General features: G+C 42.8%; 1 protein-coding gene across 1 annotated transcript; it reads right to left on the reverse strand.

Annotated features, from left to right (window-relative positions):
• Positions 1-36,719: 36,719 nt before the first annotated feature.
• Positions 36,720-113,169, reverse strand: LOC147629604 (ras-related protein RABC1-like). Its single transcript, XM_086811094.1, has 7 exons — positions 113,019-113,169; positions 95,535-95,768; positions 95,329-95,397; positions 50,253-50,318; positions 38,533-38,654; positions 37,054-37,182; positions 36,720-36,959 (listed from the first exon to the last, which is right to left on the reverse strand). The coding sequence occupies exons 2-7, from the start codon at positions 95,668-95,670 to the stop codon at positions 36,852-36,854; spliced, it is 630 nt and encodes a 209-aa protein (XP_086667220.1). The 5' UTR covers positions 95,671-95,768; positions 113,019-113,169; the 3' UTR covers positions 36,720-36,851.
• Between the last annotated feature and the right edge of the window lie 31,010 nt (positions 113,170-144,179).

Below are 144,179 nucleotides of genomic sequence, written 5' to 3' on the forward strand. Positions count from 1 at the left end.
ACCTAGATCCACCTCCTCGAGTTTGGAGGACTCTTCTCACTACCTTGAACAATCTCCCACAAACGCTTCTGGATGAACCAATTATGCATATTCAGCTTCCAATGAGCATAGTTGGTTCCGTCCAACTAGTCCTCCTTGTTCGTAGGGGGAAGCCACATCCACAGCAACAAAGTATGCCAAACACAAATCTCAGCACTTCTAGATTCCTCTCAAGCACTCTCCAATGAAGCCTAGACAGTAGCAAAAAAATCCCAAAAAAACGCACCGAAAATACTCACCAAAGGGGGAAAGTAGCCGAGAAAGAAGAGGATCTGAAAGGGCGACTTGTCAAGCACCTCCACATGTGAACAAAACACATTTAGCTACTGTCCAAGACTGAAAAACAGCCCTTCACCATGCATAACTGCTTAAAAATAGCAATTTGAAGCTTGTCTTTTGACGCTCAGCATGTAGCACAACGACAGAGGTAGCCAAAAAAGCAAAAAAATGGAGATGAAGAAGGTTTGATGAAGCAACGCAGGTGCAGATCGAGCTCCAAACAAAGCCAGCACAACAAAGAAGGGAAGAAGGTCGCTTAGAGGTGGAGAGCCAGGACCTCAACGTCTGATACCACATTGGAGTATGCGCAGGTGAAAGCATAGACAAGGAGAGAGAGAGAGAGAGAGAGAGAGAGAGAGAGAGAGAGAGAGAGAGAGAGAGAGAGAGAGAGAGAGAGAGAGAGAGAGAGAGAGAGAGAGAGAGAGAGAGAGAGAGAGAGAGAGAGAGAGAGAGAGAGAGAGAGAGAAAGAAAGATTTTATTAACGTCTTCTAAAAGACCGAACTCGGCCTATGAGACAAATCGGAGTACCTGTATGGGGTATCCTCTGTCATCCCAACAAAATGAAAAAGTACTGAATAAAAAAGCTGAATCTGGGTGTGCAAGGGATGGAGCTCTATTACTAGGAGAATGCAAAGCTATATGCATGGAGTATACAATCATGATATGCAACCTAGCTAGCTCCATCCTGTACCATACTGTGCTCTGAAGCGAGCCAGTCGCTCCGCACCCTCTCTGTGAAACTGAGCTCTGATCTCTGTCATCTCTCTTTGGTATAGGCGTGGTGTCCGAAAGCCAGGTGTCCTCTGTCTCCTGCAGGCTCTAAGTGTCTCTGCTCTCTGGAGAGTAATTCCCTGCCGTGTAGGGGCTGGGAGGGGTAAGGATCTCTGAAAAAATGTAGTAATCTGTGTCTGTCGCCCCCCCTCTGGAGCTGTCTGAGCCTATAATAATGTCTCTCTGTGGCGCTGTATGTCTAGAATGTATCTCCCCAGTATGCGCTGGTCTGCTGTCTCAAAGATCTGGCGTAGGGAATGTGGCTCTCTGAATAAAATGGGATATCTCTCTCTGATGGCTGTATATGCTCTGCATCTGCATACATAATGCTCCTCACTCTCCACCTCCTCTCTGCACAATCTGCATACCCTCTCCTCTCGGGGGATCCGTGCTGCTCTGCCAGTCTCAATCTCCAATCGGTGTGATGAAACTCTGAGCTGACCAATAGCCACTCGGGAGCCGTGTGGTAAAAAGCCCTCCATGTATCTAGGCCTCTCTATAAATCCATCATCAGTGATACTCATGAAGTGATCTCTGTAGTATAGCATCTTCGGTGGAAGAGGCTGTGTAGGCGATATCCATGTCTCTCGTGTATAGAGCTATGAGAGAGACGGATATGTGGTGCATCCCTGTCATACTGGAATGGTGGTAGATGATCCATGTCTAGGCCATGCTGTGAGAACCAATGTGTGACCTGTGCATACCATGATCCTCTGTCTCCTGCCTCAGCCAACTGTCTAGATGCCTGAAAAGCTCTGTATGATAATCTGTCCTGTGGCATCTCTCTGAATCTGTCTAGCAGGCATATAGTCTGAAATATGGCCTCTACCATCATAGGAGGCGCAGCAAACTCTGCTCGGATAATGTCATGAGGTACTGACGGTTTGCTGCGTATCATGCGTGCCATCATGAGGGCATGTGGTCTCTCTATCTGTGTCCACCAATGGGTAGCAAGGCTTGGCGCCCATACTGCTGCTCCATACATCAATGCCGGTGTGACTAATGTGTCAAATAGCCACCCCTTCGTCCGGGGCTCTTGAAAATGCGCCTGGTGGCACTGTCTCTCTAGCATAGCCAATGCTGCATATCCCCGTGTCAATCTAGCTCTGGCTGCTGAACCCATGGTAAAGCGTGTGGCTGCTGGCAGAGAAGGTAACCCCTAGGTACACGTATGATATCACCACCTCCACCTGGCATCCTGCGAGAGTGAATGTCAGCTAACTCCTGCCCTGTCTCGATGTATGAAAGACCATAACCTTGGTTTTCCCAAGGTTCACAGTAAGACCCCTCTGTGTGCAGAAATCATGGAGTGCATGTAGATGCTGCTGTAGACCACCTGGGGACTCAGACACTAATACAATATCATTAGCATAGAGCATAATATGTACTGAGGTACCTGCTAAATCAACTCCATCTCCGCCTCCCCGTGTAATGAAGTCAGCCACCTCATCAATGTATAACACAAATAGCGTGGGGGAAAGTGGGCATCCTTGCTTCACACCAATGGTGCTAGCAATAGTCTCGGACATACCTCCTGGACATCTGACTCGCCCAAAAACCTGCTCATATAATGCATAGATGCCCCATGTCATATCTGCTGGTATGCCAAGAGACTGCAGGCACTGAAAGAGCCTCTCTCGTGGTACTGTGTCAAATGCCTTGCGAAAATCCACAAAGCAACAATAGAGCTTTCTCTTCCTCACTCTGGCCTGATCAATCATACATCTCAAAGTGAATACATGGTCAGTGGTAGAGAAAGCTCTCCTGAAGCCTGCCCGCCCTGATGAGCGTAAACCTGCTCGCTCAGCATATAAGCTAAGCTCCTGCTCCAGCACTGCACCATAGAGTTTGGCCAGCACGTGGCCAACCATAACCATCTTGTAGTTGCTCGGATCGAGCATATCCCCTTTTTTGTGAATCGGCACAATGGTGTGCATCGTCCACTCCGTAGGCAAACCCTCTGCTAGTGCCCTGTTAAACAGCTGTGCAAGAAAAGGAGCTAAAGAATCTACTGAATATATGAGATGCTCACCCTGCAGGCCCATATGGTCGGCGGCCCGTCCATGCTGTAGGCGGCGGATAGCTTCCTGTACCATCGAGTGGGTAAAGAAGCTAGCTGTTGGCAGGTCGAGGCTCGTGTGGCTGAGGTATAGGTGGCTTCTGTGGGGCATGGTATAGACCCTCTACATATGTGTGCCATGTCTGTGGGTCTGCAATAGGTGTCGGGGTTCGGGGCTCTCTGAAGTGCCGCCATGAGACAGGGCTATCTCTACTCATGAAGAAATGAAAGATCTCTAGCTCCTGTATCTCTGCGAAGGCCCGCCTTTTGCGGCGAGTAAGTCTCCTCATCTCTCTCCTCGACTCCTGCTCTGTGATGGTTCCCAAGGCTCTCTGTATGCGGAGTCGTGAGTATAGGGCTCTGCACTCGTCATCATACCATCTGTTCTGGGGCATAGTCCCAGGTCTCGCAGGCTCTCGTGAGTGTACACGATGTGGGAAGCTCTGTAATGCAGCCATGTGTAGGAGTGATGCGAGCTGGGCTGTAATGGTATCCATAGATGATCCTCTACTCTGCCAGTGTATATGTCTGCCATGTCATGTGTGAAGTAGATGGTAGTGTGTGGCGTCGGTATGTGGGGGGCTGGTGATACTGGTGATCCGACTAGTGAAAATGCCAAGTATGTATGATCTGCCCCAATAGGACGAGGTGGAATGGAGAATGAGGTGACAAGCTGTGATGCCTCCAAAGACCCCATAATGTAGTCTACCACCATGCCTCCGGTCCGTGTATGACCCCCATGTGGGAAGCATGTCAGCCCTCCTGATCCCGGCCACTGTATCATCCCGTTATAAATAACGAGACGATGCCTGGCTCCCAACTCTAGTAAGTGGTCCCCATAATGTCCTCTGTCTGGTCCAGTGTCCTCTGATGCCCGACTAGCCCCTATCTCCTCTGGATCCACAGGGTGGAGGATCTCCATGTCATCATAGTCATACACCTCACACTGTCTGCTCTGTGTGTGGGCATTGAAGTCGCCCGTAAGAAATACTTCCCCTAGTGTAGAATAATGCATAATCTCCTCTGATAGACAAGTGTATGGCGAGGCTCCTATCTCCTCCTCTTGTGGCATGTCCTCTGTAATGACATAGGAGGATCCTGATGGAGAAAAGTAACATAGAGCTATGTATATAACCCTGTCGTGTGAGAGCTGTAAGCTGATCCACATGTATCTGGCCTCTGGATCCTGTGCTACCACTCTCAGTCTCCCCTGTAGCTCCCATCTGAATAGGACTGCTACTCCCCCCGACCCTCTCGAGGTACCCTGGCGTGTGGTCCTCCTGTATGCTGACTCCCACTGGAATCCCTCTACTCGAGGTAGCCCTCTCTCTGGGCTCTGATGTGTCTCTGTCAGAAGTATGATGTCTCTCCCCACCATAACATGCTCCAGTCGTCCAGGCTGCACCCATAGTGAACCATTACAGTTCCATACTGCTATGTGTATCTCTGTCAGTGGCCTGGTCTGTGTCCCATAGGCCCCAAACCGCTAATCCATGGGCCGGCCATCAATGATGACCCAACCATCTCGATAGAAGGCCTTCTTGCCTTCTCTCCTCGCGTGTAAGACTCGTGGCATGCAAGTTCTCCTATGCTCAAGCTGCATCTTCGTGAGATCATCATCCAAGAAAATAGGAGCTCCCTCTAAACCCCATAGTATGACCCTCTTCCTCATGAAGGTGACCCTCTCCGTCTCTCCTGCAAACTGTAGGATGAGGGCTCGCTTGCGTGTTGAGTCTTTCCCGGCTCTCCATGCTTTGGTGAAGGGGAGAGGGTGCTCTTCCTTGTAGCCGAGCTTCATGCATAGAAGCTGTCCATCTTTCTCGGGAGTGGAGTCGGGTGTCTCGGCTATACCTGTGACTCGAATGTTGAGGCGGCGGGCATGCCTCATCTTCTCCTCCTCAATGGTGGTGTGAATGATTTGGTTTTCTTCCCTTTGAGTTTCCTCCCTCACTTCTTTACGGATGTTCTTCTTCACCACCTCGACCCATCCTGACTGCTTGGCTTCGAGCTTTCCCTCCATGTCCTTTGTGATCTCCTTGGAGATCTCTTCTTCGATGGCCGTGAGAGTGTTGTCATTGATCTCCCCTTCTTCCTTCTCAGCATTCTTGATGGCTACCATTTCCACTTTCAATGCACTCACCTCCTCCTTGAGTGCCGTGTTCTCTTGTTCGAGGTTCGTGACCCGTGCTTCGAGAGCTATGATGTGCTTGTGTAGTTTGTTTTCCACCTCATTGAGGTTGGAATCGGATGTCTTCTTGTTCTCCTTGATTAATGCCTTCATTGCCATCTCGAGGGCCTCGAGTTTCTCTTGGAGACTCGGGGCCATTCCTCCAAATCACCCTGCAGTCCTTCCCACAGGCAGGGAGGAGAGAGAGAGAGAGAGAGAGAGAGAGAGAGAGAGAGAGAGAGAGAGAGAGAGAGAGAGAGAGAGAGAGAGAGTTATGTTGCTGCCTTGGGGGCCTGAGCAAGGGTGGGTGGGGAAAGGGGCCGAAAAGCAGGCAGAGAGGCGAACTGGTGGGCAGAGAGGCAAACTGGCGGGCAGAGAGGCGAACTGGGCGCAGCGAACTGGCGATGGGGCGAAAAGCAGGCAGAGAGGCAAACTGCGCAACGAACTGGCGAGGGGGCCAGGCCTAATGCGAACTGGTGGGCAGAGAGGCGAAATGGCGAACTGGCGGGCAGAGAGGCGAACTAGCGAGGGGGCGAAAAGCAGGCAGAGAGGCGAACTGGGCAGCGAACTGGCGAGGGGGCCAGGCCTAACGTGAACTGGTGTGGGCAGAGAGGCGAAATGGCGAACTGGCGGGTAGAGAGAGGCGAACTGGGCAGCGAACTAGCGAGAGAGAGAGAGAGAGAGAGAGAGAGAGAGAGAGAGAGAGAGAGAGAGAGAGAGAGAGAGCTAAGGAGAGAGCACTTGTTGACAAGATCACTTTTATTATAGCATGAGGCTTTTACAATGGCAATAGCCAACAAGAGAGAGTAGTACAATGTGCTAGGAAAGGATGAACAAGTGATTATGAGGAGGCCCCTTATATAGTGATGCAGGGAGCTGGCCAATTGCCCCTAGAAGTTGGCCGACTGATCCACGACCCACTAAAAGGAGAAAAACATAAATACCCAATAAAGAGGCATGGCCCCAATACATTGAGATGCACAATATTCTAACACTAGGCCCAACCAACCAATACACTGGACAAACACATAATAACCACTAACTTAGCCAGCCATACCACAGAAGCCCCAAATACCTCCAAACATAGTTAGCAACTCTGCCCATGTGATTTGTGCCACCTCCCCTACATCTGGGGGCACCTTTTCCTAGAATCTTTCCACACCCCTATATTCACTCATACTACCCTTGATTCTCTCATTCAATAGATTCTTCTCACCTTTTCACTGCTACCCACTCAATTACAGACTTCCTTTTACAATCTCTAGCTAAGGGCTTGTTCCCGCACAAACCCATTCACTTGCATATTTCAACAATAAGGACTTTGTCAATCGGCTCCTCGGCCAAATGCCTCAACACCCATTTCAACAATAAGGACTTTGTCAATCGGCTCCTCGGCCAAATGTCTCAAGACTTTCTCTGCTTTTTTGTGATACTATATCACTTCGTCCTTCTACTCCTCATCTACATACCATTGTTTTCATGCTTTAGGATAAGGCCATGAGAAAGAATACCAACCACAGTACTTCCAAGACCCTTGTTCAGGCTAAGGGTAAAAGAAAATGGCAGTAGTCCAAGGTTTCCACGAGCAACAAAGGTGACCACAAATCTACCATCTCTCATAAAGAGCTTACTTGTCATTATTGTGGTCTCAAAGGTCACATTCAACTTGATTGTCACAAGAAGAAGAGATAAAGTGGTTCTCCTAAGAAACCCCCCAATCAAACTTCTTCATCCACCAACCAAACTCAAAAATCCTCTTCCACCAATGAGACTATCTTCATTGGTATTGAGGAGCTTCCCTCTAACTCTCATGTTCCTTCCACCTCACGAGGCTCTTTGTCTAAGTACCATTCTCATCTGCTGTTGTAACTTCTTCACAACTATCATGCCTTGTGACAGGGATTTGCAGCATGCTTGCTCGAGCATCTAAATTATACTTCTCTGCAAGCTGCTATCTTCTCAGTAAACAGCAGATGGTCGAGGGTTTTCCACCACTGAAACCCTCCCACTCCACTTGTGTGGCTTGTCTTCAAATGGCAAGCAACACCGAGCTGCCTTTCCTCATGAGGCTACTCATCCAGCTTCTCATATTCTGGAGCTCACTCATATGAACATGTGTGATCCCATGCAGACTACTATCCAAGGAGGAGCCAGGTACTTTATGCTTATTATTGATGATTACTCACGCAAAGTTTGGGTTTATCTCTTGGTAGAAAAATCTCAAGCTTTCTCCCACTTCCAAGAGTGGGTGATTTCGCGAACTGTGAGACCACATAGAAGGTTTGACAAGTCCGGTGGTCCGATAATGGAGAAGAATTCATCTCCAAAGCCTTCCATAATTTTTGCTCACAGAAAGGTATAAGCCATCAATTTTCTACACCTCAAACTCCTCAGCAGAATGGTGTGGTTGAACACAAGAAAAGGATTGTTCATGAGATGGCATGGACATGCTATCTTCCTCCCTCTTTCAAGGGAGAAGCTGTGAGCACTACTATCAAGATCATCAACCATTATCCTACAAATATAGTTTCTCATATGACTCTAGAGGAGGCTTCTACTTGACTTAAACCTTCCGTCTCTCATTTCAATGTTTTTGGTTGTGATGCCTATGTTCATATCCATGATTCTGAAAGATTCAAATTTGATCCCAAGTCCAAGAAGTGAAAATTCATTAGATATAGCTCTCATTCCAAATCTTATAGATTATGGGATCCAAAGTCGATCCATGGTGATTTGTCGCGATTTTCACTTTGTTGAACCCTCATCAAGATGATTCTCGCTCTCATCCCAAGCTTATCATCAAGGTCCCTCCTCCTTCTTTGGCCACCCCAACTCCACCAATAGCTTCTCCACCATCAACTTCTTTACCCCTTGCCTCTCCACCCCTACTTCCTCCTTCTCTAGCTTCTCCTCCTCCTCCTCCTCCTCCTCCTCCTGTGCAATGGAGGATTACCCCCAAGATTCCACGGTGGCTGGAAACCACTGTTCGTGATTCTCATCTCTCTGATATGGAACTTCATCAGCTTGCTGATTCTTTAGCACAATCTTTGACACGGGCACAGAGATTATAGTAACTTTATCATTCTTGTAACCTCACCCTGATAAGTACAATGATAAAGTCATATGAGTCTACCACAGCTAAAGAGGCTCTTGCTCTTTCGGAGTGGCAAGGAACCATGGAGGCCAAGATTGATTACATTGAGAGGAATCATTCATGGGAGCTTGTGGACCGACCTTTGATTTGACAGGTGTCATTGGGGTCAAAAGTGGGTCTAAGACCAAGTTTCATGATGATGGATATTTGGACAAACACAAAGCCAGATTGGTTGCAAATGGGTACTCTCAGATTGAGGGTGTGGATTATGAGAAAACTTTTTCTCTTATAGATACACCACCATCCGGATAGTTCTTGCTTTTTTTTTTCATGAAGCAATGGTGGTCGGTTTACCAATCGGATGTCGAGTCTGCCTTTCTTAATGGTGGTGACTTACATGAGGAGGTGTATGTTGAACAACCTCAAGGTTTTCAAGTTCCCAGACATGAGGGTAAGGTATATAGATTACACATAGCCCTTTATGGTTTGAAATAGACACCCAAGGCGTGGTATGATAAGATTGATGCATTATTTCTTTCCCTTGGATTCCAGGGATGCTTTGCAAATAACAATCTCTATGTCTTGCGCCACTTGATTGTCTTATATATTGATGATTTATTGATCACCCACTGGCTCGCATCTTGCCAAGATTGAACAACTCTAGTCAAATTTAGCTCTCACCTTTGAGATGAATGGTTTAGGACTTCTCCACTATTTTATTAGGACTGAAGTCATCAGTCTTTTGATGGAGTGTTTCTTAGCCAGTATAGATATGTACAATAGCTCCTGGAGACATTTGGGATGACTGATTGCCATCCAATTTCTTGTCTGACGGATCTTAACTCCAAGCTCTCCTGTGATGATCCCTCTCCCCTTTTCTCGAGGACAGTACACAGTATCGGATATTAGCTCTTATTTATTTGACTTATAGAGCAAGCTCAACATTTCTTACAATGTCAATGTTCTTATCTCGTTTTCTTCCACTCTTGGACATTCTCATCAACAGGCCACTCTGAGGGTTCTCCCTGATACTTGTGCCGGTACCTTGGACTATGGTCTCTCTTTCAGAGGAGGCATTGAGCTTGTTAGATCTCGTTATTGGTTCACTCTTAGTTTTGGCCTTATTTCCTATCAATCCAAGAAGCAGAATATAGTTTCATTATCTTCTACTAAGGCTGAGTATCGTGCCTTATCTAGATACCCGTTTTTATGAACTGTTATGGTTGTTTCCAGATGTTAGAGCAATCTTGATGTACTCTCAGATTCTCCGATCTGTATTCTTTTACGAACAACTAGGATTCCTTTTGGCATTGGCTCAAACTTCATCCTTCCATGGCAGGACCAAACAGACTGAGGTCCACTTCCACTTGTTTCATGAGCTAGTCTCGCCAACGGCATCATTAAACTCGAGTATTGTCCTTCTCATGAGCTAGTAGTGAGACGACATCATTAAACTGGAGTATTGTTCTTCTCAGGCCAACATTACTGATCTCTTCACCAAATCTCTTCCTCGAGGTATTATTGATCAGCTCCTTACCTAGATGGGAGTCAAACCCCCATGGAGCTGAGAGGAGGTGTTGGACATGTCATCTCCCGCTCTCTTTTACTTCATTTTATGCCACTTTTTATCTAGATATTTATCTAATATTTTTAGGGATTTTTCCCATATTTCTTAGGCTATTTTAGGCATTTTTATCAATCGTGGATATTTGTCATCCAGTGCTACTGGGCTGACTACTCTACATGAGATGTATATAAGCGTGGCCATTGTGCCTTCATAATTATTCAATACTTCTCAATTTCTAGCTCAAGCGTCGGATCTCTCTTGGCTGTCCACTCTCTCTTGTGTAATCCCTATTTGCTTCCACTTATTCATATTCACATATTCTCACATTCCATTGTTATCTACTAAAGGTTAGCCTGAGGAACCCAAAGAGAACCCACTAGACCAAGCCACAATGAGAAGGGAACTTGCACAGAGAATTTAGCATTCATAGAGGAGACCAAGAATTTGATGACATTGCTTGGCTTAAGCTCTCTAGAATATGCTATAAAGAAAAGAGTGAAGACCACCCGCAAACGACCCCTTTCAGTTTCTTGTGTTATATCTCACTTCAATGAATAACTTCTCGATGTCCACTTAGTGAATAGCAGGATTACAGGCAAAAATGGCAGTGCTCAAAAAGTTAAGGGTGACCTCATCCTACAAAATCTATAGCGTTAATTAAGAAGCCTATCTCAACACAGGGAAACGGACGTAGCCGAGACTTTAGCTGCTCACACAAAGCATAGGTTACTTCCCTTCAGCAACATCCACACAAGCAACCTGCCATGGTCAAAGAAGATGATGCTTATAGCAAACTAGTGGATATGGTAGTTGGCTACCCTTCCAGTGGTTCCTCAGGCCGCTCATCAAAACTTTTTCCTATTTTTTTGCTTCACTAACCCTCTCTTTATGTCAATATAACATTAACCTCAGGGAGGAACTAACTCAGGGGGATTTGGCACTTAAACCAATAGAATAATACATGTTATGCCAATCCTAGCATCATAATGGTTGTCTTTATGGGGCCCCTCAAACTCAACAAAGGTCACTCCATATATATTTACCCATTACACCCCATTGTACTTAACTTCGGATCTTGGTGTGTCGTAGGTACTAATTAACTCAACTAACTTTAGCGAGGGGGGAAGAACCAATAAAACTAATGAAACCCTCTAATATAAATTCTGTCAATACACTAAAGCGATTTTGATAAGTTGGTCGCCTTGGTGAAACGACTTTGGTACTAAAATTGGTAGAGTTTGGGAGCCCTTTGAAGTTATTATCAATGCTAGTGGATTTGCTATTGGAGAAGTCCTAATGAAGGAAGGACACCCCATAGCTTTTGTGTTACATAGTCCGTTAGAGGCGGCTACGTACGGGATGCCCAACCGGCTCGTAGACCATGGATAGCGAGCGAGCCAAGGTTCAGGGGTGAGGACGCCCAGGATGGAGTTCCATGGTGGACAGGCAAGCTCCTATATATATACCTACAATGGTGTGACATTGGTATTAGTGCCTCGTCTCATTCGTCGGGGTCTACATGTGAACGGGGGTTGGGCCTCGGGGGGGTCACTATATGTAAATCCTCTATATCACGTGCGTTCGAGGCCTATTTAAAAAGTCCCTTATCTGTGAATTTTTTAGTGAATATAATGTATCCTTTCCTATTCAAATCTGTAAATTTTTTTTAAAATACAATAAATAAATCCCCTCTGTACATATATTTCTGTAAGTTTTAAATATTTAAAATATCCTTCTGTTGAACCCACGTGATACTTACATATTTATACGAGTGACCCCCTCGAGGGTTGGGCCCATTAAGGTTAATCAACCTTTGTAATGTAACTTTTATACTATTTATTTTTTTGGTGGAGATAATCCCTTATCTCTAAAAAACGATTGTGTAGCTCGGGGAGCTCACCGCTCACCCCCATTGAACCTGTAGTTATCTCTCTCTCTCTCTCTTGGCAACAGCAACTGTGTGGAGACAACCATAGCCTTCTTTCATTATTTTTTTTGGATCACGATTCCTTGTCTCGGTTATGCACAACAAGGCAAAGCAAAGTTTTCGCTTGCACAGCAGCCCAACAGCAAACAAGCGCACCGACCTTTGAACCAAGAGCACGTGCATGGCACAGGGAACCTTTCTCTTTCTCCAACATGTGCCAGTCCGCATGCAACAGAAAGGACATCGGGGGCTCAAGCCAGCGTAACAACTCGCCCGTCACATGGTCGGAAGAAGGCGGTTGGGGTAGACCACCACACACTACATTCGTCTCACAGCCCAGCCCACAACCATGATAAGAGAACATGGCAACCACGCTATGCAAGCAAGAAGCGAGTAGTGAATGCCAGTCTCTCGCACGATGCGCACAGGAGACACCCGAATAGCGACACAGCAGCCAGCTTTGGTGGGGCAGTTAAACACGCCAAGGCGCCAAGGACTACTAGACTTGGAGCACAACAGTGGCGATGTGAAGGCCGGTAGAGGAACGCCAAAAGAGGAGCTCCTCTCACTCTAACTCTCTCACTCTAACTCGCTCCCTCAAGGGACGTGGTGGGTGAGCGCATGGTTGTGATCTTCAAGCGCATGGTTGGTGCAGCACCTGGAGCTTCAGCACATGAGATATTGAAGCTAGCCGTGAGCTGAGGTGCAGGTTTTACTTGGATTGAGGAGGGCCACCTTGCATAGATCATGAGTCCCTTGTGAATAATGTAGACTGTTCTTGGAGACCCGAAGGTGGATGGCCCGCCGACCCGAAGGAAGCAGAAATCTTGGCACACTAGAAATCTTGGCACACTAGCAGCAGCCAGTCTTAGTCTTGGACGAAGCTCCATCTCTCTCCCCCTCGACATCTTATCGATCCCGCTCTCTAGTATGTTGGGTGTTTATTCGTGTAGCCTCGCCATAGTGCACAAGACATTATTGCCAACTCCGTAATGCATCAACCGCCGCTGGCACACCGACACATCGACATTAATGAGACCATGTCCGGCACACTCTCTCTCGGACTCGGGTTGGTAGTTCCAATTTCTTCCCTCTGTGATTTATTTATTTATCATATTTTGTTATTGTCTACATAATAAAAATAATATAAATAATAAGACTTTAAAAAAATTCAAAAATATCTAGTGGGGATAGTCCACTAGACAAGGGGTCTAGGAGTTTTTTCTCGTATGCTATTTTCCATTTTCGGCTTGTCACATAGCCTGAGCTTGGTCGCATGTGCCAACAAGCAACAGTGGCCCGCCAGGCCGATACTTTATCTACTCACTTGGTCTCACGTGAGACCCGAGATGTGTCCGTTGTTGATATATTGAGCTCATCTAGTGAGGCGGTGGACACTGATGACCCGCATGGGGGATAGGCCCCACACTTACACCACTGGCATGGTTGGTGAGATCATGGGTGTTATGCGACTAGTGGGATGACAGGCTGTGTGATAGCCATTCTAGAAACTAGCATAGTTATAGTGCCAGCTCATTTAGTTGGATTCACACTATAGAGAACCCTAGTATGTATTTGGTTTACCTTTTCATATTGTGTACTCTTATCTTTGTATATGGTGTTGTGAGTCTTGAGTGAAGGAGAAGAAGATTTTCAGCCTCTCACCTCATGTGTTCCCTTTTAGGGTTTTTTGAGTATCTATGTGCTTGCAAGAGCATCTTTTCATGGTATCAGAGCCTGGTTCATGCTAAGGGCTGAGCTGCAAGCAAGAGAAGTACAGGAAGCAATACGAGGGTAAGAGCTTCAACTACTCTTCCCTATTTGTGTTGGCATGACTACACCCTTGTCGAGAGCTCTACGGGAGGCACCGCCAAACGATCTCTGATTGAGGAGCTTTCTTCGCGGGAGTAAAGCTATAGGACTACATAGAAGGTGAGCATGAAGAGGCACCAGAGATACCGGGCATCAATCCGACTGCTGTAAATGTGAAAGAGTTCAAGGATTGGAACTAAACAGCCAGAAAAGTTATGTATTGGCTCTCCATCAGTATACAAGAAACCATGATTGGGCACATACAGGATGCCAAGTCCCCCAAGGAGGCGTGGGACACCTTGGTAAAACTCTATAAAACAAATACCAAGGCACGAAAGATACAGTTGAAGAATGAACTTCATACTGTGAAGAAAAAGAGTATGTCTGTGAATGACTATGCATTGAAGATCAAGGGTATTGTGGAATCTCTTGCATCTATTGGTATTTCAGTAGATGATGATGATAAGGTGGAAGTCTGTCTACGTGGTCTTGGGCCACAATACAAGGCGTTCAAGATGTCTATTGAGACTCGGGATGTGGTTTACGCGGAACTTACATAACTTTTAGGAATTCCTTGGCGTCTAGGACTACTAGTCAGGCTTCTACCTTTGACTAGTTCCACTTTGTCTCTATCCACCCTGACCTGCATCTCTCTTATGATTTTGATGTGCTCTTCTCTAATCAAGAGGATTTGGTCCTTAGCCCTAGCATGGCTCTTATTTTCCATGTCCATCTTCTTCTCTTTTATGATTTTGATGATTTTGATGTGCTCATCTCTCTTATGATTTTGATGTGCTCTTCTCTAATCAAGAGGATCTGGTCCTTAGCTCTAGCATGGCTCTTATTTTCCATGTCCATCTTCTTCTCTTTAGTTAGCTTCACCTATTGGCCTCCTCGTTCCTATCCCCACCAGCACTCCTTTTATCGTTGCCATTTCCCTTTTTGTCTCTTCTTCCTCTTTCTGGAGCTTCAGTAGAGCAGCAGGAGCAGCTGACTTTGAATTTCTTCCACCTTTCCTACTTCTCTCATCCTTCTATTTAACTCCTCTTGTAGAGGCTCATGCTGCTCCTCATGGCCTGGATGATTCCATCTTGCTTCTTGACCACTACTTGCAGCTTAGTGACTTCCTTCAATCCATTTGCCATACATCTTTGCAAATAATTGAGGCATCTCTGCACCCAGCCTATGTCAAAGGACTCCAAAAAATTTGCAGGATAGGGTGCAGGGAGCTTAGCTTGTGCTTCCACTTACAGGGGTTGTGTCTGCAACCTCCTGCTGTGCTTGTTCAGGATGCAAGCGTTTCGAAGTTCCTTTTTCCTGTTGCTCTTCTAGCCTCTGTGTAAGTATTGACTTACCGATATCGACGAAGTCCTCTTTTAACTTCTTGCTACTCTTTTCTTCCACCAACTTCCCTTTGTTGCCCTTCTTCTTCTCCCCAAGCTCAAAGATCCTCTTCTTTTCAGACATTGTCTTTCCGGAGCTCCCTTCTTGCTAGGACCTTGCCTTTGTCTCCTCCCTTCACCCTGCATCTTTCTTTATGCTCTCCTCCTCCTTTGTAGCTCTTGGTTGTGCCTTAGAGAGTGTTGTTAGGTAGGGGGCCCAATCTGTGTCTTGGCGTTTGGGTGGGTGACCTTCCCAATCTGGTCTTTTAGATTGTTTTTGTAGATTGTTTTTGTAAAGCACTTCCACCCAAGCCACCTTCGTCCTTGCCTCCACTGCCTTTACCATTCCAAAGGATTTCCTTGACATGTAGTATGTCTTGTGGGTGAGATTGATCATCTTCACCATAAAGCACATATGCTTTTGTCTATCCTCATCTCGAGTTCCTATAATTTTGAACTCTTTGGCCTTACCTTCCAATGAGCTGCTGAACTCCTTGATTAGGTCTTCTTCGTCGGCTGGCTTGATCTCTCCTTCTCCTTCAGCCGATAGTTTGAAGACCCCTGCCACCACGTATAGGGGATTGAACACCCTTTTCTCCCCCTATGGAAGCATGATGGTGTTAAACTTTTGCAATTGCTTCAGCTGCTCCACGGCCTTGTAATTTTGTTGTAGCTCCTCCTAGGACATTGGCGAAGTCCTTTAGCCCCATCCTCTCTAGCCATTTCGGCATGCCTGTCCACCTCCTTGTATGCAATAGAGGATAGAGTCTCGAACTCAAACACCATGGTTCTTTTTTCAAAAATGCAGGAGCTGAGCATGAGAAGGTGAGGTAAACAAAGTTTAGCGGAGAGGGAATCAATCATGCACAAAGAATTTTCAAAATGCGATTTGGAAACTAGGCTTTCAATGGAGAAGCACTTGGTCGTTGTTTGCACCTTCCCCAAGGGTGACCATAATTGCTTCATATTCTCATGATTGCCCCAAATCCTCCTCGCTACCCAATCATCAATTCTATGCACACTATTTACAAGGTTCTTAATGGCTGGGGCCAAGAGTAGGTGCTGGTGACATGACGAGTTCCTTTTCATGCCCATGCACCCCGTTTTGTGGCAACCTTGACTTTCCCACCTGCGCCATGGTGTTGCCACTTGGCTCCTCAATATCTGTACATACCATTATCATATTTTCACATGGGGAGTCTAATTTTGGGCTATTTTCTTTACCATTTTAAATTCTCCGAAATCTTGTCCTTCTTCCTGCTCTGCTGGCTAGACTCATATTTTGGTTCTTGAATCATCTCTAGATCAAGATTCTAATTCTCTTCTAGACACCTCTTTCTCTTATCTAGCATCTTTCCATAATAGGGCTTCAGTTTGTACCCATTTACTAACTTTTTGGGTTTTTCACCATTTAGACTTGCTAGCTCAAAATTTCTCGTCCCCAGCTTTTTGACAAACCTGAATGGGCCTGTTTATCTCATTTTCAATTTTCCCAGGTGGGTTCCTATTCTTGATGTGAACAATAGGACAACATCTCCTTCTTCAAAGATCATGAAACTTATGTTCTTGTTCACTTGCAACTTTCTTCTCCCTTGCATAATTTTTGTTGTCCAAGCGCTATGTAGTCTCCTTTCATCCAGCTTCAAGAGTTGTTTGATCTTGTGCATCTCTGATTCTTCCAGAGAGAGCCTTTCAGCCACTTCTATCCTGAGACTCTGTGTCACAAGCTCCATGGGCACTATTGCTTCTAGTCCATAGACCATACTGCGAAGGGTGTAAGTCATGTTGCATTCTTATAAGTTATCCAGAATGCCCATAATGCCGAGTGTAGCTTTGTGTCCTTGTTCCTATTTTCATTTGCTGTCTTGATCAGGATTCCCTTGAGGATCTTATTGATGGACTCTGCTTGCCCATTGGCTTGTGGGTACTAGACTCTCAACTTCTTGTGTATTATCATGTGCTACTCCATCAGTTTTCTAATCACTTCATTGATAAAGTGAGTCCCTTGATCACTGCCTATCTCTATAGGGCATCCGAATCTTGTCATTATGGTTTCATAAAGAAAATTTGCTATGGATGACACCTTTTTGCAGTCTCAAAGGGCCTTGGCCTCGACCCATTTTTTGTAATAATCAATGGCCACTAAGATGTATTTGTTTCATGTCCTTCTTTGAGCAATTGGTTTAAATGGGCCGATGAAGTCAAGACCCCACTTTTTGGAATGGCTCGAGTGGCAAGATTGGATTATGGGGCACTCTCTCTATATTGCTTGGTTTCCCTAGCCTCTGGCACAAGTCACATTCTTTTGAGAACATGTGTGCATCTTTTAATGTAGTTGGCAACCATAGACCTACTTGGATCACCTTTTTTCCTGTGATTTCTCCAAAAAATGCCCATCGCTTACACCTTGATGCACTTTTGCTAACACAACCTGTTGCTTGTGCTCGGGGACACATCTCCTTAGAATATGATCGATGCCCAATTTGTAAAGATGCCTAACCACTACCATGAATGACTTGCTCCTGAGGGTCAACTTTTTTCTCAGATCCAAGCAAGGAAGAAGAAGAAAGTAAAAAACATTTTGATTAATATTACTAATCAAGATTAGTGAATTTTCCCCAATTTTGGTCCGAACTTACCCAAAATTTTGCTCCTAGTCCCAAATTTGGTCCCAAAATTCAAAATTTGGCTCCAAACTCACACAAAACCAAATGAGGTTAAATGTTTCATGTCCACCCTCTTCCCATCAATATCAAGACAATCCAAGAAAGTATAGAGAAATGTCATGTAGAAAATCAAGAAAATTGCCAAAACACATGTAAATTGCTATTTTCTTGCAATTTCTTGCCTAAATTACATCAGAAAACTTCCAAAATTAAGATCAAAGCTCCAAAAGGTTAGAAACAACAAAGATGAAGAGATTCAACGATCCAATTTCCCCATTTCACATCTTCTTGATCAAGAAAACTCAGAAGTTTTCAGAAAAATCCAAGAAAGTGGATCAAAATCAAAGCTCTAATACCAATTGAAATGGATCTAGACCAAATATCAAAGAAATTAATACATAAAGTTCAAATCTAGTATCTGTTTTTGATGAGCATCAAAAACATATGAGAAATCCATGTGATTATAATGAAAAGAGAAGAAATCCACATGCTCACATTATAAAGAGCATAGTTCATTTTTTTGAGTGAAAATCCATCATGCCTAGGTACCTCCATACTCCAACCAAGGCACAGTTAAATCATAAAAAAAATCTCATAAAATCAAAAAGGAAAGAACTCTGCCACACTACTACTACTTCACCCACCAATCCCTCAACGACCTCTTAGAAGTTGTGTGTTCACATGCATCTATTTGGGGAAGGATAGTTTTGATTTTATAGTGTGTGAGTGTATTCAGATTAAGTCTATTCTGTTGCACCTCTCTGTGTGAGAGAGCATCCTCTTGTAAAAAGGATTCTATGACTGATAGAGGATTCCTCTTATCACTCTGTGTGTGAGTTGTGATAGTGCGCACCATGTCTAGTTCATCCAGTCATCATTATGGGCATTTCTTAGACAAGTCTGAGAAGTTTGATGGTTCGAAGTACCATTCTTGGAGTATTAAAATGCAAATGGGGTTGGTAGATTGGGAACTCTGGGCTATAGTGAATGGCTCAGAAAAGAAACCTTCTAAATATCCTGACAGTATTAACAAGTGGGTAAGCAATGATTCAAAAGCTTTATCCTTCACTATCTGTGGGTTAGTAGATAACCAGATCCATCAAATGAGATCCTCCAAGAGCTCTTTTGAGGCATGGTCACGTCTCAAATCTATATTTGGTCAGGTTAATGCAACATCACGAATTTTCCTCCACAAGAAACTTTACCGACTTGAGATGGATGCGAAAGAAATTATGCCTAACCATGTGAATAATGTCAGGATCTTGATTGATAAGCTCACTGGAGCTGGTGTGACAATCGATGAAGAGGAAGCAGTATTTATTTTACTTGCCAGCATGCTCGATGTATATGAGCAGTGTGTCTCTACTCTAGCCAACCAAACCAACATCACCTTGGCATCCGTAGCTTCTTCCTTGATCCTTGAGGAAACTAGAATGGAAACAATAAAGACTTCCAAGCAGTGCACATCATCAATTCAAGTGGAGTCGTCTCTCATCATGGATGAGAAGAAGAAGAAGTTTCTCCAAACTTGCTATTACTACAAGAAGAAGGGACATGAAGCCAAAGTGTGTTTCAAAAAGAAGCAAGACAAGGAGAATAAGCACAAAGAAGCCAAGGAATCTAGAAGCAGTCTCATGAGGCCAATGTGGCCACTAGCGATAATCTTTTCTAAAAGCTTTGTTCTCCCTACATTGTTACAAGTGTGTGTGACATTCATTTTCTCTTAGTGATATCTTAGTGTGATATCTTAGTGAATTGTGTTTTCCTTAGTGGTAGATCTGATCCAAGCACACCTTGCGTGGTATGGATGCTTGATCAAGAGAGGGTGTTGAGATTTGTGTGATCTAGCATCCATTATCTTTAGTTCTTATTGGTGGATAGATATTGTGTGGACCTTGGAATAGACATCCTAAGGTCATTTGGTCTCTTATTACCATGGTTTACAGGTGTAGGCATGGTAGGTGGTTCCCTTTATGTAGGAGTCACTTTATGGTGGTGAGACTTGAGATAATTAGGGGATGGTGGAGCCAATCTAGGAAGCTTCCACATTTTCCCCTTTGTTCTATATAAACAAGGCCCTACATTCCTTGGATGTGTAGAGAGAATCTCTTGTAAGTTCTTTGTGCAAGCTACCATGTGTTGTTGGTAATATAACTTGGTGGATCCTTTGTGGGCATGAGCTTATCTCCTCATTGCATCAAGGTAATCTTTGTGGTATTCATGTTTATCATTTAATTCATGGTCTTTCATTTGTTAACCCATCACATGCTAAGTGCATCTAGCATTGCTTATGTGCATTGAATGAGTTTGGTTATGCATCATTATCTTTGTGATTAGCCATTCTTACATTCCACTATCATCCCCATTTTTTACCACCTTTCAAGTCTCATCCTCATCACTGGCAGTCTCCCTTGTTACCACACCCCGTGCCTCACCAATGCTGGTCAAAAGGGCACTGTGTCGTCTGACACTATCCACCAACACTCACAATTAAGCTTCGTCTCGGCGATCCCCCTCAACTCTACATCCTTGACCACCCACATCGTCAGCCACCGTGACCTCTTACCTTTATTCCTAACAATCAATGGTGGGTGCCCAAGAATTTTCTTACAGCTCTAGATGGCTACATAGAACTCTGGATCCCTAAACGGCCATCTCATAAATTGAAAAGAAAACCTAGCAAAAAAAAACCACCCCTAAACAAAAGCTTCAATGTTGGCTTTTCCCCGACCACCTGCTAAGAGACAAGAGGCTTCTATGAAGGAAACACTCACCTCTAGCTTCCCAAGAATGCTGCCTGTGCTCATCCATCCACAACTCCCCAAGGAGTTACAGCGATAAAAGGCCTAATGGCCAAAGATTAGGCAACCCTAGCACAACAGCCAATGATGTTGGGTGCCTACCAATGTGCTCTCAATGCTCAAGGCTTCCATGAAGGCAACACACACATGTGGATCCCAAAGCCACAATTAAAAGCATGTCCTTAACGTAGAGAACCTACTCATAGCTCAAAGCCTTGTTGACCAAAAACCAAGAAGCCTTGTCAACACGGGCCTTCATCACTCGGCAAAACGATGGGTGCCCAAACTTTTCTTAGACACCCAAGGCTTCAATGATGGTAACTCCATCATTTGGATCCCACATCATAACCCTCCACACTTGGCCCAAACCACACAAACCAAGCTGGTACCTCTCCAATCAACTCAAATGGTTTGGCGATAACAACGGGGGCAAGCAAGTCCCCTCTTCATCAACTAAATCCTACAGACTTGCCCACACACAACCCATGGGCACTCAAAAGCTTAATTCGCCTAGCCCTTTCAACCTAAAGAGCCTTGTCCACCATGAAGCTCCACCCTGCCCCTTGACTTCGTCTCACCAAATCGAGGGGCAGTGCCAAAAATCTCAGAGCTCATCCCATCACTCAAAGACAACCTCAAGGGTAAGCTCACAACTCTAGCCAAATGGTCTATAATCAATACAAAACCCTCTTTTGGGGTTTGAGACCAATAATCACACGTAATCCCTCACCCACATGAGGACCCCAAAAAATAGTCTTTAGGTGATTAGGACCACGGGCACACCTTTTACCCTTACCATGGAAAACACCTGCAATTCTCACAGGGCTCTGTCCTATGCACACACACCGCACAAAGCTTCATCATGTGCGACAACCATCCAGGTACATCTCTGGATGGGGGGACCATGGTGGGTGCAAGCCTAGTCAATGGTACGATCCATCACCTAGATCTTCTAAATCACCCCTACTTCACCCAATAACTGTGCTTTATGCCTAATCCATCCTACCCATACCCTCTTCTTATGCTCAACATCTCAGGATCCTTGCCATCAACTACCACTCTTATCAACACATGATCCTAATTCCATGAGCTACAATGACGCCAATCACTCAACAACCACGGGAACCAAGATACCCATTATGGTGTCTCGATGAAGGTGCTAGAGCTTCATATACATCGCAATCAAAACATAGCATCCAAAGCGCAAGAAGTTTCCATGCATGTTACCTCCTTGTCCCTCCGGAATTCCCGCCTCGCCAATTGCTTACTCACACCATTGTTTTACTAACCCCTCATTCGTGCCACCACCTACCACTTGGATACTGGTCATTAAGTATTCCATGCTAGTCTAATCATTCATGTACTCTAACTCCTCTAAAGAGGATGTCCAGGCATAAAGGCAAAAAAAAAAAGAAAAACTACCAAAAACAACATAAAGAGTACTATTCATCACATACAAGAAAGTGAATTCATAAGAGCCCATAAGACTAGTTGGACACTTAATTGCTAGTACTCCACTAACTTTTTTCCATCTTACTAACTCCCCCACCCCCTCTCATTTCCAGAGAGACAGGATAACCAACCAAGTGTGACACTTCCCAGCCTCCCTCGGGGCAACCTCTTACCGATCACAAGGACAGGATTGAGTTTAGGAAGGGGAGTATGTTAACCACATATTGGTTAACACATTCCTATGACAACTATGTTCACACACTTATGTAATCGGCATTCGCACTATATTGTAAGTCCCATAATTTGATGAGGGAAACGCCCTAAAGATGCTCCCAAGTATTGAGCTTCGAAGGATAGATAAGAGGATCTTAATCAATTGGCCAAACTATAGAGAAAAGCCTTGTAACTATGTTTTGGGCGCCTTGGGTCACTTAATGTCGGGCGGCCTACTGGGAAAAGGCTTGGAACTATAAAAGCTAATTTCTCTTGTTTGTAAATCATTCTCCCATTTGTGCAATAGAAGTGGAGTGTTCTCTCCCCCTCTCGCTTATAACTCTAATCTAGCATCATGTGTGGTGTGCTTAGGGTTAGGGTTTGGGAGTGATTAATGTTAATCACTTGTTCTCTCATGTTTCCCTGTTGATTCTTCTCTCCCTCTTGATTGAATGATTAGGCTACCATCGTGATCGTCTTCCACATAGATCCTACACGATCTTTATGAGAGAGAGGTTGCACCATCCATTGGATTAGCAATCACCTTGGTGTGACAATGAGTGCAGGAGGATGGCGATGAGTGGCTATGGTGGAGAGAGGTTGCACCATCCATTGGATTAGCAATCACCTTGGTGTGACAATGAGTGCAGGAGGATGGCGATGAGTGGCTATGGTGGAGCTCTTGAGCATAGCTCGAGCTTGGTGGATCGGTAACTTCCCACCACCATGACACGTCAGGGTTTTCTTAACAAAAACCCTACATTGCTTGCTTACTGAGAGCTCTAAGCTGGAAAATAGCTTTGTTACAAAGGAGAGGAAGAAAGAACGTTGACATAGATTAAAGAAACATTGTAAATAATAGTAAACCAATATAATTTTAAGGATTGGTAGCAAAAAAAAGTTGACATTGCATTGAATCATAAAACGATCGATCTATGAAGCTCAAAAATAGCCAAAAGAAAACATGTAAGATTCTAAGAAAATAAATATAGGCGTGGAGTTCTGAGCCTTCAATAACATTATAGAATAATGATTCATATCAATACTAAACATCTAAGTATAAAGAGCTTCAAAAGTATCATGGGCAAAATAAACAATTGAGAATTAAGAAACATCTTACAAGCTTTACAAAAAATGACAAATTGAGTGTTAATGCAATAGAGATTAATGGAGCTAGGTAAGACATAAAGAGCTTCAAAAGTATCATGGGCAAAATAAACAATTGAGAATTAAGAAACATCTTACGAGCTTTACAAAAAATGACAAATTGAGTGTTAATGCAATAGAGATTAATGGAGCTAGGTAAGACATAAAATCAAGTAAAATGGTGTGTGAAAATTAATATTATTATGGGGTGAGAGTAAGTTTTTTGTGTATTTGTTGGGGGTGGGGTGGGGGGGTGGGGGGAGAAAAACAAAATTACAACCCACTAGTACCCACAACAAAAAATAATCAAAGAACATCTGGAAGATGGAAAAATTGAGACAACATGGTTTGAGATAAGAAGGTGGTAGTTGATATGTAATGAGGTTGGCCAATCAGAATTGTATTCACCTAAGATGATGGGTCATCTAACCCAAACTATTTGTCCTTCAAGGGACTCCTAAAATCCCTAGTGGTAGTGGTTACAAATGTATTGGACCATATAACATGGACCTTTGCTAACTCTAATAGGGTGATCATGCTTGTGATATGTATGTTGTTGTCCTTATTAATTGCTTCCATATGCTCTATGCCCTTGCTATAGTGTGCATTAGGTGTTGCCCTACCTTTCACCCTGATGGTCTTTCCAACATCTTCACATATACAAGTCTATAAGGGCATTTTGCACATCTCTTTTAGACCCACTGTATTGTGTATGGGCATATAATTTAATTCCTTCTACTAGAGCTGATTGAGAAGTGCATACAAATCGAGAACTTTTGAGTGAAGAGAAGGAGGGCATCAAATGAGCTACCCATGCTGAGCGCATAAATGAAAATTATCACCTTCCTCCACCTTGACCATTGCATGGAAAAGGATTTGAGCATCCTTCACACTACCATATTTACCATACGTGGTGATAAGGGCATTCTCCCTTGACTAACAATCCACTCTATCAAGGACATAATGTGGAAATATACGGCCTTTAGTCAGACAACCCAATCTAGTGCATGTTTTAAGCATGCTCACAAATTTGGCCTCATTTGGTGTAGCTCATTTTGCTGCATAGATTGAGATCCAACACACCACATCTTGGGTAGGTATTTGGTCAAAAACATTTTGAGAAGCATTCTTGTACACTTGCACAAATTTTGTGCGCATGATCATAATTATGATACATAAAATAGCATCTGTTGTTATTGAGTCCATGGCTACACAAGATGAAGGAATGCAACCACTTACCTGTAAAGTGGATTCTCCTAACTAGTGCATATAAATAGAATGCGATATTGTTAACGTATTTAAAGTAATTTGTAAAATTTATTAAAAGCTTGTACTTAGAGAAAAGGTCATGTAATACTACGATCCTTGTCCGCATACGTCTTCGCATGATCTTGTGTGCTACGTATGCAATCTTTTGCTGTTTGCAGCATATCTTGCATGTCTTTAAAGACGGACTACAACTTCTCCTTCTCTAGCCCTATGGCTATAGGAGATCTCGGATGGAATCAATAAATCAACATGAATAGACTAGATCCAACACGGAATGTTTCAAAATGTTATAAGGAAACTCCAAATGTGGCAGGTAATCCTCCCAATTAGATTTATTTTTACTGATATACACACAGAGCATGTCTTTCAACATTGGGTTGACTCTTTTTGTCTAACCCCATTAGACTGTGGATGGTCTGATGTACTCATGCTTAGAGTAGTTTCCAACTTTTTGAAGACTTCCCTCCAAAAGTGGCTATCCAACTTCTTATCTCTATCAGAGACTATATCTACGGGCAGGCCATATAGTTTGTAGAGATGTTTGATGAAGAATCTAGCTAACTCTCGAGTGTTTTCACTGTCTTTTTAGTAGGTATAAACTTGACCATCTTGGTCAATATGTCAACCACTTTCCAAACAAAATGATTCCCTCAATTCGCTCTAGGTAGACCAATGATAAAATCCATGGAAATACTTTTCCATTTCCCTTTGGGAATACCCAGTGGATGAAGCAAATCTCCAACCTTGAGGAACTCATGCTTATTGACCAGACACACTTCTTACATTTCAGCACCAAGTTTTGGACATCCTTAAACAAACTAGGCCAATGAAATTATCTTTTGATTAGTGCATAGTTCTTTTGTATCCTCGGATGATCAGCACTCGGACTATCGTGACTTTCAATAAGAATTTGGTCTCGAAAATCACCAATATAGCTGGCACACGCAAACTCTACCTTTGTAGAGCAGGTACTTGTCATCAATGAAATAGTGTTTGTACTTTTTTCCCTAATAAAGTTTATCACCCCCAAGTGAACTAGTATCAAATGGTTGTGAAGGGTCCACCCCAAACTCTCCGGATTGGTACATAACCCAAGAGACTCGTCTAGTCGCTTCGGACTTTCGCTCTAACTAATGTCTTAGGATTAGTACTCCTTTCTGATGAGCGAGGTGGTTGATGTGTATAAGTGCGACGGCATATAATATGCCATACTTCTGAAAAAGAAGAATCATGCTTACATAACCCCCTTTTCAATAAAACCACCCCAATGGCCTCCCCACTAGCGTCTATCTCCAAAACAAAGGTTTCATTGGGGTCCACAATGCTCAATACTGGTGCCGTTGCACGATGGCCACCTTGAACTTCTTCATTTGAGGATCCCCCTAATGAATAGTTTTATCTTTTGTCCTCAACTCATCGATTAAGGGGACTGTGATCTTCGTGTAGGAGTACATATTGTCGGTAGAACCCCCACATACCTAGAAAAATATGTAGTTTCTCAAGATTTCTAAGTTCAGGCCATCTAACAATGGCATCTACCTAGTGGATTTCCTTAGCAAAAAATTTGCATTTGGATTCCTTCCCAAATAGCTTATTTTCCCTAAGAAGTTTGAACACTGAGTGCAAATGATGTAAGTGTTCTTCTTTAGATTTACTATGTATAAGTATGTCATCAAGGAAAACTACTATGAAATTTTCTAAATATGCACGTAAAACCTTGTCCATCCAGCATTATAAATATCATTGGAGCATTCGTCAAGCCAAACGGCATGACTAGGAACTCATAATGTCCAAAACGTGGTCTTGGGAACATCATGTTCCCTAATCTTGAACTAATGATACCCTGATCTAAGATTAATCTTAGAAAAATACTTCGCACCATTGAGTTTATCAAACAACTCCTCAATGTGTGGGGCATCGGATATTTATTCTTAATCGTTATTTGATTAAGAGCACGATAGTCTACACACATCAGCATAGACCCATCTTTCTTATTTTACCAAAAGAATGGGCAAAGCGCATGGTGAAGAACTCAGGTGCATAGACCCTTTCTTCACATACTCAGCTAACTGTCATTCCACTTCCTTTACCTCGGAGTGGCTTACCATATCTGCATAGACCCATCTTTCTTATTTTACACCAAAAGAATGGGCGAAGTGCATGGTGAAGAACTCGGGCATATAGATCCTTTCTTCACGTACTCAGCTAGCTATCATTCCACTTCCTTTACCTCAGAGTGGTTTAACCTGTAAGCAGGTTTGCTTTATAGGTTTTGACCCTAGTAGCACATCAATCCCATGGTCAAGCTCCCTAGACTGTGGAACACCATCTGGGAGATCATCGGGAAGCACATCCCTAAACTCTCGCAATAGATCACTCAAGGAAACTATGTACTTTTGTTTTATTGTCTTGGTTTTAGCCTTGGTATTAATGTTTTATTCAAAAGAAGGCAAAACAAGTTTTGAAAAATAGTGGTCTCGACTAAGGCCATTTAAGTTATCATAAGTTAAATTGGTTTCAATTACAAAAATTTATCAACCACATTTATTTCATCTATGGAAACAAACTGATGCAAGAGAGTAAAAATGTATACCTGTTGTATATTGTCGACGTCGATGGCACAACATAAATCTAGGGACGCGATCATGGGTGTAGTTGGAACCTCCTACTCACCTTGTAGCTTCACTACTCTCCCCTCATGCACAAACTCTAGGCTATTGTCCCTTGCTTTATTAATATCCAATTTAGAATGACGACGTAAAACATCATCGTAAATCTGTGCATATTTAATGGCCTCATTGAGGTCTTTCAGTTCGTTGGACTCCACAAAATCCTCATAGTCTAGATGTAATTACCTCATAAACCCGCTCAAAGTTTGGAATTCATTGATCCCTTTCAATATTTAAGCACAATCTCATGGTGGTTGGAGATGTACTAGGTGAGAGAAATGTCATGTGTCGAGCATTTATCCCACTCACTCCACGATCTCTGCAACTCATTTACGGATAGAAACTCCTTCTGAAATAATGTTTCGAAATCCATCCCGGTACGAGGACGTCTGGTAGCACTGTCAGCCAAAATCATCCACCATTTATATGCTTTACCTGTGGATAGGTTGGCCTCTACGAGCCTCATATCCTCAGGTGTCTATCTAAGGTTATGAATATCTCACCCATATACAAAGATAAGAGTACACAATATGAAAAGGTACTCAACCAAATACATCCTAGGGTCCTCTATAGTGTGAACCCAACTAAATGAGCTGGCGCTATAACTATGCCAGTCTCTAGAATGGCTGTCACATAGCCTGTCATCCCACTGGCCGCATATCACCCATGATCTCACCAACCATGCCAGTGGTGTAAGTGTGGGGCCTATCCCCTGGGCGGGTCATCAGTGTCCACCGCACCGCCTCACTAGATGAGCTCAATATATCAACACTCCCCCTCGAGCTCAACTCCATCTCATGTATACCAAGCGAAGCCCTAAATCTGTGGAGCTTCTCTATACCCAATGCTTTGGTGGAGATGTCAGCTACCTGATCTGTGTGCTGACATAAACAAGGTCAACGTCTCCTATACCAAGACCTTCTCTCTGACAAAATGGTAGTGGACCTCTATATGCTTTGTGCGAGCATGAAAAACTGGGTTCCTGGCCAACTATATACTGCTAATGTTGTCACAGAAAATGACAACTTGTCTATCACTGATAGACCCAAATCTGCAACAAGCTTTCTCAACTAAGCTACCTCACATGCTGCCATAGCAGCACCTCTGTACTCGGCCTCTGTACTGGATAGAGAAACCGTAGGCTGCTTCTTGCTGCTCCAAGTCACAGCAGCACTCCCAAAAGAAAACATGAAGCCACTAGTAGATCTTCTATCTGAGATACTACTAGCCCAATCAGCATCTGTGTACCCATGTACACATATCTCTTTCCCAATTTCATAAAATAGTCCACAATGCAAAGTAGACCTCATATACCTCTGTATGTGTCTCAAATGCATCCAAATGCGGATTTCGAGGAACCTGCATAAACTGACTCACCAACCCAACAGCATAGCTCAAATCTGGCCTGGTGATCGTCATGTAGATCAAGCTTCCTACTATGCGCCTATACAACAGTAGGATCCTCCAAAATCTCTCTTGAATCTGCACTCAACTTGCCATTCTGATCCAATGGCACTAAGATAGGCTTACAGCCTATCATACCATACTTGGACAACATGTCCAAGCCATACTGTCTCTACAGTAATCCAATACCATGTGGTGACCTAATCACCTCAATGTCCAAGAAATATCTGAGCTCCCCCAGATCCTTCATCTCTCAAACTTCCATTAGGAAAAGAGGGAACTCATTTTGGGGCCCTGTAAGAAATTCACGATTTTTTGATTTTTCTTCACCCAAAATCAACAAAAATATTGAAGTAAGTACATGCAACTACAGAGATGTCAGGGCCGACTAAGAAGATTCGCCGAAAAATGCGATTTGGTGTCAGTTTGGCAGCAAGTGATTCGGACATCGCCGGCGCGTCCGGAGCGTGCCAAAACCCCCAAAACGACACTGAAAGCGCTGAAAATGGACATCCAAAGGCCCAGAAAAGGCTGGAAAGTGCCGGCAAGGAAGATTCGCCGGCAAATGCGATTTGGTATCAGTCTGCAAAACCCCCAAAACGACACGGAAGCGCTGAAAACGGGCATCCAGAGGCCCGGAAAAGCCCGGAAAGGACCAACCAGGAAGATTCGCCGGCAAATGTGATTTGGTGTCAGTCTGCAAATCGCATTTGCCGGCGAATTTTCCTGGCCGGCCCTTTTCGGCCTTTTTCGAGCCTCCGAATGCTCGTTTTTAGTGCTTCCGGTGTCGTTTTGGGAGTTTTGGCACGCTCCGAACGCGTCGGCGATGTCCGAATCACCAAATTTTGCATTGCAAATTCTGCACCGAAGATGACAATATCAATTATAATAAATGAAAAAGATATCTTCATTTAATGCAAACTTGCCGTTCTCTATCTGAATATGACTTTTATTCTTTTTTCCTCCTATTTATTATTTCCTCCAACGTTACGTTGGCCCTCCATTGATTGGTCGAGGGCTATTTTTCCTAAACCCTAAAAGGCTCCAAAATGAGTTCGGATTTTTCCTAATGTGTCTGAGCAAGATCTTTACATCAAAGATCTCAGCATCATGGTCCCCCGTAATAATCAAGTCATCTACATAGATGACAACAAGCACAACCCCTCTATCACTGTGTCTCACATACAGCAAGAAATCTGCATTGGCTACATGAAAGCCAATAGTGACAAGATATTCAAAAATCTTGTCAGACCATGCTCTTAGTGCTTGTTTTAAGCCATACAAGGCTTTCTTTAACCTGCAAACATGCTCGGGGTGACACATCCTCATAACCAGGTGGCTGCTGCAACATATACACCTCTTCCTACAAATCGTTCACTGAAAGTTTTGGAGAAGGAGATGCAAAGATGCGCAATATGTATACTAGAAGCAAGTAGTGGAAACATTGCACTCCAATAATTTGCCCCTCCCCTCAAATTGACAGATAGTGCAAAAAAACGTAACACGGTTCAATAAGGATGTGCCGCCATTGGACCAGCGACACCGTCTCGAAAGGATTGATGACAAAGTGCACAGCAACCAGGTCACTTCAAAGAATCGGCAACAAGGTGACATTACTTGACTATATGGTCAGAGTAACTAGTCGGAAGCCAAGGAGCAGACAGAAGATGATCAAGAAGCTAGCAATCCAAATAATCCAGATATTCATTCTCATTCTTTTTCAAATTATTTACAAACTCATTTTCAATCTTATAGGCAAGCACATCCATCAGCCCATATTATAGATATAGATTTTAGAAACCCTTTAGATAGAATTGGGTTAGGATTTCATGAGGATTTCTTTCAAGAAGTTACAAAATCTAGTTTTACCTATACTTATTCTCGTATCATCAAGTGGGTTCGTCTTTCTTCCGTGGTGGGTAGGGCTACCCACCATGTGTGCCAGGTGTTAACCCTTAGTTATCCTTAGTCATTTAATAATTATCCATTGAATAGGTATGAGGATCCAACCAACATACTGAATGTATGTGACGCTTTGTATCACACCTGTTAGTATCTTATGGCCCAAATCTTATGTACTCATTTATTCTTCAGAGAACCAGTAATATACGCACTCATTGATGGTTAGCCGATTATCTATCTTTTATCTATTTGTACTATTATTTTCTTGATATCCTCATGTATTTATCTCATAAATTAATATGAATAATCATATACGTTGGCCTTCCGCCAATAGTTGTAACTTTATAAGAGGTTTGGTAAGCTCCTTGAGTTGTTGTGAGCTTGAATTCCCAATTATTGCATTGAGCTTCAACAATTTTTGTTAATATGGAAGTGAGGACTTTGTTGGTGCTCTTAGTTTGACTATTTTCTTATGGGTAGTATGGAGTATTGTGCTGTGAGATGATGAACGTTGTGGCGAGATGTTGGATTACATCATTTATAAAGTGTTTCCCTTAGTCACTCATCACCAGCTCAAAAGGACAACCAAAGTGGGTAATGATATCTTCATAAAGAAACTTAGCTATTGTTGCCACAACATCCACTTTTCTTGAAGCTCTTGCTTTTGTCCATTTCATGACATAATCCATAGCCATTAAAATGTACTTTGCTTGGGTGCTACATGTAGTCAGATTGATAGGTCCCACAAAATCAATGCCCCATTTCATAAAGGGTTCTAGAACTTTAATAGGGTGCAAGGGCATCTTGTGGTTTAGTACATCGTTTGGCACTCATCACATCCTCTAACAAATAGTGCACAATGCTTGAAAAGTGTGGACCACCAATGCCCCGATGGAGTATTTTTCTTGCCATAACATCTCCTACAAAGTGTCCATCGGCTACCCCTTGGTACGTTTATTCAATGATGTATAAGTATTCATCGTCCCTAAGGCAGCGCCTTAATATGTCATCTTTACCTCTTCTATAAAGAGTTCAAGCAATCAATTCATAATGTTTTGTTTCTTTAAGAAACTTCTTTACTAGATCTTTTCGTAACTTCCTTACCTCCTCTCTGGGAAACCATTAGCTAGAAAGTGAACAATTTTCTCACTCCACCCTGGTACATCCTCAACTTTAGATAGTGTAGCATCAAGTAGATCATCGTAACCACCTAGTGCTTCTCCCCGTGGAGCAAGGTTTATTGACAAGGTATAGTAAGGCTTGATGATCAACATAGAAAAAAAAATTATCAGCTACTAGAAGGTAATGTGAGAATTTCTTCACGGTATTTATCATTCTTAAACCTTTTACTCTATGGTGGTATAATTCATCTTAGCCTCACATAACTGCTATTCGACCATCAAAACTTATAGGGTAGTCTAGTTTATGTTTACCTGGCTATGCCAATAACAAAGTTAGAAGCATCGAAATCCCATTTTTGGACACTATATGTCCTAATATATGACTCCATGTTTAACCCAAAATTGGCATTTAAATGGGTTTAGAGATAGGCGATAAAGTCTACATCTTTCAAATACCTTTCATATACAAGATAAATTCTCCTTCCATGATGAATGAATGCCCTTCAAAAATCTTTAAAGGCAATTTTCATTAGCCGTTGGAATGTGGCCGGTGCATTTGTCAAGCCAAATGGCATAACTCTGTAAGCATAAACTCTATCTTTTGTAACAAAAGCAATTTCTCTTTATCCTCTGGAGCAATGGAAATTCGGTTATATCCGAAATACCCATCTAAGAAGCTATATGCTTCCTTGCTAGCTACTCGATTGAGTACATGTCCTGAATATGACAAGGGATAATAATCTCGTCTTGTTACTATGTTGACCTTTTTGAGATCGACACATACTCATAATTTTTCATTCTTTTTAGGCACAACCATAATGGGTGACACCCAGTCTAAATGTTCAATGTATAGATGAATCCACATTCGATGATCTTATCTATCTCTTCTTTTAACAATGTTAGCATACTTTGGATTCATCGGATAAGCTTGTTGATGGATAGGTTTAGCATTTGGTGCCATGGGGATGGTGTGCTATATAATCTCAAAAGGTACTCCCTTTATTATCATGCTGAGTCCATGCTAAGAAATCCATATATTCCTTGAGGAGATCAATAAGTTTGGCTTCTTGATTAGGAGTGAGGTCTTTTGCTACTATAAAGATTGGCTTAGGGTCTTCCCTCATCCAAATCTATTTCTTTTATTGCAGTCGAACCATTATAAATGCCTTCTACCTCACTTGTTGGTTTTTGTGTGGCATTATGAAACGCTAACTTGCGGTCCCCAATTGTAAAAGATTTATAATGCTCTAGGGTAGGATGAAAATTAGGTTTTGGCTCTTAATTTTCTTCAACTTACCTTAGCAGCTTCCATTTCCTACTCTTTTTGGGCCAACTCTTTATTCTTCTTTCACCTCACGGAATGATTAAGCTTTGGTTCAATCATAACATCAATTTTGGCTATCAACTCAGTGGGATGAGGGTTGCAATATGTAACTTTTATAATTCCTCTCCCCAATTGTTAATAAACTTGCGATGTCCATCAAATGAACCAACATATTGCAGCCATTGCGTGGTAGTTGTCCTCTCTTGCAACCTTCTATGATGATTGGTTGCATAGCATTTACGTCTCTACCATTTTCGAAGATTATCCTTGGTGTGTTAAAGAACTACATCCCTTTCTCCTTGGCGTTGCTTCTAGTATCTCTTTCACACTCCTCACCACCATTGGTGCTTGTGCTTGAGTCATCCCATGTGGACTCAAGTTCTCTATAACCAATCTCCTTAAGCATTAGAAGGTAGAGCCCGAAGATCTTCCAGAGTCTGGCGATTCGGAAGTCCAACCTCATTTTTTTTCCATTATTTAAATTCTCACTTTTAGTCTTATAGACAAGTTCATACATCTACTCACATTATAGATGTCAATTTCAAAAACCCATTAGATAGAACTGGATTAGGCTTTCAAGAAAACTTTTCTTAGGAAGTCACAAAATTTGGTTTTGTCATTTATTATCCTCATCATCAAGTAGTTCGTCATTCATCCATGGAGCGGACTACCCACTGGGGTGCCTAGTGTTAACCCTTAGTTAGTATCCGCCAAATAGTTATACTATATTCATTATTCATTATTCAATTAGCGTACTAAAAGTATGTGTCGCTTTGTATCTTATCTACAAACACCTTATGGCGCAAAGTGCATAGTGCACAGAAGAGAGAGAAGCAACAATATATGCAAATACAGATGGCTTGTCGACTACTTTTCTTTTAAATACTTTTGTCAATGCTGTTATCCATTTATGTTCTTTGTCTGTAATATGTTATCATGAATAACAAGTACACGTTGGCTATCCGCCAACATGAATCACCTGATATGTTGCTTTTTGTTGACGTAATAGCCTTTATGAGGAATATAGCCTTTGGTGATCTCATTCATTGTACCATCCCAAGTACTTCATAGGCTGTTGACCACTCTCGTTACTCTTGTTTGTGGAAGGTTCTTGTGGCATTTTGCCTTTTCAGACAATGGTTCTTATGGCTACCCAATTGTGATTTTGCACTCCAATGAGTAATGGGTTCTTGTGTCTAACCACCTTTTTTGGGAGTGTAAGTGCTTGTGTCTACCATTGAGCTTCTTCAACCTCAACTGTTGGTTCAAAGAGTGGTTTCATGTAGATGATTTGTGGAGAAACCTCCAATTGCATCCCTTCATTAGATTAAGTAATGGGCACGTCATCTTCCATGTGGATCGACTGTTTTTTCTTTGGTCTCCACACCATAGAATAATTTCGGGCTCCTTGAGTGGAAGTTGATGATGCGCTCTTCCAACTGTTGATTTGCCAGTCTAAGTGCCTTGTTCTCATTCTTATACCGCTTGGCATTGTGGTGAAATTCTCGGGCTTGCTCCTGAATAACAATATATTGCTTGCACATACACACTTGCACACATAGACAAAGGGCAACACACACGGATATACACATGCACATGCACCTGCAAGCATTGAAGTGATAGCCTATGTCCCATATTATGGAGGCCTTGTGCTTAATGTTGCACCATAACTTTGAATAGGGCGACATAGTTTAACAATATACTGCTTGGCATTGTGGTGAAATTCCCGAGCTTGCTCCTGAATAACAATATATTGCTTGCACATACACACTTGCACACATAGGCAAAGAGCAACACACACAGATATACACATGCACATGCACCTGCAAGCATTGAAGTGATAGCATGTCCCATATTATGGAGGCCTTGTGCTTAATGTTGCACCATAACTTCGAATAGGGCGGCATAGTTTATGGTTGTGTTGAGCTATGCCACCTTCTTTTAAAGGAACATATTGTAAATGATAATACATAATGTATTTTTATATAAATAAAAAAGTAATGAGAAGTAAAAACTATCAAGTTAGGAAACTCCAAGGATCAATCATCTATAAGTAGAGCCTTATAGCTTCCACTAAGCAACCCCAAAAAAAACTACTTATTAGTAGTGGGAAGGAAGGTCTCAACAAAACTCTACACTTATTATTGATGTCACTAAAGCTTAATAATTTAGATAATGTCGTTGGCTAAAAAATAAACTTGTAAAAAGCATGTAAGAGCTACCGAGGGCGTACCACAAAATGGTATTCATTACCACTAGTAGCATTACAAGGGTTTTCGGTGGTACATGTGGAATGCAAAAAATGAATGAATAGAAAATAACAATGGAATGAAGGCCACTTTATTTACTTAAATATTGAACCAAAAGGATTCTTGAAAAGTTTCAAGTGTGAAATAATAAATATGTGGATCTATATAAGTAAAAATTAATGGTAGGAGGGAAGGGGGAGCTGGAGCGTTTAAATATCTAAAACCTAAGAGAAAAAACAAGACAAAATTAGGGCAATAACATTTTTAAAGAACCACTATAAAGAGTTAAAGACAAAAAAAGGATTCTAAAGAGCCACAAAATTACACAAAAAGCTATAAAGAGTTGCAAATGAAAAAAGGTTAGAATCATTAACATTGAAACTTCAAGAAGACACTTTGTGTGTGTGTGTGAGGCAAACACCAAAAAAACTTATGTGGATGAGTATGATGGGAGTGGGAGTGGCAGTGCGGAGTGGGAAGGTTTAAATATCTACAACCTAAGATAAAAAATAAGACAAGATTAGAGCAATAAAATTTTTAAAGAACCCTAAAAATTTGCACAAAAGCTACAAACAGATAAAGAGGGAAAAAAAGGATCCCATAAAATTTACACAAAAAGCTATAAAGAGTTAGAAAAGGAAAAAGGTTAGAATCCTTAACATTGACGCTTCCAGAAAACACTTTGATACATGCGAGAGAGAGGGGCAAACACAAAAAAAACTTATATGTGGGTTAGTATGAAATCGTCAATGGAGGAATCTAAGAACGAAAAGCTGTGAAAAAGAGAGTAGGTGTAAAGTTGTGGTGACTAATGTGCATATGCACATGTGAGACAAAGAGATAGAGAGAGAGATGTGACAAATATAGAGGAAAAGAAAAGAGAGAGAAAGAGATACCGTGTGTGTGTGTGTGTGTGAGAGAGAGAGAGAGAGAGAGATTCCGCTGCACTCTATTCTCAAACACTAGCACAGACGACAGTTTTCTACACGGGGCAATGGGTGTCAACCAATTTTTCTTAATAGTATCGAATTCACGAAAAAAAAATAGTCAAGGGAAAACAGGAGAGGGAGAGAGAGAGAGAGAGAAGAGAGAGAATGGGTGAGTACAGATGTCTATATATGAAAAAATGTGTAAAGATAAATATGAATGTATAAATTGGAAAAAATGAGAAAATTGAAATATAGATGTGAGTGGTTTGAGTAAATTATATATACGTAAATACATAAATAAATCAAAGTATGTGATTGTGTGTGCGTGCGCACATGTGCATGCATCCATATTGATGGAGAGAGAGAGAGAGAGAGAGAGAGAGACTAGTGTCTCATGTGAAAGAAGAAGCTTGTCATTTTAGACTCTCCCTACTCTTGAGAGACTTCTTATATTACCTTTTCAGCATGGCCAGTAGTTAAGAAAATTAGCATAAATTATCTCATTAATTACTACTTGGAGAAAAGATGTGACATTCTTCCACCACTCAAACATTATTCAAGAATTACACTCAAACAGGTAATCAGAGTCAAAGTACCAGTTCAGTAGTTTAGCAGCATGTACTACTCTCCGCACTGGTCTCTCTAGGCTGTCCGGGTCTCAAAATGTTCTTCCTTGCTGAGGTTGAATCATTCAACAAGCTTGGTGTTTCCAAAATCTAAAATTTTCAGGAGAAAATAAAGTAAAGAAAGATTAGGCCAAGAAACTGCCTAGCTAAATTAAGTGCTTGTTAATATTTATTTACCACTAACCTTTAAAACAAGCTCCTCAAAGCAATGCTCCACATTAACTCGTGTTTTGGCACTGCATTCAAGAAACAAACAGCCATATTGCCTCGCAAAAGCAATACCTTCTTGCTTCGAGACAACACGCTCAGAATCCTGGCATGACACGCGATGGTGTCTTAATAAAGATCAATGCATTCATATCTAGAATTACTGTGTATGTATGCGTGCATGTATATTGTATATGTGTGCATGTGCATGTATATGTGTGCATGTGCATGTGTGTGCGCGCACGCATATATATACATATGTATATATGTATATGTGTGTATATATACATATGTATATATGTATGTGTGTGTATATATACATACATGTGTGTGTGTGTGCATACATGTATGTATGTGCACATGTATATTGTATATGTGTGCATGTGCATGTATATATGTGTGTGCGCGCGCGCATGTGTGTGTGTGTGTGTGTGTGTGTGTGTGTGTGTGTGTGTAGTTATATATATATAACTATATATATATATATAACTATATATATAACTATATATATATATAGTTATATATATATATATATATATATATAGTTATATATATATATATATATATATATATAGTTATATATATATATATATATATATATATAGTTATATATATATATATATATATATATATAACTATATATATAACTATATATATAACTATATATATATATAGTTATATATATATAACTATATATATAACTATATATATATATAGTTATATATATATAACTATATATATAGTTATATATATATATATATATATATATAGTTATATATATATATATATATATATAGTTATATATATATATATATATATATATATATATATATATATATATATATATATAGTTATATATATATAACTATATATATATATATAGTTATATATAGTTATAGTTATAGTTTTATATATATATATATATATATATATATATATATATATATATAGTTATATAAAACTATATATATAGTTATATAGTTATATTTATATTTATCTTTGTACATATACAAATATAAATACATGTATGTGTGTGTGTGTGTGTGCGCGCGCGCGCGCACACAAGTATTATAAAAAAAAGTGTGTATGTACACACACACACATACATATATGCTCTCTCTCTCTCTCTCTCTCTCTCTCTCTCTCTCTCTCTCTATATATATATATATATATATATATATATATATATATATGTTTTTGTGTGTACATATACACAAACACAAAAAACACGTGTACACACACGTGCACACGTCATTAGATAGATAAATAAATTTACACATACATGTACACACACACACACACACAAATATCTATAAAATACAGATTGTTCACTCACACATGCGCACCCGCATAAGTGTGTGTGCCTCCTGGTTGATTTCTTTCCGTCAAAACGAAGTACATGAAATTATCAGCAGTATCTTGACACACTAGTGTTAAGCTCTGCTGAATAACTTGCCTTATCGACTTTATTGCCAACAAGCATTTTGATGCAGTCCTGGTTGGTAGAGTAAAGATCAACTTCTTTTAACCAAACATCTGACAAATTTGTAAACGTATCACGCCGTGTCACATCATACACTGGACAAGCCATATTACAATACAGTAAGTACAACCCAACATTGTTATGAATGTCTCTCCTATTCAAGAATTTCTACTACGTACTGCAGGTAGCTTAAGATCATATATAAACCAAACTATGTGATTTCATGCATAGAGGAATAGGGATGAGAACATGCTTACAAGCACATATGGCCACCTAGTGCGGGTGCATGCAGCATAAGTTAAGGGATGCCTCCCATGTGTCCTTTCATCATGAGCCTGTGTGCATGTGCCTCTAGAGGCTTGGTAGTGGGTGGATGCCTAGATATGACAGAGATGAGATTGCCAGGCTGAATGGAGAAATACAGGACTGCAAGAAGGAAGGAGATATTAGTCCCTCCATCCTCTCTGAAGTTGCAGACCTCAAGGTGAAGCTTCAACAGGACATTGTGGAGACCAAAAGGGAGATTGAACGAGGATACTGAAGAAAGAAGTTGAGGAGCAGTGGACACAGGTCACCAAGAGACACACGACACCACACACCCCCACTATTATTCATGACACAATTGAGGAGAATAAAAGAAGGGAGAATCGGGCATTACATGTGCATGTGGTTGGGCTGCAAGAAGGGGAGTCTGCCAAGGCAGACGCCACCATGCTATGTCAGAAAATGGGCATAGAAGGCACACCATATAGGGATGCATGGAGAACAGGTAAGGACACCACACGCGCCCACCCACTCCTACTCAAATTCAAGGACACCACCAGCTGGCAAGCATTCTTGGATCATAGAGCAGCCCTCAAAGGTGAGAATTTATCTTGGTGATGACCTCACTCCCACACAAGTGGAGCATAGGAAAATAAGCATGCCGCAGGTGCTTGAAGCCCGTAAGGTAGGAAAGCGGGCAGTTTATAGAGACAGTAAGGTCATCTTCACCAAGATGACATCCCAAATAGGGACACGGTATATGGGACCACACATCTAAGGATGGCAATCTGGAACAGCAAGGGGACTTTGTAGTCAAACATCGGGGGATTCAGGGAGACTTTCACAGGAAACGGGACACCATCTTCTACACAGAGACGCACCAGAGCCAAGAGAGGGGACTACCACATGTATTGGGATACCAGTGAGAGTTAGCTTACCAAGGGAAGACCCAAACAGCGTCTCCAAACAGCAGGATGGGTGAGGGGATCACGAGTAGCGGTTTTATTCAGAACACACTTACAGCCCATGGTTAGCATAGTCAAGAGGGATGAGGAGGCGCGCTACATGTGGGTTCGGTTATAGACTACAGCCTCGAGATGCATCTATGGCAATATGCTATTTCGTCCAAGATTCTTCACGATATGACCCACAGAAGCGGAGGGAGTCTCCATGCACAGCTCTCTCTGAGGGCATCACTCGCTTCTTGGGACTAGGCGAGGTCCTCTTACTTGGGGACTTAAAAATGCTAGGACCAAGAGTGAGCAGACATATGTATGATTTTTGAGGACACTATCAGGTTGCAAGTGAAGGACCAGGATGGCACAGGGCTACAAAGGATCTCACAGGACGATGGAGCCATCACTTTCTATACGAGCCTATAGACGACTCCTAGAGCTTGGCTCATGCCACAGCCTTGCTATCTATAATGGGATGGCGTCGTGGCCTACATTAGGAGGGCTTACTAGTTTTCCGTACAAGGGGGACACCAGCACAGTCGATTATCTTACAGGATCGCTGGAACTAGCCTCGATGATACCTGATTTTACCATCCCACCATGCTTGGTGCCAATCACAATTACCTCACCTTCACCCTCTCATCTATGCACCACCTACCCCGGTTCGTGATGGGGGTGGGTAAGTGTCGTTCTCGGATCCTACGCCAAGCCTTGTCAGAATTCCTGCTCAAGAAGAGTTGGTATAAGTCCTCGTTCTGTGACAATGTGCTCGTTTCTCCACGAGTAAGGTACCAGTTCTGCTTCTGGGATTGGCCAGTAGCTAACTCACGCAAAAGATGTGCACGTGTGATACGGCATACGTCGTCATACCAACAATTCTAAGGCGTGGTATTCGTGCGGGCTTTGGTGGTGGACCGGTGGGTGTGTGGAAAATTATCGATGGTGGGTGTGTGGATGATTGTTGTGAGCTGTGATGCGAGGGTGGTAAGGGGTGCAGATGGGTCTACAACTAAGAGACGACGGTGGAGCTCATCTGCATAGATAAGAACACAATCATGGGTGAAATGGATCTGGGTGTAGTGTGAGATGGGCGGTCACACATTTGGCACTCATATGCACACGCATTATACCACATACCCCACCAAACGCCCCTCCCAACACATCAACCTCACACACGTCCCACCACATCCACCACCTTCACGTGAGACATGGGGGTGAAGACTATACACAGGCTTCAAAACTACCGATCACAAGATAATGAGGGGCTTATGAGCACCTCTCTTATGCATGTGACACCCTGGAACCCCTCCTAGCCCATATGTTTAACAGGGCCCTCTCAGAGGGATTTCCCCCCCACCTATCCATAAGGCAAGAGACCCCATGGATCCTAATAACTATAGAACCATCATGATCGGCCATATCTTGGCAAAGATTTATGGATCTATACTTGAGTATGAGCTCAGCACACTAACAGAGAGGGCTACAGGGCACCAGGGTAGGCAGGATTCAGGAGGACCTTCTCCATATTGGATCACATATTCATGCTTCGGGCTATCATCGAGCAATAGTCATGGCTTGATCCTTCATCCCTCTCTTTGCACAACCTCCATCCTGGAGCCATGAATGCTAACACTCATGGCCGGCTCCAATATCTAAAAAGCATAGACCCTGCATCCCGAGATGACCGCTGTAGCCCCATCTCTCTAGGGTCTATCTTTGAAATTATGGAAGTTATTCATGTGCTGCATTCCAGCTGTATCTGATTTGAAGTCACCAAACAGGACAATGTCTCCCTGCTAGGAGAACCCCGCATGTCTGCAAGCAAGGGGGTATATGGGGACTGTCCATCTTGCAGCAAGTCCTGTAAAAAGCCCAATGTCTTGGGTGGGAAGTAACACACTGCAATATGCAAAATCTGAAAGCCAGGCTTGGCTGAGTGCAGCCACATAAACTGTGCCTCCTCATCGCATCTTATTGCTGTGAAAACCCCCCAGATGTATGGATATGCCCCCAAAAAGCAAACTCCGGTACATACTGTGACACCATGGATAGCCGTCTCTCAAGTCTTTGTGTAGAAGACGATGCTCCCTGTGTAGGTCTTCGCAAAGCCACTTGGGTCGGACCATATTGTCATGTGCACACATGGACATAGCCGATTTCCCAAGGCTAATCCTTGATTAGGCACCAGATAAATAGTAGGATCAGGGCAGTAGCAGTCTTGGCAGGCACTAGATAAATAGCAGGATCAGGGCAGTAGCAGTCTTGGCAGGCACCGGAAGGCATCTAGATAAGAGGGGTATGTCGGAATGCACAGCCGAAAAATGAGACAAGTGCTGTGGAGAACAAAACGCAGGAGTGTAGAGAGAGAGAAGCTCTATAAACACTGCTATAAACGCAGGAGTGTAGAGGGAGAGCAGCTCTATAAACACTGCTATATACACGAAGATCCAATACAAATGAGGAGGTGGGGGCAGGGCAAGGGTGGCATTTATACCACCCTATGGTACCAGTCGGCCAGCCCAAATACAGCCGACAGGCTGCCCACATGTCCACGACTAGGTAAAAGCCAGTCGGCCAGCACAAGAACTCAGTCGGCCAGCACAGTGTAGTCGACCAGAAAAAATATAGGGGAAACATGGAAAAAATGGGGCAAAATGAGAAAAGCTCTAGGCGGGCACACCCACAACAAAGGGCCTCACTATATAGAGGGGAGATGACTACTAACACCCCCTCTCAGCTCCTGGATGTGGAACCAACCCTAGTGAGCTGGAGTGCTGCCGGAGCATAGCCTGAGGTAGGGACTTGGTGAAGAGGTCCGCCGCATTGTCCTCCATCAAACAAAAATCTAGCAAGATGTCATCAGCAAAAAACTTATCACGAACAAAATGACTCTGGATGACCGTGGGTTCCGCCAGTGGAAACCCAATCTTGCCAAATAACCTCTACAACCTCACCACCTCGCAAGCAGCACCACTAGCAACCCTCTGTACATGACAAGGTAAAAGTTGGCTACCTCTTGCTACTCCATGAAATAGCTCCTAAGCCAAGGGTAAATCCATAGCTTGATGTAGATCTCCTGGTGTTTGGATCTCCTCCCCAATCTGAGTCACTCCAACCTTGGAGTCTAACCCCATCCGTCGTTCCCCCTTTAGTGTCATAGAAGAGTCCAAGATCCTTCGTACCTTGCAGATACTAGATACTGTAAGATCCGCAATCCTGCGTCCCAATGAGTCTTCAAAGGCATCCGCATGAATGAGCTCAATAGCCCCCACCGGGAAACTCAAGTCCCATCTGGTGTTCAACAACCAAATCAATGAACACAACCACTTCCAATACAAGGAGGCATCAACCTGCTCACAAGGATCAACAACTGTAACTTTGGTATGCCATCCTAGGAACCTGCTGAAGACCATACAAGGCCTTCCGAAACCTGTAAACCACCCCCTCTGAACCCCGAACCGCAAAGCCTGGAGGCTGCTCAACAGACACCTCCTCCCACAAGTCATCATCCGCCACTTGCATGGCTTTCCTACAACTCCCTTGGGAAAGAGCTTCCTCAAAGTAGGCTCTTTGTCCCGAATGATACGAGACATCAACCATCCACCATTTGGTTCCGGAAAGCCTGCCGCCGCAGTGTATCCACATTCATGTGGTCATGACAAAACTGCCACAAATCACCTAACTGAGAACCTCTAAGAGAGAATATTGAGAGTTTGTAGATCCCATTCTCCACTCCGCCTTCCCATACAATCTAGCCTATTACTTTGTCCCGTAGAGCAACAAAATGCTCATCAAACTCCACCCGTACAACAGTCTTCTCATGCACTAACAACAAATGAAAACCAAGGGATGGGACATAAAGAACCTGGGAGGAATGCTTCCCCCCTCTGCCATCGGGAACGATCTCTAACCTGCCCTCACTGTGAATAGGGATAGTGGACTTGTTACCAATCAGGATGTGACCTGCGTTCCTGTAATAACTCTCGGAAAAGAGACCACTGTCAAGAGTCCAGTCCCGAGTATCCCTAGCGGTGAGTCAAACTGCTTCCCTACTCGAAGAAGATGAAGCATGTGTCCATAATCTCCAAGTGCACAAAAGTTGGAGTCTTCACGGTTACTGCTCAGGAATCTGCACTCTTGTCAGTGCTCCACTTAGGACATTTCCTCCAATAGTGGCCTTTCTTGCCACAATTGTTACATGTCCACTCTACCTTCAAGGCGTCACGATCCAAGTCGGGCTCCTGCTCAAAAGACTTCCCTTTGTCCTTACTACGGCCTTTCGACCACTGGCCAGTCAAGGCCTCAGAACCTCCGCCCTGTGGAGGGTTCGTAAAACACTCTTCCTGGTCCAAGACCATAGGCACAAGCTCCTCCTATGTGATGGTGTTGAGCCTCCCACTGGTGATCGAAGAGGAGTAAAAAGCTGAATACTGAGAGGTCAGATGAGACAACAAAGTGATGGCCATGTCCTCTAAAGATATCTCCTTCCCAACCTGAAGAACCACCTGCTGAAGAGCCTACAACTTGTTGATGTGCTCCCGCATCGTCAAAGACTTTTGCAAGATTCATCACCCGCATCTGCACTTCCAAGGAAACCCGCTTCATGGGTAATACCCTGTTATACAGAGAAGCCAAATGCTACCAAATTCCTCTCGTCAACATCATATGTTTGATATGATTAATCACTCATGGTGTGCAATTAAGGAAGATGAAAGAACGCACACGGGCATATTGACACGATCCCACAACTCTGCCTGAGCCTCCTCCTGTTCTTTCCGAGTAGAGGGTAAAAACTCCTCGTCCTCCAACTCCAGCCGTGGAACACCAACCACAATGAAATCAGCCAAGTCATAAGACTCCAAGACAGACTCCATCATTACCTTCCAGATATCGTAGTTGGTCCCTTCCAACTGTCAATCCACCGGGAATGTGGGGAGAGTAGGGATCTTCACGTGCTTCTCAGTCATCTCAAGCAAATCTGCCATCTCAAGGGTTCACAAGGTCTTGTGAAGGGAGGATGGGTAGGGAAAAAATGAAGAAGAGGTTGCAAATAATATGCAAGGTGGCTATCCAACGGTGATGGCCACCTTCTACCTGATCTCCAAGTCCCAAACAGCCCAAGAAATCTCCAATCAGCACCACAAATCAACAAACCCTCAAGCTCCCACTGTCTCCAAGCTTCACGCCACCTGGGGCTCTGATACCATGTCGGAATGCACAATGGAAAAATGAGACAAGTGCTGTGGAGAACAGAACGCAGAAGTGGAGAGAGGGAGAAGCTATATAAACTCTGTTATATACACGAAGATCCAATACAAAATGAGGAGGTGGGGGCAAGGGTGGTATTTATACCACTCTATGGTACCAGTCGACAGCCCAAATACAGCCGACAGGCTGCCCACATGTCCACGATTGGGTAAAAACCAGTTCGCCAACACATGTATAGTCGGGCAGCACAAGAACTCAGTCGGCCAGCACAATGTGAGTCGGCCAGGACAGACATCCCTCCAAGACCAGAAAAAATATAGGGAAAATGGGGAAAAATGAGAAAAGCTCTAGGCGGGCACACCCACAACAAAGGCCCTCACTATACAAACAAGAGATGACTGCTAACAGGGTAGTACTTCTTATCGGCTGAATATTAGTATTTGTTTGTCCATAGAGCAGTCGGCCAATTAGAATTACTTCCAAAAGCCTATAAAAGACAAGTCTTTGCTCATTTGTTATCATCTCACTCCTATTTGGGGGTTAGGTCATAGATGGGATAAGACATGTTTTTGGGAAGACCTATGGTCTTCCAAACATTGTATAGACATGCATCTTTTTGTATTGTTGGAATATACAGTGGATTAGATACTAAAACTCTCTCTCTTCTCTCTCTGTCGCTTCGAGGCACGTCAAGAATCTAGTTAGGGGTCCTTATATTTCTTCTTTGGAAGGCCAAAGGTGTTGGGTTTTATGCTATGTATGCACCCAAGGGAGTGCTAGTGATCATCAGTAGGTTACTGGGGTACTTTTTACTTCAATTAGTGGAGGTTTTTTCCCCCAGTTTTACCTTAGTTTCACTTATAAAGGTTTATAAGTGATTTGGTCCACCTGGCACTATTTATGGCCGGACCATGTGAACACACTATTAGGTCACATCCTTCTATGTGGCTATTGTACTTCATTTTATCAACAATCAATATATGAGCAGTTGTGTTCCTCTCTCTCACTCTCACGCCTCCTGCTGAAGTGCCTTCCAAACCCTAACCCTAATAGCTCAAACCCTTCATTTTGGTATCAGAGCCATCCGTACAGGCCATCGCCATCAATTGTCCGTACTATTAGAGCTGGTTCGCCTACAACTGCCCGTACTAGCTCGCCATCTTCCGTACCCTGCAACTGTCCGTACAGTTCGCCGACAGCTACACAGCTCCGTACAGGCTACTGCCCTGTTCCGTACACTGCGCCTGCCCTGTACGTATTGGTCCTCGCCATCAGCTGCAACCACTCCAGCGCAGACAACTGTACAGTCCTGCGCAGACAGCCGTACAGCTGTCCGTACAAGCGACCTGTTTCCGTACTGTTGTTCCGTACAGCCTGCAATCGACCTGTACCTGCTGCTGTTCTGTACAGCCTACAGTCGACCAGCACCTGCTTCTCCTCCGTACACTGTACCGTACACTTGTTCTGTAAAGCCTACAGCCGACAAGTACCTGATAAATCACATTTTGGTAAGCTTTACATGCTTTGAATTTTGGGATTTTTCTCTGTGAAAATTTTTCTGGCAGATACAGGGAGGTTTTCTTGCAAAGAACCCTCTACAAGCTTTTGCAAGGCTTTGCGTGCAGAAATTTTTTGGGCATTTTTGGGCATTTTGGCACTATGTGAGCCATTTTTGGTGCTCTACTCAGTCAGTGGTGCATTGTTTTGCACATTCAGAGGATTGAGAGTGCAGGCATATTTGGGTCAGCTGTATTCAGTGGAGTACAGTTGCTTTCAGGGTTGTTGTTTTTGGGTTTTTTGATACACAGGTACAGCATTGTGCACTGGCATAATGGCAAATCAACAGCAAAGTGATGTGTTCACGTACTTATCTAAGGAAGACAAGTTGGATGGCATGAATTACTCCTTGTGGAGTTTTATGCTGAGAAATGTGCTCGTGGCAAAAGGTCTTTGGGATTTTGTTAGTGGTGATGAACCACGTCCAGGTCCATTGGCTCCAGAGACTCCTCCCCCAAGGGGGTGCTCGTGGAAGAGCACAACAGGCACAGGCACAAGGTGCCTGTTCAAAGAACAAATGCCCAGAAGACACGGGATACCAAAGATGCACAAGCCTTGTCACTTATTGCACTGTCAGTACAGAGGTCTATTATACCTCATATCCGTTCAGCTGGCTCTTCACGGAATGCATGGGTGACTTTGGAGCAAATGTATGCTGCTCGTAATGAGGCACGGATCTCATTTTTAAAAAGAGAGCTGGAAAATCAAAAGATGCATGAAGGAGATGATATGTCTAGCCAGTTGAACAAGCTGCAGGATTTGAGAGAGCAACTCATCAATGTGGATGAGATTATTCCTGAGACACAGCTTGTATCCACTATCTTAGACAGGTCAAAAAGGGAAAGGCAAAGTTCAGCCAAAGAGTTCAAATCAGAATTCAGATGATGGTGGTTCATCTCAGGATACCAAGAAAGGTGATGGACAGTCCAAGAAGAAGGGCAAATGAAATTACTGTAAGAAGCCAGGTCACTACATCACAGAGTGTAGGAAGAGGATTGCCAAAGAAAAGGCAAAGGAATCATAAATGATGCCTCTAAAGCTCCTCCGGAGACTACTTCTTTTGTTGAAGACAGGGACTACTGTTTCTACACATGTAGTTATGATGCCTCTTGGTCTTCATAGGCACTCAGTGTGACTGAACATGCATGTACTTGGTATTTTGATAGTGGTGCTTCAAAGCATATCACATCTCGCAGGGATTTGTTTTGTAATGTATGCCCTGCCCCTGTTGGCAAAACTGTTCAGTGTGCCAATAATGCTTCATATCCAGTTCGTGGCATTGGGGAGATTCAGCTCACAGCCATTGATGGCTCTATTCTTCGCCTTACAGATGCCTTATATGTACTAGGGATAAAGAAGAATCTGTTGTCCATTTCTTCTTTAGCACAGTGTGGTATGCAGGTCAACTTTGATGACGACAAATGCAAGGTCAGAGACAAAGCTAATGCTTTGACCTTGATGCTTACTGGTACATTATGTCATGGACTCTATCAATTGGATGCAATTCAGCCAGTGGATCAGTCTGCTTATAATGCATTCACTCTTACTCCAACTATGGTTGATGCGGAGTTATGGCATGCTCGCATGGGGCATGTAAATTTTGGTAGTCTTATGCTTATGCAGCGACATAACATGTTGACAGACCTACCTCTTATGGAGAAGCCTCCAGATCACATATGTGAAGGATGTGTTTTGGGAAAAATGCATCGGTTTTCCTTTCCACGTGATTAGGCTCTACGAGCAACTGCAAAGTTGCAGCTTATACACAGTGATCTTTGTGGTCCCATGCAGACGAAGTCATTAGGAGGTTGCTTCTATTTTGCTACATTTATTGATGACTTCTCTCGTATATGCTGGGTCTATCCGTTGACACAGAAATCACAGTTATATGATGCATTTTTGGCCTTTGTAGCACTTGCTGAAACAGAGTCACGATGCAAGGTTAAGACTCTCCGTTCTGACCGAGGGGGGGAATACGTGTCACACATGTTGATTTCCTTTCTTGAGAGTAGAGGTATCAAGCATCAGTTTACTACTCCTTATACTCCACAGCAAAATGGGGTTGCAGAAAGGAAGAATCGGTCACTCATGGAGATGGCCAGATGTATGTTAAAGGCAAAGAAGCTACCACATATCTTTTGGGTGGAAGCTGTTATGTGTGCTTGTCATATTTTGAATCGATGTCCCACAAAGGCATTGATTTCAATTACTCCTTTTGAGGCTTGGCATGGCCGCAAGCCTTCGGTATCACATTTTCGTACTTTTGGGTGTCTTGCATATGCACACATACCCAAAGAGTTGAGAAGGAAGTTGGATGATAAAGCCACAAAATGTATTTTTGTTGGGTATAGCCATGAGAGCAAGGGTTACCGGTTATATGACCCACACTCCAAGAAGATATTCACTAGTCGGGATGTGATTTTTGATGAAAAATCAGAAATATCCATGGCTGGTTATGATGCAAATCAGGCTGAAAATGATGCATCAGGCTAAAAATGATGTGTTTGAAGGCCTACTACCTATGGAGCTTCATTCCACAGTTGGTGATCCAACCCATGAGGGTGCAGGGCAGCCAGCTAATCATGAAGGCGGTGCAGAAATTCAGCAGGAGATTGAGCCAGAAGTTGAGCCAAATATGGGGCAACAGGTTCCACAGGTCAGACATATACCTAGATGGTATTTGAGGACATTACAGGACAGCCATCTAGATGCTCCTCTTGCTGGCTGTACTCGTAGGGAGACACGGACCAATGAGCATGCACACATCATGGATTTAAATATGGTTATGGCAGCTAGTTTGCAGGATGATGATGAGCCTGATTCATTTGTGGATGCACGAGACAATGTGCATTGGAACAAAGCCATGCAGGATGAACTTGATTCTATTAAAAAGAATCAAACATGGGATTTGGTTGATCTGGCCAAAGGCAAGAAAGCCATATTGTATGTATGTAATTGTCTGGAACATGCCAAACTCGGCCAATACTATACCATGTGGCACTCGGGACTTACTCCTGAGCACGTGTGAAAGCATCATAACCTACCATCTTGCTACTCTCCTCCAACCCTCCTCTCCCAAATCTGGTCCCCAGAACAAATCATAATCACTGCCGGGCTGCCAAGTACTTCCTCCTAAAGCCTGCTTGGCCAGGTGCTCTCTGTCTCTGTCTCTATCGCTCCACCAAAACACCAATCTCTGCCTTCAATATTTCCCCATAGATCTTATCCAACATACAGTCAATCATGATAGTTTGGTAGTTGTTTGGCACCGTGGAGTCTCCTCCTTTATAGATCAAAGACGGGGTAAAGCCTTCACACAAAGCCCTGTTCAAGATCTATGGAAGAGAAGGGCCAAGATGGTGAAACCATGTGATAGATTGGTGGAGGGGGGTGTGGAGAGAGAAAGGTAGCCAAAGAGGAATCCTTATATCATCTTGTGGCCACCTCTTTATATATGTCATATATATCAGCCTTACCAATAGTCACATGCATGTATCATGTCTTGTGGGGCACACAAAAATTAGGGTTTCACACAGGTCCAGACCCCCAATCATCCACTAATAGAAGCCATTGAGTAGAGAATAAGCGAATTCTACCAATACTGCCAAGCTGCCACCTTAATTTCAGAAAATGAAGCACAAATTCTGTCTTGAATCTCACTAACAAGAACCTTCATTAACACTAGTTGAGAGACTAGAGAAAACTTGCCAAGAATAATGCCTTGAGCGCCTCTATAGTAGGAGCTGGTCAATGTCCGAAACCTTTCTTGTCCAGCTGCATAGAAAAAGAACTTTCTTTTAGACAAAGCACATCACCACAAACAAATTTGAAAAAGAAAATCGAATTAGTAAAAACAAGAAGAAAAAAAGGTGATGAATCTGGCTAATGACTCTCATGAAAAATAAGACTGGACAGCATATTGGTATATCTATGTTGAACTGCCCTTACACACATAATGGTAGAATATTTATTTTTGGCAACTAATGCAAGGGCCAACTGGCCTGCTACAGCTCCCAAATACACACCCTAGGTAGACGATAATGCAACAATGGCTTGCTTCTTGCTAACCGCACCAATAAACATGCTTTAAGATATAATGGTTTTAGCCCCACTTGCATTGGTCTATGCATATACCATGATCTGGGGAATTTCGAAAGCTTCAATCCATACAGAGACTTCATAAAATTTGCATGCCTCATCCAAGTCTCCATTTGGAAAGGCTGATGTGCAATCCATCTGCCAAGGGGGTAGTAAAAATGAGTTGCCTGATAAACTTAATTCAACTTGTCACGAGTGCTAACATCCGCCTCAATGCTGAGATATCAAGCTTAACTAGTGCGGATATTGCTAACACGACAGGATGACAACTCCGCACTTGCGCCACTAGTATAGTGGGTGATTATGGTTGATATGCCACTAATGGATGACAGGCTGTGTGAGCCACATATGAATTATTAGAATCCAGCATAGTTATAGCGCCAGCTCATATAGTCAAGTTTACACTATGCACTGACCTTTGTTTCATACTATGGACCGACCTTTGTATGTTGTAGTAGAAGAGCACTTTCCTTTATAGCGTGTACTCTTATCTCTTTATGTTAATGGCCATAAAGAAGAAAAGACAATAGAAGAAAATTCAACCATCCATCTTCCTTGTGTGTGTACACCTCATTCTCTTCCCCACATTCTTCTCATGATATCAGAGTGCCGGTTCCTGTGAAGCGTTCAAGAGGAAAACAAAGAAGCAGTACATGGGTAACTCCACCTATTTCCCTCTTTGATTTTGAAGCAACACCTTTGGATAATTGTGAGAGTTACAGGCAAACACGAAAGTCGTCGTCTCACATTGAGGCATCCTCTTGGATGAAGAACGAAAACCCTATTTTGTGGTGTAACCGATGCCCTGTAAGGACTGGCCACTATATGGGCCAGAGCCATGGCCCATTGGCTGCCCCACATGGCCCAAGGTGTAGGGTACCACTCTACACTCTATGCAAACCTACATGCAACTAAATGCTTTTCTCAAGGTCCTTGCATCGGGCTACAAGTCTGTAACCATGATCGGACCACCTGTGATCATTTCAGAGAGTGACTCACAGTATGGACTGGCACTACTTCATGTGCAAGACTTGCACACCTTACCACGACCATGTACGGGACTTGTACACCTGACCTTGGATGCTTAGAATGGAACCATGGCTGACTCATCCCAGATTGGGGCTCACAAGGGGACCAATTTCCACTCCAAGTCCTACACCTGTTGTAAGATATGTCCACGTGGCATCCAAGTGTGGGACGCACGTGGCATCCCCTTCTACTTAATTTGACAAGCCGCAAAGCCTCCAAATAGTCCGTCAATAATGCCGAATAATCTTCGAAAAAGTTCTTGTTAAGCCACACCACTTCACGTATTCCTCAGTAAATAAAGAGCCTCGGATGATGTAATCTTGAGGTCCTTGAAAACCTATAAACCTTGGAGAGTCATATGAATCTGTTGCCTCTGAGTCTTTACACCTTTAAGCAGATCAGTAAGAGCTCCCGAGACATCAGAAAACTTGTCGATGTGAATTGAATATGCTTGGCAACTACCCACAATCAACAGAATGTCATATGCCGTTTCCGAAATCTCCCAATGAAGGATTTCCACCATCTTTGCCAGGTCTAATTGAATGCCTTCGGCATTGATTATACATCCGAGGTAGTGAACCTCATATAAATGAAATTCTGATTTTTTCTCACCAACGTAAGGCTTATTGCTTTCCAGCAATTTCATCGCTTTTTCCATGTCAATGTCGTATTGCACTTCTGTAGCTGAGAAAATTAATATGTCATACGCTTTTCTATCAAGTCCCTGATAACTGTCAGAATATGCAGCGGAAATGATAACCAAACTTGGGTAGACAAGAGCAAGTAGACTGCAGAAAATAATCAGCACAAGAAACACTGAGAGATGTGTGTAAACTCTTCTCTATACACAAGATCCCGGAGATAACTGAATGAGAAAGTGGAGGAGGATGGGGGGGAATATATACAAGCCCATAAGGGCAGTCGGCCAGCTCTGGAAGAGGCCCACGACTGACAAAATGTCCACGACTGCTGAAAAACAGCAGTCGGCCAGCATCTGGTGCCCCACATCTGCACAGAACAAGTCGGCCAGCACTCAGATAGCCCACGACTGCTACAGATGCAGTCGGCCAGCCTCAGAGTGGTCCTGGCATCACCTGGCAGCCCTCCAGCCACTAGGAAAAAATGGGAAAAATAGGGAAAAAATACGGGGAGTGTGGAAAAATGATATACGGGCGGGCACACCCACAACAGAGGCCCTGGTGTATACAAATAGACAGGAGATGACTTCTAACACCCCCTCTCAGCTCCTGGCTGTGAAACCAACCCCAGGGAGCTGGAGTGCCGCCTGAGCGTAGCCTGAGGTAGAGACTTCGTGAAGAGGTCCGCCGCATTGTCCTCCGTCGAACAATAAAGTAGCAAGATGTCACCCGCCAAGATCTTCTCACGAACAAAGTGATACTGTATCTCTATATGCTTGGTCCGGGCATGGAAAACCGGGTTCCGAGCAATAGCTATACAACTCTGGTTATCACACTGGATGACTGTGGGCTCCCTCTGTGGAAACCCCATCTCGCCAAGCAGCCTCCGCAGCCATACAACCTCACAAGCAGCACCACAAGCAGCCCGATACTCTGCCTCTGTCGAAGAAAGAGCAATAGTCGGCTGCTTCTTGCTGCTCCAAGAAACCGCTCCTGAGCCGAGGGTAAAAGTGTATCCTGAAGTAGATCTCCTCGTGTCTGGATCTCCTCCCCAATCTGAGTCACTCCATCCTTGGAGCTTGACTCCATTCCCTCCTGTGTAAAAGAGTCCCAGATCCTTCGTACTCTGCAGATACCGCAAGATCCGCAATCCTGCGTCCCAATGAGTCTTCAATGGCGTCTGCATAAAAGAGCTCAACAACCCCATGGAGAAGCTCAAGTCCAATCTGGTGTTCAGCAACCAGATCAATGAACCAACCAACTTCCGGTACTGCGAGGCATCAACTGGCTCACAAGGATCTGTAACGGTTAACTTTGTGTTCGGGTCCATCGGCGAAGTAATAGGCTTGCAGTTCTCCATCCCAAAGGCCTCAAGCAACTCATGAACATACTGCTGCTGAGAGACGAAAAACCCCCTCTGGGTCTGCCAGATCTCTAATCCCAAGAAGAAGTGGAGTAAGCCTAAGTCGGTCATCTCAAACTCCTTTGACAAGGCAGCCTTCGTCACTCCAATGTGCTCCACATGACCGCCGGTGAGAATGAGATCATCCACATAAAGGATGATGAGTGTGACCATGCCGCGTTCCCGAAAGAGATACAGGTTCGGATCTGCAACCGATCTCTGGAATCCAGTCCGAATAAAGAAGGAATCAATCTTCTGATTCCAAGCCCACGGAGCCTGCTTAAGTCCATACAAGGCCTTACGTAACCTGTAAACCATCCCTTCCGATCCTGGAACAATGAAGCCTGGAGGCTGCTCAACGTACACCTCCTCCTGCAGGTCACCATTAAGGAACGCCGATTTTACATCCATCTGGTACACCGGCCACCTCTGAGAAGAAGCAAGGGCAAGAACGGTCCGAATCGTGGTCATCCGCGCTGTCGGTGCAAAGGTATCCTCGTAGTCGATGCCTGGCCGCTGAGCATAACCCTTAGCCACGAGCCTGGCTTTGTGTTTGTCCACCGACCCATCAGCCGCGTACTTGGTCTTAAAGACCCATTTGACACCAATGACTGACCGCTTCGACGGCCTCGGTACCAACTCCCAAGTGTTGTTCTTCTCGATGGCGTCAAGTTCCACCTGCATGGCTTCCCTCCAAGTATCCTGTGAAAGGGCTTTCTTTACGGAAGTGGGCTCTTTATCCCGCATGATACGAGACATAAGAGCATAGTTCACCTGAAGAAGCTCCGCCGTGTTGCTTTTATCTCGAACTCGATGTGATCTTCGAGGGCCGTCCTCTGTGGTCCATTCGGAGGGTAGCTCCGTGACACCTGACTCCCGAAGGGTGTCCATCAACCACCTAGGTACTCGAACAGATCGTGGAGCCTCCTGTGGTCGCGGGGGCTCAACTCCAGCTGCGGGCTCAACCTCCTGTGATGACTGAGGTGGATCAACTGGAGTGGTAGACTGGGAATCATCATCAGACTCTGGATCTCCAAGAAGTGGCGGCTCCTCGACAGTGGATGCTGGAACATGCTCGTCAAAGACCACATCCCGGCTGACAACAATCTCGTTCCTCTCTGGATCATACAACCTGTATCCCTTGGAAAGAGAGTTATACCCCACAAATACCAGCTTGCGGGACTTGGAGTCAAGCTTCCCCCTCTGCTTCTTCGGAATATGTACATACGCGTCACTCCCAAAGACACGGAAGTGCGAGACATCGGGTTTCCTGCCAAAATATGCCTCAAATGGAGTCATATGGGGTACAGAAGTCGTCGGAGAGCGGTTAATGGTATGGACAGCTGTCGCCACAGCCTCACCCCACAGTGGACGAGGAAGATCTCGATGCTCCAGCATGGTCCTCGCCATCTCCACCACAGTCCTGTTCTTACGTTCAACAACTCCATTCTCCGAAGGCGATCCGGTATTGGCCAATTCCCTCTTGATGCCATGATCTGCACAAAACCGAAAGAATACAGTCGAGGAGAATTCCCCTCCTTTGTCAGCCCTGAGAGTCTTGACCTGAAATCCAGACTCTTTCTCCACCATCACGTGCCAATCCTTGAACCGAGCAAAAGCCTGGTCCTTCTGTGAAAGAAAGTAGACCCACGTGAATCTGGTACAATCATCAACAAGCAGCATGAAGTAGAGAGATCCTCCCAAGGATGGTATCTGCTGTGGTCCACACAAGTCAGTGTGAATCAACTCCAAAGGTTTCGAAGCCCGCCTGGAAGCCTGCTTCGGAAAGGATTCCCTGTGCTGCTTACCACGTATGCAAGAACTACAGCGTCCTTGCCTACTTCCAACATCTGGCAAGCCAACCACCATCTGGTCCCGGAAGGCGCGCCGCAAAGCATCCACATTCAAGTGGCCAAAACGAAAGTGCCACAAGTCTCCGACCTGAGAGCCTGTCAGTGAGGAGAGTGCAGAGAGTTTGTAGATACCGTTCTCCACACCGCCTTCCCAAACAACTTTGCCTGTCTCACGGTCCCTTAGAGCAACTGAATGCTCCTCAAATTCCACCCGAAAGCCAGTCTTGCATACCTCATGCACTGACAAAAGATGAAAGCCCAGAGCAGGGACGTAAAGAACACGGGAAGCATGCTTGCCCCCCTTGCCGTCGGGAATGATCTCCATCCAGCCCTCACTATGAATCGGAATAGTGGAGTTATCACCAATAAAGATACGACCTGACTGCCGCTTCAGATCCAGGAAGAAGTCACGGGATGGAGTCATGTGCCTGGAAGCACCACTATCGAGAATCCATTCCCGAGTATCCTTTGCGGTGAAGCCAGCTGCCTCCTCGCTCGAAGACGATGAATCATCGGAGTCCACCATCTCCAAGTGCACAAATGCCGGAGTCTTCGCAGCTGAGGCTGAGGACTCAGCACTCTTCCCTGACCGCTTAGGGCACTTCCTCCAGTAGTGGCCTTTCTCGCCACAATCATTACAAGATCTTTCGGCCTTCAGCTTCTCTCGTTCTGGATCAGGCTTCTTCTCGGAAGACTTATCTGGTGAAGCCTTCCCTTTGCCCTTGTTGGTATTACGGCCTTTCGACCGTTGGCCAGTTAAGGCCTCCGAACCTCCGCCGTGAGGAGGGTTCGTGAAACGTTCCTCCTGGTCCAAGACCATTGGCACAAGCTCCTCCCAAGTGATGGTGCTGAGCCTGCCACTCGTGATCAACGAGGAATAGAAAGCGGAATACTGACCAGGCAAGTGGGAAAGTAACGTAATGGCCATATCTTCGGACGATATCTCTTTCCCAGCTTGAAGGACTTCCTGCTGAAGGGCCTGCAGCTTGTTAATGTGTTCCCGCATCGTCGAAGACTTTGCAGGGTTCATAACCCGCATCTGCACTTCCAAGGATATCCGCTTCATGGGTGACACCCTGTTGTACAAAGAAGCCAAGTGCTCCCATATGCCTCTCGCCAGCGTCATGTGCTTCACATGGTTGATCACCTGTGGTGTGCAATTGAGGAATATAAATGACCGGACCCTGGCGTTGACACGGTCCCACATTTGTGCCTGTGCCTCTCGGTCCTTCCTCGCTGATAAAACCTCCCCTTCCTCAGCTTCCGGCCTTGGCACCCCTTTGATAATAAAATCAGCAAGATCATATGACTCCAAAACTGACTCCATCATGACCTTCCAGATGCCATAATTGGACCCGTCCAACTGCCGATCCACTGGGAACGTGGGGAGAGTCGGAATCTTCACGTGCTTCTCTGCCATCTCGAGTAAATCCGCCATCTCGGAGAGTAACCTGAAAGGGTGGGTGGGTGGGAAAAATCTGAAAATCAGAATATATGCAAGTGGCTGTCCAGCCCCTCTGCCCGCCTTCCTCTTGCACCTTCACTTCCCGTTCAGCCCGAAACAGTCCACCGATCAGCAACCTGTTGCTCCCCCTCTTGCTCAGAAAAACGCCCAAGATCTGCTAGAGCCTAGGGCTCTGATACCATGTCAGAATATGCAGCGGAAATGATAACCAAACTTGGGTAGACAAGAGCAAGTAGACTGCAGAAAATAATCAGCACAAGAAACACTGAGAGATGTGTGTAAACTCTTCTCTATACACAAGATCCCGGAGATAACTGAATGAGAAAGTGGAGGAGGATGGGGGGGAATATATACAAGCCCATAAGGGCAGTCGGCCAGCTCTGGAAGAGGCCCACGACTGACAAAATGTCCACGACTGCTGAAAAACAGCAGTCGGCCAGCATCTGGTGCCCCACATCTGCACAGAACAAGTCGGCCAGCACTCAGATAGCCCACGATTGCTACAGATGCAGTCGGCCAGCCTCAGAGTGGTCCTGGCATCACCTGGCAGCCCTCCAGCCACTAGGAAAAAATGGGAAAAATAGGGAAAAAATACGGGGAGTGTGGAAAAATGATATACGGGCGGGCACACCCACAACAGAGGCCCTGGTGTATACAAATAGACAGGAGATGACTTGCATCATCATGCAGTTAAATGTAAACCATGACCGCGAATTTGTAGTACAGCCGCTCAGTTCGGAATGAGGTTTCGAGAATGTTCCCATCCACAATGTATACCTGAAGGTACCTACTTTTGAGGTCAATTTTGAAGGTACCTACTTTTGAGGTCAATTTTGAAAAACACCTTCGCTCCATTCAACCTTTCTAGAATGTAATCAATCCAAGGCATAGAAAACTTGCTCTTTATCGTCACGTTGTTGAGCACTCGATAATCTATGCACAGTCGGGAGAATCCATCGTTCTTTTTCACAGAGGATCAGATCTGCGAACGGAGACACACTAGAGTGTATGAAACCAGATTGCAGCAATTTGTGGAGTTGACGGCCCAACTCCGTCTCCATGGCCTTGTTGAGGCGGTATGGAAACTTACTAAGGGCGTTTGGAACCTAGAAGGAGCTCAATTTTATGGTCCTCCAGTCTAGATAGGGGAAGTCTGGGAGAGAGGTTGTCCTGAAGAAAGACCTTCTAGAACCGGTCATGCGTATATAAGTGAAAATCTCTCATAATACAAAAAACTCTCCCATTGTGTAATAGAGTCTTGCTCTTGCTAATCTCTCTCTAAACCATGCTAGTGAGTGTGTGAGTGAAGTGAGATGAGATGAGGGACGAGTTCACATAGTGCAACGCTCACGGAAGACGCAATGGAATTGCTACTCAAGGAGTGGTGGAGCTTGGAGACCTCAAGGGTTACGAGCTCCACCATTGGAAAGATCCCCACGACGGTTGCGGTTCTCCAGGGTAATCTTCTTGTTGGATGTGTCTCGATGAGGGCTTGGGCGAGTCATAACATACTCTTAAAGAAGTTCCCCAAACGCAACCATCTATCTCTCAAAAGGAACTCAAGGAAAAAGCCTCGAATCCAACGCCTCTTCATCAATCAACCTCGCCAAAAGAGCGGATTGCATGCTCAAAAGCCTCATCAGCAACAGCACCACTCCATAAGAGACTCAAGCCTCATCGTGAACAACGCCCATGAGTCTCAAGCCCGCAACCTCAACACCAACCAATGTGAAGGAGAGTCCCAAAGGGTGGTGGTGACAAATCAAGTGCTTTTAGCGACCATGTGATACATCACGTCTTGCTGGATCTTCTCGAGCTCTTGCATCAGCCAGATACAGAGGCTGATTAGGAACTTTCTTTGGTCTCGGCGGGACGGTCAACCAGCCCAGGCTAAGGTTGCTTGGGCAGTTATTACGCTTCCGCTGGCCCAGGGGGGCTTGGGCATTATAGATCCAGTTGATCAGAGTAGAGCCTTATTGGGGAAGCTTATTGTTCGGGGGCTGCTTCCAGGCGCTTAGCCTTGGAAAGAGCTTCTTTTTCAGCAAACTGCAGGCTACGGCTCCTCCAACAGGGGACACTTGGGCACCAGAGATACGATGGATCTTCATAGAGATGAGGAGAACAGGTCTCAGTAGAGGATGGGAGGACAGATTTGCCTTGAGCATCCTGCGAGCTTGGGAGCTGCTGAGACCGGGGCTTTCTCAGAGACCTCCTACTTGTGATAAGGAGCGGGCCAGATAGCCGCTCATCTGGAGCCCCGCGGTACGCACTGAGCAGGGTCATATGCTGGGTTCTCGGCCTCATCTAGCCTGGGAACCATTGGCGGCAGGCCCAGCACGCAGTTTTGGAGACTAGCAGGCCTTCTGCAGTCTCCCAGAGGAGGTCCAGGTGAAGAGGTTGAGTCACTTCAGAGGGGGGCTGATTATGACGGATGACATTCAGGAGGCACTCAACTTGCACTGAGGATGGTAGATGCCTCTACTATGAGACCCAGGATGAGGGCAGACTTCAGAGAGTGGAGGCGGAGTCGCCTTTGGTTACAGAGTGCATCTTTCAGAGGATACGGGTAGTGGCCGCCGCTTCCCGGAAGTGGCATATTGATCCAAGCCCTGCAGATGTGGACTCTGATTGGCGCATTTGGGCATATGCTGCGCGCCCCTTGGCTCGGCTCCAGTGGGACCCTGGCGAGTACGAGTGGCATGATCCTTATGCGTACCTCGAGGCCACAGAGATTACCTTTTTCCAGTACACTATTTGGTTGGGGAGGCATATTTTGACTGCGAGGAGGATGGTCTCTCCAGCCGCATCGGAGCATTGGCGGCTAGAGGGACTCTCACAGGAGTTCCTAGAGGATTTTTGGGCCAGGCTCTGGGCTAGTCGACAGGCACGCAGGATCTCGACTTTTCAGTGGTGGCTGGTTGCCCACAGGGGCTCTGCAGTTGGCACCTGGCTTGTCTACAATGGTCTTCCGGCGGCCTGTGTCCGATGCGGCCACCCATTGGAGACACAGAGACACTGCCTATGGGACTGTCCACAAGCGCGCAGCAGATTTGGCTGAGAATGCTGCGCATTTTGGCCCCCCTCTCTCCAGAGGGCATGTATACGTGGGGTGCCGCTAAATGGTCGACACCGTCAGGGCCTGCTCTGGGATACGAGACGGAGCAGGACAGCCAAGCCATCAGATTCATTAGGGGCCAACCTTGTCTTGTTCCTTCACCGGATTTCTCGTCCACCGTCTGGACACAGGAGAGGGATTTACGATGGGAGCTCCTCAGCAGCCTCACCATCGCGTTCACCTGGAGAGCTCGGTGTTTCAGGGCCTTTGAGGGGAGACTAGAGCCACCAGCAGAGACTGTTCGGGGGATTTGGCAAGAGCTAATCCACACCCTGCGAGGACAGTATGACCGCATCCGGGGCGACTCGGATGCGGCGATCTTGCGGCGCCAGGCCTTCCACACCACTTGGCGCAGCGGCCCCTTCTATACACTACACGCGGGTACTCCCGCTCGCATTACAGGCCACCTGTTTGGCTTTTCCCCCCTCCTATTGTATGATATAGCTCTCAGTTACTTATACTAACCTTTGTACCTTTTTTGCACCTAGGGAGAGTCTCCCTAGCTACCTTGATTGGATCTCTGCTCTGCCTTCTTATGAGCAGGAGAGTTTTTTTTTGTAGCCCAGCGGGCGTTTTTTTTAAACTAATGAAAGGATCTTTTCTCGGGAAAAAAAAAAGGAGGAGAGTCCCAAACCTTCCACTTCATCCAAAAAGAAAACTCCACCACGACAACTAAAATCAAGGTATCTTAATAGTAACAAAATGTTGGTGGAAGTGACTCAGGACTACTATGAAGGTGCCAATCCAATTTGGGAGCCTCAACAATCAAAGCCTCAAAAGCCAAAAATAAAATAAAAGTACTCCACAACGTAGTCCACAAAAGCCTATGCAAGTTCCTCAAAGAACTCCAACACCTCAACAAGTGTGGGTACAAAAAGATTACTGCAAGCTCAAGGGTACTACCAAGGTAATACCAAAAGCTTGGATTCCCAAGCGCATAAAGAAGCCACCTAAACCTACAAAAAGAAAGAAACCTCATCACCAAAGCATCAGCCACCAATTCATAATGTTCATCAAAGATGTGTGCCTGTGCACGTGCTTCAAGAACAAGGATATTATGATGGCAATCCCATCATATGGTTGCTAATATCGAACACAATGAAGAAAGCCTCACCATCGACTTAATTCCAAGAACTTCACCTAAAGTTCGACAAGAATGGAGACCCAAGGAACACCAAGCAAGCCACTCAACCCCTCTTGTGCACACAACACATACACAAGAGCTTGCTTATTCAGTCAACACCAATGGCAACCAACCAGAAGCTGTACCTACCACCTCGACAACACTTGAGCCACAAATTCAAGAATCAATCTCCACATCTGCAACGGAAACTTATGAGCGCATCAAGGACAAACTCACAATGCTCTTTTCATCCCTCTGGATGAGAAGCATGCGTGCAGAAGCTACGCGGCATATATAAGAACCTATTCTCAAAAAAAAAAAAAGAGTAGCCACAAGAACCTATTGCTCGGAAGGTGATAACCAAAAAAAAAATTAAAGAAAAAGAAAAATACAAACACAAGGGAGTCACACAAATGGCCTACCTAAAAATGATAGAATATCAACAGAAACTCCCAACGATCTTCAATAGCCAATACATTTTTGTTAAGCTTATAGCTTACTATTCTTTTTGCTAAGTTAATGTAGCAACTGCTCCATGAGAACATATCCATACTCATGCACTAGAGGACATTGGCATCAAAGCCACATCATCGACAACTCACGTACATCTCTGGATTAGGGAGACATGGTGGACGAAAGCCTAGTCAATGGTACAACCCATCACCTTGAATTTTCCTTCAAATTGCAAACCTCTCCGAATGAAAACTAGAGTCTTCACAACACATTAATCTATAATCCTTAGTGACGATGTCTATATTAGCCTCGCAAGTCGTCGTAATTCTTTCATGCCTCGCCAATAAGTGGTTACTTCAAGAAGCAGCAACTCAATAAGAGTCTATTTGACTCAATTCATGTACTTCATATATATCTATTTCATAGAACACTTAAATATACATAAAAGCATAAAAAGCACATGGAAAGAAGCATGCAGAAACAGGTCCTATTCAACAACATTCAACAAGAATCCTACCACAAAAGGGACATCATCGAAGACCAAATTCTTCAAATGATGAACGTCGCTTCAATGAATCGAATGAGAAACTAAGCATCACAATCTCGTTCTGATGATTTTGTCTACGTTCCTACGGATCCTTCCTTCTCTTCTACCCCATTATTAACATCTCTTAGACTCCCCACTAACACCAATAACATGTAACTCTGCTTGTGATTACCAAAAACAAAGCGAGCAAAAAATATAACCCACAAAAAAAAATGCTCACAAAAATATAAAAATGCAGTCACTCTCGCAAAAACCCCCACCCCGTCAGGAATTCCTGCTAATCTCTAACCTTTTCATTTACTAACTACCTTTTCTTATTCCTTCCAGAAGAACAACGACCATTGAACGTCACTCAACATCAAAAGCCATCAACAAAGCTTGTTAATTCTCCCCACACAAAGGTCTTCAACGCGATCACGAGGACGCGATTGGCATCAAGAAGGAGAGAATATTAACCCATTTCTAGGGTTAACAAGAACTACTGCCATCATCAAGAAGTCGAGAAAGATACACCAAAAGGTCATACATTTAAGATACAAAGTAATGGTGTCCAAATCTACAACTTAAACGAACGCCCGTAATGATCCGACGGAGTATTTATGGCAATTTCCGCTTCAAGAGTATGTGGTAGCAAGTTAAAATGAAGTCCCAAGTGATATACTTCATGGATATGTTATGAGAGTAGTCATTGTAATAGCATTAGGCCTCTTATGAGCCTAAAGTGCCCGATTGGCCACAGTTCAAGTGAGTGTAAACACTTATGGCCATGTATATAAGTGCAAATCTCTCATTATATAAAAAACTCTCCCATTGTGCAATAGAATCTTACTCTTGCTAATCCTCTTACTAATCTCTCTCTTATCCATGCTAGTGAGTGTGTGAGAGTGAAATGAGGTGAGAGGAAGGACTAGTACACACTGTGCAACACGGCAGTGTGAACGCTCGCGGGAGGCGAGGTCGAATTGCTACTTAAGGAGAGGTGGAGCTTGGAGACCTCAAGGGTTACGAGCTCGGTCATCAGAAAGATCCCCACGACAGTTGCGGTTCGCCAAGTAATCTTCTTGTGTTACAGGACTGAGTATTTTACCTCTTCTTCTTAAGCATGGTTATTATGTTTAAACTTGTATAGCATTCACTAATCATGTTTAATCCTGTGGATGCATGTGTAAGTTTGTACACGTGTATGGATGCAGATACATGTTTGGTGTGTGTGTGTACATGTGTGTGCATGTTCATATGCATATGTATGTGTTTTTCTCTTACCTTGCTCTGCAAATGTAGAAGAAGAAGGCCTTCCTCTCCAAAAGGATGGCCCTTAAGAGGGAAAAGATTTATTTGGATGAGGACCTTACACCGGCACAGATAGCACACCGGAAGGAACACATGCCGCGTGTGCTTGAGGCAAGAAAAGAGGGGAAATGGATGGTGTAGAGAGATGGCCGAGACATCATTACGGAGAGGAGGTCCGCTTGACGGTGCGCGGCCTATGAGACCTTGCGATTCACGGTGTGGAATTGCAACGGAGCCCTTAGAACAGATGCAGGATAATTTCAAACACAGTGATATTGCTATGTATACGGAGACCCATCAGTGCACAAACAAGAGGCTTCCTGACGTCCGGGGTTATAGATGGGAATCAATTTTCCGCCCTCAGCCACGCACAGTGGGAGGTACCAGAGGATCTGGAGGATTGGCAATACTTTACAAGGAGGAGCTTCGTGACAAAATACATGTGGTACATAGAGATGCAGATGCGAGGTACATGTGGGTCCGAATATGCAGCGGGGGGGCTCCGCGAGCTATATGTGGCGGTATGCTACTTTCCCCCAGCCCACTCCAAGTTTGCACCATTAGGAGAGTCGCCCTATATACCACTATATGATGATATCATGAGGTTTGCCAGCATGGGAGACATATTACTATTGGGAGACTTTAATGCACGTACAGGCACAGAGCAAATAGAGTTGTATGATACTCAAGAGGCTATGTACCGAGAGATCACGGCAGAGGATGTAGGGTTGCAGAGATCAGCACAGGATGAGGGGGAGATTACAGATTATGGCAGGCATTTTCTCACACTCAGGAGTGCACATGGGTTGGTCATATACAATGGCTTATCGAGATGGCAAGGATCAGATGCTCTCACACACTAGAACTCTAAAGGGGGAGAGAGCACAGTGGACTACTTGATGGGATCTCCTTCATTGATACCTGATGTGCGGGGTTTCACGATTTCCAGTAGGCCCATTGGCATAGCAGCCGATCATGCATACCTGAGTTTCACAATAGTAGGTAGACCCCCAAGAGATGGGCCAGCCACTCATCTACCTAGGTTTACACGTGAGACAGTTGGGGTTTATCGGGATGCAGTATCTAATGGCTTGTTCGCTTTAGACCCACATAGCTCTCTGGATGAGACCACGAGAGGATTGGCAAGTGTTCTACATGCATCCGCCTCATATGCGTTTCCCTGCACTATGATCCCTTCCACCCACCCCCGCAGCACTGCCCCACAGAACAGTTGGTATGATGATGAGTGAGTTGGAGAGCACTTCTCATATGCACGAGACACTTTGGCTCCGCTCATCGTACATGTGTTTAATCATGCCATTTGTGAGGGTTTCCCGACAAGCTAGACAGAGCATATCATTGTACCACTCTTTAAGAGTGGGGACCCCATGGTACCAGGCAACTACAGGACGATCATGATTGGTCATTACTTGGCCAAATTATATGGCTCTATATTGGAGTCGGAGCTGAGCCGATGGGCAGAGAGGCATGGTCATCGAGCACATGGACAGGCTGGCTTCAAGAGAGGATTTACTACCTTGGATCACATACTGACACTTCGGGCACTTATTGAAGAGGGCAAGGCACAGAAGAGAAGGATATACTGCTGCTTTGTGGACTTCCGCAAAGCCTTCGATACCGTACCACGTGCCAAGCTTATGCACAGATTGCATGACATTGAGGATATGCAGTGGGGGATATATGCTTTGTATGAGTCTGTGCAGGCAGAGTCCGAGCTCCAGGTGGACTATCTGATAGGGTGACCAGCACGATAGGGGTGAAGCAGGGATGCCCACTATCGCCCACCCTCTTTGGACTGTACATTGATGCCGTCTCTGATTATGTAGACAGATTGGGAGACCCACGGGCATGCCTAGCAGGGGTGTTGATACCCATCTTGTTATATGCTGATGATATTGTTCTAATCTCAGACTCTCCGGAGGGATTACAGAGACACCTGGATGCATTACAGGCTTTCTGTGCGGATAGAGATCTGACAGTGAACCTTGGGAAAACCAGGGTTATGGTGTTTTAACACCACACAGGCATGGGTGACGAGATCAGAGCCTCAGTTCACTTTCCGCGGGGAGCCGGTAGAGTACATCAGGTCATATGTCTACTTGGGAGTTACTTTCACAGGATCGCGTTTCTTCCTGAAGGAGGTAGCAACAGCTAGATTAGCTCGAGGGCATGCAGCCTTGGGGGCAGTTGAGAGGCAGTGTGCACACATACAGTTTCAGGAGCCACGCACCAAATTGTGGCTATTTGATACGCTTGTCACACCGACCCTCCTGTACAGAGCTCCAATTTGGGGACCCACTATACATCACAGATCTCAGAGAGGGACAGATGAGGGATGGAGGCAAATGGAGAGACCACTGATTATGATGATTGCCCGCATGATTCGGAGCAAATCATCAGTACCACATGAGATTGTTCGGGCTGAGCTGGGTGCCCCACCAATAGTAACCGAGGCCCTATTCCAAGCAGTTACCTTTTTACAGCAGCTATGGGAGCTCCCTCAGCAGAGGTACTCCCGATTGGCATTGACCTCATCCATACAGTTGGCAGAGGATGGAGATACTCATTGTTGGTACGCTCAGATGAGATCATGGTTTGACCTACATGGTTTGCGGATAGAGGCACTACCACCCTTTCAGTACAGCCTGGATTGTCCATTTTTGGATCTCACCCGCTCAAAGCAAAACCGCGTGATCGGGATGGATATCATCAGAGTGGACACAGAGAGGACATGGACTAGCCCCCTTGAGCCCTTGGGCACGAAAATGGCTCATTACAAGAGCGATTTTCTACACCTCTCACCGGATGATTTTATCACCCGCCCGGCGTACATGGATGTACACCTATCACATGGGATACGTTGTGCCATTGGACAGATCCGGACCTCATCACACCAGCTGCGGATTGAGACAGGGTGATATGTGCATCAGATCGTGGATGACCGCATTTGTCAGCTATGCTACTAGAAAGTAGAGACAGAGGAACACTACATTTGCCGATGTACAGTCTATTATGAGATCCGAGGGAGATATCACCGCCTCTTCCGAGAGGGTTTTGGGCCATTAAGCAGGGTCATGGAGTTTGAGGATCCGAGATGCCTGGGATTGTTTCTACTTGAGCTCAGGAGACACAGAGAGACCCTCTTGGCACACAGGAGGCGGAGCCATGATGTACCTAGACAGAGGACCCTCACAAATTTCTTCAGCACCAGCACCAACAACCCAACCCACACACCTCCTGATACCTCCTCCATTGGGTCATTAGGGCACCGACCACACTCCCACGGAGTCACCACTGATAGAGCAGTTATCTTATGTCGTGCTCGTCGGCCACGCCCACTAGGATCCCGACCATGGCATCCTCACCATCGCCAAACCAGAGCCATTATTGCTCGGCATCAGAGGCGCCTACCTCGCTTCTACGACCTCTCCATTCTAGACAGCCCCATGGCGGAGATACTTGATCTAAGGAGAGGGCAAAAGGAGGCCAAGGCTCTTGTATCCCACAACACAAATTGGGTGAAAGCTTCAAGGAGGTCCTCTACGTGGAGCAAGGGGATTTCTTCTCGAGAATTGTACAAGGGCTATGCCGACCTCAAGTGATAAATAAATACCTGCGGCACCACGCTTTGGGGCCAATTGATCTTTTGTACAAGAGCACTCTAGCTCCACTTATTCTTTTTCTTCTTCTCCCAAGTTGATTATTCCAGTTCGTAAAGAGTTTTAAGTGTGATTAAGTGTGTTCACCGGCCGTCAAATTTCTGAAGGCCGGTTTCAAGGTTCCATTGCCGGGATTCATCGTCAACTTTTTCAAGGGGCAAGCCTGTGGTCGACACATTTAATTCTATGGCTGGAACTAGTGCGGAGATGAAGGATTTATCTTCGGAAGAGGACGACTACTTCGATGAAGATGAGGAAAGCGAGCAAGAAATACCTTCCGATATGCCAGAAGCTGAAGATGACGATGCCACCTATGAAGCAGAGATGCAGAGCTTGATGGAGGGATTAATAGGACTCGCGAAGGACTCACGTTTTCCATAAACTTCAAAGCTGATTCTAAACCACGGAAGCAAGGATCTAAGAAGAAAGCCAAGCCTCAACATTCGGCTCCCATCTACCCAAATTTTCAGCCATACCCTGATTCTCTTCTTCTTTTTCCCCACCCACCCATGGAAACCCTTTTAATACTTCTCATCCTGGTTACTTTGGCAGAGGCTCTGTCTTTCATTCCATGACGGGTGTACCCAACATGGGCATGACTGGGAGCTATGGTATGCAACTAGGTATGCATGGAGGTATGTATGGAGGTATGCCAGGAGGTATGTATGGAACTTCAGGTGGTGGTGGCGGAAGTGCTTTTGGTATGCCTGGTATGGGAGGTGGTATGATGGGCATGGGATCTAATGCTGTGGGCAATTCTTTTCTCAAACCACATCCATATGATAATCTTGTTCAGGGCAAGAAGCCAAAAGATTATAAAGAGGGTGGTGCTACGGTAAAGTTTGATACTTTTAGTAGTGCAAAGAATCGTTTAAAGGCTCTCACCTTCATTCAATAGTTTGATGCGGCATTTTCTGGTGGTAACTTCATAAAGGCATCTAAGGTATAGAAGGTAGCTTCTTTCCTAAAGGGAAATGCTCTTCAATGGTTGTCGACATTCAACAGTTTGATGCGGCATTTTCTGGTGGTAACTTCACAAAGGCATCTAAGGTACAGAAGGTAGCTTCTTTCCTAAAGGGAAATGCTCTTCATCAGGGAATAGCACCTAGCACTTGGGTGGAGTTCAAGCAAATCTTCTCTTCTTTATGGTCGTCACCGACTTTTGAGGTGGATGTTATGACAGCTTGGCATCGATTAGATTCCTGAGATTGTAGCAATCTGGAAGAATATAACAAGAAATTTTGGGATGCTCTGCTGCCGGTCACATCCTTTAGGCCCGTGTCACTGGTTGAGCAAGTAGAGACATTGTGTTGTGGGTTACCCAAGGAGCTTCGTGATTATTGCATTAAAACAAAGGTCATTAATATGACTCAGACGATAGAAAATGCTCAGACCGGATATGCCATGCTTATTGGTGAGATGTCAGGACTCAAGGATCAACGTCTTTTCTCAAAGGAGGCATTTAAAGAGGCAAAGGAGTCAAAGGACAACAAAGACACTGAACCACGAGAGAAGGGACAATCCAAGAAGAGGAAATTTCAGCCCTTACCTCAAAGGATGAATGAAGAAAAGAAAGAACTTATAGCTGCCAACAAATGTTTCTCTTGTGGAGAAGAGGGACATCGGTACTATAGGTGTCCGAAGAGAGCACTTAAAAACGCAGATGACTCACAAGAAGAGCCTGAAGCAAAGAAACAGAAACCGTCTGCTAGACTAGTACCTGACTTGATAGGGTTAAAGCAAGGGGATGCATCTTCAGAGTTGTGCAGAGCATGGGGAAGACTTCGAGATCAGGAGGTTTTGATCTTTTTCGATCCTGGGGCTCGTGCAAACTTCATCACCCCCGAGCTTGCAGCAAAGTTGGGCATCATGGGTGTGTTGCATGAGGCTACTTTGGCTTGTCCTGGACATTCGGTTGAGGTTACACCAATCATTGGGAAACTGCGTCTCAGTATGCAAACTTACACGGACAGAGAGGATGATTTCTACATTATGCCTTTGGAGGGTTGTGATGTTTTGTTGGGTATGCCTTGGTGCCATAAAGTTAAAGCGGTAGTAGATACTTTCAACAGGAACATCTCTCTCACTCACAAGAATAAGGAACACACTCTTGATGTAAAGCTTAAAGGAGAATCTATTCATGTTGTATGGCTTCGGCCATTTCTCATTTAATAAAGAAACATCTTTATGTTTACGTAGTGTTTGTTAAAGAGAATCAGGATACCACAGATTCTAACCTGTCTGAGTTGGACAAGGAAAGATTGCACTTTCTAAAAAGTTTTCAAGATTGTTTTTCAAAGGCTTTGCCAAGGAGTTGCCGCCTGCTAGGCCTGAGGATCATGGGATTGATTTGATTCCTGGAAGTTCACCACCGAATAAGCCACCCTATAGGGTGAGTGCAGTCCCAACAAGAAGAGATTATGAGCCAAGTGCGTGATCTATTGGACAAAGGGTTGATTCAGCCGAGCTCTTCGCCCTATTGTTCACCAGTGCTTTTGGTACAAAAGAAAGATGGTTCTTGGCGGATGTGCATTGATCACTGTTGGGTTTTATGCTGTGTATGCACCCAGGGGAGTGCTAGTGATCATCAGTAGGTTACTGGGGCACTTTTTACTTCAGTTAGTGGAGGTTTTTTCCCCAGTTTAGCTTAGTTTCACTTATAAAGGTTTACAAGTGGTTTTGGTCCACCTGGCACTACTTATGGCCGGACCATGTGAACACACTATTAGGTCACATGTTTATGTGGCTATTGTACTTCATTTTATCACAATCAATACATGAGCAGTCGTGTTCCTCTCTCTGACTCTCACGCCTCCTATTGAAGTGCCTTCCAAACCCTAACCCTAACAACCATATCCCACATTTTGGTATCAGAGCTGAGTTCGCCTAATTGTCCGTACAGGCCATAGCCATCAGTTTGCCTGCTTTCAGTTCAGCGTCAGCTGCTTAGTCACTCGCCATCAGTGCCCGTACAGTTCCACGCCATCAGCTACATTCGCTTGTCCTGCCCGTACAAGTTCGCCTGCCACTGCCCGTATTGGTTCGCCATCAGCTGCCCTGCACGTACAGGCCCTTCACCTGTTCTGTTCCGTACCCTGCAACTGTCCGTACAGCTCGCCGTCAGCTGCACATACAATCCCTCGCCATCAGGCTGCTTTGCTCCGTACACTGTTCCGTACAGCAGTCTGCTCCGTACAGTTACCGTAGAGTACCTGCAGCTCCGTACAGTCGCCGTTTTGCTCCAGACAGTCTGTTCCGTACAGTCGACCAGTACCTGCTGCTGTTCCGTACAACCTGCCAGTGCACAATGTTGTACCTGTGTATCAAAAAACGCAAAAGCAACAACCCTGAAAGCAACTGTACTCCACTGAATACAGCTGACCCAAATATGTCTGCACTCTCAATCCTCTGAATGTGCAACACAAGGCACCAGTGACTGAGTAGAGCAACAAAAGTGGCTCACACAGTGCCAAAATGCCCAAATATGTCTGCACTCTCAATCCTCTGAATGTGCAACACAAGGCACCAGTGACTGAGTAGAGCAACAAAAGTGCCTCACACAGTGCCAAAATGCCCAAAAATGTCTGCACCCAAAGCCTTGCAAAAAGCCTGTAGAGGTTTCTTTGCAAGAAAACCTCCCTGTATCTGCCAGAAAACACTCACAGAGAAAATGCCCAAATTTCAAAACATGTAATGCTGTAAATTTTTACCCAAAAGATTTTGCAGGTACACTCGGCTGTAGAGAGATGGCGTCCTCAGAACTACCCATGTCAAAAAGGATTATGAACTGTTGGCCCTTGGCAGAGCCATAAGCTCGGATCAGGCTTTTCTGTGTGGTTGTTGCCTCACCCTCCTGCTTAGCATCAAGTACCACGGATGGCATGGAATGCATAGAAGGTAAGATCTGAACTGCATTGGTGGTAGCAGGCAGGTCTGGAAGAGCGGGGAATACTGCGGCAACTGTGGCAGAAGGCTCTTTGGAGGCTTGCTCCGCTTGTCTTTTTGGACAATCCTTCTTACCATGCCCAATGGTATGACAGAAAAAACATCTGTTTTCTGACTGATACTGCCTTTGCTCCTCTGAGATAGCCTCCAGTGATGCCTGCTTGAGCCTTTTCCACAGGGGTCTTCTTAGGCTTAGATTCCTTACCCCTTGAACTAGAGCTAGAACTGTTGTCTGTCTTAGTGTCTTTATAAGACGAGTTACCCTTCCCCTGTTGGGGTTTGGTACTGGACTGTGATGACTGCTTGGGCTTGCCTCCGTTCATTTTCATTTCTTCGTTTTGAGCGAGAGTCAGAGCTCGGTCATATGTACTTGGTTCAAAGTTACGAATTGTGAACCGAATGTTAGAGTTCAATCCACGAATGAATTGCTCCATCTTAGCCTGCTCAAATTCCTAACTGATGTGCTAAAGTAATAACCTTACCGAAAAACTGAAGCACTGGGGATCCGTTCTGTCTGAGTCCATAGAACTCGTCTTTCAAATCGGTCATGTACTGGGGTGGGAGAAATCTGGTCTTCAGGTCATGGACAAAGATGTCCCAGTCAAAGGCTGTGATACCTGTGGCCTGGTCTGTATGAATACTAGACCAATGCTGCCACCAAGTGACTACCTCACCAGTGAGATGGGGAGCCGCTAAGTGGACTTTGTCTTGAGGGTCTGTGATCCCAGCTAAAGGAAAATGAGCATTAAACTGATGAATAAATTGATTAACTGATGAATGATCACACTTACCATCATACTTACTAAAGTTTGGTTGACTGCGAATGATGGTGGTTGATGCTGCTGCGGACTGCTGGCTGGTGACACCTATGACTGGGGAGACTGAGAAGAGCTGCTGATACCTCAAGTGTATGGCCTCCTTTTCCCCTTGGTGCTTGAGTAACATACGTTCTCGATCAAGCTCACGTTGGTATTCCCGAGCGGCGAGTTCAGCCTAATGCCGGTCTTCGTCGATCTTGCGTTGGGCTTCCTCATAGTCCCGTCTTTCTGCTTTTTCTCTTTTCCTTCAGGCCTCATCCTCTCTCCTTTGTTGTTCCATCTGAAAGAAGAGGGAGATGTAGTCGGGTGCTGCTGGAGGTGGAGAAGGACGTGCTGCTTCTGCCTCCAAGAGTTGGAGAGTCGAGACGCTCCATGAGCAGCTGGTTCTGAGCTCTAAGAAGAGCTATGGTGTCTGCTGTAGGCGGAAGAACATGGTCTCCTTCGGGGAAAACGTCTTCCCGCTGATGAGTACTCTCTTTTGTAGACATGATGCTGAAGTCGGTGGTTGTGCCGGAACGCAATCTAACCATCCAAGGATACCCCACGCTGGGATACGGTGTGTGTGGGCAATCTGAATCTGATACCAATGTGATATGCAGCGGAAATCTTTGTATTGGAAGAACTGCTGTAGGACTGAAAACGCATGGAAGAACTGCTGTAGGACTGTCAACGCATGGCTGGGCTGATGCTGGACAGAAAAACGCAGACTGATGTGCTGCTTTGGGGACTGTGTAGGAGTGAATCTGTAGGCGGCTGGTCACTATGCAGGAAAACGCAGATCTGCCTGCTGATTTGGACTTGAATAGATGTTGAATGCAGGCGCCTAGGGTCTGAAGGGCTGCGTTGAACTGTAGAGGCTGATTGGAAGCAAAACGCAAGGTCTCTTGGCTGGAGAAGCAAACGCAGATGCTCCAATAGGGCTGGATTAGTCTAGGGCTGAAGGCAATGGAACTCCTAGGGCTGAGGAGGAAAGCTCTTAGCACACTGAAGATTGAATGGGAAACTAAGCCCTATGCAAGCCTATTTATACCAACTAGAGGCTGGTCAAGTTGGTTGGTCATTTATTTAATAAAGTTTATATTTATAAATGACAACAAATGCTAAATAAATACCAAAAAATATGGAAAAAATACCAGATAAATCCTAGTAAATTCCCTAAGGCTTCTGGATGTTCTAAATGATGCACAGGCATATGAATGCATATTATGCAGGATGCAGAGTGCTTTCTGATGCAGACCATAAGGCTTCTACTGACTCTACATGCATGAATGATGCTCTCCAAGTGGGTTAAAGGACTTGACTGACCGACTAACCCGCTAAAGCTGAGGAATGACCTACGTAGCTGGCGCCTGACTTATCCTGGACTGAGGATGTACATTGACAAATATCATCCTATTGGGTTCTTATACTGTACAACTGTTGCGCTGCTGATGATGAGCCAATTTGTCACCATGCACTAAGTGCAGAGTGCATGTGACACCAATGCATAGCCGCCTTCACAATCTTTCATTGTGCATCTGTCGTTCTCAAAGTTCACTGCATATCCTCTTTTAGCAAAAGAGGAGACGGACATCAAGTTTTTAATCCCTAGCACATACAATACATCTGGAAGACACCATGTGCTGTTGTTAGGATCACCTCACCAACACTCTGAACTAGAGAAGAAGAATTGTTTGCATATGTTACCTGTTGACCTTCAGGGGCAGCCATAAGCTTCTTAAATAAATTCCTCTGTGAGGTAATGTGTTTAGAAGCACCATTGTCAAAGTACCATGTGTCGTGTCTTTCATTGACACTGAGAGACATATGCTCTAATGACGCATCATAACTGCAAGTAAGAAAAGTCCACTCATCCTGCACAAGATTTATTGATGCATCATCTTTTGTTGCAGGTGATGAAGAAGAATCTACAGCCATGCCGCTTTTCTTTTTCTTCTCCTTTGCAAGCCGCTTTCTACGCTCATTCAAATAGTGACCCGGTTTTTTGTAGTAGTGACATTTTCCTTTTTCTTGGGTTTGCCTACATCATTTTAGCCTTTTGTGAAGGCTGTTCCAAATCAGCCTTTGGTTGAAAATTGCTTTTGGCTTACCTTGCCCTTGCCTTGGGCAACAAAAGACCCATCATTGCCACGCATGGCGGAAGATTTGTTCTTCCGATTCTGCTTCTCATGTAGTAACAAGCCAACCAACTCTTAAAGCAAGATTGGTTCCGGGTTGCTCCACATAGATAGAGTGAGCGATGTATGGAAGTTGAAATAAGTTTCTGGTAGTGATGATAGTATCATGGAAACCAAATCCTTTTCACAAATGACCTCATCAATATTGAGCAACTGCTCTCCAAGATCTTGGATCTTCGTAAGATGATCAACCATACTATCACTATCATTCATGTCTGCTCTCCAAGATCTTGGATCTTCTTAAGATGATCAACCATACTATCACTATCATTCATGTCCAACTTCTTAAGTTCTTTCTTGACATATGCAACCCTGGCCTCATTCTTTGCCTGATACACGGTTTCAAGTACATCCCAAGCTTGCCGTGAGGTCTTGCAAGACCAGATATGCGGTATGATTGATCGCTTTACCGACAAAGCGATCAAAGCCATCGTTTGGGCATCACGAGTATCCCATCTCTTTTGATCCTGTGAGGGGGGAGTAGATACTGCAGCTTGTTGAGCACCATGGCCAGGTGTGTTAGGTGCTATGTCAACAGGGCGTATATCTTCTCCTAACACATAACCCCATAATCCTTTGGCCACACGAAGGTTTCGGACCATGAAACTCCAGAGGGAGTAGTTACTGCCATTCAATTTGTCCTCTTGAGACAAAACCCCAAATATATCGGTTGTATTCCCAGCCATAATGTTGGAATCTCTTTACCAAGAGATATGCAAACATGTGCAACTAAATATGTTGTAAAAAGCACTTGCAGGAAAAATCCCAACGCACTGGAGTGCAATGCCAGGCAACCACAAAGACCTGTGCAAATGTTTTGCCCCAAATACAAGGCTGCAAATAAAGTTCGTAGTGTCCTAACGACACATGCAATGTAAATCTTTGCTCAATCATTGCCCATTTGGTTTACATCGGTTTCAGAAGCTGTCGAGGCCGAGGTGATAGTCTGAGCAGAGGTCTTCTTAGGGAAAACCTTTGAAGTGTGTCTTTTTGTATGACAATAGAAACACCGCCTCTCTTTCTTGTATTGTTCGTGCTCTTCAAGACTGAGCTTACCACCTGCCTTGCCAGCCAGAGCCTTATGGTCTGGAGTAAGTCGAGGCCCATTGTTCGAGTTCTTGGAGCTAGAGGCTCCCGGGGTAAACCATGATTGGGTGGTTCTTGCCCTTGCCGAAGGCAGTGGTGGCTGCCTTGGCTACTCCGAACTAGAAGGTTTTCGCTTTTCCATCGTTGTATTTCATCTTGGCACTTTGCACAAGCGAAAGTGCCCGATCAAAAGTCTATGGTTCAAACATGCTTTTGTGAATTGGTTGCTTCATTGCAAAATTCACATGCATCCAACAGTACAAAACAAAAATTTTGATGCAAGGTTCAGTGAAAATTCAGGGATTTTTCAGAAATTAGTGCTTAATTGCACATTTGCAGTTACAGACAAAGAGAAATTTGGGGCTTTCCTAAAATCAATGCTTAATCGCACAATTAAAGCTCATTGGTACATAGATTTTAGGAGCTTTTGTGATGTATGTGCAATTGACACATAAAACAACTCATTGGTGCACAGAAGATTTGGGGCTTCTCACATTGTAAGCCTTGTTTGCAAATTTGGCCAGCACTCCCAGGTGAGAGAAAACGTGTTGCTGCCCCATGCTTCAAGCTCCTCCACCCTTTAATGGAGTGGACAAGCCTAGAAATAGTTGTGCTTTTTCCCGTTTTGTGTCAAAAACAGTAGCCTCTCCATAAATATCAAAAAGTTCCTTGTTTTTGGGAGTTACAAATAGCCTCCATATATATATATATATATATATATATATATATATATATATATATATATATATATATATATATATATATATATATATATAACTCGCGAGATCCATATATATATATATATATATATATATATATATATATATATATATATACATGCAAAGATGGGCGCTTACTTGAAGTGTTCACACACATGGCTTAAAAATTAAGGTCCACCTCATGTATATGCTCGTTGTCCAAATCCCCATATGTCCACCCACTTATAAATAAGTGTGAACAAGTATCCTTATAAGTGAGTAAAATCTTGTAAACTCATGTCTTGCAATCCGCCTTCAAATAGAGACATGCCAGATAAGCCTTCACACAAGTTTTGCAACAAGCTTTGGCTTTACACAAACGTCTTCCATCCTGTGACTTACTTGCTTCTGTGGAAAATCCCCGTTCACACCTTGGCTCCGACCGGTGTATGAAACACTGGTCAAGACTGAAAGGGACCAAATGGTGACATCTTCCTTGGTGAGCCAGCCTCCCACAGCGACTCCCCAGGTTGTTGCTACTCCTCCAAATCCCACTCCTATGGTTGGTCCCATTGTCAGCCGAGAACTCGAAGATAAGGAGAAGGGCGACTTGACTAGGAATATGAGCGAAAGATGGCCAGAGAGTTGTCATCTTGTTTCATAGCGGCAGTACAGAGGACATGGTTATGGGACACACTGCTTAGTGAGCTTGTTTTTTGTTGACCTTGGTAGATAAGAAAGTGGACGGGTTTACCACGGGCATTACAACGAGCATCAAGTTTGAAGCTGTTATGGCTTGCCCAAACCCTCGTTGAAACACATCCAACAAGATGAAACCGGCCTTCAGAAATTTGATGAGAGGTGAACACACTTGATCACACTTAAAACTCTTTAACTGGAATAATAAACTTGGGAGGAGAAGAAAAAGAATAAGTGGAGCTAGAGTGCTCCTGCAAAAAAGACCAATTGGCCCCAAAGCGTGGCGCCCCCGCAGGTATTTATTTATCACTTGAGGTCGGCGTAGCCCTTGTACGATTCCCGAGAAGAAATCCCCTTGCTCCACGTAGAGGAGATCTCCTTGAAGCTTTCACCCAATTTGTGTTGTGGGATACAAGAGCCTTGGCCTCCTTTTTATACAAGTTTAGGGATGAAAAGCTATGCTTTTCCCCCTTAGGAAAAAAAACTAATATAAGAGCTTTTATTTTATTAAACTCTCTTCGAATAGCTTTTCCCTCTCTTTTTTTATTAAAAAAATAAGCGAGTAGCGTTTTCTTTGCTTCGCTTTTTTTCCTTGCACGTTTTGCTACCCGGCGCGTTTGTGTTTTGTTGCCCGGCACCCATTGCTTCGCTGCTGCCTGTCGCCTTCGCCTCTCTCTTGCGCTTGCTGCACGGCGCCTTGTGTTTCGCTTCTCTCTCTCTCTCTTGCTTGTGCGCCTGCCTGCCTACGTGGCAACACCTGCAATCATGACTGCCCAACAGCCACGTCAGCTCCTGTGCAGTAGCCAGCCACCACATGTCAGCAATCAGCCACGTCACCTATGCCACGTCAGCTGCTGATTGGGCTGACCCACAAGATGCTTCAAGTGCTGATTGGGCTGACCCATAAGAAGTCTTGAGGGAGAATCTGCTACACCTACAGCAAGGCAAGAGAAAAACACATACATATGCATATGAACATGCACACACGTGTACACACACACACCAAACATGTATCTGCATCCACACACGTGTACAAACTTACACATGCATACACAGGATTAAACATGATTAGTGAATGCTATACAGGTTTAAACATAATAACCATGCTTAAGAAGAAGAGGTAAAATACTCAGTTCTGTAACATACCTCCCTCTTAAAACAAAGCAATCGTCCTTGATTGTTCATTCAAAGGATCTGCCAACTGAAACAAAACCTAAGAGAGCAATGAGAAAGCTATGTCTGCCAATTGAAACAGAACATCTGAATAACATAAATCAAGAGCATCCATCTCGTGAATAGTAATAGTCATGTCCTCTGGATGCTTTACCTGCTCCGCTCATGGCCATCCCACAGGACCCACAATCAACAATACATCATGAACATGAGTAAACACTGATGCTTATCAAATGAAAGTCTAGAATAGGCGTCCCCATTCTCTCAAAAGATTCGTATATCCATGAATCAAACCATGTGACTAGTACACATATATCATAGAAATCCCATAGGCAGATATACTGTCAGTTCAGTATCTTGAGTGTGCTGATAAGAACACCAAGCGACTCCCAGATCTCATCCAAGTGAACTCTGTGACAAGGGAGCGGAGTCACCCCCCTCTTGAGTAACAGGTAGTACTCCGGAATCCACGGCTGAACCTGTTGAAGCACTTTCTACGGTAGGCTCCAAACCAAAAGCCTCGAGGTAAAGTTGTAGTATCCTCGGTGAATCTGCCAAGTCACCCTCCTCCATCCACTTCGAATCCATAGGTGAATAGTTCACAAACTTCACGAGATATCGACGTGAAACTTTTCCTCTGACTTTTCTTTCTTTATGTGCCAAAATCTGTTCCGATTAAAGAATCTCATCTAGTTCTTCGACTTGTGGTTGTGTCTCATCAACCTGATCTGTAGGCACCTCACCTCTGAAAGGTTTAAGAAGACTCACATGGAATGCATTATGAATCCTCCAATGATCCGATAAGTGAAGACGATAAGAAACATCACTCATCTTCTCAATCACCTGAAAAGGCCCATAGTACCGCATACTCACTTTAGGATATAAGTGCTGTTTACCCTTCATTTTCCTGAGTCTAGCCTTCTCAAATCTCAAAAGCACCCAACCACCCAAATCAAAAACCAATGATCGACGGTGAAGGTTTGCTGCTTTTCTTTGTTTCTCTTGAGTCCTTTGAAGAGCCACCTTGACCTTCTTGTAAGTCTCATCCATATTCTCCACAAAACGATGTGCCTCGAAGATCTTATCTTTTGTATGCAGGATCGAAGGTACTTTCTTCCCGCCTTCCACAATCTCGAAAGGTGCCTTACCTGTCGAAGTGTGAATGGTGTTGTTGTAAGCAAAACTCGACCAAAGGAAGATACTTTTCTCACACTGTTCTCGCATATCATCAAGTTCATGAATGAAAGATAATAGAGACCGCGGCCACATGTGATTCCCCAGACAAGGCATCCGCAACCACATTCTTTTTGCCATCCACATGAACAATCTGAAAGTGAAACATGGACAAAAAGTTTGCCCATCTCATATGCTTCTTTGAGAGCTTCGTTTGAGTGAGGAAGCATCGAAGAGTCTGATGATCACTCTGAACAATAAATCAGCCCCAAGAAGGTAATGCTTCCAAGTAGAAAGAGCATGAATAATTGCAAGAAGCTCCTTCTCATACACTTATAGATTCCTTTCTGTTGGTGACGGAGTTCTACTCTCATAAGCAATAACATGTCCATCCTGCATAAGAACAGCTCCAATGCTATTCCCGCATGCATCACACTGTACCACAAAAGGTTTATGTAGATTCGGTAGAACGAAAACTGGACCAGTGGTTAGCTTTTCTTTAAGCTTGTTGAAAGCTTCCACTTTCTTCTCTGTCCATCGAAATTTTACATCCTTTTTAGTCAGGTGATGTAAAGGTGAAGCAATTTCTGCAAAGAATCGGATAAACCTCCTGTAATATGAACAAAGTCCTAAGAAACTTCGCACATCATGTATAGTCTGCAAATGTGGCCAATTCTTAATCGCTTCAATTTTCGTTGGATCCATCCGGACGCCATCCTTAGACACTATGTGCCCAAGAAAGTGAATCTCTTGCATGTAAAATTCACTCTTCTTTCCATTGACAGCCAACCTATGTTTTTTGAGTTCCTCAAACACTTTGGTCAAATGCTCCCGATGCTCCTTCTCTGAATGAGAAAATACAATTATATCATCAAAGATGGTACCCACAAAAGCATGGTGGGGTCCAAAAATCCGATCCATCATCCTGTTAAAAGTCGTTGGAGCATTCGTAAGACCAAAAGGCATGACCAAAAACTCATAAAGTCCAAAAGTTGTCCTAAAAGCTGTCTTGTGCACATCTTTTGGCCTGATGCGAATTTGATGATATCCACTCTTCAGATCAATGCGATTGAAGTAAGCTGCTCCCTGTAACCGATCCAAAATATCATCGATTCGAGGTATAGGGAATCTATTCTTGATGGTAATCTTATTCAATGCCCTATAATTGTGGGATATGGCTGTTAGGGTTGGGGTTTGGAAGGCACTTCAACAGGAGGCGTGAGAGTGAGAGAGAGGAACACGACTGCTCATGTATTGATTGTGATAAAATGAAGTACAATAGCCACATAAAGATGTGACCTAATAGTGTGTTCACATGGTCCGGCCATAAATAGTGCTAGGTGGACCAAAACCACTTATAAACCTTTATAAGTGAAACTAAGCTAAACTGGGAAAAAAAACCTCCACTAACTGAAGTAAAAAGTGCCCCAGTAACCTACTGATGATCACTAGCACTCCCCTGGGTGCATACACAGCATAAAACCCAACAAACCTCCCTGGAGTGATATGTGATCACTGTACATCATCCACCAAAAGGAAACAAATTCAAAGCAGTGCGGAATGCTTCGAATTTCGGACGTGGTAATGCCTTGGTGAAGATGTCTGCCACATGCTGATCTGTAGGACAGTAAATCAGACTGATATCACCTGCCTGTAGTCTCTTCCGAACAAAGTGATAGTGAATCTCAATGTGTTTCGTGCGAGCATGAAACACAGGATTCCTAGCCACGGCAATGGCACTCTGACTATCAGTATAGATAGGTGTAGGCTCCTCCACTGAAATATCCATATCAGTATCATAAGACGACGCAGCCAGACACACTCAACGGTAGTAGTGTAGGCTGCTCTATACTCTGCCTCACAAGATGAAGTGGCCACTGTGGTCTATTTCTTGCTTAGCCAAGAAATACATGAAGAGCCAAGAAAGAAACAATTTCCACTAGTGGAATGTCTAGTATCAAAATCACCAACCTAATCTAAATCGCTGTAAGCATATAACTGCATGTCACCCCCCTCAGGATAAAGCAATCCAAGAGACAAGGTACCCTGCAAATACCGAAATACACGCTTCACAGCTTGCCAATGTGACAATCGCAGGCTGTGCATGAATCTGCTCAACTGAGATACGGCATACTGAATATCTGGCCGTGTAGTACACAAGTAAATAAGGCACCCAACAGCCTGAGCAAAGGTAGTGGCATCAAATAAAATACTGTCATCTTGTAGTGACAGTTTCATCCCAGGCTCCATAGGAGTGCTGATAGGCTTGCAATCCTGAAATTTAAACTTCTCCAGAAGTTTAGCAACATACCGAGATTGCAACAACGCAATGCCTCTGTTATCCTACACAAACTGTATGCCCAAATAGTAGTGTACGAGCCCCAAATCAGACATGTCAAATGTCTGTTGCAGTATCTGTTTAAAAGCTGCAATTTTGTCATCATTTGATCCCATGAGCAAAAGATCATCTACATAAAGACTGATGACCAGCAGATCTTTCTCTTCTTTCTTCACATACAAAGTGGCTTCTGATGGACTGTTCACAAAACCTTGAGTGAGCAGGAAAGCATCTATCTTTGCATACCAAGCTCGTGGAGCTTGTTTCAAACCATACAAGGCCTTTTTCAGCCTGCATACTTTCCCTTCATGACCATATTCTGCAAAACCTATGGGCTGATGTACATAAACTTCCTCCTCGAGGTCCCCATGTAGGAAAGCAATCTTGATATCCAACTGGTGAACAACCCAACCACGATGTGCAGCCAATGCAATGACACTCCTAAGTGTCGACATACGGGATGTAGGAGCAGATGTCTCCTCATAATCAATGCCCTTCTTTTGTGCATAGCCCTTTGCAACTAGACGGACTTTGTACCTGTCAATGGATCCATCTGCATGTCTTTTCAACTTATAGACCCACTTAGTACCAATGGCTTTCTTGCCTTTGGGCAGATCAACCAAATCCCATATTTGATTCTTTTTAATAGAATCAAGTTCATCCTGCATGGCTTTGTTCCAATGCACATTATCTCGTGCATCCACAAATGAATCAGGCTCATCATCATCCTGTAAACTGGCTCCCATAACCATATTTAAATCCATGATGTGTGCATGCTCATTGGTCCGTGTCTCCCTACGAGTACGGCCAACAAGAGGAGTCTCTAGACGGCTGTCCTGTAATGTCCTCAAATACCATCTAGATATATGTCTGACCTGTGGAGCCTGTTGCCCCATATTTGGCTCAAACTTCTGGCTCAATCTCTTGTTGAATTTCTGCACAATCTTCATGATTAGCTGGTTGTCCTGCACCCTCATGGGTTGGATCACCAACTATGGAATGAAACTCCATAGGTAGTAGACCTTCAAACACATCATTTTCAGCCTGATTGCATCATAACTAGCCATGGACAATTCTGATTTTTCATCAAAAATCACATCTTCTTGGTACGAAAGTGTGATACCGAAGGCTTGCGACCGTGCCAACCCTCAAAAGGAGTAATGGAAACCAATGCCTTTGTGGGACATCGATTCAAAATATGACAAGCACACATAACAGCTTCCACCCAAATGACATGTGGTAGCTTCTTTGCCTTTAATATACATCTGGCCATCTCCATGAGTGATCGATTCTTCCTTTCTGCAACCCCATTTTGCTGTGGAGTATAAGGAGTAGTATACTGATGCTTGATACCTCTACTATTAAGAAAGGAATTCAACATGTGTGACACATATTCCCCCCCTCGGTCAGAACGGAGGGTCTTAACCTTGCATCCTGACTCTGTTTCAGCAAGTGCTACAAAGGCCGAAAATGCATCATATACCTATGATTTCTGTGTCAACGGATAGACCCAGCATATACGAGAGAAGTCATCAATAAATGTAGCAAAATAGAAGCAATCTCCTAATGACTTCGTCTGCATGGGACCACAAAGATCACTGTGTATAAGCTGCAACTTTGCAGTTGCTCGTAGAGCCTGATCACGTGGAAAGGAAAACCGATGCATTTTTCCTAAAATACATCCTTCACATATGTGATCTGGAGGCTTCTCCATAAGAGGTAGGTCTGTCAACATGTTATGTCGCTACATAAGCATAAGACTACCAAAATTTACATGCCCCATGCGAGCATGCCGTAACTCCGCATCAACCATAGCTGGAGGAAGAGTGAATGCATTATAAGCAGACTGATCCATTGGCTGAAATGCATCCAACTGATAGAGTCCATGACATAATGTACCAGTAAGCATCAAGGTCAAAGCATTAGCTTTGTCTCTGACCATGCATTTGTCATCATCAAAGTTGACCTGCATTACCACACTGTGCTAAAGAAGAAATGGACAACAGATTCTTCTTTATCCCTGGTACATATAAGGCATCTGTCAGGCGAAGAATAGAGCCATCAATGGCTGTGAGCTGAATCTCCCCAATGCCACGAACTGGATATGAAGCATTATTGGCACACTGAACGGTTTTGCCAACAGGGGCAGGGCATACATTACAAAACAAATCCCTGCGAGATGTGATATGCTTTGAAGCACCACTATCAAAATACCAAGTACATGCATGTTCAGTCACACTGAGTGCCTGTGAAGACCAAGAGGCATCATAACTGCATGTGTAGAAACAGTAATCCCTGTCTTCAACAAAGGAAGCAGTCTCCGGAGGAGCTTTAGAGGCATCATTTACAGACATCCCAGATCCCTTTGCCTTCTCTTTGGCAATCCTCTTCCTACACTCTGTGATGTAGTGACCTGGCTTCTTACAGTAATGGCATTTGTCCTTCTTCTTGGGCTATCCATCACCTTTCTTGGTATCCTGAGATGAACCACCATCACCTGAATTCTAATTTGAACTCTTTGGCTGAACCTTGCCTTTCCCTTTTTGACCTGTCGTAAATGCTTGTTCAACACTTGTGTTCATGTTCATGTTCTTCTTGATTTGCTCTTCTTGTAACAAGAGAGCAACAAGTTCCTGATACTTTAGGGGTTCAATAGCATTCCTCATGCTAAGGTTCAAAGAGGTATGAAATTTCAAGTAGGATCTTGGCAAAGAGTTTAAGATGGTGGATACAAGCTGTGTCTCAGGAATAATCTCATCCACATTGATGAGTTGCTCTCTCAAATCCTACAGCTTGTTCAAGTGGCTAGACATATCATCTCCTTCATGCATCTTCTGATTTTCCAGCTCTCTTTTCAAAAATGAGATCCGTGCCTCATTACGAGCAGCATACATTTGCTCCAAAGTCACCCATGCATTCCGTGAAGAGCCAGCTGAACGAATATGAGGTATAATAGACCTTTGTACTGACAATGCAATAAGTGATAAGGCTTGTGCATCTTTGGCATCCCATGTCTTCTGAGCATTTGTTCTTTGAACAGGCAGTGGCTGACCTGGTGCCTGTGCCTGTTGTGCTCTTCCACGAGCACCCCCTTGGAGAGGAGTCTCTGGAGCCAATGGACCGGGACGTGGTTCATCACCACTAACAAAATCCCAAAGACCTTTTGCCACGAGCACATTTCTCAGCATAAAACTCCACAAGGAGTAATTCACGCCATCCAGCTTGTCTTCCTTAGACAAGTACGTGAACACATCACTGTGCTGTTGATTTGCCATTACCAAGTTGGCTACCAACATGAGCTGTACCTTAGTGCCCTATCATTTGGAGGTAGACGGATTTACACCTGGTCTGCGCACCCACATCTCTCAGAAGGCACATCAGTTTTCTTTTCAAGTTCAAAAGGCCTCATTCTAGCGAGATTTCATTCTCTCTCCTCTTTTGGGATGTGACATGATCTTAGAAATTCAGTGGTTCCGTCAGTATGAGCCTATTCCCAATTGGGGACACGACACCTTTATTATCTCTAAAGGTTTTCTTGAGCCTGTCATGATTCGGAGGGATAGGAGCATTCTTGGCGTTCCTATGATTTCTCATCTCCAGGCCCGACGAGCTATGTGCAAGGGAGCAAAAGGAGCATTAATTTATGCTCGGACAACTTCTATCTCATCGATAACCGATGTCTCATCGTCTTCAGCCCCTCAGTTAGCAGATCTCCTTTCTCATTCAGACATTTTTAAGGATGATCTCCTACCCAGTATCCCACAGTTAGCAGAACCTCCTAGCAAGTTTCCCTCTTGTCTTTCCAAGACTTTCAAGGGCAAGCTAGAACAGCAGTCAGTTCTCAAACATTTGACACATGTTCCTTATGGATGCATTTTCACAATCATCACAGACCACCGAGCACTTAAGTGGCTCCCGACGATGCCAAGTGCCCAGTGGAGTGCTCAGCACACTAGACAGGGTCAGCTCTTCCACCAGGTTGGAGAAATGATCAAGTACATCCCTGGTCAGCATAACCCAGTACATCCCTGGTCAGCATAACCCTAGACAGGGTCAGCTCTTCCACCAGGTTGGAGAAATGATCAAGTACATCCCTCGTCAGCATAACCCAGTACATCCCAACGATGCCAAGTGCGCAGTGGAGTGCTCAGCACACTAGACAGGGTCAGCTCTTCCACCGGGTTGGAGGAATGATCAAGTACATCCCTAGTCAGCATAACCCAGTAGAAGATGTTCTTAGTAGAAAGACCAGCATCCCGACCAGTCAGGAGTCTACCATTCTCAATATCTCTGGAAAAGACTTAGAAGATCAGTATGTCGATTCCGCATAGTTTGGTACTCAACCCAGTTTGGCCCTCAATTTTGAGCCTCGCCATTATTCAGTTCACAGACAGGCATGTTAGTTTAGACGAGATATCCACTTCAAGGAAGGGAATTGGGTCTATTTGCGTATCATGAAACAGAGAGTGAAACAAGTGAGCAAACGTTGTCCCAAGCTTTCATTCCGTAGCTTTGGCCCTTTTCCAATAGTCAAAAAGTTAAGTGATGTCTCCATGAAGTTAACGTTGCCTACCAGTTGGACAATGCATGATGTTTTCCATGTTTCTTGGCTAAAACCATATGCTGGTCCAGAAGTTTTTGATGTCTCACATGAACAGCAGAGCCAGACGTCGTAGACAAAGCAGAAGTTATTGAGCCCGAGCAGAGCCTTCTTCATCGATGGAAGCATGGTTCCGATCGACGGATACGTCAGTTCTATACAAAATTCCGAGATCGAGGCACACACGAAGCCGTATGGCTAGACGAGAAGTTCTTCCAGGAGTACCCCCAGTTATTGGCGGACTACTTAGAAGCCATGAACCTGCCGCCAAGCTAAGCAGGGGGGAATGTCACATGCACTCTGCACTCAGTGCATGGTGACAAATTGGCTCATCATCAGCAATGCAACAGTTGTACAGTATTAGAACCCAGTAGCATGATACTTGTCGTACGTCGTGTCCCCATTGTACATCCTCAGTCCAGGATAAGTCAGGCACTAGCTACGTAGGTCATTCCTCAGCCTTAGCGGGTCAGTCAATCAGTCAAGTCCCTTAACCCACTTGGAGAGAATCATTCATGCATGTAGAGTCAGTAGAAGCCTTAGGGTCTGCATCAGAAAGCACTCTGCATCCTACATAATATGCATTCATATGCCTGTGCATCGTTTAGAACATCCCAAAAGCCTTAGGGAATTTACTAGGATTTATCTGGTATTTTCTCCATATTTTTTGGTATTTATTTAGCATTTATTGTCATTTATAAATATAAACTTTATTAAATAAACGACCAGCCAACTTGACCAGCATCTAGTTAGTATAAATAGGCTTTCATAGGGCTTAGTTTCCCATTCAGTCTTCAGTGTGCTAAGAGCTTTCCTCCTCAGCCCTAGGAGTTCCATTGCTTTCAGCCCTAGACTAATCCAACCTTATTGGAGCTTCTGTGTTTGCTTCTCTAGCCAAGAGACCTTGCGTTTTGCTTCCAATCAGCCTCTACAGTTCAACGCAGCCCTTCAGACCCTAGGCGCCTGCATTCAGCATCTATTCAGGTCCAAATCAGCAAGCAAATCTGCATTTTCCGGCATAGTGACTAGTCGCCTGCAGATTCAGTCCTACACAGTCCCCAAAATAGCACATCAGTCTGCGTTTTTCTGTCCAGCATCAGCCCAGCCATGCGTTGACAGCCCTACAGCAGTTCTTCCATGCATTTTCAGTCCTACAGCAGTTCTTCCAATACAAAGACTTCCGCTGCATATCACAATTGGTCACTTCGGGCACATTGTACCATGGGTTATATCAGCTTGACAGGTTTGACAGGAGAGAGCATGATGCTCATGTGGTTTACCACTTACACTTGCCATGCAAGAGGCAGAATTGTGGCATGTCAGGTTTGGGCACGTGAATTATGGCAGTTTGATGCTATTGCAAAGGCATCAAATGGTGCAAGACATGCCTCATGTAGAACTGCCACCAAAACATGTATGTGAAGGGTGCATATTGGGTAAGATGCACAAAAATGCATTCCCAAAAGATGGATCAACAAGGGCTAATTACAGCTTGTGCACAGTGATGTGTGTGGCCCTATGCGGACACCATCTATTGGAAAGCATCTATACTTTGTAACCTTTATCAATGACTACAGATTTGCTTGGGTGTATCCCTTGAAAGTAAAATTTGATGTATTTGCATGTTTTCAACATTTTGTGGCACAAGCTAAAAATCAAACAAGTTGCAAAGTACAGGCCCTCCGTGTAGATCGAGGGGGGGAATACATGTCCATTGCTTTCAAAACTTTAATGGCAGAAAAGAGCATAGAGCATCAATGCACGATGCCATATTCTCCTCAGTAACATGGTGTTACTTAGAGAAAGAACAGGTCATTGATGGAAATGGCTAAATGCATGGTTAAAGACAAAGGCTTGCCTCACAAATTCTGGATGGAGGCAATCATGTGTGCTACACATGTGCTAAATAGATGTCCTACCAAAGCATTGAAAACCACAATGCCATATGAGGCTTGGCACGAAGGGAAACCTAAAGTTGATCACTTTAGAATTTTTGGATGCATAGCTTATGCACATGTACAGCAACAATTGTGAGAGAAGCTTGATGACAAAGCAACTAAGTGCATATTTGTGGGTTACAACAGTGGCAGTAAAGGCTACCATCTCTTTAATCCTTCCACACAAAGGATTTCAGATAGTAGAGATGTTGTGTTTGTTGCTGAAAATTCAGACCAACCATTGGTGTACAAGGCCAAGCTAGTGGCCAAAGGATAATGCCCAGAAAAAGGGCATTGATTATGATGAGACTTTCGCACCTACTTCTCGGCCATAGTTAGATGTGTTGTTGCATTGGCTGCCCATCATGGTTGGAAGTGCATCAGTTGGACATAAAATCAGCTTTTCTCAATGGGGATTTGCAAGAAGAAGTTTATGTAAATCAACCCATTGGTTTTGTGATGCATAGTCATGAAAACAAAGTATGCAAGCTTCAAAAAGCACTTTATGGTCTCAAGCAAGCTCCCCGAGCTTAGTATGAGAAGATACATACTTATTTAACCACGCATGGTTTTTGAAATAGTCCAACAAAGAGCACCTTCTATGTGAAAGAGGATCATGGCACTTTGATTATGCTCATTCTTTATGTGGATGACATGTTGCTAACTGGGAATAATATGGAAAAAAAATTCAGCATTCAAAGCTGAATTGCAAACATCATTTGAGATGACAAATTTGGGATTGTTGCATTCTTATTTGGGCATACAATTTGTGCAAACACATGTTGGGATTTATGCACAACAATATGATATTAGAGAGCCTTTTGATATGAGTGTTTACACCCACGCAGTGGGCTGCCTCATATACTTATTCAACACACGCCCGAATATTCAGTTTGGGGTTTCCCAATGTAGCAAATTCCAAGTACAAAGCATTGGCAAGGAGTAAAGCGGATCTTTCGCTATCCTCAGGGATCCTTGGATCTTGCTTTGGTATATTCCAAGGGGAGCAGCTTACAATTACATGCTTATAGTGATTCCGTTTGGACTAAAGACTACGATACACAAAAATCCACCAGTGGAAATTGTTTCTTTTTGGGAAATTCATGCATATCATGGTTAAGCAAAAAGCAACCCACTGTTGCCACATCTACTTGTGAGACTGAGTACAGGGCAATCTTTACAACCACAGTAGATTGTGTATTGCTGAGGAGATTGATGTGGCTGATCTTCGTAAGTGTCAGCAGACACCCACCACCATATTCACTGACAGTCAAAGTGCTATAGCCGTGGCACGAAACCCAGTGTTTCATGCACGTACTAAGCACATATTCATTATCATTATGTCAAGGAGAGGATTCATGCAGCGGAGATCTCATTATCTTACTACTCTACACACGACAATGTTGCAGATCTATTCACGAAGGCGTTGCCTCGAGAGAAGTTTGAAGCTTTCCACAAAGCTTTAGACTTACTCTCCTACAGAGAGTGATCTGCTGCCGACCTTGTGCAGGTTCACATTGCCACTACAAGGGGGGATTTATTGGCATATATGCTATGAGTAGTGCCACATGTGAAGTTTGAACATGGGCTAACCAAGGACACTTTTCTCCCTTTGGGTTTTTCCCCTTGGATATCTAGTGTGAAAGAACACCACCACTTTTATTGTATTTTGATATTATGGAGTTGACTCGCTAGCTCCATACATTCCAATGCAATCCAATGTGTGAGCATCAATCGCTATCTTGCTTGTTGTTAGTGATTCTCTGTGTGTGTATGTGTGTGTGTATTTGCATATATGCTATGAGTAGTGCCACATGTGCACATGGACTAACCAAGGGCACCTTTCTCCCTTTGGGTTTTTTCCCTTGGATATCTGGTGTGAAAGGACACCACCACTTTTATTGAATTTTGATATTATGGAGTTGACTCCCTAGCTCCACACATTCCCATACTTTAAGGATCTTATAGCCCTTCTTATCACTGAGGAGATGAATGTCAGGAGTAAATCATCTTCTGGAAATATACAAGAACAAGCCTTCTACATGGACACAAGTAGAGGTAGAAGCTGATCATCAGCTACTACAGGCCGAGCTGAAGGTCTGTTTGGAAACTGAATGGAAAGCAACAACGACAAGAATCTAATATACAAACATGTGAAAGAGGCTGCTCTAGAGGAGGGAGCCAGAGAGACCGAGATGGATGGCGAAGAAACCAGAGTGAAAATAACATGAGAGTGTTATTATTGTAACAAAGTAGGTCATATAGCAAAGGAATGCTATAAAAAGTAAAATGACATCAAAAGTGGGAAGCTACAATAAGGAAATTATGCATCTTCAAGCAAGCTACAAGGAACACAGGAGATGTATGGTATGTTGATTCAGGTGCCCCTAACCACATGTCCACTCATGCAGAGTGCATGTTCCCAATATTACGAAAAACCTGGTTTCTCTTGGACTTGAGCATGGTCTGCAAGCGAGGTTTAACCCTCATGGTTGTTGTGTAGAAGACTTCAATAATCGGTGCCACATGGTTGCAAAGGGTAACAAAATTGGTAGAATGCTTACATTGGATGAAACATGCCTAAAGTGAAGGCTCCAATGTTTGCACATGGTACACGTGTGATTGCAGACATTGACATTTGACAGAAGCGTATTGGTCGTGTCAATATTCAACGGCTCAAAAATTTGCAAACCTAAAGCATTGTTACAATATATATATATATATATATATATACCTAGATGAATCCACGAACATGCCCAAATTCACCTTTTAGGAACGTGCATGTTATATACTCATGGTAGTCAACCCACAAGACTATATAACGTTCAACTTCATTATGCATAGTATGGACTAGATACTACGACATCCCCACTAACGTCATCAATGCCCAATAGTGGGTATAGAACTTTGTATCAAGATGCTCTCACACACGCACTCCACACACACATACATAAGAGCATATATTCACACAAAACCCTTCGTACTGAGTTTCTGTCAAACCTCCGGAGATGTAGGACAGACTCAGCCATAATGAAGCCTAGCACTAAGGGAAGTAGCAAATAGAAAGAATTAGTACAACAAATAAGTAGTTGATTGGGCAAATGCACCACTAAAGATAGAAAGAATTAGCACAATATCAACTAGCCGCAACTCGGACGAAAACTTCATGTTATATACTCATGGTAGTCAACCCACAAGACTATATAACTATCAACTCCATTATGCATAGTATGGACTAGATACTACGACATCCCCACTAACGTCATCAGTGCCCAATAGTGGGTGTAGAACTCTGTATCAAGACATGCTCTCACACACACATGCACACACACACACACAAGAGCATATATTCACACAAAGCCCTTCGTACTGAGTTTCTATCAAACCTCCAAAGATGCAAGGCAAACTCAGCCATAATGAAGCCTGGCACTAAGTAGCAAATAGAAAGAATTAGTACAACAAATAAGTAGTTGATAGGGCAAATGCACCGCTAAAGATAGAAAAAATTAGCACAATATCAACTAGCCGCAACTCGGATGAAAACTTCACAATGTGAAATCTACATGTCCACTAAGACGGGTGAATTATATACCTAGATGAATCCAGGAACATGCCCAAATTCACCTTTTAGGAACGTGCATGTTATATACTCATGGTAGTCAACCCACAAGACTATATAACTATCAACTCTATTATGCATAGTATGGACTAGATACTACGACATCCCCACTAACGTCATCAGTGTCCAAAAGTGGGTGTAGAACTCTGTATCAAGATGTACTCTCACACACGCACTCCACACACACACACACATAAGAGCATATATTCACACACGGCCCTTCATACTGAGTTTCTATCAAACCTTCGGAGATGTACGGCTGACTCAGCCATAATGAAGCCTAGCACTAAGGGAAGTAGCAAAATAGAAGAATTAGTACGGCAAATAAGTAGTTAATAGGAAAAATGCATCGCTAAAGATAGAAAGAATTAGCACAATATCAACTGGCCGCAACTCAGACGAAAACTTCACAATGTGAAATCTACATGTCCGCTAAGACGGCTGAATTATATACCTAGATGAATCCAAGAACATGCCCAAATTCACCTTTTAGGAACGTGCATGTTATGTACTCATGGTAGTCAACCCACAAGACTATATAACTATCAACTCATTGTTACAAGTTTGATGAAGTTTAAAATGGATGAAATACACAAAGTATGTAAAGCATGACAATTTTGGGAAAATAATCTAAGCAAGCATTTCCACATGATAGGAATGTGAGTCAAAGACCACTGGATGTGGTTCATTCTGATGTTTGGGGTCTAGCGCGAAAACGGCATCAATCAAAGGATGCCACTATTATGTATCATTCATTAATGACCACACAAAGAAGGTGTGGATTCACTTCATGAAAGAGAAAAGCCAAGTGTCTATGCACTTTCAAAGCTTTAGGACTATGGTTGAGAGAAACAAACACATGCACATAAAATACCTAGATCAGATAGTGGGAGAGAATATTTCTCCAATGACTTCAATGATTATCTAAGGGAGCACGGGATAAAGAGATAGTTTACATGTAGGTAAACCCTACAACAAGATGGGGTTGTGGAAAGAAAGAACATGCACATTGCAAAAGTTCCCATGCGTTGATGAATCAAAAAGGAATGCCTTATTACTTTTGGACTGAAGCAGTAGCAAAACTTCAATTAACATTATGGACAGAACCCCCACTGTAGCAATTCATGGCATGATGCCTGAATAAAAAATTACTGGCAAAAAATCAAATTTGGCACACTTCAAAGTGTTTGGATGTATTGCCTATGTACATGTGCCAGATGAAGTGAGAAGCAAATTGGATCCCAAAGCAGAAAAATTTATCTTCATTGGATACTCCCTTGAGCTGAATGTTACAAATACTATAACCCCACTACTCATGAGCTGCGAGTGAGCAGGGATGTTATTTTTTATAAGATGAGTAGCTGGTATACTCCAGTGAAGGATTCCATAAAGACTAATGTAAATAACAATTTGGCTGCTGCGAATGGAGAGCAACAATAACAACGCGTGCTTAGTGGATCTAGAGAGTCCTCTAGCAGTGGTTATTTTGTTAGACCTTGGTCAGAAGATTGAGGCAAAATGCCAAGAATTCTAACACATCATTTGGTGGTACTACAAGTGCTAAAAATTCAACAAATTCACATGTATCACGAAAGGGGAAAAGAGAAGGTGGATCAACCTTTCATAATGCCTAATGTTTCAGCAGGTCATTCAATTGTTGATGGAGATAGTGGCTCAGAACAAAGCATTGACGAGAAGAAGCAATGTTGAGAACACCTGGCAATGATCCAAGTGTGCACAAGTTTACAAGGGTTAGATGTCTAGTGGACGAGATATGATAGGTATACAGCCCATCACTATGCTTATATGGTCAAAGTAATACAGCAGATACAACCCACATGCTTTGAGGAGGCACTTTGGACACACACAAGTGTTGTGAAGGTGCTATGAATAAAGAGATAGCTACATTGGATTCAAATGAGGCATGGGAGTTGGTGACTTTGTCTAAGGAGAAGAAGGCAATGAAAGAACGTAGAGCTCGGAGCACCAAGTGAACAGAGGTGTAGCACGCGGAAGACCGCCACCATCAACTGGCTGGTCTCCCCTCACCCAAACATCCCATGAGACCGTGAGGGATTAAGGGAAGACCAAGTGCTATTTTTCCCTATATAGAGGGGTTAATTTGACCCCAACCCACTATGTGGGATAATAGACTGTCACATGGCAACGTGAGAAGCGGAGGGCAAGAATCCATTCCAACACCCCTCCTAGATGCGAAGCCTGAAGCCGAGCGAGAGCCGACGAGGCTCTAATAAAATGAAAGAACGTGGAGCACAAAGCACCAAGCGAACAGAGGTGTAGCACGGGAAAGACCGCCACCATCAACCGGCCGGTCCCCCCTCCCTCCCCCCACCCAAACATCCCATGAGACCACCAATAAAGGTGGGGGATTAAGGGGAGACTAAGGGCTATTTTGCCCTATACAGAGGGGTTAATTTGATCCCAACCCAATATATGGGATAATAGACAGCCACATGGGAGCGTGAGAAGCAAAGAGCAAGAACCCATTCCAACAGGCAATTGGATATAAGTGAGTCTATAAATCAAAGCAGAATTCAGATGGGTCTGTGAGCACGTACAAGGCAAGATTGGTAGCCAAGAGATATACACAGATCTATGGCATTGATTATAAGGAGATCTTCGTTCCGATTCCTAGGATGGCAACCGTGAGAGCACTCATTGTTATGGCTGCAGCTAAGAAATGGTCTTTACATGAGATGGATATAAAGAATGCATTTCTACAGGAGGAGGTCTACATGGGGTTGCCTAAAAGTCATGTATGGCTTGAAAGTTGAAACATGCTCCTAGAGCATGGTCACACAAGACAGAAGAGTATCTTGTCACTATTGGATTTCATATATCTACTAAAAATCTTTCACTTTATGTGAAAAAGATAGACAGGGGCATTGTTTTGGTCATCTATGCTGATGACTTGATTGTCACAAGGGATAGTGATGGTGACATTCATGAGGTGAAGATGCTCCTTAAGAGGAAGTTCAAAATGAAGGATTCTTCTCATTGAAATCCATCTCCTCTTCTTGGTTGGTTGTAACTTTCAACACCAAGCATAGGCACATCAAAGGGAAACAAAGACCAGTGATGTCTGTGCAACAGAAACATCCACAAACTAGGAAATGTTAACAGCTAGGAGACTATAGGTCTTTTTTTCTTTTCTGAAGCTTAGTGCAAGTATGGCCACCTATTTTTACAGCTAGGAAGCGGTAGATCTTTAGCATTAAAGAAAAGTTGGATTGAAAAAATATTGGAAATAAGGGGTAGGTCATAATTCATAGGAGATAGTGAGGAAATTTGGCATAACTAGTGAGAGATATCTCCTAAACAAGAAACAAAAATGGAATTGGGACTCAAGAGATCGCATTCCAGCGCTTTTGATTAGGGAATAGCCATTTCCAAGACGAGAAGCCTAACTTTGTATTTATTCATTGTGTCGTCTACTCTCCTACCTTGCAAGTTTAGTCTAGTTACTCAACGAGCATCAATCACGCTTTCATGGCTGCTTGCCACTGTTTATCTATGGTTGTTGTGTTGGGCTCAAGCTGTCAAAAAAGTGGCATAATGAGTGCAGGAACAACGCCAAAGACTCGTTTGCAAAGGATGATAAAGACCAAGATAAAGGTACCTGAAGAAAAGGGAGAAGGAAACGGGATTTTCTTGTCACTTATTGCTAAATTTCAGTATTAGCATGGAAAAGAAGAATATGCAATAATTTTGTTTGCCGTAAAGTTTTTTTGCATGCTTGACAAGTTGACTAAGAAAATAGATAGTCGGCCAAACAAGAAAAATTGACAGAAAACAAATAAAGAACACCTGTATCCCATATCGTCAGCTTCAACTTCTTTCCTCTCAATGTCATAAGCTTTAGCTTGAAGTCAACACCTGCATAGCAAAAGACATAAGAAGGCATTAGGAATGTCATAAGCCAAAACCTGACCAAGGTGTGAATGCACGTCAACAATTTCAATTTTAATAAGAAATTCTTATGGTGGAAAATAATAGAAAGCTATATAACTCACCAATGGTGGGGGAAAGATCATCAAATGTGTCGGATGTGAACCGTAGCAAAAGGCTGCTCTTTCCCACACCAGAGTCGCCTATTAACAGCAATTTGAACAAATGATCAAACTCAATTTGACCAGGTCCTGATGCCATGGAGTAAAGGAAATTTGCTTTGCCCTCTCCTAGCGCAGCCACTTATTCCTCGTGACCCTTCAGACTGTTCACGTCTGAGAGCCTTGGGCTCCGTTTTGCTAGAATTTTGGAAACACAAAAATAGGAGATGGTTAAAACAAGTATCATCCACATTCTCCTTTTCTAGCTCGAATTGAATCATGGAAATCTCCAACAATGTAAGACATCTGAGAGAAGGCTAAAGGTAAGCATGATATTCACCACATGTAAAAGACTTATTTCACGAGCTTGTAACACAATTTTCTCATGGAAAATTAATTTTTATGTCCAAATACAAAAACCCCATCAACACTCTTCTTTTGAGAGAGAGAGAGAGAGAGAGAGAGAGAGAAAGAAAGAAAGAAAGAAAGAAAGATTTTATTAACGTCTTCCAAAAGACCGAACTCGGCCTATGAGACAAATCGGAGTACCTGTATGGGGTATCCTCTGTCATCCCAACAAAATGAAAAAGTACTGAACAAAAAAAGCTGAATTTGGGTGTGCGGGGGATGGAGCTCTACTACTAGGAGAATGCAAAGCTATATGCATGGAGTATACAATCATGATATGCAACCTAGCTAGCTCCATCCTGTACCATACTGGGGGTATAAAATGGAATACATCAGTGAAGGGGGTGTCCACAGCTCCCTGAAGAACATGCCTAGGAGAGAGAGAGAGAGAGAGAGAGAGAGAGAGAGAGAGAGATGAAATGAAATGAAATGATATATTAACGTCTTCAGAAGGCCAAAATGACCTATGAGACCAAAAAGGTTACAGCAATTGGTGGATCTGATACAAGGTCTGTGTAAGAAAAGCTAAAAACAACTAAACAACTAGCTAAAACTGAAACAACTATGAGGAAAAGTCAGGTACTAGGAGCTCCTAATGGATAACATCTGGGAGGAAAACTCCAGCAACAAAAGTAAGCATCATATACATCACTATCCAAAGATGTCTCTCATCGGTCGATGGCGGATATCCTCAATGTCCTCCATGGTGAGTACTCTGACTGGACGTCTCCCATGCCGTGCTAGTATGGTCCTGATCCTCTGTTGTAGTCTCTGCCGGTGTCGAGATGGGCCTCTCATCTTGGGGCGCCTGGACCGCCCCCGCTCTATAGCCCGATCAATCACTGTACCTCTGGTGCGGCTATACTCTGGGGCTAGCTGCAATGCCTGCTAGCCTGACTGCTTAATCTCTGATCGAAAGAAGTCTGTAATCTACCTCTGTAGGTGTCTCTCCCTCTCTGATCCCCTCCCTCTCAAGAGACCCTCCCTATATCTACGTAGCTCCAGCAAGTATAATCCGAGGCATCTCTGATCCTGGTATCTCATGACTCTAGAAAGTGGTCCGAAACTCCCTCTGAACAAGCAATGAAAACGGCCTCGTATCTCATAATATACTAGACAATGACATATGTAATGTAACTCTGTCTCTGGCTCCATCTGGCACAGCTGACAAATCATGGCCTCAACTGGTACTCCTCTGAATCTGCTAGTGTCAATCTCTAGCTGGTGTGAGGATGTGTGCATCTGACCAATGGCACACCGTACCCCATGAGAAAGATGAGTATCCATGTAGCTGGGTCTAATCACAAACCCATCATCCGTGAGCTGGAGAAGATGATCTCTATAGAAAGCCATCTTCGTACCAAGCTCGTGTGTCGGCTGTGTCCATGTCCTCCTAGTGTCCAGCTGCGTCAAGTCCCGCCTGATAAGTCTGGTTATCTTTGCCCGTGTGAGAGAGAGGGAGGGTGCGTCCAGGGAGTACTGAAATGGAGGTAGCCAAAGCCATGCAGTTGGAACCAAGCTGTCATCTGTGCATACCAACATGATCCGTCTCCCTGTGATGCCAGCTGCAGTGAAGACTCCAGGGCTAAGCGAGCATATCTGTCTCTAGGGAGAGCCCAAGTGCTATGTATAAAGGAGACTGATCGAGTGAGTGCCTCTACTACCAATGGGGGGGACAGCCATCTCTACACGGATAATATCATGTGGTACAGAGGCGTTTGCCCTAATCATCCGGGAAATCATAGAAACCAAGGGCCTCTCCATACATCTCCATCCATCAGTGCTACCAGCTCGGCTGTGGTGATCCACTGAGGGTCCCCATATCTCCACTCCATACAGCATGGCTGAAGCAACCAAAGTGTCAAAGAGCCAGAGCTTTGTTCGAGGTTCCTGAAACTGAACCTGCGAACACATCCTCTCTAGTCTCCCCAATGCTACATAAGCTCTTGTCAATCTGGTCTCCGCTGCTCTCCTCAAGGAAAATAGTGGGCCACTAAAAACCACACCAAGGTCAGTATATACATCTGTATACTCCACTGTCTCCTGACCATATGTAAAGGTGGGTACTGACCTCCTAACCCACTGTGCTGTGGTGTTGAACACCATCACCTTGGTTTTACCAAGGTTAACAGAAAATCCACTGTCCTGTGCAAACGTGTGCAATGCATCCAAATGACGCTGCATCCCCTCTGGAGAATCTGAGATCAACACAATATCATCAGCATACAATAACAACGGAATCCATGTCCCTGCTAGCTGTGCTCCTCTGTCACCCTCCCGCTCTACATAGTCCGAAACCTCATCCACATACATCCCAAATAAGGTGGGAGAAAGGGGGCAGCCCTGTTTCACCCCAATATCTGAGTGAACCATCTCAGATATACCCTGAGTAGTACGTACCTGCCCCACATGATTCCCCAAATCAGCTCTGTGGGCACTCCCATCTCCTGTAGTCTGCGCATCAGTCTGGCTCTCGGTACTGTGTCAAAAGCTTTGTGGAAATCCACAAAGCAACAATAAATCCTCCTGCCATATAATCTGCCCTCCTCAATAATAGCTCTGAGTGTCAAGATATAGTCAAGAGTGGAGAAACCGCTCCTGAACCCTGCCTGCCCTGATGCACGTATACCCTCTCTCTGCCCATCTACTCAACTCCTGCTCAAGAATAGATGCACCAATCATGATGGTACGATAATTCCCAGGAAGCATGGGATCCCCTGACTTGAAGATAGGCACAATCGTGGACATATTCCAAGTCTCAAGAAAACCCTCACACATGGCTCGGTTAAACATCATAGCAATAAGCTCTGCAAGCATATCTCTGACATGAATAAAGTGTTCTGCTACCAAACCATCATGATCATATGCTCTCCCAGTCCTCATCCTGTCAATAGCTTTCCTTACCATCTCAGCAGTAAAGAAAGCACATGTCTCTGGGCATGGCTCCGATGGGTCTGGCAAGGGCGGCTGTCCTGGTGCTGTGTACAGGGATGCTGCATACTCACCCCAAATCTCTGTGGAGGTAATGGCCGGTGATGGTGAATGCTCATGGAATAGTCTCCATGCCTCGCCTGAGTCCTGACTCATAAATAACTGATACAAATCCCTCTCTAACTCAGCAAGATAAGCCCTCTTCTTCCGTCGCACTAGGTGCCGGAAGGTAATCCGTGACTGTCTGTGAGTGGTAACACCCATGAGCACCTCTCTGTAATTTGATCCTCATCTCTCTGCACTCCTCATCATACCAGCTATTCGGGGACATGTTCCCAGATCGTCTCCGTGTAGGCTGACTATGGGGATATGCCTCTAATGCTGCAGCATGAAGCGTCTCTATCAATATCTGAGTGAGCTCATCTAATGGCCGTCCCGGCTCCTCAGCACATAAGCATCTGTATATCTCATCCGTGTACACGGTGTCAATCTCCCTCGTAAAGGCATAACGAGTGTGTGTGGAGACCTCTCCCAATGGAGCGGTGCTGAACTGAAATGTGAGAGTGAAGGACAAGATAGCATGATCCACTGCTATTCCAACCGGCCTAGTGCCTACCATAAAATCCTGAAAAGAGGGAATGAGACTGGGCTGAGCCATAACATAGTCCACTGTACTAGCACCATGCCGATGTGGAAAGCTAGTGAAACCGCCCGATGTTGGGAATCTCTGTAGGCCATTCAAGATGGCCAATCCATGTGCAGTCCCCATGTCTATCAAATACCGCCCATACACTGTATGTTCCTCATCCTGTGAGAGTCTAGATAGACCCATATCCCTAACATCAACATCTCCTCTGAGGTATCATAAAATACTATCTGGTTATGGGCGGTCCTGGCATTGAAGTCTCCCAGGAGAATGATGTCACCATCCCTGGAGAACTCCCAAATGTCATCATCCAAAATAGAAAAGGGAGATTGCCCGCTAGGTGATGCATACACTGATGTACTAGGAGCAAAATAGCATATAGCAATGTAGAGATATCTGCCCGTCTCTGCCCTCAGTCTAACCCACATGTACCTAGCCTGCTCATCTCTGCGGACTATATGTATCAGTGGTTGTAGCTCCTCTCTAAACAATACTGCCACTCCTCCTGAGCCCCGTCCTCTATGCTCTGAACGAGTCTCCTGTCTACAAGCTGTCTCCCATCGGTATCCATTAACATGTGGCATGGACTGTCCAGGAGCCTGATGTGTCTCACAGTAGAAGATGATGTCCCTCCCAGTGAAACTATCCTCAAAAGCCCCTACATCAAGGCGTAGAGATCCATTACAATTCCAAGTAGCAACTGTGAGTGTAGTCCCATAGGTCTCGCGCCGTCATGAAGAGCGCCTCTCCATAATCACAATTCATTAAGAGCCCTACATCAAGGCGTAGAGATCCATTACAATTCCAAGTAGCAACTTAGTAGTCCCATAGGTCTCGCGCCGTCATTAAGAGCACCTCTACCATCTCTATAGAAGGCCACTTTCCCCTTATCTCAAGCATAACTTCTTTCATGTGGGCAAGTTGCGAGAGTGTGAGGTCATCTCCAAGAAATATTCTCGTCTTCTTGAGTGTAGAACGTCTCTTCAAGAAGTCCTTCTTCGCTTCCATGGAGGGGAAACGAATGATAAGTGCTCTCTCCTTAGAAGATTCGCCACTACCTTCTCTCTTCTTTCCCACTCTCCATGCCTTTGTGTGCGTGGCTTCAATGCCCATCATAGAGAAGAGCTCCTTGGTTTCCCCTTCCGCATCATCACGGTCTTTTAGACCGGACACTCGTACATGTAAGGCCCGAGTCTTCCTCCTTTGCTCCTCTTCAAGGGTCATGTTGATGATTCAAGCGTCATGTTGATGATGGTGGGAGTGGGGATGGGTGGCAATTCTTTACCTTTCCCTTTCTTGGCGACCTCGATCCATTTCTCCGCCTCGTCCATCTTCTTTTGTGTCTTTGTGATCACCTCCACCCATGAAGATGTCTTCTCTTTATGTTGCTCCTCCTCCTCTCAAATGATCCTCATTTGTTCCTTGATGGTATTCAGCTCTTCAATAAAGGAGGGCTGAAATTTTCCATCCTCAAGCTTGCCTTTTGAAGTGGCTTCCAACTCCTTTTTGAGGGCTGAGATTTCAGTCGCTTGACTTTTAGCATGCAATTTGGCCTCCAGTAGTTCCTCCTTTAAGGCTGAAATCTCAGCCTCTTGTTTGGATGTTCTCTCTTCGAGCTCTTGGATTTTGTCAAATCCCTTCTCAAGTTTGGAGAGGCGCTTTATGATTGCAGTAACGGAAGAGTCCACCATCTTCTTGTTTATTTCATTAATTGTGCCAAGCTTGTCCTCCACCTTCAAGAGCTCCTCTTTAACTCCGGTCTTGGCCATGACTTTTTGCAGAACTTCCCACAGCCAATGGACTGGAAATTAATCCATGACACCAGCGTGAAACAGCAGCAGCAGGGAGGGGGGGAGGGGGGGTTTCAAGCCATGTAGGGGAAAGAGAAAGAGAGAAGATTCAGCAGAGAGAGAGTTATGTTGCTGCCTTGGGGGCCTGAGGAAGGGTGCGTGGGAAACAGGAGGCGGACGAACAGCGAAGAGAGAGAAAGATGCAGGGGGGGCAGAGATGGAAGTAGCAAAGAGAGAGATTCAAGCGGGCAAAGAGAAGATGCATTGGGTCTTTAGTAGACATTTAATATCTCTCTCTCTCTCTCTCTCTCTCTCACACACACACACACACACAAACACACACATCAACTCCAGATCCAGGACATGCTCCACCGCCATTGAGCTACCTTTCCACGTGATATAGCTGAGCTACCTTCCTTTCTACGTGATGTAGCTGAGGGAGACCTCTCGGCCGTACTAATTAACCTCATGCTTGATATATTGGAGAGTGGTATACGGTATACCATCTATTGGGGGCTGATGCTCCTCTCATGTTTCATGTCCCTTGTATTCCATGATGAGATTTACATGGACATTTTTGTATCACTCCAGTGAGATAATTTTGATTTGTTCTATTTTATTTTTTGTTCCATGATGAGATATGCTATGGACATTTTTGGACTACTTTGGTCTCGTAGGCCCATTGGGTCTTTTATAGATGCTTACTATATCTTTCTTTCTTTCTCTCTCTTCGCTACTTCCATCTCTGCGTCCCCTGCATCTTTCTCTCTCTTCGCTACCTGAATCTCTCTCTTCGCTACTTCCATCTCTACGCCCCCTGCATCTTTCTCTCTCTTCGCTGCCTGAATCTCTCTCTTCGCTGTTCGTCCGCCTCCCATTTCCCACCCACTTCCATCTCTCTCTTCGCTACCTGAATCTCTCTCTTCGCTACTTCCATCTCTGCGCCCCCTGCATCTTTCTCAGTTTTGTATCACTCCAGTGAGATAGTTTTTGTTATGTTTCTATTTTATTTTCTGTTCCATGATGAGATATGGTATGGACATTATTGTATCACTTTGGTCTCATATAACCACATTGGCTAACATTACTCCAAACGTGCGGCAACATCTTTAAGCCATATCTTTTGTACGACGCAATGTGCTTTATGTAAAATGATATCGCCGAACTTACGACTTGTGTAATGCCGAAATATAGTCAAACACCAAATTCACAACTTGGTGTAATGCCGATGACGTACATTTAGACTAGAAAATTAGCTTAGACTAACTTATTGGGCCCCCAGACATTATTTGGGCAGCCGAGCATTGTCCAAATGAGTCTTGTATATAAGACATTTTGACTAATGAGAAAACACATAATCCCATTCTCACAATTGAGTTTGAGTTTTCTACTCTTGTGATTGAAGTGCTTGTATGCTTCTCTTCTTCTTTGTTAAATGGATGCTTAGAGATTGTGTGGGTGAGTGATGGTGTTGATGTATGCTCTCTCCTCCTCTCCTTCTCTTGTCTACTCTCTCATGCTCTCACTCAAACATGGCATAGAAGAAGACGTTGAGCTTTCGATAGCTCTCTTTGCTTCCTATCCATTTGTAAAGCTCCTTTGTGGTGACAACAAAGGAGGCAAGATTGAGGACCCTAGCTCTCCTCAAGAGAGAGTTACTCTACCAAGAGTGAATAGAGGTGCAAACTAGTAAGACCCTTGCATTCTTCTCTCCTTTCCTCTATCTTGCAAGGCTCAAGTGTTCTCGATCGGTGAACATCTTTGGTGCCGATGTCGCCAAGAAAACGCATTTGCTTAGGACTCCCTTGCTATACTTTGCATTTGGGGTGTTGCCATAGCCCGGTTGGAGTGCAAATGAACCAGTTTAACTTTTTTTTTTTAACTAACCTTGGTGCAATTGAGCCAGGGTTGTTTCCGTACGATGTACGACAGCTTATCGTATGGAATACCGTACGGTACGATACTGTACATACTCGTATGGATTTTTTTTTAAATCAAAAAAATTTCCAAAAATATTTTTTTTCTCAAAAAAATAATTTTTTTCTCAAAAAAAATAAATTTTTTGGTAGGTAATGGTCTTTTTTTTGCTTATCTATGGCTTTTTGAGCTTCCTCTGTACTATGATGCTTCCCTCCTTTCTAAAATACTCCATATCTGGACTTGGAAATACCTAAGTTTAGAAGTATTTTTTTAAAACATTGTATTTTATCGTACGATAAGAAAAAAAAAATTAATCGTACCGTATTTTCCCGTACGATATCGTACCTAACAACTATGAATGGAGCATGGAGCAACCTTTAGGCTCGAGCCGCATGATTACAAGTAAGTGTTCTATTCAATTTCCAAACCGACCATGGAAGAGGAGCTTTACTCCATTGAACGGAATCAGACTTGGGAGCTCGTTCTTAGATCGGCAAAGTGGAGATGATTGGTGTCAAATGGGTCTATAAGACTAAGTACAAATCGGATGGGACTCTCGATAAGCACAAGGCCAAGCTTGTGCCCAAAGGCTATTCTCAGAAAGCTGGCATGGATTTTGATGATACTCAGGATTCAGCATAGGCAGCACGTCATTGGCATGGTCAACATCATCATCAAGGTCGCCATTAGCATCAGCACAGCATTAGCATCACTATCTAGCAGTGGGGAGGTCACAAAGCCTGTCAGCTGGCAGGAAAACAGCCTGTCGGCTGGCTGTTTGTCTTGTGCAGCAGGCGGCCATGGGCTACAGGTTGGGACAGCCGGTGTGGGCAGCATCTGAAGATAAGCGCAGCAAAGAGGACCATTATTTCCAGCATTTGTCCAACCCAAGCTTTCCGACAGCATGCTTACTGGCCGACTGCACTCTCAGCATGATATGTAAGCAAAGTACATCATAAAATCAGTAGTTCATCACAAGACATCTAGCATTCAGTAAGAAACATGTAGAAGGGGCCCAGGTCAACCCCTATGGGGCTGACCACAGCCCTACATCATGTACAAGCAATAAGCAACCATTTTGTACCATAGTAATACAACAAAACCTGAACACTAATCTCTCTCCTCTATGTCTTAATCTAAGTTAATTAGCATCAATGTTCTTAAGTATGCTTAGGGATGTGGATCAGTACAGCAAGGTTTCCGCACATGCAACAGGGCCGAAAACCCTAAGATGTGAAACTAAAGGTTTCTATCATGTAAAAGCCTCCTCTTGTGTCATATTAGCAACCGCCTTTGTGGGAGAACGGTTGATGATGTAGACAGCAGTTGTCATAGCTTCTCCCCAGAAAGAGGGAGGAAGATCGAAAGAAGAAAACCCTAAGATGTGAAATTAAAGGTTTCTATCATGTAAAAGCCTCCTCTGGTGTCATATTAGCAGCCGCCTTTGTGGGAGGATAACGGTTGATGATGTAGACAACAGTTGTCATAGCTTCTCCCCAAAGAGAGGGAGAAAGATCGAAAGAAGAAAGCATGGTACGGGCTATCGCTGTAGGCATATGCTCACTTATGGTAGTGCTATGTGTGAACAGGGCTTAACCAAGGGCACTTTTTCCCATGTGGTTTTTCCCCTTGGATATCAAGTGTGAAAGGACACTCTACATATAATATTTTGTACTTCTATATTATATGGATGTGACACACATGCAAGGGTCAACTTGCATTTTGTGGCTACCACACTTTTGGCTCTCTCTCTCTCTCTCTCTCTCTCTCTCTCTCTCTCTCTCATTTCTGTGTCAGCGCTTCTCCATCCTGCACCCAACCCTAATGTGCAGGTTTGTGCGTGTGAGTGTGTGAGTCCAACACCAACAATTGGTATCAGAGCACTGGAGGTTCTCAGATTCTAGAAATTCTGTCTCTGCAGTTTCCTGCGAATTTCCGTCGCCTGTGGGATTCCGTCAAACAAATCCGTCGCCGGAACTAGTCCGTCCATTGGCAGTTTCCGTCCGGCAATTTGTTATGTCCGCCTCTGCTCTGCCAGGCTTGGCCGCAACAGTCGCCCAAAGCCAACGGCACTACTGTTGTGCAGAGGACCACCGCCACTCAGCTCGCAGGCGGCACCTCCCATCCACCCGGCCGCGTCAGTGGCCAGCAAACCGCCTCCGCTAGCCGCAGCCTCCATCACGACTTCTTGTCCGTCGCGCCCCGCTTTGTCCGTCAGCACTTGTCCCGGGCCTGCAGATCCGCACGCCCATCGCCGGCTCCATCCAGCCATGGCCGTCGCTCCTCAGCTGCACGACTGTACCTGCGCTAACACCCCCGTCGGCTCATTTGCTACCTGGTACCTGCGCCGGCCAACTTTTCGCCACCTCAGCTGCACGATTGTACCTGCATTGACACCCCCGCCGGTTCATCTTCCCCCTGTACCTATGCCAGCCAGTTCTTTGCCACGTCACCTGCACGTGCCTCTGCACCCTCTGAACCTGCACACGGTCGTTCTCGACTGCAGCCTGCACCCGTCGCCTGCCAGGTTTGTGCCCTCCTGTACCTGCTGTCTTCAATACCTACACATGGCCATCTGTACCTACTGCCTGTGCTAGCCCTATCGGCCACATTGTCCCGCCATCTGTACCATCTGTTCCCACAACTGCTCTCATCTCAAGTACCTTTAATGGGGATTTTTTTTTTTTTTGAAAAAATAACAATAAAAATTTGCAGCCATTTCAGGGCAAGTCAATTTCAGAAATTTCTAGGGGTTTGCCAAAAATTCCCCTTTGCCAGAAAAATTGCAAGTGGTGCCATTCATGCTATTTGGGTTGGAATTTGGGGGTTTTCCAAATTGAGGTCAAAATCAACAAATTGAGCCTCTTTTAGTTGCAAAAATTTGGGGCTTTTGTGAAAACTGGCCAATTTACTGCACATTGAAGCGATTGGAGTGCATAAAAATTGGGGCTTTTCGGATTGGAGCATGTAATTGGGTATTATAGTTGTGATTTGTCGCATATGTATACACATTCGGTGCAGGTTTACACTTGCTTCAGTTTGCAGGCAAACATTTGCACAGGACATTTGGTTGCCTGGAAGTGCACATTGGTGCTTGGTTTGCTTGCAGGTATAATTTGTTGACATGGCTCAAAATGCTACAAATGTATTTGGTGTGCTCACCCAGGAGGACAAGTTGGATGGATCCCACTGCTCCCTCTGGAGTTTCATGATCCTTGCTGGTAGCCAAAGGGCTTTGGGGCATCGTGTGTGGTGATGACACACTCCCACTTACCATAAAGCCAGCCACGCCTCAAAGGGGAGGTGCTCAAAGAGCTCGTGAGGTAGAACCTCCTCCCACACAAGAGCAGAAGAGATGGGACTCTAGGGATGCACAGGCCATGTCATTGATAGCCCTTTCAATGAAAAGGACTATTATTCCGCACATTCGTTCTTGCAAGACATCGAAGCTTGCATGGGACACATTGGAAGCAATGTATCAGGTACGCAACGAGGCAAGAGTTGCCTACTTGAAGAGGCAATTGGATCTTCTTTCTATGGATGAGGGTGACTCCATGGCAGATCATCTCACCAAAGTGAAAGATTTGCAAGAACAATTGCTCAACATTGATAAGGTTATCCTAGTCAGATAGCTGGTCACCAACACTCTTCATTCTTTACCACCTTCCTACTTGGGCTTTCACACCTCTCTCAACCTCTCTATGAGAGGAGGTGGTGATCCCGTCACTTTTGAAGAGCTGGTGGGTTTACTCTTGCAAGAAGAGCAAACAAGAGCAAACTTATTGAGCAACCGTGGTGGAGACAAGGCATTTACAGCCAAGGATAAGGGTAAAGCAAAGAGCTTTAAGCATGGGGGACAACAGTCTAGCAAGGCTGGTCATGGACAGCCCTCTTCTGGTGGTGAAAAGTCTGACAAAGGGGATGCAAAAATGCCCAAAAATAAGGGCAAATGTCACTACTGCCATAAGCCTGGACACTACATCAGTGAATGTAGAAAGCAGATTGCAAAAGAGAAAAGGAAAGAAGCAAGCAATGCAGTAGCAGACTCTTCTGATGACAAAGCACAACAAACAGCTAATGTAATTCAAGAAGAGTACACTTTTTTGGTCACATGCACTAGTGACACACCAAGTACTTCAGACAATGATATGTCTTGCATTGCATCTGACAGACAAGATGTATCATGGTATTTTGATAGTGGTGCTTCGAGCCACATCACTTCATGCAAAGATGTATTTCAGCACTTGGTTTATGCTTCAAATGGCCACACTGTATCATTTGCAGATCATACCACATATCCAGTAAAGAGAATTGGCAATGTCATACTTATTGCAGCCAATGGTGCTAATATATGTATGAAAAATGTATTGTATGTTTCAGGGATAAAGAAAAATCTGCTCTCCGTCTCAACCATAAACGACCAAGGTTTAAAGGTTGATGGGAAGTGTTTGGTAAAAGACCCATCAAAGGGTTATGAAATAGTCACTTCTGGAACACGATACAAAGGCTTGTATAAGCTGGACAGCTCTGACAAGCTTACTTATGATGCAAATACAATGGTTGCCCACACTCCTGCTATGCATGATGCAGAGCTATGGCATGCTCGTTTTGGGCATGTAAATTTTCAGAGTTTAATGCTTTTGCAAAAGCATCATATGGTTGATAAATCATAATATGCCGCCTCTTGAGTCTCCAACAAGACATGTATGTGAGGGGTGTATTTTGGGAAAGATGCAACGAAAACCATTCCCCAAAGATGGAGCTGCTAGAGCTAAAAGTAAATTATAGCTCATACGTAGTGATGTATGTGGTCCAATGCAGACACCATCCATAGGGGGGCATCTTTACTTCGTCACATTCATTGATGACTACCCCAGGTTTGCTTGGGTTTACCCTTTGAAAGCGAAAGCAGAGGTGTTTACATGCTTTCGACAGTTTGTAGCAATGGCTGAAAATATGTGTGGATGTAAAGTCCAAACACTCCGCTCAGATAGAGGTGGAGAATACATGTCAAATGCATTCAAGGATTATATGCTTCAAAGAGGCATCAAACACCAATGTATTGTGCCTTATACACCGCAGCAGAATGGTCTAGCTGAGAGAAAAAATAGATCTCTCATGGAGACAAGATGCATGGTGAAAGCACAAAAGTTGCCTCACAATTTTTGGATGGAAGTTATAATGTGTGCAACTCATGTGTTGAACAGGTGTCCAACAAAAGCTTTGAAAACCATAACACCATTTGAGGCTTGGTATAGCTGAAAGCCAACAGTGGATTATATGCGTACATTTGGGTGTTTGGCATATGCACATGTGCCAGAACAACTCCGAACAAAACTAGATGACAAAGAAATCAAATGCATTTTTGTAGGCTACAACAATGACAGCAAAGGATACCGTCTTTATAATCCAACAACATGAAGGATTTTTGTCAGTAGAGATGTGGTATTTGCTGAAAATTCAGACCAGCCCATGTACAGCTTGTATAAAAGCAAGGATACAGGCATACAGGACATGTTTGATGGACTATTACCCATTGCAATTAGGGGGGATTCAGACCAGCCAGCCCCTACACAAGAAAATCCTCATGTAGAACATGTGGAACAGCCAGCCATTCAGCCCCCTTCTATGGAAGAAGTGGAAGATCTTGTCGGGGAAGAGCAAACAGCCATAGACATAACCAAGTCAATGCCAAGATGATTGCTGAAAACTTTGCAAGAAAGCAAACTTGCAACTCCACTCACAGGCAGAACAAGGGCTAGTTCCAGCCATGCATTGAATATGCATCGTGGGGAGTCTGCATTAGCCATGGGTGGTCTCTTTGATTCAGAAGAGCCTTCTTCTTATGAAGAAGCACATGAGAATGAGCATTGGGTGCAAGCTATGCAAGCTAAAATCTCTTCTATCATGAAGAACAATACTTGGAATCTTGTGGAATTGCCTAAAGGCAAGCATGTCATTGGAACAAAGTGGGTGTACAAAGTCAAAAGGAAGTCTGATGGTACTATTGACAGGTACAAAGCAAGACTTGTGGCTAAAGGCTACTCCCAGAAAAAGGGAATAGATTATAAGGAGACTTTTGCTCCTCCTTCGAGAATGACCACAATAAGATCAGTGATTGCATTGGCTACACATAAAGGATGGAAAGTGCATCAATTCGACATCAAAACTTCATTCTTACATGGGGATTTACAGGAGAAAGTATATGTAAATCAGCCCATTGGTTTTGTAGTTCCTGGTGAGGAACATAAATTTTTCCCCTGAGGTGGTGACCTTGGGAGTAGCCGGCTGGGAAGTCTTGGGCTTTCCGTCATTGTGCTTCATTTCCACACTCTACGCAAGCGAGAGTGCATCTTCGAAGGTGATTGGCCTAAACATACGCACCTCCCACTAGATTTGCGTGTCAATCCCATAGAGAAATTGCCCTTTCTTGTCCGTATATCAGATAAGCCTAGCTGCAAACATAAGTTTGAAATTTTAATAGCGAACTAAAGGACTAGTTGTGCGTTCTGAATGCTCCCCTAAACTCATCTTCGAGTCGCTCAAGGTGTAATGGGGCGATAGAAACCGCTGCTTAAGGTCGCGGACAAACTCGTCGCAAACATAGGCTGCCATACCTAATCTGGTGTGGGCATGAGCCCACCGGGTCCACCAAGGAATGGCCTCACCTTCCAAGTACCAACTAGCTAAGATCACCCTGTCAGTATCATTTTTTCTAACTGCGGCAAAGTAAGCTTCAAATTGATGCAACCAGGAATAAAGAGTTGTGGGGTCGAGTTTACCATTATACTTACTGAAATTCATTTTCTCGGGAAAATGATTTGAGAAAACCACTAGTGTCAGTCTTTCGTCCAAAGCCGCAAGGTATTGCTCATGTTCCACACGTCACATGGCATCGTCTTCACGTTGTCGGATCTCCAATGCAGGCATCTGCAACTCAAACATCGAACTTGGTTGCAGTCGTGACCCTTCGAAAGGGTCCCTGTGTTGATCTAGAATCTAGGAAACGGAGAGAGGGAGGAGGAGACAGAAAACGCAAAGCTGGAGAACAACTGCGCTCTTCCAAAGCCAGTATTTGCGCCTTCTACTCTTCCAACTTAGTACTCTGTTCTGCGATTTCTCGCATCATCTGTTGAAACATCTCTTTTACACTCATGCCTGATGCCCTAGCTAGACTGCTTGGTGCACTTTGGTCCCAAGGTTCTTGGTCTCTCTCACCGTCATAGCTTGCCATAGCAAGAAAATGCACCTCCTATCTAGAGCGCAATCTAACCATCCACTATGTGTGTGGGAGACTTCCGGAGGCTTCCAGAGACTGAAAACCAACCGTCCTTCGAGGAACAGGAATCACTCCAAAAGGGGTGGTTTACCGGAGTCTGAAACCACACGAGCGAGAAAAAAAATTATAATTTCTTGCTAAATCTTTACACTTGAAGTAGGCTCCGAATCCACTGTAACATGCGGAGCTTCGGGAGAGATCGATAACTTCAATGCTCAGAAATCAATACACATTTCACAATGAGAATAACACACAAAACTGAAAATAGATGTGAAGAAAATAGAGAGAGAGAGAAAGAAAGAAAGAAAGAAAGAAGAAAGAGAGAGAGAGAGAGAGAGAAAGAAAGAAAGATATATTAACGTCTGCAAAAGGCCAAAATTGGCCTATGAGACAAACAAGTAGTACAATGATGTTCCTCCAATCATCAAGAGGAAAATGTGACACAATATTGGGTCCCAAATACCCTCTGTAGGGCCCCTACCACGGACGATGTATTTGCTTTTATGCAAAATCTGAAAATAAAAGACTAAACCTGAACCTACTTGGCTAAGATAGATCTCTGCCCTTGACCTTCAATCCTTCGCCCTTGCGTTAGCTTCTCCCTTGGCTGTCCTGGCCCTTGAGTAGCTTCAGCACGTTGTGAATTATGAGATGGGCTGGACTGAATTATGCCTTGGGTATTTATAGCCCCTAAAGATGCTGGTCGGTTGTTTTATCAAGGTCGGTTTGCTGAAAAGAGACCCACAACCTGTTTAATAAGCATTAAATGCTTATATTGCCATCGTTTCACACCTACTGCCCTGGCCGCCTGGCTGGGCTGCTGTCCAGGCTGTTTGGGCAGCCCCTATGCTCTGGCCGCCTACAGTCCTCGCTGCCCTATGGGCTAGCTGACTTGCTGGGCTGGCCCAAAGGCTAGTCGACTGCCTGGCCAAGCCCCCTTGGGCTGGCCGACAACCTGCCCAGCCCCTCCTTAGGCTGGTGGGCAGGTCCTGGGACTTGCCTGGCCCCTCTACCCAAACATGGGATATAATACCCTTTTCTGGGGTAGCCCTAAGGGATGCCCCCCCTCTACATGCCCTACACAAATGTCTGGCATCTGGTCAGAGACCAAACACACAGAGCAACTAACATCATTCCAGAGGGACTCACTGCGCGGACTGGCACTGTTTCATGTGCAGGACAATGCACACCTGACCTTGGACGCATGCGCAGGACAATGCACACCTGACCTCGGACGAATGGAGTGGACCCTCGCTGACTCGTCCCGGACTAGGCTCCCATGGGACCAGTTTTCCACCCCATGTCCTGCACCTTCTTGTTCAGATATGTCTACATGGCATCCATGTGCGGGATGCACGTGACACAAAATGCACAACAAGTATTTTGCACTTAGGACCATCCTGGCCATTGAGAACCAGTGCTATGGCTCTTGTTTACATAATCATTAAGTACACTATTTAAACACTTCTTTTCGAGTTAATTCATTGTTAAGTAAATCGCTTCCACTGACTCTAAGAGGGAAAGTCCTGAGTTCAAATCCCCACAAGCCCCCATTGATCTTGTGGTTGTGACCACAAGTTGTAATGCCTCTGGGCAGGTACCAAATTGCGATTGCAAAAAGAATATACTAGAAAAATTCCACCAGACTATCTGAAATAGGCTATTCCATGACAACTCCTCCAATCGCTTTTCCAACTCCTCCTCCATCATCTTTCTCAGCCTGTATGGAGCTTACAGCATGTACAAAGGTGCATGTTCATGTATTTCCTCGTCACCACATGTGTGTGAGCTGTGTATTATTGCTTGTGTGGCACAATCTCTACAAAAAAGCATGTGCCCATCTAAGCATCCCTCGATCTCATGCTATGTGCCCAACGGCCATGACCAAGCTGGCATTATTATAATTAGCAAGGGTGGCGTACGCAAGGACACTTAGGACTACAGGTTGCAATTGTGAGCAAAAGAAAAGTTACCTTGAAATGGAGGACACACTAAGAAGCCTACGTAAGTGAGTGGACCGCTCATCATCAAGGGTTTGCCGGATGGAGGCCAGGATAAAGCCATATACATGTTAAGCTTCGGTTCACCTTTACTTGAACAGTGGGCTTTGATGGAACGGGACACGAGGATTCGGGCAAACGTTTTGCCTCAGGATGGTCGATCCTTAGGCTCCTAAGAAGCTATGGCTGAATGGTGAGCTTGACACCATTTGCTAGCGAGCTCAGAGGTCCGCTTTTTTTTTCGTACAACCCTGATCTAAACTTGGTTAAAGCAGTGCAACATGATCTCTTCAACAACAAAAAATTAAAAAAAGCCACATCTGGTTTTCCATCAACAAGTCAAGGATAGGCATGATTATCAGCATAATACTATATTATAGTGACATCGCGAAAATGCAAACAGACGGGACGCGGTGGCTGCCCACAGGCAAAAGAACAAGGTTTCCAAAGAAAATAACGTGAACTTGCGTGTACCTTGACGTACGTGTTGCGATAGAGAAATCTGAATCCCAAGCTGCACTGGGAGCTGCTTGAAGAAAGATCAGCACACACAAACACACACACGGCCTGGATTCGCAAGCAACTGCCCTCTTGCAAACAACGCAAAGTAGCTCTCTCTGACTACTCCTAAATTTAAACATAAGACCAACCTTTTACCTTTACACATATCTAACTGAAAGTAACTAGTCCTAAATAAAAACAAGACCAACCTTTTACATTTACTCATATCTAACGTGTGTGTTAAAAATTTACACTCTACATGATGTAGCCACGTGTTTATGTTGGGCTCCTCTTTTCCACGTCACAAGTTTTAGATTTTTTGAATTAGTATTCTAAAAATGGGTGCCAAATTTTGTTCTCTATTAATTAATTATATTGGAGACAATGGAGGAAGTTAAGTGAATGTAGGACCTTAGTCAAGTCGAAGGTGTGGGTTTAGGTGAAAGGTTAATTATGGGTTTGACACAGGGCAGTGAGAGGGCCCTGGAATTTTTTCGAATGGGTGCCATGCAAAACGTGTAAGAGAAAAGAGATGCCCGCCGATCTTCACCCAAGGGGGGAAGGGAGGGGGATGAGCACGGAGGGAGAGATGTTTGTTAAAAAAATTCACTCTACATGTAGCCACATGTTGATGTTGTGCTCCTCTTTTCCACATCACAAGTTATAGATTTTTTGAATTAGTACTAGTGGCATGACCCATCTCCAACGGGTGGAGCTAGACACACCATTAAAATATACAACTTTGTCAACGAAGCGTCTTTGCATGCTTACCTGTCTACGAAACAGGCAAAAGAAATATGTGTAAAGTTAAATCCTTGCCCCTCTCCTTTCCTCTTTAGAATAGAAAGTGGGCTTACTCGTCGGCGACGACAAGCATGGACTAGGCACAATAAGGCGTAGCCAAAATAAAGGCTAAGTACATCGAGTTACACACAAACACTATGTATGTGTGTATGTACATGTACATATGTGTATTTGTACATGTAATCTGTTGAAGCCATACCTACGACATGTGTGTATGTGTGTGTGCATGTGTGCATGTCACATACACAATGTGTGTGTGCACGCGTGCACTCGCTTGCACGCGCACACACACACATAGACATACACAGTTTATGTATGTGAGTACCCATGATATCCATAGATATTGTTCACATATATACATGTATGTATATATATATTTATGAGTTTATTATATATACGTATGTGTGTGTATGTACGTATATATATGTATATTTATGAGTTTATTATATATTTATATGTGTATATATACATATGTATATGTATATACATGTATACATGCATTTAGCTCATATATATATATATATATATGTGTGTGTGTGTGTGTGTGTGTGTGTGTGTGTGTGTATGTATGTATGTATATATGCACATACATAAAGACTTAAGGCTACACATTTTTTGAATTTAAGATTCAAAAAATTTTAATTATAAATTATAAAAAATGGTTAACTTATGTATTTTTTTCAATGGTTAGAAAAATAGTTTATTTCTTTATTTTTGATACTCCTCCTTTTTCTCGCTCTTGTTTTAATCATGATAAATTCATTACAGGGTGATAGGGTCTGTAGAGAGCTCTTCTACAAAAGCTGGCAGATATATAATACTGAAATATAGCATTGGCATACATGAATGATGGATGATATTATCAATAACATGTTAATACCTTAGGTAATATAACTTACATAGGTAGAGAATATGACAACATGCTAGTAGGCTCTATAGATGTAGCAACTGTTGTTAAGCCAAAGATGGACTTCTTTAAATGCACACTTTCTTGTTGTTGAGGGCGGGCCATTGTCACAATGTACACACAAGCCCATAGGGTACATTTAAATCTTTTCAACAAATCCCAAGGTTGCACGCAACATCATATCACCCGCGTGGCAACTTTCAAGTGGGTCTTATCTCCCCTCCTCTATTGGCCCCTAGGGTAGTGCTAGAAAAAAACAGCATTCTAGTGTATTTGTACTGGCGCATTTTCTTTATTTTGATTAGTTGAAAAATATGTTTTTATCGAGCACTGCCCTAGGGGCGTAGAGATTGGGACTAGGAGTTGGGACTCGAGACTTGAGAGTTGAACTTGGTACTCCTACTACCTACAAAATATATACACAATGGACCTACCTAGGAATTGGGACCCCTACCAACCTATATACCTATATACAATGAACCTGCAAGATTCTCATTTTTTTTTACTTGTGAAATTTTTTTCTCAATTTCAAAACATTTTACAAAATTCAAGACAACTTGGCTCAAAGATTTAAACTCAAGAATCTACAAATAATAAACATAAATTCATGTGGAAGTTTGTAATCGAATGTTGATCAATTTCACAACCTTTAGTAGTTTACATGTATTCAGAAGAATACTTGGCTGGAAGTTGATGTTTTGCAAATAGACAATGTGAAAATATGGGATCATTATTATTATTTGAAACTTATTATCAAAGCCAGTCTCTACATAAAATACCACTGTTTGGAAAGGGAATTATGATTTTCTTGATGCATGAGAAAGGAAAATATTTCACCTTTGGAAAAGCTGTCAGGCAGGTGGGTCATTTGTTCGGACTGATCAATTAAAGCCTGGGTATTTGCCATCATTAACCAGGCTAGGTTTTACATAAAAAGATCGGGTAGACTCTAATTATTAATAGAAGTTAGAACTTTAGAAACATAGGACTACGGCCAGGTTTTGCATAAAAAGATCGGGTAGACTCTGATTATTGATAGAAGTTGGAACTTTAGACCATGTCCAAATCTGACAGCATTTTCATGCTAAAAATGGCAAGCATGGACATCTAAGGAGGTGTCAAGTAGTTGTCAAATTACCAATTGTCAAATTTGCGAATTGACATGCTTAAAGAGCTAGCGTAAAGGAGGCACACACATAGAACGCGTCTTTGACTCATTAAAGAGTGTGGTCTAGTAGAGCCGCCCTTCCCCCTTGAATGTAGTCAACTGCAAGCTTTTTATCCATTAATAAAGGAGAATAAAGGAGACTATTTTGGTAAATTCATTAGAATGTGCCATGTGGCACATTCTAATGAATTTATCAAAATGTCAAAATAGTCTCCTTTATATATAGTATAGATAAGATAAAATCAATTTTGTTTTTTCTATACTATTAGAATTTGTGCATCTTAGTGTATTTTGGCATTTGAGAAGGGGGTAAAGATGATGAGGGAGATTAGGAAATTCAACCGAGATTGGGCACAAAGATGGTTTGGGTCTGATGGGAGGCGGCCTGCTCCCTCTCTTCACTATAAAAGGGACATCTCATATTCACTTGTTAGTCAACCATTCCAAGCACAATGCAACACTTCTCTTGCTAGCTATTGCCATTGTGAAGCTTCATGCTATTAGAAAAGGTGATCTTGTCCACAAGCTCTCTCTCCTTTGCTCCCTTTTCCCTCTCTTGTTTTGTCTACACTTCCACCTATGCATACTCCAACATGGTATCAATCGTTTAGGTACCGGGCTTCCTTCTACATTGCAAGTTTGATCCTTTCCCCCGTGCTGCATTTTCTGAAGTTCACAACACTAGCTGTGTTTTCTAGATAGTGGTTGCGTTCTCTGGAGTTCACACAACAGTGGCTATGTTTTCTCATCATAGCTCCGTTTTTCCTTCTCCTAGAGGCTTCACACTTCTGCATTTTCCTCTTTAGGTTGCCCTACTCCTGTGCTTGGTTACCAAGCATCAATTTGCAAGCTTTTGTTGGCTGCAATTTTGGTTCTACAGGCATTTACAACAGTTGTGTGAGATATAAAGGCTGTTTTTATAGCATGGACTACAAAGGAAGGTGTTTCTTTGCGTGTGGTGCATCCCGGACAAGCGGTCCCAACATCTCTGCTTCTTCCCAAGCTTCCCCTCCCTTCGGTTAGGTTTTTTCGGTGAGTTTTGGTGAACTGTTTTACTACTGTTCAGCCTCTTTCTCTCTCAAATTTGAGAGGGGGTTGATTGGTCATGGTGCCTCACTTCGTTGGAAAGTGCTCAAGAGAGAAGTCTTGGAGTGTTGAGATATGTGTACTTTGTTGTTGTGGATATGGCTCCCCCCTGTACAAACAAGGATGCCAAGTTGGATGGAACCAATATGCCCATTGAAAGTTGAATATGAGGATCTGGTTCATTCACAAGTATTCAGGGCACTGAGAAGAATCTCGGGCATCATCAGAACTCAAGGAGGTGGACCTAGGATCAAGAGGACAAATTCCTTACGGAATTACAAGACTGGGAGAATCGTGATTCGAAGGCGCATTCAGTGCTTGTACAGACCATCACAAAGGAGATCTCACCACCACCAACAGCGCAAACTCTTACTAGTGCTCATCAAGTATGGTTCGAATTGGAGGATCTCTTTGCTCAAGATTCATTGATGCGGGAAGTTACTTTGCAAGGGAAACTCTATGGTTTGTTATTTCTTGCTTGCAGTTCTATGCACTCGTTTCTCATGAAAGCTGAAGTTATCCACCATGACTAGACTGGCAATGGGTGCTACTTTGTCCTTTGCTCAGCTGGCTGCCCTTATACTCACCAAGCTTACCCTGGAGTATGATGTGGTTTCTTGAGCTTTGAGGTGCCAAGTCACGACCACATTTTGATGACCTTAGCTCCCTTCTCTTGGAAGAAGAGTTCGCCCTCATTTCTCAGGGTAGATAAAGGTGTCTCTTAATAGTTCTAAAACGGCACTTACTTTAGTTCAAAAGAAAGGTCGGAGTCATTGCTTCTCATGTGGGAAGAGAGGACATCTGTCCAAGGATTGTTTGTCTAAGAAGAAGGACAAGACCAAGGGTAAGTATTCATCTCAGAAGAAGGGCAAAGACATAACACACGACAGTGACTCAAATACTTCCAGTAACACATCTAGGGCTCCCAAGGTGCTTCCGGCTCGGGAGGACCAAGATCGTGTACTTCTCTAGTGTATACATACAATTTCCCCCATGTATTTCCAGCCACATGAGGCTTGTGGGTGGGAGAGGGGGTGGTAGAAACTCCATTTGCTAGTGCATGGGAATCGTGATTTGGAGTTCCAAGCATTAAAAACCTGGTAAGACATAGTCATCCTTGGTGTAGCAGAGATTATGGACTGGATCTGTTTCAAGTTCATTGTTTGAGGTTTTTTGGGACGTGATGTTCACAGTCCATTGTTGGAGGCTTTTTGGGACGTGATGTTCACAGTCCATTGTTGGAGGCTTTTTGGGACGTGATATCAGTTCACAGTCCATTGTTGGGGATATTGGGCATGGTGTGTCAAGCAGCTCATCATCTTATTCTTGGAGTTCATTGCACACTTTGTGTGGGAACTCGAAGCCAAGCAAAGTTTCTTGCTGTTCGTGGTGGCATTTTGTTTTTCGAGGAAATAGGTTGGCAGGTGCTCTCGTTGAGGTGATTCTGGTATCTACAGTACTAGAGGGTCCATGGTTGCATCTTCATCAACTTATCTTTTTCAGACTCTTGCACACTATGAGTTGTAAAGGGGGTGTTAGAATTTGTGCATCTTAATGCATTCCCTATTTTATGGGATTTTATCTATTTTCTCCTATTTTAGGAAGCCATGAGAAGTTGGCATGCTCCCTCTCTTCACTATAAAAGAGACTTCTCGTATTCACTTGTTAGTCAACCATTCCAAGCACAGTGCAACACTTCTCTTGCTGGCTATGGCCATTGTAAAGCTTCATGCTATTATAAAAGGTGATCTTGTCCACCACAAGCTCTCTCTCCTTTTCTCCTCTTCTCTCTCTTGTTTTGTCTACACTTCCACTGTGCATACTCCAACATATATGTCTATGAGGGTAGATGGAACCATTAACAATTGGGTCCCCACGTAAAAACAGATGCATCATTTATGCTACGGACTCCAGAGAAATGTAGCAGAATGAAGGACGCCCCTAGTTGGTCCTTTTTTTCTTTTTAGTTAAGGTGAAGAACTTTTGTTTTTCCCTTTTTTTTTCCATCTCGGCTACTACCAAGGGGAAGAGTCCAAAATAACCCAGACACGTAGGTAATATCTTCATTTTTATATGGGAAAAAGAACTATGCATCTCATGAAACTATCTTGCATGGATATGGTTATGCCCATCGCCCCCATAATTTTCATGCCATTTTTACATAAAAAGTGTCTGCATCACATAGATAAAGAAAAAGGTGAAGGCCTTTCTTTAGGCTAGCTAGGGGTGGTATTAAAATGCACATTTAATGTTATCTAGTCTAGCAGCCTATCATCATTAAAGGCAATGATAAGCTCTTGCGAGTCGCAACTCACCGAGGCCCAAAACGTGGAGGAAAAGGCTTGTCGACAAATCTTTGACAGTAAATCACCAGCTACTACTACTGGTAAGTTTTCATAGCTGTCCCTGTGGGCAGCCTACCTAAGTCATGGGAAAATGATAGGATCACGGTGTCACACCACGTGTGCCGTTTGAGGCATGCCATCCTTTTATGCTAAATACATATAAGAAACTACTTTGCATCCTTTTATGCCATGTGGCAAGGAGAAAAGTAGTATCTTTTATACATAGTATAGATTGTAAATAAAATTGCTTGAAACAAAACATGCAATCCAACTAACTAATAGCCACAAATTATACTTGTTTTTTCAAAAGCTATATCAAAGGTTTTCCAAACTTACCCCATTTGGAATAAATTCCTCAATAATCTTCTCTCTCTCTCTCTCTTTCTCTCTCACACACACACACACACACACACACACAAGCAAATGTACATGCACATGCAAGTTCACAAATCTAGAGCATTGAAGCTCCCTTTGTATTTTTTCTTCTTGGAAATTACACCTCTCTCTTTCTCTCCCCCTCTCCCCCCCTTTCTCACACACACACATCAAGTTCATAAAACATAGACCATTGAAGCTCACTTTGTAAGTAAATAGCTTAGCTTTGAACAATTTCTGGGGAAGAAACCTAGCTCAACAATTCTATTGAATCACTTATTGAAATGAAAAATTGCATCAGTAATTTTAATAAGCATAATTTAAATAATTAACAGTGTCAACAATATTGAAGAAGACTCAAAATTCTTGTATTACTCTAGAAAGATGATGCATTACTTGAGAGAGATATACAATAGTTGAACTAGGAGCAGTTGACTCAAAATGCTTATTTTACTCGAGAGAGATAATTAACACATCGTGAACAATATTGAAGAAGACTCAAAATGCTTGTATTACTCTAGAGAGATGATGTATTACTCGAGAGAGATCAGAGTGTGAAAAATGTTGAAGAAGACTTAAAATGCTTATATTACTCTAGAAAGATGATGTATTACTCAAGAGAGATCATTAATAGAGTGAACAATATTGAAGAAGACTCAAAATGCATGTATGATGTATTATTTGACAAGAGATATAGTACAATAGTTAATAATCTACACTTAGGGACTTTACTCAATCCTGATACCACTCACTTCACAAAGTCGTGATTCCACATCCCTTAATTGCATCTTTCTTCCCTCATAACTCTCTAAAGTATATTGGGGTCCTATAATTTTGTAAGAGGATACTGTCAGGGTCAACCGACATAACAAGATGGTTGTCCATTGCTACTATTTGGGACGAATCCCATAATGCTTAAATGACCAATGAGCAGGATTGCCATTTGGAAGGGGAAGTCCAACACACACAACACAATTGAGAAGTACACTACATAGTTTATTGAAAGAACTTAAGCAAATGGAATAAGAGAAGATTACATAGTAAGGTTTGTTGCATTGGACTGCATTAATATATGTAAGATAGAGTTACAAGGGAGCCAAGGCACATCTTTATATCACTATACACCATGGAGTGAATGAGAGAATCTCCTTGAATGGTTTACTAACTTGATATCTGCTCACTATTCACGATTATCAATTCTCTCACTGTATGACCACCTTCTCTTAGTCTGTATAGGTCTCTGCACCTGTCAATTACATTCAAGATACTAACAATTTATTGACTAATGATTACAGGGTATTGCATAAAGAAATAGTTACATAGCAGCTACCTGCACCCGATGTTATGGTCAGCCATGCGATTGGACTAGCCCTACCAAAGCTTTTCATGGAGTGGGAAATGGTCCCAACCACCTTCAGAATAGGTATTGGATATCTATTGTGACTTTTGCTGAAGTGCTAGAATCTCTATGGGAGGTAGCAATCTCGTGGCTATGTTCTTAAGTTGTTAATGTTATATGTGCATTTATCTGAGGGCATGATACACTTCTTGCACTTAGGGGTTGGATTTACTACATGCTCTTCTTTATCCTCCTACTTTTCAGGGTTAAGTGATTTATGCAAGAACATTTTTCCAATGCCTATCATCTGCACTTTATGATGTTCTTTCTCTTCCTCTATAACTTAGTTTTCTTTGGTTTGTGTGTGATTACATTCTATGTCCTTTTATCAGTTGGTTCGCTTAATCATTGAGGGATTTATTACATTATTTGCACTTGGGCAGTGGAGCATTGAGCTTCTTAGGTCTTTTATTACTCTTGTTTCTTGGGGTCCTCCTCTTTGCTTTGTGATTTCTTTAACTCTTCCTCTTGGCCAGACTCTTCTAGGCTTCCTCTTGGCCAGAGACTCTTCTAGGCTTCCTCTTGGCCAGACTCTTCTAGGCTTCCCAGTTGTGTGATTGCTGTCAGATGATCGCCCATCTTAGAATGCCCTCCCATTGCAGCTATTTTTTGGGCTTGAGTCCACATGTTTTCATGTTAGTGTTTTTGGCTAGGAGACACACCATGTCCATGTAAAATCTCATCTGCTTCTGTGGTTCTCTGTATTAGCAAGAGACAAAGTACTCCTAGATACCTTCTTTAATTTAGAGCTAGTATCTACCTCAGATGCATCTGCATCCATAATGCCTTATGGAGTGATGCATCTACATTCGTGATGCCTTCAGATGGAGCGATGCCTTTGCATTCATGATGTCTTCATATGAAGTAGGAGATGGAGTGATGCATCTACATTCGTGATGTCTTCAAATGGTAGATGGAGTGCTCTTACCACTGTTTCTCCTATCATATCTACAACTTTATTCCCCTAGTAGTTTGTACTTTGTTATTATTAGAAAGCTCTACTAACTATTCTTCTGCTTCCAAATTGTTTTACAAATTCTCCCAGTGCAGACAAGCTAAGTCAATGAGTCATGTTTTCTTCGTCCACCATGGCTAATGACTTAGGTGGGTAGGATCAATTAGTCAGTTTGATGCCTCAAACTGTATAAGTCTACCAATCACCATGTTCATAGCTACCAAAAGAGGTTAAATCCTTTGCAGGAGTAGGAGAGTAAGTCTACAAGCAAAATGAGCTATATCTAGAGAAAAATCTTGAAACAAGTTTTACCATGTATGATGTCAATTTTGAACCGTTGTTTGTTTGATGTGATATATGCGTTGTTATCTTTTTTGATGAGCGTGTGGAGTGGGTATTAACTCTGGTGAGGGGATCAAAGTGCACCTCTATTCTCTTTATGATTGGGGTGTGGCATACGAGCCATCCTCAATTATTGTGATTGTGCCTAGATGTGAACACATTGCCTACTTTTCCCATACCAAAAATATTGGATTTTTTTTCGCATCATCACATTCTAGTTTTTCTACTTTGAACTGCTCATTTTACCACCCTATTTTTTTCATTTTCATGTCTAGTGGTTGTTGTATTGCCCTTGTGCTAGACCTTATTACGAATTGCAAATGTGTCAACTTTCCACAATTCTCCTTGCATGGCATGATACCTTGATCTTGTGCTGACAAAGCGTTACTGTTGGATCCATTATTTTTTTATGATCTTCATTTTCTGATCAGACCTTTTTAAAATAAGGTTTCAATCCATTTACTAGCTTGGGAAGTGGAATCCCATTTGGTGATGACAACAATCACCTTCCTACTAGAAGAGCTTATATTTTGTATTTAGATCTACCCGGGATGATCTACCCATGCTTTTCTTCTCCTCTACACAGCTTCTACAAGTATGCCACTCTTCTGTCTATCCTCCAGTGCTAGCAATTGTTCTAATATGTGTTGTACTGACTGATTTGAGGAATGCCTCTTCTTTACTGCCACAAGGAACTGAAAATATTGGGGGGGGGAGAGGAGAGAGAGGTTGAGCTCTTGTAAGCATACACACACTCACACAACAATGGATAACACACACACACAAAGATGGAAGGCTGAAATCTTCTTCTTCTTCTTAGTCTCAAAAGAAGGCTCCAAAAGATAAGTGAAAACCCAACATAACTACTAGAGTACTATGTACAAGCGGTTCATAATGTGAACATGCTAAATAGGTGAGTTGGGAAGATAAGTATGCCATAACTTGGCAGGTGGACTATGTAGGTGTAGTCTAGCTATAGAATCATTGGCGAAGATCTATCGTGTTGGCTATACGAGATGCGCTAGTGTTGTGTGGAATGGTCACCCAGGCATATCGTATCAACTCTAGTTGAGCTTGACATCTTAACACTTCCCCTCAATCTCAACTCCATCTCCAAGACTCCAAGCATTCTACGGAATCTCGTAAGCTTCTTAGCTCCCGAGGCCTTGGTGAAAATGTTAGTAACCTGCTTCTTTGTGTTGACGTACATGAGATTAATATCCCATGCTAAGACCTTCTCTCTGATGAAGCGATAGTGGATCTCTATGTTTTTGGTCCGTGCATGATAACATATATCCACTAGTAGATCTTTTGCTAAGATGTAACCAGCCCAATCCGCATCAGTGTATCCATACCCAACTCTATACACCAACCTCATAGAAGAGACTATAATCCATTGTGGACCTCGTGAAGCGTAATGTGTGCCTCACACCATCCAAATGTGGTTTCTTGGAAACATGCATAAACTAGCTCTCCAATCCAATTGTGTAGTACAAGTCTGGCATAGTGATTGTCATGTAGATCAAGTTACCCATTATTATTATACATAGTGGGATTCTCCAACATCTCACTTGTATTCGCACTTAGCTTGCCATTCTGATTTAGTGGTACAGAACTGGGCTTACAACTAGCCATACCATATTTGGACAAGATGTCTAAAGTATACTGCTGTCATTGTGGTGACAACTATGTGACCTGCTGAGGTGTCCTAATGACCTTAATGCCAAGAAAATATCTCAGCTCACCCAAATCCTTCATGACAAACTTTTTCTTGAGTATACCCTTCACATGCTCAACTTCCTACTCATTGTCACCCCCCTAACAAGCAAGTCATCCACATAAATTGTAATGATGGCAATCCCCTTATCACTCTTTTGCATATAGAGTGATGATTTGCATCTACCATATGAAAGCCAATGGTGATAAGATACTTTGTGATTTTGTCATGCCATGCTCTCGGTGCCTATTTCAGACCCATACAAGGATTTACGCAGCCTATACACATAATCTAGGTGACTCAAATCCTCATAACTAGGTAGCTAGTCCAAATACACTTCTTCTTGCAACTCACCATGCGAGAATGCATTCTTTATATCCAGTTGATGTAAGACCCAGCTGATGTAAGAATGCATTCTTTATATCCAGCTGATGTAAGACCTAACCTTTTGACATAGCCATTACAATTACAGTTCTCATGGTTGCTATCTTGGCAATTGGGCAGAATGTCTCCTCATAATCAATGCCATAGGTCTGAGCATAATCTTTAGCACTAATCTAACTTTCTACTTGCTAATGCTTCCATTCTGAGTTATGCTTCACTTTTTGTACACCCACTTATATCCACAATGACCTTTTTACCCTCAGGCAAAGGCACCATCTCCCATGTCCTATTTGCATCCAATGTAGCCATTTATTCATCCATGGTTGTATCCAAATTTGCATACCCAACAGCATCCTCAAAATAGCATCCATGGTTGTATCCAAATTTGCATACCCAACAGCATCCTCAAAACATGTGGGTTCAATATCTTACATAACCTTTGACATGTAGGCATACTGGTGAGCTACATAACTATCATACATAAATCTCTGAATGGGGTTTCAACCCTATTTGACCTACGTGGTCCTGGATCTATCCGTGGTGTTCTCACGCAGCGACCTTAGCCTTCCTTACACTAGGTGTCTTGATAGATGGAATTCCAAACTCCTCTTCAAGGCTTTGCTTTGAGCCCACTAGACTCTTTATCCACAAATGAATGCCTTGTTGAAATGTCAGACATACCAAGGGGCTTATCAACCTCCTCTTTGCCTTTATGTGATGCACTTGCTAAATTTGCAAACTGACATTATGATGCAACATGCCAAAACATGGTCTATCAATAGAACCACTGCTAGAGGACTCTCTCGTGTTGAAATATACAAGTGAATAGGGTGTGTGCGGGAACAAGCCCTTGGTTAGAGGCTATAAAAGAGAATCTGTAAATGTGAGAGAGCCTATGAAAAGGCAAGAAGAATCTACTGGGAGAGAATAAAGGGTAGCATGAGGAGATTTAGGAGGTGTGGAGATATTCTGGGAGAGGTGGAGAGAATCAAGCAAAAGAGGTGGAGTGAATCAAGGAGAAATCAGTGGGATTAGATGCTTGGATGTACACTCTATAAATTGGATGCTTGGATGTAAACTCTATAAATTGGATGTAAACTCTATTAATTAGATGCTTGGATGTAAACTCTATAAATTAGATGCTTGGATGTAAACTCTATAAATTGGATGTAAACTCTATAAATTAGATGCTTGGATATAAACTCTATAAATTGAGGCATTGGCCTAATGAGAACTTTCTGGTTTTTGATTATCCATGCCTACATTAAGCTATTAGTTAATTTCACTAATCACATCTTAATTATCATCTAATCTCTTTGTTAATGATATTGATTCTAGCATTTGATCCACCATAGCTCATCACATTGCTGTAATTTCAACATGGTATCAGAGCCTAGCCTAGAATCCATCAATTTGTGAGCCCATTATCTTGCTAATCACCAAGCTAATTAGGATTAGTAGATAATTAATATTTTTTCCTCTTTTTTCAACTAACCCTCTGTACCCCCAACTGGTGGAGGAGCTCTATCTCCTTACATACATCAAATTAGCCCAAACCCTTCTAGCCTAACATAGCTACTTCATTGGTGCTCCAGCCCATCGAATTAGCGCAGCAAACTACCGGGCGCAATAAAGAGAAATCACGTTTTTTCCAACACTTGTTTTTCTGAAGAAAATGAAGATCTTGGCTGCTTTAGTTGCAATGGGTCTAACTCCTCTTAGCCCCAGGGGTTTTCAAGCATGCTCTACAAGCTCGTAAGTCAGAATTTGATTTGATCAAGTCTACAGTGAGATCCAAGCTCTTCATAAAATCTACAGGTGACTTTGGTAAAACCGAGATTAAGCATTCAATGTTTGGTCAAATCTTGTGTTTCTTGGCTTAATCCTCTACTAGACTAATTGCTATTGATGGCCTTGAAAGCATTTAAGCTCATTTGAACTCTAAGGCCTCATATCTGGGCTCCCCACATATTCTGTTTTTGAACACAAAACAAAGGATTAATTTGTTAATCAGTGCTAATCACTATATTTTGGTACAATTGAGGGTTCAAATTAACCATTAGGTCTCTGATACAGATCCCTACAGCTTTATATTACAATTCGAAGATGGTTTGATACTCAACCATTCCGTACAAATTGGTTACCCTTGATTTAATGTAATTTTTGGTGATTTTATGCTGATAAATCTATTGTTGTAATCGTCTCTTAAACACCAAATTGAGTTGTAAAAGGGTAGACACTGCCCTTGAATCTTGAAATTGGATCAAGAGGTAAGACCCCCTTCACATTATCATGAGTACACCACAAGAAATTGGATCAAGAGGTAAGACCCCCTTCACGAATTAGTCTCTTATCCGGATATCCGTGGGCGAGGCCCCGAGTGTGGGACCCCTGTCCCACGCGAGAAGCGCTACTTCCGCTGCCAGTACCCCGAATCCGTTGCTCGGTGGGAACAGGGATCTTACAGTTGGTATCAGAGCATTTGGTTAATAAAGATCACCTGAGAAGACAAATATATCAAAAATTTATCAAGAAACACAAAAAGGTTATAATTGTGTGAGATAATTCATACAATTTGATATTCAAACTGAAATTCGTAATTTGGTAGTTGGGTCTTCAGATGGAAGTACCGCAATTATATAGAATCCTTGACTTGCTTGAGGCCTAGACATGATAGTAGTTACCTTATAATTCCACGGGCCGTGACTACCCGTATATACCGAGAGTATACTGCAGCTCTTTACTGACAGTATATACGAGTAAATCTAAGACTTGAAATTATAAGCGTTAATGCTATCTAGATGATGATTTCGAATGTGATTGATATGATTTTTAATTCTGTTTGAGAATTGATGAATTGATTTGGATTCTGATTGAAAATGCTGATTGAGAAATGTTGATTTTTAAAAATTAGTTGAAATATAATGAAACCACAATGAGGGGGAATGGGACGAGTCCCTGTGATGATATTCATAACTAGAATGATGATAATGAATTCAGCAAATCACTATGAGGTTAGTGGGTTGTGCTGTTAGATTGCTACTGTTAATAGTTGACCGGTAGATCAAGTTAAGGGATGTCAAATTGAGAACTTGCTTGATTGAAGTTTCCATGGAGGAATGTTCCGAAGGAAACTTTTTGGTCTAATAGACCATTATCATGTTAAAGATATGAATGATATGACCTGAATGAATTGTTATTTAATGATGAGTTCTATATAAGGAATATTTATCCCAGTGTTCTGTTGGGTTGACCAGAATATAAGGAACCCCAGAATAAAATTGGATCTTAAGAAAAAGAGTTGTCCTCTACCTTGCGAGATGAGGACATCTCGCACTTTTTAAGTGGGGTAGAATGTAAGATTCCTCCCCAACCTTCGAGGTATACTGGAGTAAGAATCTTCCTTTTTGATCTTATAATTATTCCCTCTCTAAAATAAAAGAAAATTTCTGTTTAAAAAAGGAAGACCCTTTTCCTAGAATACTTCTCAGGAGTCCCACCTGTTTTAAGGATTTAGAACAATGAGTTCAGAAGTGAGAATCGGTGTTTTGGATACCAAGGTTTTGGTTTTCATTCGAGTACGGCCCAAAAGAAGTTCTTTATCTCTTGGGGAGTATAAGAATTTATCCCCCAGATATTGTGATCCTTATATCTGAATTCAATAAAAGTAGGTGACTTAGCCTACAAGTTTCTTTTATCTCCTCATCTCAAAATTCTTAATGCCTTCTATAGAAAAATGTGTCAAACACAAATCATGGAAAGACGGTGAAACTTCAGTGGCAAGTTACCGTTGGCTTCTAGGTTACGCTAGCTCCTTCCTTTATATAAGTCGTAACTTTTACTTGTCGCTCACAGTAATCTTACTCCCATCAATCTCCTTTCTTTCTTAATCTCCTTCATGGCTTGGCAACAGGAATTAGTTTTATCCCTGATGATTTCTCACCTTCAAGACGCAAGAGAGTCTGTGAAGAAAGACTTTATAGAACAGTATGAGCGCTCACTTTTTCCTCACCTAGGAACTTCTGTAGCTCAGACCAAATGGCGGACCTATCAAAACATAACTAGGGTAACACCCTGGGGTCAGCAGCACTTTCGTAACAATGTCCGCTTAGCCATGGTTATTGAAGCTTTGGGTTTGGGTCCCCGATACTGCTGCGTCATGAGATCAAGGCATCTTGGGTTTTCTGAGCGGGTCTTCTTACTGGCGTGTTTTCTTCCTCATGAGAAGATATGCCTTTACCCCGTTTTTGGCTTACCTCTCAGAGGTCCTTTTGTTAGATCACCTCATACCACTGAGATAGGTGCGGCAATAACCAGCAGAATCATTCCCATAGAAGAGTTACCCTATACTTGTGCAGCTTGTGAGGACTGCTTTTGTGACCATATGATGGACGGGCTTATGGAAGTGTGTAGAGTTCTTCTATCTTTACTGTATAAGTCCCGTGAATGAATAAAGTTTAAATCTTGTTCTTATTTGAATCTTGCTCTCTCTAAGACTTTTCTTGGTGGTTAATCGTGATTAAAATTTTTCTCTAAGTCTCATATTCGTGCATCTTGCGAGATGAGGACATCCCAAGTTGCGAGATGAGGACATCTCGCGTTTTTTAAGTGGGGTAGAATGTAAGATTTCTCCCCCAACCCCTTTTGATGTCTAGTATATTCCCCTGTAATCAATTCCTTTTCTGAAATATAAGAGATCTTGTTTGTGACTGTTTTAACCTAGAGAGAGAAAATATTCTAGAGAGAGAATATTCAGATTTTGAATATTTCTGGATAGAAAAATATCTCTTATAATTCAGATGAGTTCCCCTGAAACAGAAATTTAAAAAGAATTTTCCAATGTGCAATTGGAATTAATTGGAAATAGGTATAAAGAACCTTAGCCTAAGGGTCTAGATTTTCATAAATCTTTAGACTATGGTCCAATTAAGGTTCCTATGGGCCAATAGCATCAATCCATGTGTAGGGAGGAGATAAATCCAAATTGTAAAAAAGAAGATACCCAAAAATGAGTAAATGCTCACATAAGATGAAGAGTTGAAAATGTACAAGGTTTATTAGTAAAAAACTATGAGCAATATTAAAAATATGAGATATTTTGGGAATAATGATTTTATTATGACACATATGTAAGGAAGGGGAGTCCCTTAAATGCTCACATAAGATGAAGAGTTGAAAATGTACAAGGTTTATTAGTAAAAAACTATGAGCAATATTAAAAATATGAGATATTTTGGGAATAATGATTTTATTATGACACATATGTAAGGAAGGGGAGTCCCTTAAATGCTCACATAAGATGAAGAGTTGAAAATGTACAAGGTTTATTAGTAAAAAACTATGAGCAATATTAAAATGATTTCATTATGACACATTTGTAAGGAAGGGGAGTTCTTTAAAGGAGGTGCATATTTCACATAAGATGAAGAGTTGAAAATGTACAAGGTTTATTAGTAAAAAAACTATGAGCAATATTAAAATGATTTCATTATGAGACATATGTAAGGAAGGGGAGTTCTTTAAAGAAGGTGCATATTTCACATAAGATGAAGAGTTGAAAATGTACAAGGTTTATTAGTAAAAAAAAACTATGAGCAATAGAATTTTGACACATATGTAAGGAAGGGGAGTTCTTTAAAGGAGGTGCATATTTCACATGCTTGAATGAGTTTTAAACTCATAAAAATTGAGATATTTCATCTCTCCTCTCCCCTCATTTAAGTCTAGTTCCAAAAAGTTAGCTTAACTGACCTAAAAATGGTCAAAAAGTGACCAAACTGACTTGGAAAATTCTAGAATCAGTTTGTTTGGTTAGGAGCTCAAATTTTCCTATAAATAGAAGCCTCCCCTTGTTGCAAAATATATAGTGTCTTATGCTTTGTTACTCTACTCCACCTAAGCCAAACATATAGGTCTTATGCTTTGTTACTCTACTCCACCTAAGCCAAACATATAGTGTCTTATGCTTTGTTACTCTACTCCACCTAAGCCAAACATATAGGTCTTATGCTTTGTTACTCTACTCCACCTAAGCCAAAATATGTAGTGTCTTATGCTTTGTTACTCTACTCCACCTAAGCCAAAATATAGAGTGTCTTATGCATTGTTACTCTACTCTACCTAAGCCAAGAGCTGTGAATTCTTTAATAATTCACTAGTTTTTGATACTTCTCTCTTTCTTCAATCCCCATTGGTGGCTCCATCAACATACTAAACCAATTGATTGGTTGGGGGCCTCTACCGTGAATAAAGAATCAAGCAAATTATAAGGTAAGTATATTGAATTTTGATCTTTCTATAATTTCTCAATGATTCTCTCTTCTCAACCCCTCTCAAGCTTGAGAAGTTTAATTGGTATGGTTTTTTAAATGCTATTGAAGTTAATTGGTGAATAGTAGTGAAGAGTTACATAATTTAATAAATGCTATAGAAGTTAATTTCCATTTATATTTAAATTCTAATGGTTTTTATGTAATTTCTCTCTCTCACTCAAGAAATGGTCATACTTATGACCCATTCTCAATCCAAATGAAGCTTTTCATAAAGCTTTTCCTTCATCCAAGATTAAGCTATGCTTGAGGCCAACTTAATGACTTTTTTTTCTATGCTTTTAGTTTATGCATATTGATGATTCAATCCCTTATGGATTGATGACCCAATTAGAGACCATTCTAATTATATCCTTAATGATAAGCTTTATCCCTTAGAAAAAAATTGAGATTTATCAGTCATAGTAGCGGAGCTATGGCAAAATTTTTACAGAAATTACGCATAAAATAAATTCTTTCAAAGCATAAAAAGAGGACTTCCTACCATATTCTAGGAACTATCATCCTAGATTATTTAAAAGAATTTTATTATGCATGGAGATGTGGATGTTGCATGTAGATGTAGATGTATGGATGTGAGTATGAATGTGGAGGTGGATGTATGCATGGAGATGTGGATGTATGCATGTAGAAGTAGATGTATAGATGAGGATGTAAATAGAGATGTGGATGGATGCATGTAGATGTAGATGTATAGATGTGGATGTGAATGGAGATGTAGATGTATGCATGTAGATGTAGATGTAGATGTATGGATGTAGATGTGGATGTGTGGATGTGAATGTGGATGTGGATGTGGATGTGGATATATGTATGGATGTGAATATACGATATGTGATGTGAAGGAATATGAAGTGTTGAGATGGAAAATGATGTGATGGGATGAGTATACATATAAATGGAATATGGAATAAGTAATGTGGATTGATGAGGGATAATGTGGAAAAATGAAAGTAAAAATAGAAACTGTATTGTAAACTGTTTGTAAATGCTGTTTGTAAATGATTGTTTTATGTCAAGATTGCTGGGGGAGCATTGTGACTATCTTGTGATTAAGGTCGTGAGACCTAACTGATAATGTTGCAACTGCTGACGGAGAGTCAATGAAGGACGTCTCGCGTAGCAAGGTCGGCCGAGGTCTTGACCAGCCTCGGTGCGATTAAAATGGTGAGCTTCCGGTACGGTGGATGAGGGGCCAAGGAAGCGGCCTATGAGTGAAGCGCTAGGTCACCTGCGAAGGATCCTAGAGGGTGCTGACCATACGGTGCTCGGGCTCTGGGTCGCCTAGGATACCCACGCGTGCGTCGAGGAAGATATTGGAACAGAGTTGGAGTTGTTTTCTGAAATCGAGCATGGATCTGGTTGATTGACCTTGCTGGTCTTCAATGGATGAGTCCATGGCTCCTTATATGGATCCGTTGGTTGATCTTGCTGATCTTCAACGAGAGTCCATCTTGATAAGTGATTATATTGCCGAGTATTAAGGGCTAGGAACTAAGAAACGGCCCCTGAGTGGACAGGTGGTGAGCGTCCTAGTTGCCAATGATGCCATAGATACTCTGATGAAGGAATGATGGAAAAATTAAGAATCAACTGGATAAATTGGAAGATGGTGATCAGTGATACCATGGTTTTATTAAAGGATTGTTTTAAACTGGTTGAATCTGTGAAAAGGCAATTTCATATTGGGTGTGTGAGTGGTGTGACTAGTTTTATTTTGCATGAACATCCGTAGGGGGCCTTGGAACTCTTTTCCTTGGTACCCGGGACAAAACCTAACCAAATTTTTAATTGGATCCCATCACTACAGTGGTTGGGCGGTTGGCTAACCCATGGGACTGGATGGGGTTAGGCTGGACTGATGGATCCGTAAATCGAGACTCAAACTTTTATTTTTACGATAGAAGATAAAATAAATCCCGGACAGTAACTGTTCTATGGATAGGAATCAACGATTGTGCCTCTTGAATGGGGAAAAAAGCGTTGATCCCAATGATCCAAGTGCAAGTTTTTTCCTTGAACTGACTAAGTATCTTATAGATGTAATTGGATCATCTCGATCAGAAATGATCTTGACTACGTTAGAGTAAAAAGTTATCCTGGTGGAATCGCCCGTGCTTCCGGTTAAGAAAGTTTTTCCGGGTTCGGTTTTGGAACAACCGACGGATTAGTCTCTTATCCGGATATCCGTGGGCGAGGCCCCGAGTGTGGGACCCCTGTCCCACGCGAGAAGCGCTACTTCCGCTGCCAGTACCCCGAATCCGTTGCTCGGTGGGAACAGGGATCTTACAGTTGGTATCAGAGCATTTGGTTAATAAAGATCACCTGAGAAGACAAATATATCAAAAATTTATCAAGAAACACAAAAAGGTTATAATTGTGTGAGATAATTCATACAATTTGATATTCAAACTGAAATTCGTAATTTGGTAGTTGGGTCTTCAGATGGAAGTACCGCAATTATATAGAATCCTTGACTTGCTTGAGGCCTAGACATGATAGTAGTTACCTTATAATTCCAAGGGCCGTGACTACCCGTATATACCGAGAGTATACTGCAGCTCTTTACTGACAGTATATACGAGTAAATCTAAGACTTGAAATTATAAGCGTTAATGCTATCTAGATGATGATTTCGAATGTGATTGATATGATTTTTAATTCTGTTTGAGAATTGATGAATTGATTTGGATTCTGATTGAAAATGCTGATTGAGAAATGTTGATTTTTAAAAATTAGTTGAAATATAATGAAACCACAATGAGGGGGAATGGGACGAGTCCCTGTGATGATATTCATAACTAGAATGATGATAATGAATTCAGCAAATCACTATGAGGTTAGTGGGTTGTGCTGCTAGATTGCTACTGTTAATACTTGACTGGTAGATCAAGTTAAGGGATGTCAAATTGAGAACTTGCTTGACTGAAGTTTCCATGGAGGAATGTTCCGGAGGAAACTTTTTGGTCTAATAGACCATTATCATGTTAAAGATATGAATGATATGACCTGAATGAATTGTTATTTAATGATGAGTTCTATATAAGGAATATTTATCCCAGTGTTCTGTTGGGTTGACCAGAATATAAGGAACCCCAGAATAAAATTGGATCTTAAGAAAAAGAGTTGTCCTCTACCTTGCGAGATGAGGACATCTCGCACTTTTTAAGTGGGGTAGAATGTAAGATTCCTCCCCAACCTTCGAGGTATACTGGAGTAAGAATCTTCCTTTTTGATCTTATAATTATTCCCTCTCTAAAATAAAAGAAAATTTCTGTTTAAAAAAGGAAGACCCTTTTCCTAGAATACTTCTCAGGAGTCCCACCTGTTTTAAGGATTTAGAACAATGAGTTCAGAAGTGAGAATCGGTGTTTTGGATACCAAGGTTTTGGTTTTCATTCGAGTACGGCCCAAAAGAAGTTCTTTATCTCTTGGGGAGTATAAGAATTTATCCCCCAGATATTGTGATCCTTATATCTGAATTCAATAAAAGTAGGTGACTTAGCCTACAAGTTTCTTTTATCTCCTCATCTCAAAATTCTTAATGCCTTCTATAGAAAAATGTGTCAAACACAAATCATGGAAAGACGGTAAAACTTCAGTGGCAAGTTACCGTTGGCTTCTAGGTTACGCTAGCTCCTTCCTTTATATAAGTCGTAACTTTTACTTGTCGCTCACAGTAATCTTACTCCCATCAATCTCCTTTCTTTCTTAATCTCCTTCATGGCTTGGCAACAGGAATTAGTTTTATCCCTGATGATTTCTCACCTTCAAGACGCAAGAGAGTCTGTGAAGAAAGACTTTATAGAACAGTATGAGCGCTCACTTTTTCCTCACCTAGGAACTTCTGTAGCTCAGACCAAATGGCGGACCTATCAAAACATAACTAGGGTAACACCCTGGGGTCAGCAGCACTTTCGTAACAATGTCCGCTTAGCCATGGTTATTGAAGCTTTGGGTTTGGGTCCCCGATACTACTGCGTCATGAGATCAAGGCATCTTGGGTTTTCTGAGCGGGTCTTCTTACTGGCGTGTTTTCTTCCTCATGAGAAGATATGCCTTTACCCCGTTTTTGGCTTGCCTCTCAGAGGTCCTTTTGTTAGATCACCTCATACCACTGAGATAGGTGCGGCAATAACCAGCAGAATCATTCCCATAGAAGAGTTACCCTATACTTGTGCAGCTTGTGAGGACTGCTTTTGTGACCATATGATGGACGGGCTTATGGAAGTGTGTAGAGTTCTTCTATCTTTACTGTATAAGTCCCGTGAATGAATAAAGTTTAAATCTTGTTCTTATTTGAATCTTGCTCTCTCTAAGACTTTTCTTGGTGGTTAATCGTGATTAAAATTTTTCTCTAAGTCTCATATTCGTGCATCTTGCGAGATGAGGACATCCCAAGTTGCGAGATGAGGACATCTCGCGTTTTTTAAGTGGGGTAGAATGTAAGATTCCTCCCCCAACCCCTTTTGATGTCTAGTATATTCCCCTGTAATCAATTCCTTTTCTGAAATATAAGAGATCTTGTTTGTGACTGTTTTAACCTAGAGAGAGAAAATATTCTAGAGAGAGAATATTCAGATTTTGAATATTTCTGGATAGAAAAATATCTCTTATAATTCAGATGAGTTCCCCTGAAACAAAAATTTAAAAAGAATTTTCCAATGTGCAATTGGAATTAATTGGAAATAGGTATAAAGAACCTTAGCCTAAGGGTCTAGATTTTCATAAATCTTTAGACTATGGTCCAATTAAGGTTCCTATGGGCCAATAGCATCAATCCATGTGTAGGGAGGAGATAAATCCAAATTGTAAAAAAGAAGATACCCAAAAATGAGTAAATGCTCACATAAGATGAAGAGTTGAAAATGTACAAGGTTTATTAGTAAAAAACTATGAGCAATATTAAAAATATGAGATATTTTGGGAATAATGATTTTATTATGACACATATGTAAGGAAGGGGAGTCCCTTAAATGCTCACATAAGATGAAGAGTTGAAAATGTACAAGGTTTATTAGTAAAAAACTATGAGCAATATTAAAAATATGAGATATTTTGGGAATAATGATTTTATTATGACACATATGTAAGGAAGGGGAGTCCCTTAAATGCTCACATAAGATGAAGAGTTGAAAATGTACAAGGTTTATTAGTAAAAAACTATGAGCAATATTAAAATGATTTCATTATGACACATTTGTAAGGAAGGGGAGTTCTTTAAAGGAGGTGCATATTTCACATAAGATGAAGAGTTGAAAATGTACAAGGTTTATTAGTAAAAAAACTATGAGCAATATTAAAATGATTGCATTATGAGACATATGTAAGGAAGGGGAGTTCTTTAAAGAAGGTGCATATTTCACATAAGATGAAGAGTTGAAAATGTACAAGGTTTATTAGTAAAAAAAAACTATGAGCAATAGAATTTTGACACATATGTAAGGAAGGGGAGTTCTTTAAAGGAGGTGCATATTTCACATGCTTGAATGAGTTTTAAACTCATAAAAATTGAGATATTTCATCTCTCCTCTCCCCTCATTTAAGTCTAGTTCCAAAAAGTTAGCTTAACTGACCTAAAAATGGTCAAAAAGTGACCAAACTGACTTGGAAAATTCTAGAATCAGTTTGTTTGGTTAGGAGCTCAAATTTTCCTATAAATAGAAGCCTCCCCTTGTTGCAAAATATATAGTGTCTTATGCTTTGTTACTCTACTCCACCTAAGCCAAACATATAGGTCTTATGCTTTGTTACTCTACTCCACCTAAGCCAAACATATAGTGTCTTATGCTTTGTTACTCTACTCCACCTAAGCCAAACATATAGGTCTTATGCTTTGTTACTCTACTCCACCTAAGCCAAAATATGTAGTGTCTTATGCTTTGTTACTCTACTCCACCTAAGCCAAAATATAGAGTGTCTTATGCATTGTTACTCTACTCTACCTAAGCCAAGAGCTGTGAATTCTTTAATAATTCACTAGTTTTTGATACTTCTCTCTTTCTTCAATCCCCATTGGTGGCTCCATCAACATACTAAACCAATTGATTGGTTGGGGGCCTCTACCGTGAATAAAGAATCAAGCAAATTATAAGATAAGTATATTGAATTTTGATCTTTCTATAATTTCTCAATGATTCTCTCTTCTCAACTCCTCTCAAGCTTGAGAAGTTTAATTGGTATGGTTTTTTAAATGCTATTGAAGTTAATTGGTGAATAGTAGTGAAGAGTTACATAATTTAATAAATGCTATAGAAGTTAATTTCCATTTATATTTAAATTCTAATGGTTTTTATGTAATTTCTCTCTCTCACTCAAGAAATGGTCATACTTATGACCCATTCTCAATCCAAATGAAGCTTTTCATAAAGCTTTTCCTTCATCCAAGATTAAGCTATGCTTGAGGCCAACTTAATGACTTTTTTTTCTATGCTTTTAGTTTATGCATATTGATGATTCAATCCCTTATGGATTGATGACCCAATTAGAGACCATTCTAATTATATCCTTAATGATAAGCTTTATCCCTTAGAAAAAAATTGAGATTTATCAGTCATAGTAGCGGAGCTATGGCAAAATTTTTACAGAAATTACGCATAAAATAAATTCTTTCAAAGCATAAAAAGAGGACTTCCTACCATATTCTAGGAACTATCATCCTAGATTATTTAAAAGAATTTTATTATGCATGGAGATGTGGATGTTGCATGTAGATGTAGATGTATGGATGTGAGTATGAATGTGGAGGTGGATGTATGCATGGAGATGTGGATGTATGCATGTAGAAGTAGATGTATAGATGAGGATGTAAATAGAGATGTGGATGGATGCATGTAGATGTAGATGTATAGATGTGGATGTGAATGGAGATGTAGATGTATGCATGTAGATGTAGATGTAGATGTATGGATGTAGATGTGGATGTGTGGATGTGAATGTGGATGTGGATGTGGATGTGGATATATGTATGGATGTGAATATACGATATGTGATGTGAAGGAATATGAAGTGTTGAGATGGAAAATGATGTGATGGGATGAGTATACATATAAATGGAATATGGAATAAGTAATGTGGATTGATGAGGGATAATGTGGAAAAATGAAAGTAAAAATAGAAACTGTATTGTAAACTGTTTGTAAATGCTGTTTGTAAATGATTGTTTTATGTCAAGATTGCTGGGGGAGCATTGTGACTATCTTGTGATTAAGGTCGTGAGACCTAACTGATAATGTTGCAACTGCTGACGGAGAGTCAATGAAGGACGTCTCGCGTAGCAAGGTCGGCCGAGGTCTTGACCAGCCTCGGTGCGATTAAAATGGTGAGCTTCCGGTACGGTGGATGAGGGGCCAAGGAAGCGGCCTATGAGTGAAGCGCTAGGTCACCTGCGAAGGATCCTAGAGGGTGCTGACCATACGGTGCTCGGGCTCTGGGTCGCCTAGGATACCCACGCGTGCGTCGAGGAAGATATTGGAACAGAGTTGGAGTTGTTTTCTGAAATCGAGCATGGATCTGGTTGATTGACCTTGCTGGTCTTCAATGGATGAGTCCATGGCTCCTTATATGGATCCGTTGGTTGATCTTGCTGATCTTCAACGAGAGTCCATCTTGATAAGTGATTATATTGCCGAGTATTAAGGGCTAGGAACTAAGAAACGGCCCCTGAGTGGACAGGTGGTGAGCGTCCTAGTTGCCAATGATGCCATAGATACTCTGATGAAGGAATGATGGAAAAATTAAGAATCAACTGGATAAATTGGAAGATGGTGATCAGTGATACCATGGTTTTATTAAAGGATTGTTTTAAACTGGTTGAATCTGTGAAAAGGCAATTTCATATTGGGTGTGTGAGTGGTGTGACTAGTTTTATTTTGCATGAACATCCGTAGGGGGCCTTGGAACTCTTTTCCTTGGTACCCGGGACAAAACCTAACCAAATTTTTAATTGGATCCCATCACTACAGTGGTTGGGCGGTTGGCTAACCCATGGGACTGGATGGGGTTAGGCTGGACTGATGGATCCGTAAATCGAGACTCAAACTTTTATTTTTACGATAGAAGATAAAATAAATCCCGGACAGTAACTGTTCTATGGATAGGAATCAACGATTGTGCCTCTTGAATGGGGAAAAAAGCGTTGATCCCAATGATCCAAGTGCAAGTTTTTTCCTTGAACTGACTAAGTATCTTATAGATGTAATTGGATCATCTCGATCAGAAATGATCTTGACTACGTTAGAGTAAAAAGTTATCCTGGTGGAATCGCCCGTGCTTCCGGTTAAGAAAGTTTTTCTGGGTTCGGTTTTGGAACAACCGACGGATTAGTCTCTTATCCGGATATCCGTGGGCGAGGCCCCGAGTGTGGGACCCCTGTCCCACGCGAGAAGCGCTACTTCCGCTGCCAGTACCCCGAATCCGTTGCTCGGTGGGAACAGGGATCTTACAGTTGGTATCAGAGCATTTGGTTAATAAAGATCACCTGAGAAGACAAATATATCAAAAATTTATCAAGAAACACAAAAAGGTTATAATTGTGTGAGATAATTCATACAATTTGATATTCAAACTGAAATTCGTAATTTGGTAGTTGGGTCTTCAGATGGAAGTACCGCAATTATATAGAATCCTTGACTTGCTTGAGGCCTAGACATGATAGTAGTTACCTTATAATTCCAAGGGCCGTGACTACCCGTATATACCGAGAGTATACTGCAGCTCTTTACTGACAGTATATACGAGTAAATCTAAGACTTGAAATTATAAGCGTTAATGCTATCTAGATGATGATTTCGAATGTGATTGATATGATTTTTAATTCTGTTTGAGAATTGATGAATTGATTTGGATTCTGATTGAAAATGCTGATTGAGAAATGTTGATTTTTAAAAATTAGTTGAAATATAATGAAACCACAATGAGGGGGAATGGGACGAGTCCCTGTGATGATATTCATAACTAGAATGATGATAATGAATTCAGCAAATCACTATGAGGTTAGTGGGTTGTGCTGCTAGATTGCTACTGTTAATACTTGACTGGTAGATCAAGTTAAGGGATGTCAAATTGAGAACTTGCTTGACTGAAGTTTCCATGGAGGAATGTTCCGGAGGAAACTTTTTGGTCTAATAGACCATTATCATGTTAAAGATATGAATGATATGACCTGAATGAATTGTTATTTAATGATGAGTTCTATATAAGGAATATTTATCCCAGTGTTCTGTTGGGTTGACCAGAATATAAGGAACCCCAGAATAAAATTGGATCTTAAGAAAAAGAGTTGTCCTCTACCTTGCGAGATGAGGACATCTCGCACTTTTTAAGTGGGGTAGAATGTAAGATTCCTCCCCAACCTTCGAGGTATACTGGAGTAAGAATCTTCCTTTTTGATCTTATAATTATTCCCTCTCTAAAATAAAAGAAAATTTCTGTTTAAAAAAGGAAGACCCTTTTCCTAGAATACTTCTCAGGAGTCCCACCTGTTTTAAGGATTTAGAACAATGAGTTCAGAAGTGAGAATCGGTGTTTTGGATACCAAGGTTTTGGTTTTCATTCGAGTACGGCCCAAAAGAAGTTCTTTATCTCTTGGGGAGTATAAGAATTTATCCCCCAGATATTGTGATCCTTATATCTGAATTCAATAAAAGTAGGTGACTTAGCCTACAAGTTTCTTTTATCTCCTCATCTCAAAATTCTTAATGCCTTCTATAGAAAAATGTGTCAAACACAAATCATGGAAAGACGGTAAAACTTCAGTGGCAAGTTACCGTTGGCTTCTAGGTTACGCTAGCTCCTTCCTTTATATAAGTCGTAACTTTTACTTGTCGCTCACAGTAATCTTACTCCCATCAATCTCCTTTCTTTCTTAATCTCCTTCATGGCTTGGCAACAGGAATTAGTTTTATCCCTGATGATTTCTCACCTTCAAGACGCAAGAGAGTCTGTGAAGAAAGACTTTATAGAACAGTATGAGCGCTCACTTTTTCCTCACCTAGGAACTTCTGTAGCTCAGACCAAATGGCGGACCTATCAAAACATAACTAGGGTAACACCCTGGGGTCAGCAGCACTTTCGTAACAATGTCCGCTTAGCCATGGTTATTGAAGCTTTGGGTTTGGGTCCCCGATACTACTGCGTCATGAGATCAAGGCATCTTGGGTTTTCTGAGCGGGTCTTCTTACTGGCGTGTTTTCTTCCTCATGAGAAGATATGCCTTTACCCCGTTTTTGGCTTGCCTCTCAGAGGTCCTTTTGTTAGATCACCTCATACCACTGAGATAGGTGCGGCAATAACCAGCAGAATCATTCCCATAGAAGAGTTACCCTATACTTGTGCAGCTTGTGAGGACTGCTTTTGTGACCATATGATGGACGGGCTTATGGAAGTGTGTAGAGTTCTTCTATCTTTACTGTATAAGTCCCGTGAATGAATAAAGTTTAAATCTTGTTCTTATTTGAATCTTGCTCTCTCTAAGACTTTTCTTGGTGGTTAATCGTGATTAAAATTTTTCTCTAAGTCTCATATTCGTGCATCTTGCGAGATGAGGACATCCCAAGTTGCGAGATGAGGACATCTCGCGTTTTTTAAGTGGGGTAGAATGTAAGATTCCTCCCCCAACCCCTTTTGATGTCTAGTATATTCCCCTGTAATCAATTCCTTTTCTGAAATATAAGAGATCTTGTTTGTGACTGTTTTAACCTAGAGAGAGAAAATATTCTAGAGAGAGAATATTCAGATTTTGAATATTTCTGGATAGAAAAATATCTCTTATAATTCAGATGAGTTCCCCTGAAACAAAAATTTAAAAAGAATTTTCCAATGTGCAATTGGAATTAATTGGAAATAGGTATAAAGAACCTTAGCCTAAGGGTCTAGATTTTCATAAATCTTTAGACTATGGTCCAATTAAGGTTCCTATGGGCCAATAGCATCAATCCATGTGTAGGGAGGAGATAAATCCAAATTGTAAAAAAGAAGATACCCAAAAATGAGTAAATGCTCACATAAGATGAAGAGTTGAAAATGTACAAGGTTTATTAGTAAAAAACTATGAGCAATATTAAAAATATGAGATATTTTGGGAATAATGATTTTATTATGACACATATGTAAGGAAGGGGAGTCCCTTAAATGCTCACATAAGATGAAGAGTTGAAAATGTACAAGGTTTATTAGTAAAAAACTATGAGCAATATTAAAAATATGAGATATTTTGGGAATAATGATTTTATTATGACACATATGTAAGGAAGGGGAGTCCCTTAAATGCTCACATAAGATGAAGAGTTGAAAATGTACAAGGTTTATTAGTAAAAAACTATGAGCAATATTAAAATGATTTCATTATGACACATTTGTAAGGAAGGGGAGTTCTTTAAAGGAGGTGCATATTTCACATAAGATGAAGAGTTGAAAATGTACAAGGTTTATTAGTAAAAAAACTATGAGCAATATTAAAATGATTGCATTATGAGACATATGTAAGGAAGGGGAGTTCTTTAAAGAAGGTGCATATTTCACATAAGATGAAGAGTTGAAAATGTACAAGGTTTATTAGTAAAAAAAAACTATGAGCAATAGAATTTTGACACATATGTAAGGAAGGGGAGTTCTTTAAAGGAGGTGCATATTTCACATGCTTGAATGAGTTTTAAACTCATAAAAATTGAGATATTTCATCTCTCCTCTCCCCTCATTTAAGTCTAGTTCCAAAAAGTTAGCTTAACTGACCTAAAAATGGTCAAAAAGTGACCAAACTGACTTGGAAAATTCTAGAATCAGTTTGTTTGGTTAGGAGCTCAAATTTTCCTATAAATAGAAGCCTCCCCTTGTTGCAAAATATATAGTGTCTTATGCTTTGTTACTCTACTCCACCTAAGCCAAACATATAGGTCTTATGCTTTGTTACTCTACTCCACCTAAGCCAAACATATAGTGTCTTATGCTTTGTTACTCTACTCCACCTAAGCCAAACATATAGGTCTTATGCTTTGTTACTCTACTCCACCTAAGCCAAAATATGTAGTGTCTTATGCTTTGTTACTCTACTCCACCTAAGCCAAAATATAGAGTGTCTTATGCATTGTTACTCTACTCTACCTAAGCCAAGAGCTGTGAATTCTTTAATAATTCACTAGTTTTTGATACTTCTCTCTTTCTTCAATCCCCATTGGTGGCTCCATCAACATACTAAACCAATTGATTGGTTGGGGGCCTCTACCGTGAATAAAGAATCAAGCAAATTATAAGATAAGTATATTGAATTTTGATCTTTCTATAATTTCTCAATGATTCTCTCTTCTCAACTCCTCTCAAGCTTGAGAAGTTTAATTGGTATGGTTTTTTAAATGCTATTGAAGTTAATTGGTGAATAGTAGTGAAGAGTTACATAATTTAATAAATGCTATAGAAGTTAATTTCCATTTATATTTAAATTCTAATGGTTTTTATGTAATTTCTCTCTCTCACTCAAGAAATGGTCATACTTATGACCCATTCTCAATCCAAATGAAGCTTTTCATAAAGCTTTTCCTTCATCCAAGATTAAGCTATGCTTGAGGCCAACTTAATGACTTTTTTTTCTATGCTTTTAGTTTATGCATATTGATGATTCAATCCCTTATGGATTGATGACCCAATTAGAGACCATTCTAATTATATCCTTAATGATAAGCTTTATTCCTTAGAAAAAAATTGAGATTTATCAGTCATAGTAGCGGAGCTATGGCAAAATTTTTACAGAAATTACGCATAAAATAAATTCTTTCAAAGCATAAAAAGAGGACTTCCTACCATATTCTAGGAACTATCATCCTAGATTATTTAAAAGAATTTTATTATGCATGGAGATGTGGATGTTGCATGTAGATGTAGATGTATGGATGTGAGTATGAATGTGGAGGTGGATGTATGCATGGAGATGTGGATGTATGCATGTAGAAGTAGATGTATAGATGAGGATGTAAATAGAGATGTGGATGGATGCATGTAGATGTAGATGTATAGATGTGGATGTGAATGGAGATGTAGATGTATGCATGTAGATGTAGATGTAGATGTATGGATGTAGATGTGGATGTGTGGATGTGAATGTGGATGTGGATGTGGATGTGGATATATGTATGGATGTGAATATACGATATGTGATGTGAAGGAATATGAAGTGTTGAGATGGAAAATGATGTGATCGGATGAGTATACATATAAATGGAATATGGAATAAGTAATGTGGATTGATGAGGGATAATGTGGAAAAATGAAAGTAAAAATAGAAACTGTATTGTAAACTGTTTGTAAATGCTGTTTGTAAATGATTGTTTTATG

Source organism: Cibotium barometz, chromosome 17 (assembly GCF_041138505.1).
Source record: "Cibotium barometz isolate CiBa-2024 chromosome 17, ASM4113850v1, whole genome shotgun sequence".
NCBI lineage: Eukaryota > Viridiplantae > Streptophyta > Polypodiopsida > Cyatheales > Cibotiaceae > Cibotium > Cibotium barometz.

What these genes read in the sequence shown, in the direction of transcription:
- LOC147629604 (XM_086811094.1), bottom strand. Translation starts at nt 95,670, where the DNA reads ATGGCATCAGGACCTGGTCAAATTGAGTTTGATCATTTGTTCAAATTG. An exon ending in CGCTCAAGGCATTATTCTTG is followed by an intron (nt 38,655 to 50,252) that starts GCAAGTTTTCTC and finishes TGGCTTGTCCAG; the next exon opens with TGTATGATGTGACACGGCGT. An exon ending in TTGAGGAGCTTGTTTTAAAG is followed by an intron (nt 36,960 to 37,053) that starts GTTAGTGGTAAA and finishes TGAAAATTTTAG; the next exon opens with ATTTTGGAAACACCAAGCTT.